A 104,660-nucleotide genomic window follows, 5' to 3' on the forward strand; every position below is an offset into this window, starting at 1 on the left:
ACAAAAAAAGCCAAAGAACTGTGGATTCTGGAAATCAAACACAAACTGAATTGCTGGAAAAACACAGCAGGTCTGGTAGCATCTGTGGAGAAAAATCATAGCTAATGTTTTGGGTCCAGTGATCCTTTCTCAGAACTAAGTAATTATGAGAAAGTTATTTTTTTATTACAAGGAAAGGATAGGGGCAGGGGGAAGGAGTAAATGATAGATGGAGATGGATCCCAGAGAGAGAGAACAGCTGGACAGAGAAAGGAATGGGTAAAGATCAGCCTGGGAGAATAAATAACTGCAAATGGGAACCATTAGTTCCTGACAATGGGCAGTTTGTGGTAGCAGCCCGTGTGATGACAAGGCCTGGTGTGTGGGGGCTGGGGTAAGGAGATAGTGCTCAGGCCCTAAAATTGTTGAATTCAGTATTGAGTCCAGAAGTTGCAGAGTTCCCAAGTGGTGTTGTTCTTCCAGTTTGTGCTGAGCTTCACTGGAGCACTGCAGCATGCCTGAGAGAGAGAGATGTCTGCCGAGGAACACATTGGAGTATTGAAATGGCAAGCACCTGGAAGCTCAGGGTCATTTTTGCAGATAGAACAAGGGTGTTTTGCAAAGCGGTCACCCAATCTTCATTTTGTCTCCCCAGTGTACAGTAGACCACATTCTGAGCAATGAATACAGTAGACTAGATTGAGTGAAATTCGGGTAAATTGCTGCTCTACCTGGAGAGTGTATCTGGGGCCTTGGATAGTGAGGAGGGAGAAAGTAAACGGGTTGATGTAACATCTTCTGAGATTGCAAGGGAAGGTGCCGGGAGGTGGTGAGGGAAGGTCGTTGGGAGCGAAGGAGGAGTGAATCAGTAGCCTCAAGCGAACGGTCCCTGTGGAAGGTTGACAAGCTGGGGGAGGGGAATATGTATCTGGTGGAGAGATCCCACTGGAGATGGCTGATGATTTTTCAGAAATGGATGCTAGTGGGATGGTAGGTGACAACAAGGGAGACTCTATCACTATTGTGGGAGGGAAGAGAGGGAAGACGGGGGTGAAGGCCAGAATGCAGCAGATGGATTAGACCTGGCTGAGGGCCCTGTCAAATACGATGGTGGGAAATCCTCATTAGTGGAAAAAGGTGGACATTTCAGAGGCCACCAGTCAAAATTGGCATCTTCAGAATAGATGCATAGTAGGGTCACAGACCAGGGGGAGATAGGAGGAGGTATCTGGGAGTTGGCGTTCAGCCTCCACAATGTCAAGGTCAGTACATTAGCCACCAACAACAGCACCACCCTCATCAGCAAGGTTCATTACAAGCCAGGGTTGGAGCTGAGAGCACAGAGAACAGTCAATTTAGAGGGTAGGGGGTTGAATGGATAAGGGGATGTTCAGAGAAATTGACACGGCCAAGGTCATGCTGACAGTTCTCAATGAACAGGTCAAGTGCAGGTAAAAGGCGAGAAAGGAGGGGTCCAGGTAGAGGTGGGTGTTTTTGGTTGAGGAGAGCAAATGGATTTTCGAGTGCAACTGGAACCAACTGGAGAAAGTACGCTCCCAGTCTCTCAAGAAGAAGTGCGATGTGACAGAACTGATTAAAACGAGCAACCCAAGGGAGAACTGACATAGTCACTGCTGCAGTTCACTCAAAACACTAGTTAAACAACAGTGGTCTCAGGTTAAAACATTCACATCTCAGGGACACCCTAGAGCTTTTCATCTTTTCGTTTTGTATTCAACACTATCCTTTCTTAAGTTTGTGTACACATGTTTGACATCTTATCTTTACCATGTTTCTCAACATTAACAGATAGGAAAATTGCTCTTTCTTTCACTCAGGAAAATGTAGGAACTGGTTCCTACCTGTTACAATAGACATTGGATTACCCCATTTTTATGACAGAGAGGTATAGTCCATATGAGAAGAGAATTGTAAACATTGGCTATGACCAACTGAAGAGATTGAAAAAAGAGGAGATAATTCACTCCATCTCACCTGGTCATAGAAGTATTTTGAAGTCATAGAGTCATAGAGATGTACAGCATGGAAACAGACCCTTCGGTCCAGCCCGTCCATGCCAACCAGATATCCCAACCCAATCTAGTCCCACCTGCCAGCACCCGGCTCATATCTCTCCAAACCCTTCCTATTCATATACACATCCAAATGCCTCTTAAATGTTGCAATTGTACCAGCCTCCACCACTTCCTCTGGCAGCTCATTCCATACATGTACCACCCTCTGTGTGAAAAGGTTGCCCCTTAGGTTTCTTTTATATCTTTCCCCTCACACCCTAAACCTATGCCCTCTAGTTCTGGACTTCCTGACCCCAGGGAAAATACTTTGTCTATTTACCCATGGCGCTCATAATTTTGTAAACCTCTATAAGGTCACCCCTCAGCCTCCGAAGCTCCAGGGAAAACAGCCCCAGCCTGTTCAGCCTCTTGCTCAAATCCTCCAACCCTGGCAACATCCTTGAAAATCTTTTTCGAACCCTTACAACACCCTTAAACAAAGATGTTTCACAACATCTTTCTGGTTGGAAGGAGACCAGAATTGTACGCAATATTCCAACAGTGGTCTAACCAATGTCCCATACAGCTGCAACATGACCTCCCAACTCCTGTACTCAATATTCTGACCAATAAAGGAAAGCATACCAAACGACTTCTTCACTATCCTATCTGCCTGTGACTCCACTTTCAAGGAGCTATGAATCTGCACTCCATGGTCTCCTTGTTCAGCAACACTCCCTAGGACCTTATCATTAAGTGTATAAGTCCTGCTAAGATTTGCTTTCCCAAAATGCAGCACCTCGCATTTATCTGAATTAAACTCCATCTGCGACTTCTCAACCCATTGACCCATCTGGTCAAGATCCTGTTGTAATCTGAGGTAACCCTCCTCACTGTCCACTACACCTCCAATTTTGGTGTCATCTACAAACTTACTAACTGTACCTCTTATGCTCGCATCCAAATCATTTATGCAAATGACAAAAAGTAGAGGACTCAGCACCGATCCTTGTGGCCCTCCACTGGTCACAGGCCTCTAGTCTGAAAAACAACCCTCCACCACCACCCTCTGTCTTCTACCTTTGAGCCAGTTCTGTATCCAAATGGCTAGTTCTCCCTGTATTCCGTGAGATCTAAGCTTGCTAATCAGTCTCCCATGGGGAACCTAGTCGAATGCCTTACTGAAGTCCATATAGATCACATCTACTGCTCTGCCCTCATCAATCTTCTTTGTTACTTCAAAAAACTCAATCACATTTGTGAGACATGATTTCCCATGCACAAAGCCATGTTTGTCTATTCCTAATCAGTCCTTGTCTTTCCAAATACATGTACATCCTGTCCCTCAGGATATTCTCCAACAACTTGCCCACCACTGAGGTCAGGCTCCCCGGTCTATAGTTCCCTGGCTTGTCCTTACCGCCCTTCTTAAACAGTGGCACCACGTTAGCCAACCTCCAGTCTTCCAGCACCTCACCTGCGACTATCGATGATACAAATATCCCAGCAATCACTTCTCTAGCTTCCCACAGAGTTCTAGGATACACCTGATCAGGTCCTGGGGATTTATTCATCTTTATGCGTTTCAAGACATCCAGCACTTCCTCTTCTGTAATATGGACGTTTTGCAAGATGTCACCATCTATTTCCCTACAGTCTATATCTTCCATATTCTTTTCCACAGTAAATACTGATGCGAAATACTCATTTAGTATCTCACCCATTTTCTGCGGCTCCACACAAAGGCCGCCTTGCTCATCTTTGACGAGCCCTATTCTCTCTCTAGTTACCCTTTTGTCCTTAATGTCTTTGTAAAAACTCTTTGGATTCTCCTTAATTCTATTTGCCAAAGCTATCTCATGTCCCCTTTTTGCCCTCCTGATTTCCCTCTTAAGTATACTCCTACTGCCTTTACACTCTTCTAAGGATTCACTCGATCTACCCTGTCTATACCTTACATATGCTTCCTTCTTTTTCTTAATCAAACTCTCAATTTCTTTAGTCGTCCAGCATTCCCTACACCTACCAGCCTTTCCTTTCACCCTGACAGGAATATACTTTCTCTGGATTCTTGTTATCTCATTTCTGAAGGCTTCCCATTTTCCAGCCATCCCTTTACCTGCGAACATCTGCCCCCAATCAGCTTTCAAAAGTTCTTGCCTAATACCGTCAAAATTGACCTTTCTCCAATTTATAACTTCAACTTTTAGATCTGGTCTATCCTTTTCCATCACTATTTTAAATCTAATGGAATTATGATCGCTGACCCCAAAGTACTCCCCCACTGTCACCTCAGTCACCTGCCCTGCCTGATTTCCCAAGAGTAGGTCAAGTTTTGCATCTTCTCTAGTAGGTACATCCACATACTGAATCAGAAGATTTTCTTGTACACACTTAACAAATTCCTCTCCATCTAAACCCTTAACACTATGGCAGTCCCAGTCGATGTTTGGAAAGTTAAAATCCCCTACCATAACCACCCTATTATTCTTACAGATAGCTGAGATTTCCTTACAAGTTTGCTTCTCAATTTCCCTCTGACTATTGGGGGGTCTATAATACAATCCCGCTAAAGTGATCATCCCTTTCTTATTTCTCAGTTCCACCCAAATAACTTCCCTGGCTGTATTTCCAGGAATATCCTCCCTCAGCACAGCTGTAATGCTATCCCTTGTCAAAAACATCATTCCCCCTCCTCTCTTGCCTCCCTTCCTATCCTTCCTGTAGCATTTGTATCCTGGAACATTAAGCTGCCAGTCCTGCCCATCCCTGAGCCATGTTTCTGCAATGGCTATGATATACCAGTCCCATGTTCCTAACCATGCCTTGAGTTCATCAGCCTTCCCTGTTAGGCCCCTTGCATTGAAATAAATGCAGTTTAATTTATTAGTCCTACCTTGCTCCTGCCTGCCCTGACTGACGTGTTTCTGTTCTCAACTGTACCATATCAGGATGACCTTGTTCCTCAGTATCCCCCTGGGTCGCACCGCCCCCCCCTCCGCCCCCCCTCCGCGCCCCCTCCGCGCCCCCACCTTACTAGTATAAATCCTCCTGAGCAGCTCTAGCAAATTTCCCTGCCAGTATATTAGGCCCCTTCCAATTTAGGTGCAATCCGTTCTTCTTGTACAGGTCACTTCTACCACAAAAGAGATTCCAATGATCCAAAATTGTAAATCCTTCTCCCATACACCAGCTCCTCAGCCATGCATTCATCTGCTCTATCCTCCTATTCCTGCCCTCACTAGCTCGTAGCACCGGGAGTAATTCAGATATTACTACTCTCGAGGGCCACCTTTTTAAATTCCTGCCTAACTCTCTGTAATCTCCTTTCAGAATCTCAATCTTTTCCCTTCCTATGTTGTTGGTTCCAATGTGGACAATGACCTCTTGTTGACCCCTCTCCCCCTCTGCCCCCTCTCTGAGACATCCTTGATCCTGGCATCAGGGAAACAACACACCATTCTGCTTTTTCGCTGCTGGCCACAGAAAGGTCTGTCTGTACCGCAGAGTAGAGAATCCCCTAACACAATTGATCTCTTGGAACCCGATGTACCCCTCGTTGCATTAGAGCCAGTCTCAATACCAGAAACTTGGCTGTTCGTGCTATGTTCCCCTGAGAGTCCATCACCCCCTACATTTTCCAAAACAACATACCTGTTTGAAATGGGTATATCCACAAAAGACTCCTGCACTAGCTGCCGACCTCTCTTACCCTTCCTGGAGTTAACCCATCTACGTGACTGTATCTGAGACTTTCCCCCCTTCCTATAACTGTCATCCATCACATACTGTTGCTGTTGCAAATTCCTCATTGCTTCTAACTATCTCTCCAACTGGTCCATTCGATCCAACAAGATTCGCAACCAACAGCATTTATTGCAGATAGAATCTGCAGTAACCCTTAAACCCTCTTTAAACTCCCACATCTAACAAGAAGCACTACTAAAGGCCATTTATGCTCCTTCACAATCTACAGACCCAGAAATTGACACTGTCCTATTCCTCTATAAACACTGCGCCAGGTTAAATGAATAGTTATGGCTTATATTTGAAGTTTAATCAAGAGACATAGCTCCAAAAACCTATAATCAAGAAAGAACCCACTCTACTCACTACTGCAGACTTTCTGTAGGCCACTCAAAACAACACACTTATCTGCTTCTGTGCTGTGAACTTCACCCAAACAGTTCCTCCAAGATCAGTTGTGAATGTCACTGTTTGCTAATTTTCCCAGACATACTCCAATATCCAGCGATACATGAATTCAAACAGCAAAGGCAGTGTCAGTTTCCTTCTCTCTTTCCCTCCTGCACTGACCTTACCATGTGCTTCCTTTGTTCTTTTCTTCTCCCTTTTGAAACTGCTTTTGTTTTGATTTTTTTTCCCAAAGTTCCAAAACAATGCCACAGGATATAAAACAGTAATTGCTGCTCCTGGAATTTGTGGAAATCACCTCCAGCACCTAAAATACCTCAACAAAGGAGCAGCTCTTACAGCCAGAAATTTTTCCTGTCCTCCATCTTGGATTACCCAAAAGAAACTTCTATGAACTTAGATTGGTGCACAATCCAAATCCAAATACTGTGTTGTCTCAAAATACATGAACATAGAAACATTACACTTAGGAGCAGGAGGAGGTCATTAAGATAAATACTTTTCTTTTGTGTTTTGGCTTTAAGTTTAATAGAAAGTTGATAATTATTGAGGATATTAATAAATTCTTTTAATTATGTTATTTTTGCAAGTCCAAAGACCCTTTATGTCAACGTGAACACAGAACCCAATAATTCTATGTGACTGCATTATCTAATAAATATGGTGGTGAGAATGGAAAAGGAGCCCCTGAAAATCAAAGAGTATAGTTGCTGTCACATGGTACCATGGGTAGTCTGGAGATGACTACTTTTAAACTCCTGCTGGCTAATTTGCTACTAGCCTCCTAAATCTGAATGTAGGTTCACGTCCCTCTCTCTGTATATGCCACTCATACCAATTGGACCACAATGGCTGTTTGTTCACTTTACCCCAACAGCCACTCAGTGACATGCTTCACCCTAGCACCTGGGAAGCAACACACCATCCCCTGCTCATGTCTGCACCACAGAAATGCTGACCTCTTCCCAGAACTATTCAACATAATGCTACTGCTCTTCCAACCTTCCTTGTACATCCTGTAGGACTGAGCCACCAGGGTGCTTTGGTTTGGTTCTGGTTCAATTCTCGTCATTATTCCGAATTGAAAATTGGTTGGAGAGTAGGCTGTATTTACAGTACTCCTGCACTAGCTGTCTGTTTCTCTTTGACTGTAGTTAGCCACCTATTCCCTCTCTCTACATACTTGAAGCTGTGGAGTGATCCGATCTATAAATGCCGATCAGCATGATCTCAGCTGCATGGATTTTGTTTTCAATAATGCCATGTGCCATTCATGTTCTGAAACCTGGAGTTCAAGCTGTTGTAACTGGCGACACTACCTGCAGAAATGATCATTCGGAACACAGGAAGGTTCCTGGCGACCCCAAGAGGCACAGGATTTCACTTTGAGAGTTGCAGCGGGCCTTGTGAGCTCATGATTTATTCAATAACCTTGTTAAGGTATAAAGAAGGCCATATCAATAATGTAATGCCTTTGTGATTAATAAACCCTCTGAGATCCTACTAATACCTAACATATTTTACCAGTAGGAATAAACTCTCATTAAAAATAAATAACAAGAACATGCACCAGCTACTCAGTTGTGACTTATTATTAGGACTTTGTGATTGCTTTTAATTTGCTCGTTCCATCAAAATGATGAGTTATCACTCACTACAGCTAGAAAAGCCCTAACTACAAGCAAATATTATTATTAGTGTATTTGAAAGATAAAGAAGTAAATACACCCAGCAATTGCCTATTTTCCTGTGATGTCTCTGGACATGGTAGATCAGATTGAATTGGATACTCACACGTTCTCGCTGCACACCCTGTTTCACACTGCATCCAGCCCTAAATTATCCCCATCCTCTCGCTCTCTCTCTGCTCTCTGCTCCCTGTCCTCTCTCTCTCTGCTCCCTGTCCTCTCTCTCTCTGCTCCCTGTCCTCCCTCTCTCTCCTCCCTGCTCCCTCTCCTCTCTCTCTGTCACTCTGCTCTCTGTCCTCCCTCTCTCTCTGTTCCCTGTCCACTCTCCCTCTGCTCCCTGTCCTCTTTCTCTCTCTCTCTGCACCCTGTCCTCTCTCTCTCTCTGCTCCCTGTCCTCTCTGTCTCTCTCTCTCTGCTCCCAGTACTATCTCTCTCTCTCTGCTCCCTGTCCTCTCTCTAACTCACTGCTCCCTGTCCTTTCCCTCTCTCTCTCTCTGCTCCCTGTCCACTCTCTCTCTCTCTCTCTCTGCTCCCTGTTATCTCTCTCTCTCTCTGCTCCCTGTCGTCTCTCTCTCTCTGCTCCCTGTCCTCTCTCACTCATTGCTCCCTGTCCTCTCTCTCTCACTCTCTGCTCTCTGTCCTCTCTCTCTCACTGCTCCCTGTCCACTCTCTCTCTCTCTCTGCTCCCTGTCATCTCTCTCTCTGCTCCCTGTCATCTCTCTCTCTCTCTCTCTCCCTCTGCTCCCTGTCCTCTCTCTCTGCCCCCTTTCCTCTCTCTCTCTATTCCTGTCCTCTCTCTCTCCCTCTACTCCCTGTCCACTTTGTCTCTGCTCCCTGTCCTCTCTCACTGTGTCTGCTCCCTGTCCTCTCTCTCTCTGCTCCTGTCCTCTCTCTCTCCCTCTACTCCCTGTCCTCTCTCTCTCTCCCTCTACTCCCTGTCCACTCTCTCTCTCTGCTCCCAGTCCTCTCTCTCTCTATTCCTGTCCTCTCTCTCTCCCCCTACTCCCTGTCCACTCAGTCTCTGCTCCCTGTCCTCTCTCTCTCTATTCCTGTCCTCTCTCTCTCCCCCTACGCCCTGTCCACTCTGTCTCTGCTCCCTGTCCTCTCTCACTCCATCTGCTCCCTGTCCTCTCTCTCTACTCCCTGTCCACTCTGTCTCTGTTCCCTGTCCTCTCTCACTCCATCTGCTCCCTGTCCTCTCTCTCTATTCCCTGTCCACTCTGTCTCTGCTCCCTGTCCTCTCTCACTCCATCTGCTCCCTGTCTTCTCTCTCTCTCCCTCAATGCTCCCTGTCCTCTCTCTCTGCTCCCTGTCCTCCCTCACTCTCTCTGTGCTCCCTCTCACCTCTCTCTTCCTGCTCCCTCTCCTCTCTCTCTCTCACTGCTCCCTGTCCTCTCTCTCTCTCTCTACTCCCTCTTCTCTCTCCCCCTGCTCCCTGTCCTCTCTCTCTGCTGCCTGTCCTCTCTCTCTCTCTGCTCTTGGTCCTCTCCCTCTGCTCCCTCTCTTCTCTCGCTCTCACTGCTCCCTGTCCTCTCTCTCTCTCACTGCTCCCAGCCCTCTCTCTCTCTATGCTCCCTATCCTCTCGCTCTCTCTGACTCACGGCTCTCTGTCCTCTCTCTCTCTCTCTGCTCCGTGTTCTCTCTCTCTCACTCTCTCTCTCTGCTCCCTCTCTCTCTCTCTATGCTCCCTGTCCTCCCGCTCTCTCTGACTCACAGCTCCCTGTCCTCTCTCTCTCTCTCTGCTCCCTGTTTTCTCTCTCTCTCTCTGCTCCCTGTCATCTCTCTCCCTCTGCTCTGTCATCTCTCTCCCTCTGCTCCCTGTCCTCTCTCACTCTCACTGCTCCCTGTCCTCTCTCTCTCCCTCTGCTCCCTGTCCTCTCTCTCTCTCTATGCTCCCTATCCTCTCGCTCTCTCTGACTCACGGCTCTCTGTCCTCTCTCTCTCTCTGCTCCGTATTCTCTCTCTCTCTGCTCCCTTTCTCTCTGTATGCTCCCTGTCCTCTCGCTCTCTCTGACTCACAGCTCCCTGTCCTCTCTCTCTCTCTCTCTCTGCTCCCTGTCCTGTTTCTCTCTCTCACTCTCTCTGCTCCCTGTCCTCTCTCTCTCTCTGCTCCCTGTCATCTCGCTCTCTCTGTCTCACTTCTCCCTGTCCTCTCTCTCTCTCTCTCTCTCTCTGCTCCCTGTCCTCTCTCTCTCTCTGCTCCCTGTCCTCTCTCTCTCTCTCTCTCTCTGCTCCCTGTCCTCTCTCTCTCTCTGCTCCCTGTCCTCTCTCTCTCTCTGCTCCCTGTCTCTCTGCTCCCTGTCCTCACTCTCTCTGTGCTCCCTGTCCTCACTCTCTCTGTGCTCCCTGTCCTCTCTCCCTCTGCTCCCTGTCCTCTCACTCTCTCTGTGCTCCCTGTCCTCACTCTCTCTGTGCTCCCCGTCCTCACTCTCTCTGTGCTCCCCGTCCTCACTCTCTCTGTGCTCCCTGTCCTCTCTCCCTCTGCTCCCTGTCCTCTCTCCCTCTGCTCCCTGTCCTCTCACTCTCTCTGTTCCCTGTCCTCTCACTCTCTCTGCTCCCTGTCCTGTCTCTCTCTCTCTGCTCCCTGTCCTCACTCTCTCTGTGCTCCCTGGCTTCGCTCTCTCTGTGCTCCCTATCCTCACTCTCTCTGCTCCCTGTCCTTTCTCCCTCTGTTCACTCTCCTCTCTCCCTCTGCTCCCTGTCTCCTCTCTCTCTCTCTCTGCTCCCTCTCTCTCTCTCTCTCTGCTCCCTCTCTCTCTCTCTTTTCCCTCTCTCTCTCTCTTTTCCCTCTCCTCTCTCTGACTCACAGCTCCCTGTCCTGTCTCTTTCTCTCTGCTCCCTGTTTTCTCTCTCTCTCTCTCTCTGCTCCCTGTCATCTCTCACCCTCTGCTCTGTCATCTCTCTCCCTCTGCTCCCTGTCCTCTCTCACTCTCACTGCTCCCTGTCCTCTCTCTCTCCCTCTGCTCCCTGTCCTCTCTCTCTCTCTATGCTCCCTATCCTCTCGCTCTCTCTGACTCACGGCTCTCTGTCCTCTCTCTCTCTCTCTGCTCCGTGTTCTCTCTCTCTCTCTCTGCTCCCTCTCTCTCTGTATGCTCCCTGTCCTCTCGCTCTCTCTGACTCACAGCTCCCTGTCCTCTCTCTCTCTCTCTCTCTCTCTGCTCCCTGTCCTGTTTCTCTCTCTCACTCTCTCTGCTCCCTGTCCTCTCTCTCTCTCTGCTCCCTGACATCTCGCTCTCTCTGTCTCACTTCTCCCTGTCCTCTCTCTCTCTCTGCTCCCTGTCCTCTCTCTCTCTCTCTCTGCTCCCTGTCCTCTCTCTCTCTCTCTCTCTGCTCCCTGTCCTCTCTCTCTCTCTGCTCCCTGTCTCTCTGCTCCCTGTCCTCACTCTCTCTGTGCTCCCTGTCCTCACTCTCTCTGTGCTCCCTGTCCTCTCTCCCTCTGCTCCCTGTCCTCTCACTCTCTCTGTGCTCCCTGTCCTCACTCTCTCTGTGCTCCCTGTCCTCTCTCCCTCTGCTCCCTGTCCTCTCACTCTCTCTGTGCTCCCCGTCCTCACTCTCTCTGTGCTCCCTGTCCTCTCTCCCTCTGCTCCCTGTCCTCTCTCCCTCTGCTCCCTATCCTCTCACTCTCTCTGTTCCCTGTCCTCTCACTCTCTCTGCTCCCTGTCCTGTCTCTCTCTCTGCTCCCTGTCCTCACTCTCTCTGTGCTCCCTGGCTTCGCTCTCTCTGTGCTCCCTATCCTCACTCTCTCTGCTCCCTGTCCTTTCTCCCTCTGTTCACTCTCCTCTCTCCCTCTGCTCCCTGTCTCCTCTCTCTCTCTCTTTTCCCTCTCTCTCTCTCTCTTTTCCCTCTCCTCTCTCTGACTCACAGCTCCCTGTCCTGTCTCTCTCTTTCTCTCTGCTCCCTGTTTTCTCTCTCTCTCTCTCTCTGCTCCCTGTCATCTCTCTCCCTCTGCTCTGTCATCTCTCTCCCTCTGCTCCCTGTCCTCTCTCACTCTCACTGCTCCCTGTCCTCTCTCTCTCCCTCTGCTCCCTGTCCTCTCTCTCTCTATGCTCCCTATCCTCTCGCTCTCTCTGACTCACGGCTCTCTGTCCTCTCTCTCTCTCTCTCTCTGCTCCGTGTTCTCTCTCTCTCTCTCTGCTCCCTCTCTCTCTGTATGCTCCTGTCCTCTCGCTCTCTCTGACTCACAGCTCCCTGTCCTCTCTCTCTCTCTCTCTCTCTCTGCTACCTGTTTTCTCTCTCTCTCTCCTCTCTCTCTCTCTGCTCCCTGTCATCTCTCTCCCTCTGCTCTGTCATCTCTCTCCCTCTGCTCCCTGTCCTTTCTCTCTCTCACTGCTCCCTGTCCTCTCTCTCTCCCTCAATGCTCCCTGTCCTCTCTCTCTGCTCCCTGTCCTCTCTCACTCTCTCTCTGCTCCCTGTCCTCCCTCACTCTCTCTCTGCTCCCTCTCACCTCTCTCTTCCTGCTCCCTCTTCTCTCTCTCTCTCACTGCTCCCTGTCCTCTCTCTCTCTCTCTCTCTACTCCCTCTTCTCTCTCCCCCTGCTCCCTGTCCTCACTCTCCCTGCTCCCTGTCCTCTCTCTCTCTCTCTGCTCCCTGTCCCCTCTCTCTCTCTCTGCTCCTGGTCCTCTCTCACTGCTCCCTCTCTTCTCTCGCTCTCACTGCTCCCTGTCCTCTCTCTCTCTCTATGCTCCCTGTCCTCTCACTCTCTCTGACTCACAGCTCCCTGTCCTCTCTCTCTCTCTGCTCCCTGTTTTCTCTCTCTCTCTCTCTCTCTGCTCCCTGTCATCTCTCTCCCTCTGCTCTGTCATCTCTCTCCCTCTGCTACCTGTCCTCTCTCTCTCCCTCTGCTCCCTGTCCTCTCTCTCTCTATGCTCCCTATCCTCTCGCTCTCTCTGACTCACGGCTCTCTGTCCTCTCTCTCTCTCTCTGCTCCGTGTTCTCTCTCTCTCTCTCTCTCTGCTCCCTCTCTGTCTGTATGCTCCCTGTCCTCTCGCTCTCTCTGACTCACAGCTCCCTGTCCTCTCTCTCTCTCTCTCTCTCTGCTCCCTGTTTTCTCTCTCTCTCTCTCTCTCACTGCTCCCTGTCATCTCTCTCCCTCTGCTCTGTCATCTCTCTCCCTCTGCTCCCTGTCCTCTCTCTCACTGCTCCCTGTCCTCTCTCTCCCCCTCTGCTCCCTGTCCTCTCTCTCTCTCTCACTGCTCCCTGTCCTCTCTCTCTCCCTCAATGCTCCCTGTCCTCTCCCTCTGCTCCCTGTCCTCTCTCTCTCTATGCTCCCTATCCTCTCGCTCTCTCTGACTCACGGCTCTCTGTCCTCTCTCTCTCTCTCTGCTCCGTGTTCTCTCTCTCTCTCTCTGCTCCCTCTCTGTCTGTATGCTCCCTGTCCTCTCGCTCTCTCTGACTCACAGCTCCCTGTCCTCTCTCTCTCTCTCTCTCTCTCTGCTCCCTGTTTTCTCTCTCTCTCTCTCTCTCACTGCTCCCTGTCATCACTCTCCCTCTGCTCTGTCATCTCTCTCCCTCTGCTCCCTGTCCTCTCTCTCACTGCTTCCTGTCCTCTCTCTCCCCCTCTGCTCCCTGTCCTCTCTCTCTCTCTCACTGCTCCCTGTCCTCTCTCTCTCCCTCAATGCTCCCTGTCCTCTCTCTCTGCTCCCTGTCCTCTCTCACTCCATCTGCTCCCTGTCTTCTCTCTCTCTCCCTCAATGCTCCCTGTCCTCTCTCTCTCTGCTCCCTGTCCTCCCTCACTCTCTCTGTGCTCCCTCTCACCTCTCTCTTCCTGCTCCCTCTCCTCTCTCTCTCTCACTGCTCCCTGTCCTCTCTCTCTCTCTCTCTCTACTCCCTCTTCTCTCTCCCCCTGCTCCCTGTCCTCTCTCTCTGCTGCCTGTCCTCTCTCTCTCTCTGCTCTTGGTCCTCTCCCTCTGCTCCCTCTCTTCTCTCGCTCTCACTGCTCCCTGTCCTCTCTCTCTCTCACTGCTCCCAGCCCTCTCTCTCTCTATGCTCCCTATCCTCTCGCTCTCTCTGACTCACGGCTCTCTGTCCTCTCTCTCTCTCTCTGCTCCGTGTTCTCTCTCTCTCACTCTCTCTCTCTGCTCCCTCTCTCTCTCTCTATGCTCCCTGTCCTCTCGCTCTCTCTGACTCACAGCTCCCTGTCCTCTCTCTCTCTCTCTGCTCCCTGTTTTCTCTCTCTCTCTCTCTCTCTGCTCCCTGTCATCTCTCTCCCTCTGCTCTGTCAACTCTCTCCCTCTGCTCCCTGTCCTCTCTCACTCTCACTGCTCCCTGTCCTCTCTCTCTCCCTCTGCTCCCTGTCCTCTCTCTCTCTCTATGCTCCCTATCCTCTCGCTCTCTCTGACTCACGGCTCTCTGTCCTCTCTCTCTCTCTGCTCCGTATTCTCTCTCTCTCTGCTCCCTCTCTCTCTGTATGCTCCCTGTCCTCTCGCTCTCTCTGACTCACAGCTCCCTGTCCTCTCTCTCTCTCTCTCTCTGCTCCCTGTCCTGTTTCTCTCTCTCACTCTCTCTGCTCCCTGTCCTCTCTCTCTCTCTGCTCCCTGTCATCTCGCTCTCTCTGTCTCACTTCTCCCTGTCCTCTCTCTCTCTCTCTCTCTCTGCTCCCTGTCCTCTCTCTCTCTCTGCTCCCTGTCCTCTCTCTCTCTCTCTCTCTCTGCTCCCTGTCCTCTCTCTCTCTCTGCTCCCTGTCCTCTCTCTCTCTGCTCCCTGTCTCTCTGCTCCCTGTCCTCACTCTCTCTGTGCTCCCTGTCCTCACTCTCTCTGTGCTCCCTGTCCTCTCTCCCTCTGCTCCCTGTCCTCTCACTCTCTCTGTGCTCCCTGTCCTCACTCTCTCTGTGCTCCCCGTCCTCACTCTCTCTGTGCTCCCCGTCCTCACTCTCTCTGTGCTCCCTGTCCTCTCTCCCTCTGCTCCCTGTCCTCTCTCCCTCTGCTCCCTGTCCTCTCACTCTCTCTGTTCCCTGTCCTCTCACTCTCTCTGCTCCCTGTCCTGTCTCTCTCTCTCTGCTCCCTGTCCTCACTCTCTCTGTGCTCCCTGGCTTCGCTCTCTCTGTGCTCCCTATCCTCACTCTCTCTGCTCCCTGTCCTTTCTCCCTCTGTTCACTCTCCTCTCTCCCTCTGCTCCCTGTCTCCTCTCTCTCTCTCTCTGCTCCCTCTCTCTCTCTCTCTCTGCTCCCTCTCTCTCTCTCTTTTCCCTCTCTCTCTCTCTTTTCCCTCTCCTCTCTCTGACTCACAGCTCCCTGTCCTCTCTCTCTCTCTCTCTCTCTCTCTCTGCTCCCTGTTTTCTCTCTCTCTCTCTCTCTCACTGCTCCCTGTCATCTCTCTCCCTCTGCTCTGTCATCTCTCTCCCTCTGCTCCCTGTCCTCTCTCTCACTGCTCCCTGTCCTCTCTCTCCCCCTCTGCTCCCTGTCCTCTCTCTCTCTCTCTCTCTCTGCTCCCTGTCCTCTCTCTCTCTCTCTCTCTGCTCCCTGTCCTCTCTCTCTCTCTGCTCCCTGTCTCTCTGCTCCCTGTCCTCACTCTCTCTGTGCTCCCTGTCCTCACTCTGTCTGTGCTCCCTGTCCTCTCTCCCTCTGCTCCCTGTCCTCTCACTCTCTCTGTGCTCCCTGTCCTCACTCTCTCTGTGCTCCCTGTCCTCTCTCCCTCTGCTCCCTGTCCTCTCACTCTCTCTGTGCTCCCCGTCCTCACTCTCTCTGTGCTCCCTGTCCTCTCTCCCTCTGCTCCCTGTCCTCTCTCCCTCTGCTCCCTATCCTCTCACTCTCTCTGTTCCCTGTCCTCTCACTCTCTCTGCTCCCTGTCCTGTCTCTCTCTCTGCTCCCTGTCCTCACTCTCTCTGTGCTCCCTGGCTTCGCTCTCTCTGTGCTCCCTATCCTCACTCTCTCTGCTCCCTGTCCTTTCTCCCTCTGTTCACTCTCCTCTCTCCCTCTGCTCCCTGTCTCCTCTCTCTCTCTCTCTTCCCTCTCTCTCTCTCTCTTTTCCCTCTCCTCTCTCTGACTCACAGCTCCCTGTCCTGTCTCTCTCTTTCTCTCTGCTCCCTGTTTTCTCTCTCTCTCTCTCTCTCTCTGCTCCCTGTCATCTCTCTCCCTCTGCTCTGTCATCTCTCTCCCTCTGCTCCCTGTCCTCTCTCACTCTCACTGCTCCCTGTCCTCTCTCTCTCCCTCTGCTCCCTGTCCTCTCTCTCTCTATGCTCCCTATCCTCTCGCTCTCTCTGACTCACGGCTCTCTGTCCTCTCTCTCTCTCTCTCTGCTCCGTGTTCTCTCTCTCTCTCTCTGCTCCCTCTCTCTCTGTATGCTCCTGTCCTCTCGCTCTCTCTGACTCACAGCTCCCTGTCCTCTCTCTCTCTCTCTCTCTCTCTCTGCTCCCTGTTTTCTCTCTCTCTCTCCTCTCTCTCTCTCTGCTCCCTGTCATCTCTCTCCCTCTGCTCCCTGTCCTCTCTCACTCTCACTGCTCCCTGTCCTCTCTCTCTCCCTCTGCTCCCTGTCCTCTCTCTCTCTCTATGCTCCCTATCCTCTCGCTCTCTCTGACTCACGGCTCTCTGTCCTCTCTCTCTCTCTCTGCTCCGTGTTCTCTCTCTCTCTCTCTGCTCCCTCTCTCTCTGTATGCTCCCTGTCCTCTCGCTCTCTCTGACTCACAGCTCCCTGTCCTCTCTCTCTCTCTCTCTCTCTCTGCTCCCTGTCCTGTTTCTCTCTCTCACTCTCTCTGCTCCCTGTCCTCTCTCTCTCTCTGCTCCCTGACATCTCGCTCTCTCTGTCTCACTTCTCCCTGTCCTCTCTCTCTCTCTCTCTGCTCCCTGTCCTCTCTCTCTCTCTCTCTGCTCCCTGTCCTCTCTCTCTCTCTCTCTGCTCCCTGTCCTCTCTCTCTCTCTGCTCCCTGTCTCTCTGCTCCCTGTCCTCACTCTCTCTGTGCTCCCTGTCCTCACTCTCTCTGTGCTCCCTGTCCTCTCTCCCTCTGCTCCCTGTCCTCTCACTCTCTCTGTGCTCCCTGTCCTCACTCTCTCTGTGCTCCCTGTCCTCTCTCCCTCTGCTCCCTGTCCTCTCACTCTCTCTGTGCTCCCCGTCCTCACTCTCTCTGTGCTCCCTGTCCTCTCTCCCTCTGCTCCCTGTCCTCTCTCCCTCTGCTCCCTATCCTCTCACTCTCTCTGTTCCCTGTCCTCTCACTCTCTCTGCTCCCTGTCCTGTCTCTCTCTCTGCTCCCTGTCCTCACTCTCTCTGTGCTCCCTGGCTTCGCTCTCTCTGTGCTCCCTATCCTCACTCTCTCTGCTCCCTGTCCTTTCTCCCTCTGTTCACTCTCCTCTCTCCCTCTGCTCCCTGTCTCCTCTCTCTCTCTCTTTTCCCTCTCTCTCTCTCTTTTCCCTCTCCTCTCTCTGACTCACAGCTCCCTGTCCTGTCTCTCTCTTTCTCTCTGCTCCCTGTTTTCTCTCTCTCTCTCTCTCTCTCTGCTCCCTGTCATCTCTCTCCCTCTGCTCTGTCATCTCTCTCCCTCTGCTCCCTGTCCTCTCTCACTCTCACTGCTCCCTGTCCTCTCTCTCTCCCTCTGCTCCCTGTCCTCTCTCTCTCTATGCTCCCTATCCTCTCGCTCTCTCTGACTCACGGCTCTCTGTCCTCTCTCTCTCTCTCTCTGCTCCGTGTTCTCTCTCTCTCTCTCTCTGCTCCCTCTCTCTCTGTATGCTCCTGTCCTCTCGCTCTCTCTGACTCACAGCTCCCTGTCCTCTCTCTCTCTCTCTCTCTCTCTGCTCCCTGTTTTCTCTCTCTCTCTCCTCTCTCTCTCTCTGCTCCCTGTCATCTCTCTCCCTCTGCTCTGTCATCTCTCTCCCTCTGCTCCCTGTCCTTTCTCTCTCTCACTGCTCCCTGTCCTCTCTCTCTCCCTCAATGCTCCCTGTCCTCTCTCTCTGCTCCCTGTCCTCTCTCACTCTCTCTCTGCTCCCTGTCCTCCCTCACTCTCTCTCTGCTCCCTCTCACCTCTCTCTTCCTGCTCCCTCTTCTCTCTCTCTCTCACTGCTCCCTGTCCTCTCTCTCTCTCTCTCTCTACTCCCTCTTCTCTCTCCCCCTGCTCCCTGTCCTCACTCTCCCTGCTCCCTGTCCTCTCTCTCTCTCTCTGCTCCCTGTCCCCTCTCTCTCTCTCTGCTCCTGGTCCTCTCTCACTGCTCCCTCTCTTCTCTCGCTCTCACTGCTCCCTGTCCTCTCTCTCTCTCTATGCTCCCTGTCCTCTCACTCTCTCTGACTCACAGCTCCCTGTCCTCTCTCTCTCTCTGCTCCCTGTTTTCTCTCTCTCTCTCTCTCTCTGCTCCCTGTCATCTCTCTCCCTCTGCTCTGTCATCTCTCTCCCTCTGCTACCTGTCCTCTCTCTCTCCCTCTGCTCCCTGTCCTCTCTCTCTCTATGCTCCCTATCCTCTCGCTCTCTCTGACTCACGGCTCTCTGTCCTCTCTCTCTCTCTCTGCTCCGTGTTCTCTCTCTCTCTCTCTCTGCTCCCTCTCTGTCTGTATGCTCCCTGTCCTCTCGCTCTCTCTGACTCACAGCTCCCTGTCCTCTCTCTCTCTCTCTCTCTCTCTGCTCCCTGTTTTCTCTCTCTCTCTCTCTCTCACTGCTCCCTGTCATCTCTCTCCCTCTGCTCTGTCATCTCTCTCCCTCTGCTCCCTGTCCTCTCTCTCACTGCTCCCTGTCCTCTCTCTCCCCCTCTGCTCCCTGTCCTCTCTCTCTCTCTCACTGCTCCCTGTCCTCTCTCTCTCCCTCAATGCTCCCTGTCCTCTCCCTCTGCTCCCTGTCCTCTCTCTCTCTATGCTCCCTATCCTCTCGCTCTCTCTGACTCACGGCTCTCTGTCCTCTCTCTCTCTCTCTGCTCCGTGTTCTCTCTCTCTCTCTCTCTGCTCCCTCTCTGTCTGTATGCTCCCTGTCCTCTCGCTCTCTCTGACTCACAGCTCCCTGTCCTCTCTCTCTCTCTCTCTCTCTCTCTCTGCTCCCTGTTTTCTCTCTCTCTCTCTCTCTCACTGCTCCCTGTCATCTCTCTCCCTCTGCTCTGTCATCTCTCTCCCTCTGCTCCCTGTCCTCTCTCTCACTGCTCCCTGTCCTCTCTCTCCCCCTCTGCTCCCTGTCCTCTCTCTCTCTCTCACTGCTCCCTGTCCTCTCTCTCTCCCTCAATGCTCCCTGTCCTCTCTCTCTGCTCCCTGTCCTCTCTCACTCTCTCTCTGCTCCCTGTCCTCCCTCACTCTCTCTCTGCTCCCTCTCACCTCTCTCTTCCTGCTCCCTCTTCTCTCTCTCTCTCACTGCTCCCTGTCCTCTCTCTCTCTCTCTCTCTACTCCCTCTTCTCTCTCCCCCTGCTCCCTGTCCTCACTCTCCCTGCTCCCTGTCCTCTCTCTCTCTCTCTCTGCTCCCTGTCCCCTCTCTCTCTCTCTGCTCCTGGTCCTCTCTCACTGCTCCCTCTCTTCTCTCGCTCTCACTGCTCCCTGTCCTCTCTCTCTCTCTATGCTCCCTGTCCTCTCGCTCTCTCTGACTCACAGCTCCCTGTCCTCTCTCCCTCTCTCTCTCTCTGCTCCCTGTTTTCTCTCTCTCTCTCTCTCTGCTCCCTGTCATCTCTCTCCCTCTGCTCTGTCATCTCTCTCCCTCTGCTCCCTGTCCTCTCTCTCTCTCACTGCTCTCTCTCCCTCTGCTCCCTGTCTTCTCTCTCTCTCTCACTGCTCCCTGTCCTCTCTCTCTCCCTCTGCTCCCTGTCCTCTCTCTCTCTCTCTCACTGCTCCCTGTCCTCTCTCATTGCTCCCTGTCCTCTCTCTCTCTGCTCCCTGTCCTCTCTCACTCTCTCTCTCACTGCTCCATGTCCTCTCTCTCTCTCTGCTCCCTGTCCTCTCTCTCTCTCTCTGCTCCCCGTCCTCTCTCTCTCTGCTCCTTTCCTCTCTCTCTCTGCTCCTGTCCACTCTCTCTCTGTGCTCCCTGTCCTCTCTCTCTCTCTCCCTCTGCTCCCTGTCTTCTCTCTCTCTCACTGCTCCCTATCCTCTCTCTCTCCCTCTGCTCCCTGTCCTCTCTCTCTCTCTCACTGCTCCCTGTTCTCTCTCACTGCTCCCTGTCCTCTCTCACTCTCTCTCTCACTGCTCCATGTCCTCTCTCTCTCTCTGCTCCCTGTCCTCTCTCTCTCTCTCTGCTCCCTGTCCTCTCTCTCTGCTCCCTGTCCTCTCTCTCTGCTCCCTGTCCTCTCTCTCTCTGCTCCTGTCCACTCTCTCTGCTCCTGTCCACTCTCTCTGCTCCTGTCCACTCTCTCTCTGTGCTCCCTGTCCTCTCTCTCTCTGTGCTCCCTGTCCTCTCTCTCTCTGCTCCCTGTTCTCTCTCTCCCTCGGTTCCATGTACTCTCTGACTGCTCCCTGTCCTCTCTCTCTCTCTCTCTGCTCCCTGTCCTCTCTCTCTCTCTCTCTGCTCCCTGTCCTCTCGGTCTCTCTGCTCCATGTCCTCTTTCTCTCTCTCTGCTCCCTGTCCACTCTCTCACTTACTGCTCCCTATCCTCTACCCCCCCCCCACTCCCTTTCCTCTCCCCTATGCTCCCTGTCCTCTCTCTCTGCTCCTGTCCTCTCTCTCTCCCTCTGCTCCCTGTCCGCGCTCTCTGCTCCTGACCTCTCTGTCTCTCTCTGCTCCCTGTCCTCTCACACTGCTCCCTGTCCTGTCTCTCTGCTCCCTGTCCTCTCTCTCTCACACCCCTCCCTGTCCTGTCTCTCTGTCTGCTCCGTGTCATCTCTCTCCCTCTGCTCCCTGTCCTCTTTCTCACTCTCTCTCTCTCTGCTCCCTGTCCTCTCCCACTCCATCTGCTCCCTGTCCTCTCTCTCTCACTGCTCCCTATCCTCTCTCTCCCTTACTGGTCCCTGTCCTCTCTCTCTCTCTCCATCTGTCCTCTCTCTCTCTCTCTCTCTCGCTCCCTCTGCGCCCTGTCCTCTCTCTCTCTCTCTCCCTCTGCTCCCTGTCCTCTCTCTCTCTGCCCCCTTTCCTCTCTCTCTCTATTCCTGTCCTCTCTCTCTCCCTCTACTCCCTGTCCACTTTATCTCTGCTCCCTGTCCTCTCTCACTCTGTCTGCTCCCTGTCCTCTCTCTCTGCTCCTGTCCTCTCTCTCTCCCTCTACTCCCTGTCCTCTCTCTCTCTCTCCCTCTACTCCCTGTCCACTCTCTCTCTCTGCTCCCTGTCCTCTCTCTCTCTCTATTCCTGTCCTCTCTCTCTCCCCCTACTCCCTGTCCACTGTCTCTGCTCCCTGTCCTCTCTCACTCCATCTGCTCCCTGTCCTCTCTCTCTACTCCCTGTCCACTCTGTCTCTGCTCCCTGTCCTCTCTCTCTCTATTCCTGTCCTCTCTCTCTCCCCCTACTCCCTGTCCACTCTGTCTCTGCTCCCTGTCCTCTCTCACTCCATCTGCTCCCTGTCCTCTCTCTCTCTCCCTCAATGCTCCCTGTCCTCTCTCTCTGCTCCCTGTCCTCTCTCACTCTCTCTCTGCTCCCTGTCCTCTCTCATTCTCTCTCTGCTCCCTGTCCTCCCTCACTCTCTCTCTGCTCCCTCTCACCTCTCTATTCCTGCTCCCTCTCCTCTCTCTCTCACTGCTCCCTGTCCTCTCTCTCTATCTCTACTCCCTCTTCTCTTTCCCCCTGCTCCCTGTCCTCTCTCTCCCTGCTCCCTGTCCTCTTTCTCTCTCTCTCTCTCTGCTCCCTGTCCTCTCTCTCTCTCTGCTCTTGGTCCTATCCCTCTGCTCCCTCTCTTCTCTCGCTCTCACTGCTCCCTGTCCTCTCTCTCTCTCTATGCTCCCTATCCTCTCGCTCTCTCTGACTCACGGCTCTCTGTCCTCTCTCTCTCTCTCTCTCTGCTCTGTGTTCTCTCTCTCTCTCTCTCTGCTCCCTCTCTCTCTCTATGCTCCCTGTCCTCTCGCTCTCTCTGACTCACAGCTCCCTGTCCTCTCTCTCTCTGCTCCCTGTTTTCTCTCTCTCTCTCTCTCTCTCTGCTCCCTGTCATCTCTCTCCCTCTGCTCTGTCATCTCTCTCCCTCTGCTCCCTGTCCTCTCTCTCTCTCACTGCTCCCTGTCCTCTCTCTCTCCCTCTGCTCCCTGTCCTCTCTCTCTCCCTCAATGCTCCCTGTCCTCTCTCTCTGCTCCCTGTCCTCTCTCTCTGCTCCCTGTCCTCTCTCACTCTCTCTCTGCTCCCTGTCCTCCCTCACTCTCTCTCTGCTCCCTCTCACCTCTCTCTCTTCCTGCTCCCTCTCCTCTCTCTCTCTCACTGCTCCCTGTCCTCTCTCTCTCTCTCTCTCTACTCCCTCTTCTCTCTCCCCCTGCTCCCTGTCCTCTCTCTCCCTGCTCCCTGTCCTCTCTCTCTCTCTCTCTCTGCTCCCTGTCCCCTCTCTCTATCTCTGCTCCTGGTCCTCTCTCTCTGCTCCCTCTCTTCTCTCGCTCTCACTGCTCCCTGTCCTCTCTCTCTCTCTATGCTCCCTGACCTCTCGCTCTCTCTGACTCACAGCTCCCTGTCCTCTCTCGCTTTCTCTGCTCCCTGTTTTCTCTCTCTCTCTCTCTCTGCTCCCTGTCATCTCTCTCCCTCTGCTCTGTCATCTCTCTCCCTCTGCTACCTGTCCTCTCTCTCTCTCACTGCTCCCTGTCCTCTCTCTCTCCCTCTGCTCCCTGTCCTCTCTCTCTCTCTCACTGCTCCCTGTTCTCTCTCACTGCTCCCTGTCCTCTCTCTCTCTGCTCCCTGTCCTCTCTCACTCTCTCTCTCACTGCTCCATGTCCTCTCTCTCTCTCTGCTCCCTGTCCTCTCTCTCTCTCTCACTGCTCCCTGTCCTCTCTCTCTCTGCTCCTGTCCACTCTCTCTCTCTGCTCCTGTCCACTCTCTCTCTGCTCCTGTCCACTCTCTCTCTGACTGCTCCCTCTCCTCTCTCTCTGCTCCCTGTCCTCTCTCTCTCTGCTCCTGTCCACTCTCTCTCTGCTCCTGTCCACTCTCTCTCTGCCGCTGTCCACTCTCTCTCTGCTCCTGTCCACTCTCTCTCTGTGCTCCCTATCCTCTCTCTCTCTCTCCCTCTGCTCTCTGTCTTCTCTCTCTCTCAATGCTCCCTGTCCTCTCTCTCTCCCTCTGCTCACTGTCCTCTCTCTCTCTCTCACTGCTCCCTGTTCTCTCTCACTGCTCCCTGTCCTCTCTCTCTCTGCTCCCTGTCCTCTCTCACTCTCTCTCTCACTGCTCCATGTCCTCTCTCTCTCTCTGCTCCCTGTCCTCTCTCTCTCCCTCTGCTCCCAGTCCTATCTCTCTCTCTCTGCTCCCTGTCCTCTCTCTCACTCACTGCTCCCTGTCCTTTCCCTCTCTCTCTGCTCCCTGTCCTCTCTCTCTCTCCCTGTCCACTCTCTCTCTCTCTCTGCTCCCTGTCCTCTCTCTCTCTCTCTCACTGCTCCCTCTCCTCTCTCTCTCTCTCTGCTCCCTGTCCTCTCTCTCTCTCTGCTCCCTGTCCTCTCTCTCTCTGCTCCCTGTCCTCTCTCTCTCTCACTGCTCCCTCTCCTCTCTCTCTCTCTCTGCTCCCTGTCCTCTCTCTCTCCCTCTGCTCACTGTCCTCTCTCTCTCTCTCACTGCTCCCTGTTCTCTCTCACTGCTCCCTGTCCTCTCTCTCTCTCTGCTCCCTGTCCTCTCTCACTCTCTCTCTCACTGCTCCATGTCCTCTCTCTCTCTCTGCTCCCTGTCCTCTCTCTCTCCCTCTGCTCCCAGTCCTATCTCTCTCTCTCTGCTCCCTGTCCTCTCTCTCTCTCACTGCTCCCTGCCCTCTCTGTCTCTCTGCTCCCTGTCCTGTTTCTCTCTCTCACTCTCTCTGCTCCCTGTCCTCTCTCTCTCTCTGCTCCCTGTCATCTCGCTCTCTCTGTCTCACTTCTCCCTGTCCTCTCTCTCTCTCTCTCTCTCTCTGCTCCCTGTCCTCTCTCTCTCTCTCTCTGCTCCCTGTCCTCTCTCTCTGCTCCCTGTCCTCTCTCACTCTGTCTGCTCCCTGTCCTCTCTCTCTGCTCCTGTCCTCTCTCTCTCCCTCTACTCCCTGTCCTCTCTCTCTCTCTCCCTCTACTCCCTGTCCTCTCTCTCTCTGCTCCCTGTCCTCTCTCTCTCTCTATTCCTGTCCTCTCTCTCTCCCCCTACTCCCTGTCCACTGTCTCTGCTCCCTGTCCTCTCTCACTCCATCTGCTCCCTGTCCTCTCTCTCTACTCCCTGTCCACTCTGTCTCTGCTCCCTGTCCTCTCTCTCTCTATTCCTGTCCTCTCTCTCTCCCCCTACTCCCTGTCCACTCTGTCTCTGCTCCCTGTCCTCTCTCACTCCATCTGCTCCCTGTCCTCTCTCTCTCTCCCTCAATGCTCCCTGTCCTCTCTCTCTGCTCCCTGTCCTCTCTCACTCTCTCTCTGCTCCCTGTCCTCTCTCATTCTCTCTCTGCTCCCTGTCCTCCCTCACTCTCTCTCTGCTCCCTCTCACCTCTCTATTCCTGCTCCCTCTCCTCTCTCTCTCACTGCTCCCTGTCCTCTCTCTCTATCTCTACTCCCTCTTCTCTTTCCCCCTGCTCCCTGTCCTCTCTCTCCCTGCTCCCTGTCCTCTTTCTCTCTCTCTCTCTCTGCTCCCTGTCCTCTCTCTCTCTCTGCTCTTGGTCCTATCCCTCTGCTCCCTCTCTTCTCTCGCTCTCACTGCTCCCTGTCCTCTCTCTCTCTCTATGCTCCCTATCCTCTCGCTCTCTCTGACTCACGGCTCTCTGTCCTCTCTCTCTCTCTCTCTCTGCTCTGTGTTCTCTCTCTCTCTCTCTCTGCTCCCTCTCTCTCTCTATGCTCCCTGTCCTCTCGCTCTCTCTGACTCACAGCTCCCTGTCCTCTCTCTCTCTGCTCCCTGTTTTCTCTCTCTCTCTCTCTCTCTCTGCTCCCTGTCATCTCTCTCCCTCTGCTCTGTCATCTCTCTCCCTCTGCTCCCTGTCCTCTCTCTCTCTCACTGCTCCCTGTCCTCTCTCTCCCTCTGCTCCCTGTCCTCTCTCTCTCCCTCAATGCTCCCTGTCCTCTCTCTCTGCTCCCTGTCCTCTCTCTCTGCTCCCTGTCCTCTCTCACTCTCTCTCTGCTCCCTGTCCTCCCTCACTCTCTCTCTGCTCCCTCTCACCTCTCTCTCTTCCTGCTCCCTCTCCTCTCTCTCTCTCACTGCTCCCTGTCCTCTCTCTCTCTCTCTCTCTACTCCCTCTTCTCTCTCCCCCTGCTCCCTGTCCTCTCTCTCCCTGCTCCCTGTCCTCTCTCTCTCTCTCTCTCTGCTCCCTGTCCCCTCTCTCTATCTCTGCTCCTGGTCCTCTCTCTCTGCTCCCTCTCTTCTCTCGCTCTCACTGCTCCCTGTCCTCTCTCTCTCTCTATGCTCCCTGACCTCTCGCTCTCTCTGACTCACAGCTCCCTGTCCTCTCTCTCTTTCTCTGCTCCCTGTTTTCTCTCTCTCTCTCTCTCTGCTCCCTGTCATCTCTCTCCCTCTGCTCTGTCATCTCTCTCCCTCTGCTACCTGTCCTCTCTCTCTCTCACTGCTCCCTGTCCTCTCTCTCTCCCTCTGCTCCCTGTCCTCTCTCTCTCTCTCACTGCTCCCTGTTCTCTCTCACTGCTCCCTGTCCTCTCTCTCTCTGCTCCCTGTCCTCTCTCACTCTCTCTCTCACTGCTCCATGTCCTCTCTCTCTCTCTGCTCCCTGTCCTCTCTCTCTCTCTCACTGCTCCCTGTCCTCTCTCTCTCTGCTCCTGTCCACTCTCTCTCTCTGCTCCTGTCCACTCTCTCTCTGCTCCTGTCCACTCTCTCTCTGACTGCTCCCTCTCCTCTCTCTCTGCTCCCTGTCCTCTCTCTCTCTGCTCCTGTCCACTCTCTCTCTGCTCCTGTCCACTCTCTCTCTGCCGCTGTCCACTCTCTCTCTGCTCCTGTCCACTCTCTCTCTGTGCTCCCTATCCTCTCTCTCTCTCTCCCTCTGCTCTCTGTCTTCTCTCTCTCTCAATGCTCCCTGTCCTCTCTCTCTCCCTCTGCTCACTGTCCTCTCTCTCTCTCTCACTGCTCCCTGTTCTCTCTCACTGCTCCCTGTCCTCTCTCTCTCTCTGCTCCCTGTCCTCTCTCACTCTCTCTCTCACTGCTCCATGTCCTCTCTCTCTCTCTGCTCCCTGTCCTCTCTCTCTCCCTCTGCTCCCAGTCCTATCTCTCTCTCTCTGCTCCCTGTCCTCTCTCTCTCTCACTGCTCCCTGCCCTCTCTGTCTCTCTGCTCCCTGTCCTGTTTCTCTCTCTCACTCTCTCTGCTCCCTGTCCTCTCTCTCTCTCTGCTCCCTGTCATCTCGCTCTCTCTGTCTCACTTCTCCCTGTCCTCTCTCTCTCTCTCTCTCTCTCTGCTCCCTGTCCTCTCTCTCTCTCTCTCTGCTCCCTGTCCTCTCTCTCTGCTCCCTGTCCTCTCTCACTCTGTCTGCTCCCTGTCCTCTCTCTCTGCTCCTGTCCTCTCTCTCTCCCTCTACTCCCTGTCCTCTCTCTCTCTCTCCCTCTACTCCCTGTCCACTCTCTCTCTCTGCTCCCTGTCCTCTCTCTCTCTCTATTCCTGTCCTCTCTCTCTCCCCCTACTCCCTGTCCACTGTCTCTGCTCCCTGTCCTCTCTCACTCCATCTGCTCCCTGTCCTCTCTCTCTACTCCCTGTCCACTCTGTCTCTGCTCCCTGTCCTCTCTCTCTCTATTCCTGTCCTCTCTCTCTCCCCCTACTCCCTGTCCACTCTGTCTCTGCTCCCTGTCCTCTCTCACTCCATCTGCTCCCTGTCCTCTCTCTCTCTCCCTCAATGCTCCCTGTCCTCTCTCTCTGCTCCCTGTCCTCTCTCACTCTCTCTCTGCTCCCTGTCCTCTCTCATTCTCTCTCTGCTCCCTGTCCTCCCTCACTCTCTCTCTGCTCCCTCTCACCTCTCTATTCCTGCTCCCTCTCCTCTCTCTCTCACTGCTCCCTGTCCTCTCTCTCTATCTCTACTCCCTCTTCTCTTTCCCCCTGCTCCCTGTCCTCTCTCTCCCTGCTCCCTGTCCTCTTTCTCTCTCTCTCTCTCTGCTCCCTGTCCTCTCTCTCTCTCTGCTCTTGGTCCTATCCCTCTGCTCCCTCTCTTCTCTCGCTCTCACTGCTCCCTGTCCTCTCTCTCTCTCTATGCTCCCTATCCTCTCGCTCTCTCTGACTCACGGCTCTCTGTCCTCTCTCTCTCTCTCTCTCTGCTCTGTGTTCTCTCTCTCTCTCTCTCTGCTCCCTCTCTCTCTCTATGCTCCCTGTCCTCTCGCTCTCTCTGACTCACAGCTCCCTGTCCTCTCTCTCTCTGCTCCCTGTTTTCTCTCTCTCTCTCTCTCTCTCTGCTCCCTGTCATCTCTCTCCCTCTGCTCTGTCATCTCTCTCCCTCTGCTCCCTGTCCTCTCTCTCTCTCACTGCTCCCTGTCCTCTCTCTCCCTCTGCTCCCTGTCCTCTCTCTCTCCCTCAATGCTCCCTGTCCTCTCTCTCTGCTCCCTGTCCTCTCTCTCTGCTCCCTGTCCTCTCTCACTCTCTCTCTGCTCCCTGTCCTCCCTCACTCTCTCTCTGCTCCCTCTCACCTCTCTCTCTTCCTGCTCCCTCTCCTCTCTCTCTCTCACTGCTCCCTGTCCTCTCTCTCTCTCTCTCTCTACTCCCTCTTCTCTCTCCCCCTGCTCCCTGTCCTCTCTCTCCCTGCTCCCTGTCCTCTCTCTCTCTCTCTCTCTGCTCCCTGTCCCCTCTCTCTATCTCTGCTCCTGGTCCTCTCTCTCTGCTCCCTCTCTTCTCTCGCTCTCACTGCTCCCTGTCCTCTCTCTCTCTCTATGCTCCCTGACCTCTCGCTCTCTCTGACTCACAGCTCCCTGTCCTCTCTCTCTTTCTCTGCTCCCTGTTTTCTCTCTCTCTCTCTCTCTGCTCCCTGTCATCTCTCTCCCTCTGCTCTGTCATCTCTCTCCCTCTGCTACCTGTCCTCTCTCTCTCTCACTGCTCCCTGTCCTCTCTCTCTCCCTCTGCTCCCTGTCCTCTCTCTCTCTCTCACTGCTCCCTGTTCTCTCTCACTGCTCCCTGTCCTCTCTCTCTCTGCTCCCTGTCCTCTCTCACTCTCTCTCTCACTGCTCCATGTCCTCTCTCTCTCTCTGCTCCCTGTCCTCTCTCTCTCTCTCACTGCTCCCTGTCCTCTCTCTCTCTGCTCCTGTCCACTCTCTCTCTCTGCTCCTGTCCACTCTCTCTCTGCTCCTGTCCACTCTCTCTCTGACTGCTCCCTCTCCTCTCTCTCTGCTCCCTGTCCTCTCTCTCTCTGCTCCTGTCCACTCTCTCTCTGCTCCTGTCCACTCTCTCTCTGCCGCTGTCCACTCTCTCTCTGCTCCTGTCCACTCTCTCTCTGTGCTCCCTATCCTCTCTCTCTCTCTCCCTCTGCTCTCTGTCTTCTCTCTCTCTCAATGCTCCCTGTCCTCTCTCTCTCCCTCTGCTCACTGTCCTCTCTCTCTCTCTCACTGCTCCCTGTTCTCTCTCACTGCTCCCTGTCCTCTCTCTCTCTCTGCTCCCTGTCCTCTCTCACTCTCTCTCTCACTGCTCCATGTCCTCTCTCTCTCTCTGCTCCCTGTCCTCTCTCTCTCCCTCTGCTCCCAGTCCTATCTCTCTCTCTCTGCTCCCTGTCCTCTCTCTCACTCACTGCTCCCTGTCCTTTCCCTCTCTCTCTGCTCCCTGTCCTCTCTCTCTCTCCCTGTCCACTCTCTCTCTCTCTCTGCTCCCTGTCCTCTCTCTCTCTCTCTCACTGCTCCCTCTCCTCTCTCTCTCTCTCTGCTCCCTGTCCTCTCTCTCTCTCTGCTCCCTGTCCTCTCTCTCTCTGCTCCCTGTCCTCTCTCTCTCTCACTGCTCCCTCTCCTCTCTCTCTCTCTCTGCTCCCTGTCCTCTCTCTCTCTCTGCTCCCTGTCCTCTCTCTCTCTGCTCCCTGTCCTCTCTCTCTCTCACTGCTCCCTCTCCTCTCTCTCTCTCACTGCTCCCTCTCCTCTCTCGCTCTCTCTCTCACTGCTCCATGTCTTCTCTCTCTCTCTGCTCGCTGTCATCTCTCTCTCTCACTGCTGCTTGTCCTCTCTCTCTCTGCTCCCTGTCCTCTCTCACTCTCTCTCTCACTGCTCCATGTCCTCTCTATCTCTCTGCTCCCTGTCCTCTCTCTCTCTTTCTCTCCCTCTGTGCCCTGTCCTCTCTCTCTCTCTCTCTCTCCCTCTGCTCCATGTCCTCTCTCTCTTTGCCCCCTGCCCTCTCTCTCTGCTCCTGTCCTCTCTCTCCCTCTACTCCCTGTCCTCTCTCTCTCTCTCTCTCTGCTCCCTTTCCACTCTGTCTCTGCTCCCTGTCCTCCCTCACTCCATCTGCTCCCTGTCCTCTCTCTCTCTCCTTCACTGCTCCGTGTCCTCTCTCTCTGCTCCCTGTCCTCTCTCTCTCCCTCTGCTCCCAGTCCTATCTCTCTCTCTCTGCTCCCTGTCCTCTCTCTCACTCACTGCTCCCTGTCCTTTCCCTCTCTCTCTGCTCCCTGTCCTCTCTCTCTCTCCCTGTCCACTCTCTCTCTCTGCTCCCTGTCATTTCTCTCTCTGCTCCCTGTCTTCTCTCTCTCTCTGCTCCCTGTCCTCTCTCTCACTCACTGCTCCCTGTCCTCTCTCTCTCTGCTCCCTGTCCTCTCTCTCTCCCTCTGCTCCCTGTCCTCTCTCTCTCTCTCTCTCTGCTCCTGTCCTCTCCCTCTCTCCCTCTACTCCCTGTCCTCTCTCTCTGCTCCCTGTCCTCTCTCTCTCCCTTTGCTCCCTGTCCTCTCTCTCTCTCTCTCTGCTCCCTATCCTCTTTCTCTCTCTGCTCCCTGTCCTCTCCCTCTCTCCCTCTACTCCCCGTCCTCTCTCTCTCTCTGCTCCCTGTCCTCTCTCTCACTCTCTCTGCTCCCTGTCCTCTTTCTCTCTCTGCTCCTGTCCTCTCCCTCTCTCCCTCTACTCCCTGTCCACTCTGTCTCTGCTCCCTGTCCTCTCTCACTCTCTCACTCTCTCACTGCTCTCTCTCACCTCTCTCTCTCTCTCACTGCTCTCAGTCACCTCTCTCTCTCTCTCACTGCTCCCTCTCCTCTCTCTGCTCCCTGTTCTCTCTCTCTCTCTCTGCTCCCTCTTCTCTCTCCCCCTGCTCCCTGTCCTCTCTCTCTCTCACTGCTCCATGTCCTCTCTCTCTCTCTCACTGCTCCCTGCCCTCTCTGTCTCTCTGCTCCCTGTCCTGTTTCTCTCTCTCACTCTCTCTGCTCCCTGTCCTCTCTCTCTCTCTGCTCCCTGTCATCTCGCTCTCTCTGTCTCACTTCTCCCTGTCCTCTCTCTCTCTCTCTCTCTCTCTGCTCCCTGTCCTCTCTCTCTCTCTCTCTGCTCCCTGTCCTCTCTCTCTGCTCCCTGTCCTCACTCTCTCTCTGCTCCCTGTCCTCTCTCTCTCTGCTCCCTGTCTCTCTGCTCCCTGTCCTCACTCTCTCTGTGCTCCCTGTCCTCACTCTCTCTGTGCTCCCTGTCCTCTCTCACTCTCTCACTGCTCTCTCTCACCTCTCTCTCTCTCTCACTGCTCTCAGTCACCTCTCTCTCTCTCTCACTGCTCCCTCTCCTCTCTCTGCTCCCTGTTCTCTCTCTCTCTCTCTGCTCCCTCTTCTCTCTCCCCCTGCTCCCTGTCCTCTCTCGCTCTCACTGCTCCATGTCCTCTCTCTCTCTCACTGCTCCCTGCCCTCTCTGTCTCTCTGCTCCCTGTCCTGTTTCTCTCTCTCACTCTCTCTGCTCCCTGTCCTCTCTCTCTCTCTCTGCTCCCTGTCATCTCGCTCTCTCTGTCTCACTTCTCCCTGTCCTCTCTCTCTCTCTCTCTCTGCTCCCTGTCCTCTCTCTCTCTCTCTCTGCTCCCTGTCCTCTCTCTCTCTCTCTCTGCTCCCTGTCCTCACTCTCTCTCTGCTCCCTGTCCTCTCTCTCTCTGCTCCCTGTCTCTCTGCTCCCTGTCCTCACTCTCTCTGTGCTCCCTGTCCTCACTCTCTCTGTGCTCCCTGTCCTCTCTCCCTCTGCTCCCTGTCCTCTCACTCTCTCTGTGCTCCCTGTCCTCACTCTCTCTGTGCTCCCCGTCCTCACTCTCTCTGTGCTCCCCGTCCTCACTCTCTCTGCTCCCTGTCCTCTCTCCCTCTGCTCCCTGTCCTCTCACTCTCTCTGCTCCCTGTCCTGTCTCTCTCTCTCTGCTCCCTGTCCTCACTCTCTCTGTGCTCCCTGGCTTCGCTCTCTCTGTGCTCCCTATCCTCACTCTCTCTGCTCCCTGTCCTTTCTCCCTCTGTTCACTCTCCTCTCTCCCTCTGCTCCCTGTCTCCTCTCTCTCTCTGCTCCCTCTCTCTCTCTCTTTTCCCTCTCTCTCTCTCTTTTCCCTCTCCTCTCACTCTCTCTGCTCCCTGTCCTGTCTCTCTCTTTCTCTCTGCTCCCTCTCCTCTCTCTCTCTCTCCCTCTGCTCCCTGTCCTCTCTCCCCCTTCTCCATGTTCTCTCTCCCTCTCTTCCCTGTCCTCCCTCTCTCTCTTCCCTGTCCTCCCTCTGTTCCCTGTCCTCTCTCCCCATGCTCCCTGTCCTCTCTCTGGTCTGACCTGTCTCCCTTCCCTCATCACAGAGTCAGGGTCCTGGGGTCTCACTGCTCTCTCTCCTCACACTGTCAGGGTTCTGAAAGAGGTGAAAGTTGCAGGCAGGCAATAATAGTATGCAGTCGTTACAGGCATGGGGTAGTGCTAAGAATATAAAAACAAGTGTTGCAGATAAAGGCAGACACTGTTACAGGTAAGAAAAAGGAATGGCTGACACTTAGAGGCCTGGAAATAGTGAAAGATGAGAAGTGACAATAGTGGACAGGAAAGAAATGGCAGCTACAGGCAGTTATGAAGAGCTTAGGACCTGTTCCAAACAAAAAAGAGTTGACAGATAAAAGCAGGAACAAAATACAAAACTAAGTGCTACTCTAACAGAATGAATCTTGTGCCACCTATGTCCATTTAAGTAAGGTAATGCTGTCAACGTGAGACCACTTCTGTGTGTCAGACAATTTACCCCGAACACTTGTATAAGCCTCAGGTGATTGGGAGATGGAACAGAACAACCTGAGCCAATCAGAGGTGACAGAATGAAAATCAACCAAACAAACAATTGGAGCCAGCAACCAACAGCCAATCAGGTTCAAACAGAGGAGAAGAACTCTATCCAACTGTCACCAACTGCCATTCTTCAACTGGACCAACTTGGGTGCAAATTCAAAAGTCTGGCATTAAAACCTCCACCACCTCGGAGGCAACAACTTGAAACCAAATGGTTTCAATGTACGTCCCAGGGCCATTAGGAAGGAAGAACTTCTAAGAACAACATTGCTAACATTTGTTAATAAACTGGAGCAGCAGAATATTCCCAAACTGGAAAGAAAAGCATACAAAGCTGTTTGATTATTCATCCAACAGCTTAATGAGGTAACAATCTTCTGTCTTAAAGCACGATTAACATTGTAGCTTGTATTTTATGTCTAGCCATTTTAAATGTTGAAAAACATCCTAAAGGTGCTTCAGAAAAGTATAAAAATTGATTCAGAACTGAGACTGATATAATGGGTTGAGTGGTTGAAAGCTTGGTCAGAGAGGTGGATTTACAGAGGACTCTAATGTGGAGAGGAAATTAGAGATGTTAATAGCAGCATTCCACAGCCAATTAGGTTAAATACACAGCCAGCAATGCCTGGGAGAAGGTGTAGATTTTTTAAAAATATGTATGCCTTCTAGTTGATGCAGACATCAATGGCATAGCCTGAATTTATTACCCCCCAACTTGTCACCAAACTCAGTGGTTTGCGATATGATAGTTCAGAAGACAACTTAGGGATCCGCTACAGATCTTCAGTCATGTGTAGGTCAGACCAGAAAAAGATGGCAGATTTCTTCCCTCAAAGAACATTCATGATTCCAATGGTGTCTTACAGCAATCAGTGACACTTTCACAGTTTCTGTGGGAGTAGGTTTATTAACTGAGTTTTACATCCCAACAGCTGTCATGGTGAGGTTTCAACCTATATCACCAGAGTTTTGCTTGAGCCTCTGGGTTCCTAGCCCAGTGCCTAGAGTATTGTAAGGTTGAAAGAGGTAGAAAAAAGCCATGAAATGATTTAAACAGGAGATTGAAAAATATAATTCTAAACATTGCACAACAATAGCTAATGTTCTCAGTTGGACCTTATGATGGAGGGAAGGTCATAGGAAAAGCAGCTGAGGGTTGTTGGCCTAGGACACTAGCCTTAGGGAATCCTGTGGTGACGCCTTTGAGATGAAATTATTGACCTCCACAAACCACAACTGTCTTCCTTAGTGTTAGGTATAACCCCAAACAACAGAGGAGTTTCCCTTTGATTCACATTGACTCCAGTTTTGCTAGGGTTCTTTGATGGCACACTTGATCAAATGCTGCCTTAATGTCACTTCACCTTCGGCGTTGAGCTTGTTTGTCTGTGTTTGACCAAGGTTGGAATGAAGTCAGAAGCCCAGTGGTCCTGAAGGAAACCAAACTGAATGTTAGTGAATAAGTTATTCCTTTGCAAATGCTACTTAATAGAACTGTTGATGACCATTTCCATGACAATCAAGAGTAGACTGATAGGTCAGTAATTGAGTTGAATTAGTTCTGCTTTTTGTACACAAGACATACCATGGTACGTGTCCACCTTGTGGGGTACATGTCAGTGTTGTGGCTCTATTGGGACAGCTGGGGAGGGTTATGGCTAGTTGTGGAGCACAAGTCTTCAGTACTTTTGCTGGAGTGTTGTCAGCCTATGCAATATCCATTGTCTTCAGCTGTTTCTTGATATCACGTGGAGTGAATCAAATTAGTTGAAGACTTTTTTATCTGGGTTCCTTAGGAAGAGGCTGACTTGGATCACCCACTCAGACCTTATGGCTGAAGGTGCAGGCAAGTACCTTACCTTTGTCTTTTGCACAAATATACTAGGCTCCAGTCATTGAGGATAAGGATATTTGTGGTGTCCCCGCCTCCTGTTAAGTGTTCAATTGTCTACCACAACTCATGACTGGATCAGGTATGCAGGGTTTGGATCTGATCCATTGGTTCTTGGGTCTACTGCATGCTGCCACCCCTGTCTGGAGTCTATTATAGCTTCATCGTGTTGACACCTCATCTTTAGGAATGCCTGAGGCATACCCTCCTGCATTCTTCATTGAACAAGGGCTGATTCTCTGATTTGATCAGACTGGTAGACTAGATGATATGCTGGACCATAAGATTATAGACTGTGATTTAATACAATTCTGCTGCTGCAGGTGACCTTCAGAGCTTACTGGTTGCCCAGTTTTGAGTTGCTAGGTACGTTAAACATTGGTCTTATTTCGCACAGTAGGTAGTGCAGATAAAATATTTTTTCCCTCTTTTGGTTGCCATTGTTATGATTGTATTGATCTTGGTAGAGACCGATAATATTTTTATCATTTGTTTTGTAAATCTAAAAATCTAGGTATTTTTTAAACGGATCAAGCTATAAGGTTGTAAAAGAAAACCACAGCAAAATCTAATACTATTGAAGCTGACAACTATATCTTAACAGTCCGTTACATTAAAGTTATTACAAGTACAATGATTACAGTTACTTCTACTCAAACCAAATGTCTTAGATCAAATTGCTTTCCATATCCATTTGAAACACAACCAACAAAAATTGAAGTCAGATACTTCATAGAATTTACAGGATTAACCACAACATATTCCAAAGGTTTGCACATTGAGATGGCTTGAGACTTCCACATACCTCTGGAAAAAAATAGTTCCTTCAAACCTCCTCCATAGAGTCATAGAGATGTACAGCAAGGAAACAGACCCTTCAGTCCAACTTGTCAATGCTGACCAGATACCTCAACCCAATCTAGTCCCCCCTGCCAGCACCCGGCCCATTTCCCTCCAAACCCTTCATATTCATATACCCATCCAGATGCATTTTAAATGTTGCAATTGTACCAGCGTCCACCACATCCTCTGGCAGCTCACTCCATACACATACCACCCTCTGCATGAAAAAGTTGCCCCTTAGGTCTCTTTTATATCTTTCTCCTCTCACCCTAAACCTATGCCCTCTAGTTCTGGACACCACCACCCCATGGAAGAGACTTTGTCTGTTTATCCTATCCATGCCCCTCATAATTTTATAAACCTCTATAAGGTCACCCCTCAGCCTCCGATGCTTCAGGGAAAACAGCCCCAGCCTATTCAATCTCTCCCTATAGCTCAAATCCTCCATCCCTGGCAACATCCTTATAAATCTTTTCTGAACCCTGTCAAGTTTCACAATATCCTTCCAATAGGAAGGAGACCAGAATTGCACGTAGTATTCCAAAAGTGGCCTAACCAATGTCCTGTACAGCTGTAATACGAACTCCCAATGCCTATACTCAATACTCTGACCAATAAAGGAAAGCATACCAAATACCTCCTTCACTATCCTATCTACCTGCAACTCCACTTTCAAAGAGCCATGAACCTGCACTCCAAGGTCTCTTTGTTCAGCAACACTCCCCAGGACCTTACCATTAAGTGTGTAAGACAATTGCCCCCCTGTTCTCGATTCCTCTTTTCAACAGAGGTTTAAACGCAGCCACTTAGATTCAGAATTCTCCTCATGCTATTGTTTTTACCGCCTGGTGTCTTGCAACTAGGAAATCTGACCCTCTCTTTTGGACTCAGCTGCTCCAAAAATCTAACTGTTAGTACAGCCCTTCAGTTAGCAAGAGTTTTAATTCCTTTTAACCAGCATAGAATTTCAACTGAATCCTGCACAAAACAAATATTCCTGCATCTTCTGTTTTTACTTAAACTGCTTGTTCTAATCTATGCATGAGAATCTATTCCTCTCACTCCCCCTTTAACTAACGTTTTGATTATCCCACTGACTTATTATTAATTAGTGCACTCAAGCAGCTCAATCAGAGTCTATTCAGATAATACATATTCTATTTACATAAGCTTAATTTATTCTTCTGTTTTATGTTCAAGTTCAGAAGTATGAAGACAACCACAGATAACCCTTACTTCAGGACAGACAACGCCCCTGCCAGTACATTGGAACCTCAAGAATGTGTCATCATGCATCAGAAACTGAATGTGATTGACATTGTTGTGCTGTCCCTCTACATTTTACTTATTATATTTGTAGGAGTCTGGGTAAGATCTTCATCTACTTACTAAACTGCTGGCTGAAAACACACTCTTGATTAAAACGTCTTCTATGTCCTTTGAAGAAGTAGACCCAGTATCGTGAGTTATTTTGAAAATCACCACTTGCAAGGGTTAAGTGTGCAGTTGGGCCCCAAAGTTTGAGGTGCAGTGCAGATGGGTCGGGAAAATATGCATAACTGCAGTTGGAATTTAGGGATGGAACCTATTATCTCAAGAATTTCATTTCATTTGTTTCCAGTCATTTTCTTGGTAAGGTAAATGCCACTTTTGAATTTTCTACCTATATTTCCGAAATCAAAAGGACATTAAAATGGCTGCTTGTGGGCACCTTTGAGAATTTATTTTAACCGCCATGAAACTAGCAAGCATGGATTTATGCTGAAGCCAGTAAAAAACCAATTCTGAGCGTTTATTTGGGAAATGTGATTGATCTGGGGAGGTGATGTGGTGCATTGGGTAGTCTTATCATCCCAGCTGAGGATAATATTGAACAAGTCTGATCCCAGAGTGAGGCACAGCTTGATAGATCATAGGTTTTGTTTCTGTTTTGTTTAGTGCAGAGGTCAGAAACCAAACACTTTCACAAGAGCTGCCAATATACTTACAACAAAAAACACTTCAATATTTATACAGAAAACAAAGATTCAACACTTTCACCCCAACAATAATTTTTTTTAGATTTCTTATAGTGTGGAAACAAGCCCTTCAGCCAAACACGTCCACACCGACCCTCCCACCCAAACCCATTCCCCTACAGCTAACACTACGGGCAATTTAGCATGGCCAATTCACCTAACCTGCACATTTTTGGACTGTGGGAGGAAACTCACACAGACCCAGGGAGATTGTGTAAACTCCACACAGACAGTTGTCTGAGGTGGGAATTGAACCCAGGTCTCTGATGCTGTGAGGTAGTAGTGCTAACCACTGTGTCGCCCTATCTTACAACTAAATCTTAGTGAAAGATTACCCCATCTCCATGATAAAGTTGCTGCTTCCAATAAAATGGCTGTAATCAGACCCTTACTCTGCAGTCACTTGATGCTATTCTCTTCAAATAATGTCTACCACTGTGATCTACTAACTCAGTTCACTATTACGAGCAAGTAGGCTTGCAAATAGGAGGCAACAAAGACATGTGCTTCCTTCCTCCCTGAATCAAGTCTGATATGAATGGAGTGGGATGAGGGAGTGAGGTCTGTGCAAAAATCCAGCTGCAAAGGTCCAGTTTCAGACTGAATAGCAAGATGTGATGCTAATCAATCTGTGTTGATTTTGAGCAAGTGTGCACAATAACTGAGTCCAAAATTGCAGCTACCTGATTTCCAGACTTGTTAGCCTTAATCTTTAATATTATTAGGGCAGAAACTAACATTACAAAGACCTGGACTGAAGGCACCATGACTTTTATGATTTAAAATTAAGTGAGTGATAGGGGTGGAGGGCTGGGGGTTTGGGATGGTGTTTGTGAGGGCAGCCTAAACTACACAATCCCTGACAACTATTCAGAGGCAGGGGGACAGTGGCAAGATGGAAATGTTAATAGATTGGTAATCCTGGGTACTTGAGCTCAAATCTCACTATAGCAACTGGTAGCATTATAAATGCTAATGAATAAATCTGGAATCTAAAGCTAGTTCCAATGATGGTAACGGCCATGGAAACCATCTCATTTGCTATTGCCCTTTAGCGAAAGAAAACTGCCATCCTTTTCTGGCCGACATGTGACTCCAGACCACAGTAATATTGTAGATTCTTAACAGTCCATGAATGGCCTAGCAAGTTGTTCAGTTTGAGGAAAAAATAGGCATGGGCAAAAAATCCTGGCTTTCCCAGTGATGCTCACATCTCATGAAAGAGTAAAAACAAGGATATCACTCTATAGCCCTTGGTTCACAAACCTGTTAAGATCCCCCCCTGAATTAATTGTGAACATGTTGAATTCTCCTTCCTTCTCATAGTCCTCTGTCTTCTCCTGAGCGTGATCCATTGTTCTCTCCCCACGTGTCCCTGCAGTGGTCATGATGATGCCTCTGCTATCCCCTTCATCGCCTTGCCCTCTCCTGATCACAGCCACATTTTCATGTCACTCATTTCAATTGTGATCCATTCTTTTGATCTCTTCAGTCCCTGTGACCCATTGCCCTTTCCAATGGCTCAGTGTTGCAATGGACATCTACCTATTTTATCCCCTGAGTCATTGGTAGGCCCAACATTAGAAAAAAAATCTGAAGAGATGAGGCAGATAAAATTGGATAGCCCCCAAAAATAGGCACTGGAGTTGTGATTTGCAATTAACCTGCACCAGATACTACTGATACATGGGGATAGACATCTCATGTGACATCGCCATTTACCTGGCAGATAGATGCATTAACTATACTGATGAATAGCCACAGGGGATTCTGCAACAGGGGACTCACGTTCATGCAAGTGTAATCATATTTTAGAGGCAGTCTCACCCCTAAAGGAATAGTACATTCTGTGGAGGAACAAGAACTTGTCAACATTGTAATGATTGCACGGACTGCAGTGGTTCAAGAAGACCACTCACCACCAACTTCTGAAGGGCAACTAGGGGTGGGCAATAAATGTCAGCCAAGTCAACAATGCCCACATCCTATGAGTGAATGAAAACATACTGAGGTCGTGACCAGCAGTGGGCTGAACCTGCCAAAGGTTGTGATATTTTAAAACCTAATCCTCCTTCTTGATTTCCCGTCATTTCACAATCCCTTCTGATTTAGGAGTTGCACATCAGTCAGCAGTCTGTGATCCCTCCATGACCACCACTCACCCGGAACTTACCCTTGTGCCTCACTCCTTTCAAATATCCAAAGAATCACAACCTGACCAAGAAGTGGTGCAAGGTCTGGGAGGAATTAAAGAAGAAATGACTGATGGTGAAGAAACACTCTGACTCACTTTCACCCTTGCAGCCACCAGCTTGGACACTGAGACTTTGTGCACTTCGAGATAAAATCTGCATTTGCTGAGCCACCAGACTGCAGCTGAGCGATGGAGTTGTGCAGATGTCTGCTTGTGGGTCTGCAATATCCCACAGAAGTTCTGCTGTAGATGAAGATTTCGATGGAGAGGCACATTGCAGAAGACATATGCACACAGCAATATTTGGCAAGGCTGCCAGAGAGCCTATGGACACTGTCAAGATGGACAGAGAAGTCTGACATGCAGTGATGCACAGGGCTTTGTGCAAAACTTGAGCTTAACCCTTCAGTGGAAATACTGGTCAACTTCAGGAGAACTCTGGCAGACTCAACCATCATACAGGAATTGATGGCCAATACCTCATCTGCCAGTACCAGCAGATGGATTGCAATATCTGCATGATGCATTGCAAGCTCAAACTGCTGCCGTCATGGCAACAGAGACCAGTGTTCAAAGAGGGTTGCAGGTACTTAGAACAAGTCTGCAATATGTGCTGTAGCTGATCTCTGGAATTGCTGAAGTGCTGACCTGGGGTGAGTGGCAGTGGCTTTGTGGGAGCACAGAGTTGCTCTCAGGGTGACTACTTGCCAGGGCCTGACTGCTGGCTCTCACGCTGAGCTGGTGCTGTCCAGCCTTCTTTTGCAAAGCCTCATCAGGTCATCCTGCCAGGCCATTTGCAGTATCTCCCACAGATAGTCAGCAGCCTCTCACCAATCATGCTACAGCTACTGGGTTAGTACTGGGCCGGTCAAAGGCAGGCAGGCTGGCGTATATGAAAAACATGGTTACTTCTGCACTGGTTTGTTTTTGGTGGTAGTTTTTATTCAAGTATTGAAGGCAAGATGACATTGTGATGGTTTTGTTTGGAGAAATGGGATGCGTTCGTTGGTACAGGTCAATTAAGTCTTTGGAAGATCAGTGTGGGGGTGATGGGCTGAATGGTCTGCTTCCATACAGTAGGGATTCTATGACATTGGAATAAACACTGCTAGTGTCAGATCAGTGTTGCATGCTGACTGAGATCACAAGCTGACTACTCCAAATACACTGAATGCCTTCTTCATGCATCTGTGCTAACAATGCCATTTGGAATCTAAATGACACCCATAGCAGCAAACATCTAGGCACTACACATTTTAATTTTGTAGCTGATGTGCACTTTCTTAACAAAAAAAATTCCTTTATAATATGACATGTGATTAGAATCAGTGATTGCTTCCAGACCATTTTCCGCCAATGTTTTCAATTCTCATTCCTTTTTAACTCAAGATATTCTATCTTTTGATTTAACTTAATGTAAGTAATATTCAGTTCTCTGTGATCTGTAATTAAATATTGTATTATCAAAGCTTGCTAACAGGATGGACAGGTATCCTAAAGACTTAGCTTTCCAAAGGTCCTCAGCTCTGCACTGCTGTTACTCAGACTCACTGCAGAACAAAGCAATGCGGACCTGTAACTTTACACTGTAACCAACAACATTCATACAGCACCTTCACCAGAATAAAATACTCCAAGCCACTTGACAAGAACACTTTGAAAAAAAGAGACTAAGCCACATGAGGAGGTATTAGATTAGATGATCTAAAGCTGAGTTAAAGAAGTTTGAAAGAGTGTCCTTAATTAGGAAATTGAGATAGGGAGGCAGAGATAGTTTTCCAGGGTTAAGGTCTAATTCTTTCGAATAACAGCATTGTATTAGATTAAGAATGATATATTGTTTCTGATTTTTTCGATTAGTCCATGTACAAGACAAAGAGGAACACTATTCGAGGCTACTTTTTGGCAGGAAGGAATATGTCTTGGTGGCCAGTAAGTATTTGGATTCCGAGCTTACATTGGACAACCAGCATTTGACACTGCCTCATCTCAGACTTCTATTTCTTTTGCCCAGATTGGAGCGACACTATTTGCCAACAATGTGGGAAGTGGCCATTTCATTGGGTTGGCTGGAAGTGGAGCAGCCACTGGAATTGCTGTTAGTGTGTTCGAGTGGAGTGTAAGTTATTTTACATGTTGAAATATTTACTTGTAAAAAATTTCCAACTAAAATAAAGCATTCAGTTATAGAAACAGGTTTTAGCCAATCAATGTCTTGAGTCTGTTCTACTATTCAATGAGATTGTTGTTAAATTGTGACTTCATGCTATATGGCAGAGAGTTAAGGTTTAGACAAGTGATGCAGACAGAATGTGAAGAAACACATTAAGCAGCAAATGGTAATAATCTGGAAATAATTGCCAGTGAGAGTGATGGAGTAGGAGATAATGAGTGATATCAAAAGGAATTTGTATGGGCTCCCCAGGGAAATAAACCAAGGGTTACAGGGAATAGGACTGAATATATATTAGAACCCGACCTGTGGGCTGTTGGCTACAAACAGCCTGCCAGAGTGTTTCATGCAGACTGACATATGTTCTACAGGTAGACAAATTTATAGGTCATTCATTAATAATTACATAACGTTACACAAGAAGGATCATAGACCAGGATGATATAAAGTGAAAGTTTATTGGTTTCAATTTTTTTATTTTCATTTTGTTTTATTTGGAACCAGAGTTTCAAATACAGGTGAGTATGAGTGGAAGATCTTCAAGAATTATTAGAATCTCCATGTGTGCTGCAGTAGGTTTATGGTGAGCCTATCAGCAGCAATTAGGGGAGAGTAACTGTTTCTGATTGGAGCCCAAAGCCAGCACCCTAAGGTCAGGAGCCAGGAGCAGTCTGACGCCCATAGCCAGGAGCAGTCTGACGCCCATAGCCAGGAGCAGTCTGACGCCCATAGCCAGGAGCACCCTGAGGCCCGGAGCCAGGAGCACCCTGAGGCCAGGAGCCAGTAGCACCCTGAGGCCCAGATCCAGGAGTTGCTCTGAGGCCTGGAGCTGCCTTGAGGCTCAGAGTCAGGAGCACCTTGGGGCCTGATGCCAGGAGCACCCTGAGGCCTGGAGTCAGGAGTATCCCAAGGCCCGGAGCCAGGAGCACTCTGAGGCCCAGATCCAGGAGTTGCCCTGAGGCCTAGAGCTGCAAAGCTTAGCTGAAGAATCTGTAACCACTTTCAGCCTGAAGTAATGAGTAGATAATCTATCTTTGCCTCTTCCTGAGATTCCCAGCATCCCAGATGCCAGTCCTCAGCCAATTTGATTCACTCTTCATGATAACAAAGAGACAGCTGAAGACACAGGGTACTGCTAAGACTATATACACAGTCAATATTCCAGCAGAAGTCTTGATGGCTTGTGCTCCTGAACTAGTCCCACTCTGAGCCAAACTCTTCCAGTGCCAGTCCACTACAGCTACATCACTGACATCAACCTAGCAATGTGAAGAATTGTCCAAATCTGACCTGCCCACAAAAAAAACAGGACAAATCCAACTGACATTGAATGGTATTGCCAACGATATTGTAAACTTTTCACTGTACTCCTATAATTCTGTCCTTGAGTACATGTGACAATAAACCTAATTTTATCACCATCCTGGGGGTTACCATTGACCAGAAACTGAACTGAATCAGCCTCATAACTGCTGACCAAGTTTGAGGCTTGGAATTCTTGTCTGGTAGAGAGAGGGAAAAGGGGAATAGTTGTGTCTGCTGGCTGTAGGATAGCTGCATCCAGTGTGGGAATGCATCTGATGGGAGGGAATAGCTGTGTCTGGAGAGAGGGGAGAGAAGACGAGAGCTTAGGGGAAGACTGTTGTCTCTGGTGGTGAAAGGAAATTCTTTTGTGTGAAAGAATAATGCTGTAATACCAGGTAATACAAGATCATACCATGATAATTTCCTTTACTTTTCCTTTTATAGGGAATGTATGCTTTGATGTTACTAGGTTGGCTTTTTCTACCCATATACATTGCAGCAGGGGTAAGATTGCATTTTAACTACTTCTAATGCAAAGCAATCATTTTCACAAAAATAAAATTTCCTGTTCCTACTTAACATTTTATCCTTTATTCAACACTTTGTATAACCCCAGAGAAGGGGGTTTCAGAGCAAGATTCTGCAAAATATAAGAACAGGCTACTAATGAAGAATTACAATTGGGATTGTTGGTATGGAAAGGTTATGGAAGGTAATTGAAAGGTAGCAGAATAGGAGAGGACAAATCGACAGCTTTGTAAAATCACCAATTTTGCAAAAAGACCAACTTCACTCCCACAAGTTGGGTCTTTAAAGACAAATGCAGTTCAAACTAATAGAACAGAGTTTGATTTACTCAGTTCTCATAAACCATAACTCGGGTTATGGTTTGTGAGAATATGGTTTTTTAAACTGATGGACACCACAAGTCATCTGCCTCCATATCCATATCTAGCAGTCATGATACTGACAGAGAGAAGCAGCAGTGTGTACCATCTGCAAGATGCACTCCAGCAACTCACCAAGGCTCCTTCAATTTCTTCCAAACATACAACCTCTACCGTCCAAAAAGGTAAGGGTAACAGATGCATGGGAACACCACCAACTGAACATTTCTTTGCAAGCCACACACCATTCTGACTTAACTATATCACTGTTGCCAAGTAAAGGGCCTGGGACTTCCTTCCTATCAACATTTTGTTTGTGCCTATTCCTGTGGACTGCACTAGTTCCAGAAGAGCTCACTACCGTCTTCTCAAGGGCAATTAGGGATGGGCAATAAATGCTGTCCTGGTTTGTTTATTTGTATCCAGTTAATAAAAAAACCCTATGATGGGACATTATTTCTTCCAATAGCAACTGTGGGAGAAGTGGTTTCTGCCTGATCAAAGACAATGTAATCTGATTTGGGTTCCTATACTTAGATGAGAGCAGTGAAATTCAGATCTAATTCTTCTGTTTGGCCTCTGGGTTTGCGATTCATGGTTCGATCTCAATTTCCATGTTTGCCCTCAGATGAACATATTCTCTCTCTGCAGGTCACCACCATGCCTGAATATCTACTGAAACGATTTGGAGGCCAAAGAATTCATTTTTTAATAGCTTTACTTTCTTTGATTATCTATATATTCACAAAGATAGCAGTAAGTCTGTTTTTTTTTATTGAAGATTCCACATGTATTATAAATATTGCATGTGTTTCTGAGAATACTTGATTTGATTATGAAGTAAACAATTGGGAAAACTGAGGTTTCCGCTGCATGCCACACAGTGTGACTACGATGGTCCAGCACACTGTCTCTCACCATCTGGTATCCTGAAAGTACAATGTACCTCAGTGCTAAACTCTCAATATACTATATTGCTCTGAATAATTTTAAGGAGGAGACAGATGGAGGTCTAACTAATAATGGGTTGAAGGGTTATGGAGAGCAGGCAGCAAAGTGGAATTGAGGCTGAAATGAGATCAGCCATGATCATGTTAAATAGCAGAGCAGGCTCCTGGTTCTGAAGTTCTTATGTTTCATATACAAAACCCTGTATCCTTGATCATTTCATTCTGTCAACATGGACAGTCCAAATACTGTTTGATTGTATCACAAGAAGTGCAATAACAAACCAATAGCTCATTTTATACATGATCTATTTCCTTTCCTTTTGACTTCAGTGGAACAGAAAATCATTTGCGATACAGAGTTATGGTATAAATTGGGTCATGTTACAGTAGGCCCTGAGCAGGATAATGGCACTGGCTGCACTTCCAGCCAATTCTGGAGGGCGGCCTGAGCTCACGTATGAGTGTGTTGTGCATGCACCAGAACAGAAGAGTGTTCCTGTCATGAAGTTGATCAATCATTCCAGCTGATTTCGTGTTGGTTTCAGAAACTCTGTTTATATTTGTGATTTTTCAGAAGCACTTCTCTCACTTCCATATGACTCAGGAGCATGTCTGGGTGGGGAGTCATGTTCAACAAGGAGATAATTGCTGAACTAGGCCACTCCTATAAGCTGACCTGGAGCCCTTAGACAGTCTTGCCAGTGGTTTTCATGACACTGTGGTTGGGTCCTGAAGAGGAGATTACATTGTCTTCTCTTTCCGCAGAGACAAACACAGTGATAGGGCCTGGCGCTTTGCTTGGATTCCTGATGGGGCAGCATGCATCAACTACACTTAGTTGACTCTGCTGACTCCTATAACAGTGAAGATAGACACAGCTACCACAGCGGCTGTTGATAAAGGTGCTGTCAGTATGCAAGCAAGTGAAAATATCATTTCGGTGAATGCCTACTTCCATGCCAGTAACACTGTCTATTCATGGAGCACAGTCAGCCATATCTACTGGTCTCAGCCCTCCTCTGAAAACAAAAGCGTGAGATGAAAGAGCAAATATAGATGACTGATATCCCCCTTTCTTGCCATCCAACCAGATAGAAACAGCAGGCACATAATGAGAGCCATAGAGATGTGCAGCACGGAAACAGACCCCTCAGTCCAACTTATCCATGCCAACCAGATACCCTAAGCTAATCTAGTCCCATTTGCCAACATTTGGCCTATATCCCTTTTAACCCTTCCTATTCATTTACCCATCCAGAATCTATCTCACGAATCAGGCATCAGTTCTACTGAGTTGACTGCATTGTGGAAGTAAGGGCATTCCCTACATCACAGGATGAAGCAGGTTAAGAAGTGTGAAGTGGTCAGCTGTGTCCTCCATAATGTTAACATCCTTCAAAATCTGGAATACACTGAATTACAGCATATGGCAGAAACTCCGCCATGGAATTTCAGGGCATTCTGTACTATTCCTCCTTTGGAGACATGGATCTAATGTCAATGTTCATCTGCTGCTCCCTTAGTGGTATAGCCTGTGAAGCGTACACAGAAATCTTTCCACATTTTACAATATTCTGTCACTGAGGGCAAATAGTAGGGTTCAATGCATATAACACCCCAAATTTCACCTTCAAAAGACAACCTGCAAATAAAACATACATGTTTATTTGAAAGGACTTGGCACAGGATGGCATGCAGTCTGTGGTAGGGTTTCTCAACCTCTTGCCTATCTCTGCTTCCAGGCCAAACACCTCACCGTGGGCGGCACGGTGGCTCAGTGGTTAGCACTGCTGCCTCACAGCACCAGGGACCTGGTTTCAATTCCCGCCTATCTGTGTGGGTTTCCTCTGGGTGCTCCCATTTCCTCCCACAATCCAAAAAAATGTGCAAGTCAGGTGAATTGGCCATACTAAATTGCCCACAGTGTTAGGTGCATTAGACAGGGGTAAATATAGGGTAGGGAATGGGTTTCTCTTCAGAGGGATGGTGTGGACTTGTTGGGCCGAAGGGCCTGTTTCCACACTGTAAAGAATCTAATCAATCTTTAGGCAAAACAGTGAATGACTAATACTGAAACAATGGAGAGAGCTGGGAAGATGTTTCTAATCCTTTTTGGCCAGGAATCCATCAAGAATGGTGATGGTGAACTTTGAGACATAAGGCCGCTCTCCAGCAACTATCCTTGAACCATTAGATTTCTCCTGAAGCTGAAGGGAACAAATGCAGTGAAACACAAAGATTGACACTTCACAATAAGCTATGCAAAGTATTCCAACTAGTGCAAGCCCAAACAGATGGCTGAATTGAGAGAAACAGGGAACTATGTTTCTCTCAAAAATCCTCAAAAATGTTCAGGACTGTAGGCAGCAGTTTAAAGGAATCGAGGGAAGTAATAAGCAAAGTGACATAACTTCTGCTTAACTGATATATGGGCATTGGTCTGCCTTAAGGCAGGAGTTAGTTGGGACAACCTGCAACAGCTGATGAAGTTTATTATTGTCAGTCTACAACAGGTAGCAGGGAGAATGTAGGACCCACTCCTCTCCTATATTCTATGTTTCAATGTACTATGTTTCCAGTTAGAATTAATCGCAAGCAGATAATGGTCATCTTGCTGGATCGGGATCAGTATCAAAGGGGGAGGTCTAATTAACATACCAGCCTTTTTGGGAACACTTCCTACCACACTAATCCTTAAGAGAAGCAAGACCAGACAGACATTGTAGAAGATGGTTGCAGATGTTTTAAGATGTTTCATAGTCCTGTAGCCAGAAATTAAAGGCCATAAAACCCAATAGCTTTCTGTTATCACAGGTGCAAATCCCACTTAGAAAGTTCTTGTAAGTGGTCTGTTTGCAAAGAATACTTCACAAAAGTAATTCTTGACCTCAGACCCTTTGAGCCTGGCTCTGCATGGAAGTATGAATTATGGTATACCATAGTTCCCTGTTTCTCTCAATTCAGCCATCTGTTTAATTTTTCTATAGCCCTCTGAATTCTAGTAATTCCCATTTGCTCATTACCTGCTGCATTGATTTGTGATTATGGCACTGTTAGTATCATGCTTCATTTCACATACTGCCAACAAAACGGACCTAGGACACAGCCCAGTGGAAAACCATGGATAAGTGTCCCATGTTATATTTCCTTTAAAAGAGTTTTCCTGAAGAACTCTGTATGTTATATGCAATACTATAACTCTGTCTACCAGTTAGATAGCCATTGCAAGCTTCACATGCTGAAATCACTCGGTTGTTGTAATGTCTGCTTCATAACTTATAGCGTGTTTTGCTGCTTCAAATGAAAAAAAAAACTCATGGAATTATTTAGTTCCTGATGAGCAACTGAATATTTGGCCATCAGTATTAACATGACACAGTGAACAACAATGACATACATTGTGCACATGAGGCCTATCATGCTTAAATTGACAACAAACAAGTCAATTTATAGTTGAAATGCATGGTAGATATTCTTCAATTGTACTAATGTGCCTGAGACAACCATCATTATCTTTGTTAATTTACAGTGTTGAAGAGTGTACATAATGGAAAATGTAAATACAGCTTGCAGGTAAACAGACAAACTATTGAGAGACCAATTCAACTCACTTGAGAAAAACAAATGGTTAGGCCATGTGGCAGATCAATAGCAAGCAAGGCAAGGTACATTGTCAGAAAGTCCAAAAAATGCCCTTGTTTAAATTGTGACACAGCAAACCTCTAAACAGAATTTAAAATGTTTCAATGGTGTTCAGAGCAAGAGTTTAAGATTTTGCTCTATTGAATGCAAGCTGTCAAGTTCTCCTTAGCAATGGGGAATTAGGTCTCCACAGACTTATTACACCAGCATGCCATGATCTCCCATTAGTTACAATCCATTGAATCAGTCATAGAGCATAGACAACAAAAACTAAAGCAAACTATTCAGAAAATTCTCACAGAAGAGTGAAAACCTTTACTTTCTATTGAATTATGGTGATAAAATCTCAGCTCAATGGAGAGAAAAATGTAAATTCAAGAGGAAGTGTCTGAACACTTAACTCAGGAAAGATCCAAAATTGAGAATACCATCTCTGAGATAATTAAGTCTTCTGGGGATATTTCTGTTCTGCTCATAAAAATTAATAAAGGGATGAAAAAGAAAAAGAAAGGAAACAGGATTCTCACAAGAAGCTATTAGGTAGATCTTGACTTTGATTGTGTAAAGTGGGTAGTAGGGAGTTAGCAGCTCATTTTACGAAGCTCCTTAATCACAATTCCCATTGATTTCATACATACTTGACAGCTCCCTACTCTTTCTTTAGTTATACGCCACACTGTAGACAAACCATACATTAAACTGTCCCACAATAGAAATCAAAAATGCAGTTAGTGAAATATTTTTCATGTTGGTTAATGTTACTGAGTAATATATTTTATGATGTATTTTGTCCAGGTTGATATCTATGCTGGAGCCATCATTATTCACATTGCTTTGCAATGGGATCTGTACATTTCTGTGTTTGGGTTACTCTTTCTTACTACAATATATGCCATTGGAGGTAGGTCTGTCACCCAGCCTAACATATAAAACAATCTATTACTATTACTTTATTAGTGTTTTCTCTACTAAAACGCTCAGCTGGCATTGTCAATTAAGTGATGCATTTTTAAACAACTTACCTTTTGTACATCAGGAATTATGTTTCTTGAGAGAGTTGTTTTATGAAATTCCTTGTGCAATGGTAAGAATTTGACCATGACCTCAAATTGGCCTGATCAGAAGTGATACTACTCAGAACTATGAAGACTGTAAAGAACTTGGAAAAGATTTTTGTAATATCATAAGACCATGTAATAGTTCGCCCATTCTCAGTGATTGTGTTTGCTTATGGAGGAAACAGGTCAGAGGTTGGACTGTATATCTACCTTGTCATAAAATTGAGAGTGTTTCAAGAAGACAAGAAGAAGTAAAACCATTTCCAAGCCTCTCAGAATCATGGCATGTTAAAACATAGAAACAGTCCACCCAGTCTGTGTCAGTGTGTTGCCATAAACTATTTTCCATTTCTTTAGTATTCCCATCTTTGTGGTCATTTAATTCCTTTGCAAATGATTGCCTACAGTGACTCATGACTAAGAATATACCAATCTGTCTATAGAACATCTTTTCTGGTGGAAGTTACTGTGACTGATTTTTCCAATACAATTAGTTATTCACTATAGAAAACTGTTGAGCCAGGGACTGACTAGCATTACATTAAAATGTTTTGCTTTTCTTCTAATAACATGGAAGTTTTAATATTCACCCGAACATGAAAATGGTGACTTTACTTCGAGTCTCAATTCAAAGATGACACAATGTAGCACACTCTCACTCGGGCATTATACTAGATTGTGTTTTCTAGTTTTGAACCACTTACAATCAGACAGATGGTGTGATTTTGGAAGTTGTGATTTGGAAGTGATTGAGGTGATTCATAAAGATGCATTTAAGGATTCCTGTCTTGTGGAATGCTCTGTATGCTAATGTAAGTTGTGATTTGGAGCTGCCGGGGTTGGACTGGGGTGCACAAAGTTAAAAATCACACAACACCAGGTTATAGTCCAACACTAGCTTTCGGAGCGTCGCTCCTTCATCAGGTGGTAGTGGAGGACATAACCACCTGATGAAGGAGCGATGCTCCGAAAGCTAGTGTACTTCCAATTAAGCCTGTTGGACTATAACCTGGTGTTGTGTGAGTTTTAACTAAGGTAAGTTGTTATCTGGAATGGGATGTCAATTAAAATTAAAAGTATCCTTCATCAATGCAATTTTAAATCTATTCAAGACTGTCCACCATCCCAGTATATGGTACCAAAAGTCTGAGTAGGTCTTGAGAATGATCTTAGTAGCAGAGACAAGAATTTTGTTTGAAGTTAGTACTAGAAAACTGAAATTTCTCCCCAAAATGCTGAGGATATTGGAGAACAATTGATATTTTGAAGACTAGGATTAGCAGGTTTTTATTAGGAAATGGTATCAATTGGATCAAACTGGTTAAATAGAATTTGGTGTTAGCCACAATCTAATATCGGCTACGATAAGATCTCCCAAGAGCTAAATCTATCTGTTCTAGTTCCTATTTTTTAATCACTCTGAGGGAGGATCAGCTTAACATTCTTGATCACACATAACTCATCTATTGAAACTTTATTAATTGCCCAATGTTTGTCAAATTATCACAAACATAACTTTGCTGGGAACTGTGGTCTTACCTGTTCTTTAGTTTTCCTGAGATAAGATCCTCAACCCCCCAGTAAGCTCAACACTAAGCCCATATAGCATATAACTAAAATTGTCACTTAGAGGTTTACTCTGCTTTTAATCCAAATAGCGATGAAACCATGACAATCCCAACAATTAATAGGTGGACAAAAGCAAACTGTGAGACACCTAATGAGTGAAGAATGTGATGCATTAGCAGCAGCTGTAAAAACAAAAAAGTTTGTTTTACTTATGAAACAGCTCAACTAAGACATTGTCCTCTGCTGTTACCAATGCATAGTTACTCCTGCCAGGAGGTATGCTTTTGTGGTATATCCTGCTCTTCTGTCTTGTGTCATTCTCACACATCATTATAGCTCCTCTGCAACCACCATATGATCTCTGTCATCCAACAGTGCCTTCTACTGCCTCCTCCATTTTGCCCACTAGGAGACATCTTTGTTATTTTTCAAATCTGATCAATGGCCAAAATACTGATATTTTCTTTTCTGAATGTCAATTTTTAGGATTTGTTTTGCTCTCGCTATTTGAAACACCCCTTCAATTGTCTTATGGTTTATATATAGAATTTTTAGTATACATTTTAACACCTACATTTCAAAAGTTCCATTTCCTTCCACAGGTCTCACTTGTATAGGTTGCTAAAGCATACAGGATGGTGGATAGAATGTCACAGTCTTGTGAGTTTTCCCTTGTTACAACCGTGAGTTTTCTTGTTGTTAACACATCATTCATCTTCGCAAAATAACTTCTGGTTGTTTCTAATCTTCTTCTAATTGCTGCATCACATTTGTCATCTTCTGTTATCATGTGTCCAATATACAATATGTTCCATTGTGACACCATCCACTTCAGTCTTAAATCTAGTTTCTTCTAACATGTTGCTTTGAACTATCATTTCTAAGTATCTAGAATGTACTTACTCTACAATATCTTGTAGGGCTTCTTCTGATTTTACATATTGCGTTACATGTTGCATTATCAGCATGCCAGTTTTGTCATGCTTTTGCTGCAAATTTTTATCATGAAATACATCTAATCCAGTAAATATTGTTCTGTGCATGAATTGAATAATTTTATTGATAGTATACATTCTTACTGCACTTCTGTCTTAAATGAAACAATACATGATTGCCCCTTTTCTCACCTGATGCTTGCTTTTTGTTCCAATATAGGTGATGGATAAATCTCACATCTTTACTGTCAAAGTCACAATTCAGTAAACTTCAAGAACTTTTCATGATAAATACAATCAAAATTTTTCTTAGCTCATGAAACACACATTCTTGTTTTCTTGTAGATTTTCGAAGATTGTTCTTAGTTTAAATACTCCGTCTCTCGTTCCTATTTCAGGTTTACATCCAGAATGCTTTTCATCAATTTCTACTTCAGATGTATTATTGATTCTTTCTAATATGATTTTCAAGATAACTTTACTGAGATGACTAATTAAGCTTATTGTTCAAAAATCATTGTATTTCATTGCATGAGGATTCTTAGTTTACTTAAACAGTGAATATCTTAAATCACTTGGTATATTTTGATCATAAATTTCTTTATCACTTCTAATCTGTCTTTCCAAGGTGTTCATTATTCTTTTGTTGTTCATCTGTGTCTCGAACTTTTCCTGTGGTCATCAATTTCAAATAATTCCCTGCCTTTGATATCAATTTGGTTCGTCTTTGTCTCTATATATTGAATAAGTATTGCAACCATTGTTTTGCTATTGTTTTACTTTCAAATGATATATCACAGTCTTTGACTTTTATGCATCCATTATTTTATGTTGTCCCTGTATTTCTATCTGTTAAAGATTTTACCTTCTGGTGGATAATCTCATTATCTGAATTCTTTCCAGCTTCAATACTTCATTACACATGTCATTATACCATTTCTCTTTAGCCTGCCTACATAGGGACTCAGAAAAATAGGAATGAGGAGTAGGAATGGGCATTTAGTTCTTAACAGCCTACTCCAGCATTCAATCAAGTCATGGTTGATCTGATTGCTGTCTCACCTCTATTCTTCTGTTTGCACCTCATTATCCTTGCCATCTGTTACAAATCTAAATTAGCCTTGAATATAATTGAAGAGTCAGCCTTCACTGCCTTTGGGAAAGAAAATTCTAATGACCCTCAGAGGAGAAAGAAATTTTCCTCATCTCTGTTTTAAAAGGGAGACCCCATATTCTTAATCCTTGCCTCCTAGTTCCATCTATCCTACAAGCGGAAATATCTTCCAGGTCTCCACCATTTCCAGTCTCATCAAGATCTTATATATTTCAATAAGATGACCTCTCATTGTCCTAAACTCCACTGAATATCGGCTCAACCTATACAAAACATTTCAAACATTCAATGCAGTCTTCATTTTCTTAACAATTTCATCATATTCATGTACATTTCTTTTCCTTCCCCTCTTTAGCATCATTTTAAATATTTTGTTTGTCATCTATTGCTTGTCTCTGTTTTGGTTGCACGTCCTTTACAGTCCATTTAATGTTTTTCCATTTGCCTTCTATTTCTCCTTCTGAGACCTTGGTTCCACAGATCGGTGCAATATCAAGGGCCGAAGTGGCTGTACTGCACTGTAACGTTCTCTGTTCTATGTACCATTGCTGGTTCTGCTTCCAGAGACATTCATAATTGTTCTGTACCTTTGAGTGAATGTCACAATGGTGTTTGCATACTTCATCATGTTAAGGTCAAAATGGTTTCACATTTTTCTCCTTTTTGGTATTTTCAGTTTCAACTTAGTTCTTGTGCAAGGAGACAAAAGGTTTTAAAATTATATTCACACTTGGGTGCTTATGAATTTTTTTTGCTGCTTTATAATGTTGCTTGAAGCATTGAAAGAAGAACAGAAAAGCTGTATACTATTTAAATGGGCAGCCATTGCAGAATTTGATGGTACAGAGGGATTTGAATGTCCTGGTACATGAATCAATCACTCCCCAAAGGATTGATTAAGTGCATGGCTTAGTTCATTTAAAATAGTAAAGCACATTATAAGTTATTAAACAAGCATTACATCAGAGCAATTGGTTACTGTGTGTTCTTCCTGCACACTCTCAATTAGACTAACTTAGACATAGAGTTGCAGCCATATATTCACAAAACACCTGGCATCTTGATGGTAAAGTGTCTTTAGGTCAAAGGTACATGTACAACCTTTCCCTGCTTTCTAAAAGAAAGTTCAACTTGTTACATTAACAAATGGGTTAACAGGTCTCTATAGCACATAAGTAATCTCCTGGTGTGTCCAGGTCTCAGGGTGATGATTTCATCTGCTGCAGTGAAACTTTGAGTCATTTAAAACAAATTTCAAGGTTTTTAAATGTTCTTCTTTTAATTTTTCTTTAACTTAAAACAAAATATCTGATTTGCAGCTTGTCCCATTTTCAAAACAGCAGCAGTGGACTTTGCAATTCTAAAAGAAATTGACTTTTGGTAAAAGCTGTTCAGACCTCAAAATTGTTTCCCTGGTCTGATTGGTTGCTTTAGCTTTTAGAACAGCTTTCTTGCAGCTCCAATTCAGTTCTGAAACTACCGTCTCCAGCCGTCAGCTTGAACAGTGTTTTTTTTCCAGTCTGCCTGCCTGCTGTATCCTAAAGGTTGATTTTGTAGGTTATACCCACTCCCCCACAGCAGCATTCCGGAGCAATTTCTTTTGATGTTTCCCTTTGGACTTTCTGATGAAGGGCTTATGCCTGAAACGTCGATTCTCTTGCACCTCAGATGCTGCCTTACTGTGCACACCCTTCAACTTTGGATTTTCATGTATTGTACACATTGTTATTTAAAGCCTTGAAACTGTCTCAAAAGCCTTTAAGGCCACGAAACCAACAGTGTTCAAGATCAGTTTCTTGACAAAATTATATCAGTCTCTCTCCTTTTTCATTTTTTGATCCAGACTGTTTTAATTTATGTGCATTCCTCATTGTCCTTTACTAATTTTGTGTTTATGTTGCGCATTATGATTACTACATCATAATTGAGTTACAACAATTCAGAACGCCACTATATATTTAAAAATGCCTCTGTTCCCCACTCAATGTGATCTTGTGTCAAGGCATAAACTTGGATGTCAATTATATCAAAAAGCTTTCCTTTGATCTTATACCTAACATGTTATTGCGGACATTTGGTTTATCTCCAGCATCATTTAATTTTTATTATTTGTAATTATTTCTCTGCCTCAATTAATCAGATCATAGGTCATCTCTTCACATGCTATTCAGCTGTTGGCAGTTTACTCAAACTTTTGATCACCTGCAGAGACTTGTTATTTGGCCTATCGACACCCTATTCACACCATTTGTATGATTTTTAAAATATTTCTGCCTATAAATTCTATGCCTGTATGCTTTTCTTCACTTTACCTGACAAAGGAGCAACATGCCGAAAGCTCGTGATTTCAAATAAACCTAAAAATCACACAACACCAGGTGATTGTCATCACCTGATGAAGGAGCGTCGCTCCGAAAGCTAGTGTGCTTCCAATTAAACCTGTTGGACTATAACCTGGTGTTGTGTGATTTTTAACTTTATATGCCCCTGTCCAACACCGGCATCTCCAAATCAAATAAACCTGTTGGACTATAACTTATTATTGTGAGACTTCTAACCTTTCTTCTATCTTAATTGTGGTTATTCTTTCTGAGAAAATAAAATCACCATGCTCTGATGATGGGCCTCTGGTCACAACCACAAAAGGTCTACAGAACATGCAATAGAAGTCAGGGGTAAAGATGGCAGAGATACATGCAGCTTTGTGTGGAACTTGGAGAAGCCTGCATTATCCTGAGTTCTGCCACTTCCCATGCAAGTTAAAAATGTCTTCTTCCATGGAAAGGATGCTCACCACAATGTAAAGCCAGGCTGAGCGTTCACCCCATAGACACTTGGGTGTGTACTCCATCACGCAAGGCATGTGCCTAACCCAATAGATGGTTGAATGAGAAGAGGACAAAGAAGCAGGATCTATCATCAGGAATCCTTCCTCCTCAGGGAGAGAGGGAGTTGCCACCATGGAATGAAATGAAAAAGCAGCACATACCAGCTGGCCCTAAGGTGTTCGCCTCTGGACTGTACTAAGTTTTGTGACATCTCCTCACTCCCTCTACCATTGACCCCAATAGCTCCAACAGCTGATCTAAGGGCTATATCCTTGCACTCATGCCAGAGCCCTCAAGGCTTCACATGTCCAGAGCTGCCTGACATGATCTTGAGGTAACAGGACAATCCAGTGAACAGAACGTTTCTACCTCAGCTGCTGCTGTTAGGCTAGCACATCGTTCCAGAAATGTAAACTTTAACATCAGGAGCAGGAAAGTGGCATGGTGATCATTCTGAATATACCTCATTGGTAAATACATTCAAAATATATTGCTTTTGCTATATCCATATGTATATAATAATAATTTGTCAGGATTTTGGAAATGTGACAGCTATGTTGAATGGCTTGCCTCATCGTTGGCACGCTGGAGGGCTTTTGCCCGAAATGTCGATTTTCCTGCTCCTCAGATGCTACTTGACCTGCTGTGCTTTTCCAGCATCACTCTAACCTAGACGCTTTGCTGGTTCCAGAGTAGATAAGGACATTGCATTAATTGTTGAAGTAGACTGTTTGTAATTACGTGAATCTTCACAGAACATTTGTGTGAGTTTGCAGTTTTGTACTTTCTAGTCAATGCAACAGCTGCACCTCACCATCCTCCACTTCATTCAATCTCTGTTTATAATCTAAAGGAGATTGCTGCAGATCACCTTATGTGGGTATAACTCAGGTGCATCTTGAAGATGGAGCTGGATGAGATAAATCACGATCTGTTGTCCAAGTGTAGTGAAGTTAAGAGTTTGGGGAACAAAGCTCCACTGCCTGTTTTATTCTGGATGGTAGAGAACCCTGGCTTTTGGTTATTCTGCAAGGAAGAATGGCAGGCATACAGCTGCATTGCAGGCAGATGATAAAGTTCTGCCAATGGAATACTGGCAAACTGTATATCTATAGTATTGTCACTAGAATCCTGTGGGATGTCTCTTTGCAGCCTGGCATCTATTAAAGGGTTATACATGTTCATGGCCTCCTCCTCAGGTTCAAATTCAATTCAACTTCAATTGAGGAGAACTGATTGCTCCTCACTCCAATCCTGCGGTAATGTTTGTGTTGGTTGCAAGATCAGGTACAGCTGCTGATGACAAACAATGCAGAGTCTATCTCAATCAGTTAAAGCAGCAGAAGTAGTTTTAGATAAGGCGGTGGTGTGTTCAGTAATTGCTGTGGTGAAAGTATGAATCTGATTGTACAGCCCTTTTGTTATACTTATGGGCTGCCTCACAGGTATCGATGGCCCTTATTGCCCAGGATCCAACCATTAGCCTGGGCTAGGGCTGAAAATTCTCTGGGAGTTTTGATGGTGCAAGATGTATGTTTGTGACAGCTCCCTGGGAAAGATGCACACACCACAATGATCCTTCAACTGTCATCTCCTGTCAGCTATACATTTAAGAGGTGCAATCCTTCACAAGTCACAAATGTGACTTGGGAATATATCACCATTCCATCACTGTCATTGGGTTAAAATCTTGGAACTCCCTCCCTAAGGACATTGTAGGTCAATCTATAGGACATGGATTGCAGCTGTTCAAGAAGGCAGCTCCCTACCACCTTCCTAAGGGCAACTAGGGATGGGCAATAAATGCTGACCCAGCCAACATTCTCCACATCCCATGGGCGAATAAGAACAATGTACATATCTGATCCCAGAGATTGCTAATGGTCAAACGTGTAGTCAATGATCATCTTGATTTGATTTGATTTATTAATTGTCATGTGTATTTTGTTAGAAAAGTGTTGTATAGTTTCACCACTCTTCTGTTAAAACAAAGAAAAAAGAAACTAAAACATAGAATATTAAAGGCAGAAAAATAAAGAAATAAAGGAAACATGTTCAACATTACAGTCCTCCTTGTTAAGTGCTCCACCTTGTACTAGGCACAAGTCCCCTTTGCCATGCCACCACCACTGAAACTAAAGTTGCCACTCTTCGGTGCCATCTCGCCTCCAGCGATGCCCTCGCTAGCATCTGGCTGCCATCATATGTGGAGAAATGGATCGAGATATTGGCACAATGGAATTGTGCATTGGTCACCTCCTCTGTTCATCTATATCTGTAATAGACCACATCTGTCACCCGTTTCACATGTGAAGCCACCACTGGTGAAGAAACTGAGCATCGCAGTTCCCACCAAATCCACACGGATTCGGGTCTTGCTGAAGATTCCACATTGTCAATGACAGTTTCATCATCATTTTACTTTTGTAATGCTCCTCCAACATCTGCATGTAGTTAGCTCTTGATGGAGAGTTGCATTCCTGATACATCCTGATCAGACAGCTCACATCAGCTCTCCCCTTGTTGCATCCTTTCCTGCTGCTTCCAATATTTCAGCAATATTTGATCCTCTTGGCTATTTAAGCAAGTGAACTCTTTTGAATGGGTAGCCATAAGAGCAGGGAATATGCTTATCCGTGATTCATATCCAAAGAACTAATAAGGAGTAAACACCTTCACTCCTCACATTGTCCACACATAAAAGTGGCTTCCTCCACCTTGAATCTGCAAACCTTACATGCCAAGAGGCGTGAGCCAGTCAGCTTTGAGCAGTTGTGTTTAAGGTCAGCAGTTTTCCTCGCATGACTCTGCAGTAGGAGGGAGAGGAACAAGTTTATTAGCAGTTTTAAATGGATGCTCAGGACTGATGGAGTTAATAGCTGGTGTTTGAGTGCATGATAATGTGAGAAGGGAAGGCCAGTTGTGCTGGGTGTCATTACAGAGGGAAGCTGTAAGGCTATGTTAAATGGTCAAGGGTGATGAGGGCATATGTGAAACAACAGGAAAAGTTTGGAAGGCACAGAATTGGGCTTTGAAGATAGCATGCACTATGATTTGCGGTATCGTAAGATTCACGTTCATCACTGACATAATCTTGAGAAATCTTGACATAATTTTTAAAAGGCCTCAACACAAGGAGTATTCACAGCATGTAAATGTATTACACTTAGGAACCTGCCAAGGGATAGTGTGAAACCTGACCTGCCACAAACAGGACACTGACTCCATCAATAAACACGAACACACACACACGCACAAACAAACACGCACATAAACACGCACACACCAACACACACGGACAAACTCCCATGTCCGAAATAAACATTCATGTACACACGTGTACAGTTGCACACATACATAAGTAAAGACATAAGCAAAAACATAAATGAAGATAAAAATCTCAAATAAATATTTGGAAGACATGAACTCAGATAAAAGATCTGAGTCTGCACTCCTGTATAATTATGTGCAAGCATACAGGTTTGGAAGTGGAAACAGTCGCGTGGTTGCAAACTCTGTATATATGCTCTCACGCATTCTCAATTATATGCACTTTTGAATCAAGTTTGTTTTGAGGATTTATTTCTGCTCTCCCTTTTCTGACAGGTGGGCTGGCTGCTGTTATATATACAGATACACTACAGACAGTGATCATTCTGGCTGGATCGCTGACTCTCACGATATTTGGTACACATATTTGAGTTTTTGTTACTGTTATGTGTCCTCGTTTCCTACATTAGAATTTAGGAAAATAACTTTCTCAACAGTTAATTGGCATACAGAGGGGAACCTATCAGCTATTCTTCAAATCTATGTCTTTCTATGAGCCTCCCTTAGTTTAATGTCTCTGAAAGACTTAATTTCGGGAGCTAGAATAACAATAATAGGATTCGCAACTGTTTGTCAAAGCATGTCTCTGAAAGATGGTAAAAGCTTTACTCAGGAGGGCCTGCAGGTAGTCTATTGGCAGGAGCAGGAAGTGGGATTAGCGAAATGGCATCATGTAATCCCATTTCAAATTTATCCATGAGATTTAACTCCATTTCAGATGGAAGTTCTGGTTGCTAGTGTTATCGTTCAATTGGGAAATCCGACCAGACTTAAAAACAGTCAGGGGTGGGGGGGAGCCGATATTTGCCTGTTACAGTCTGTCTTTAAATACACATTGGTGAGGAGATCAAAATAATCCAACCCCTCATATATTTTATTGATAACTCACACACTGCAGGGATTGCCTCTGCCTGTGATTTCACTCTCTTTTTGCTTTCCCTTTGCTTCAACTCCCAGTTCTGTTTTACTACATTATTCTTGTGTCATAAACTCTCTCACACTGTCCTTTGGTCATCAGATTTTAACAAAGTAATCAAATTGAAATAAAAATTCACAAGAGTTCGAATAAGGGCTTCCAATAATCACCCAATTTGAACATTATTGCACAGTCAAATTCTGCTCCATTCAGTGCTACGGAAAATTTCAAACTACATCTATTCTTAATCCTTGGCTGAATTTATTTTATTGTCCACAGTAACAGCAGGAAATGTTTCTTTTCTGTGTTTTTTCTAGCACTGGAATCCTGTTCTCACATACATTTGGTTTTGGCAAAGAGCATAAGTTCTTGCTGATCTCTTTCCTCCCCAGAAGCTTCTATGCTGCTTTATTATTGAACTTCTAGAATTTGGGTGTTTAGAGGTCAAAAACAAAGCAAATGTGCTCTTAGCACCATATCAGCCATTACTGTGACACTGCTGCATTTAACCCTACTCCTTTTGACAACCATTTTCTCAACAATTCCAGAGCTACCCTTCTTCAAGATGTGGAAAGAATTGTCCAATATTGGAAATCCATATGGAAAGGCAGTTACATGTTGGAGAGAGACTACTGCTACTAGATCTCTGCCCTCATCATTCTTTCCTAGCCTGTTAGGTACCCACTAGCTCTTGAAGCATATGTTCCACAAACCTCTTCATTAACCATATGTGGTAAAGTGTTTCTTACTGATAGAATCATAGAATCCCTACAGTGTGGAAGCAGGCCCATTTGGCCCATCCAGTCTATATTAACGCACTGGAGAGTGCCCCACCCAGACCGAACTCCCTACTCTATCCCTGCATTTCCCATGGCTCATTCACCTGACCTGCACATCTTTGGACTGTGGGAGGAAACCGGAGCACCCGGAGGAAACTCACGCAGACACGGGGAAAATGCGCATACTCCACACAGACAGTCACCCGAGGCTGGAATCAAATCCGGGTCGCTGGTGCTGTAAGGCAGGAATGCTAACCACTGAGCAACTGTGCTGCCTGTGTACTTAAGAACTAAATAAATACAGTTGAAGAAATTTTCTACAAGTCTTTTTCTGATTGATCTAACAATCCAGGAGTTCCAATTTCTGACTGATTAAGGAACGCCCAAATCTGGCAGGATTTAGGAGTTCACCAGGGTGTGTCAAGATTGACACAAATGGAACTGCTGTTCTACCTTTGTAGCCTGCTGAAACTTTATTTAACCCATGATAGATGAAGTATAAATATTTAAAACTACAATACAAGATAGAAATTTAAACAATGAGCTTATTTATAGTTACTTTTAGTACAGAAGTTTAGAATTGCTAAAAGGTATGCTGTCAAAGCTCTGATCCTGCACACCTCAGGACAGAATTGCAAGAATACCAAATTTCAGTACCAAAATTTTGTTTTTCTTGTAACTCTGAGAGCAAGATGAAAAGCTTCAACAGTGTATCTCTTTTTCCCAGAAATGCTAATACTATCCATAATACCAACTTAAGAGATCTTTTCTCGGAAGAAGCTGACTTCCAACAAAGCAAAATACATTTGTAAAATTTAGTCCCAACTCCATGTTTTGTTATGATAACAGCAGAGTCTAATTACTTCTTAAAATAGATGGATTTCTCACTGATTGATGAATCTAAATATGTTTTCAGGCTTTAAGACATTTAATATACCAAACCAACTAAAATCAACAGAAATCAAACATTATTCAGGAGACAACTAATACAATGAACTAAAGAAAACATACTTTTGTATTAACTAAGACAATTGAGGTACAACTTATAATCAGATGTGTAACCATAAGACAGGGCACATGAAGGCAGCCTATTGTAAGTTGAAAGCTGGTAGTTTTTGTGTGTATATCTAGTATTTCTGAGAGTTTAGCTTGTGGCAAAGTTATACAATCTAATATATTTATATTGGGTATAATCAGAACATAGAGGAATATAGGATATTTTTATATTTGAATGTTTGGTGTCAGATAGAGGCATAAAAAGCTGTTGACCTTTGAGAAATGAAGTTAGTTAAATCCCTGATTTGTCAAAAGATATGAATTTCTCTGTAGAGAAAGTTTACTTATTTAAAATATATTAAAAGAGGGATATTAATCAAAATTGTTTAAATTGTAGAGTGAATTGCTGTTTAGTCAATAGATCTGTTATTATTGGAGTGGTGTGGAAATTACCTATTAATGATGTTGATTTCATACTAGGAAATGACCTTGTGGGAGATAAACTGCTGCTGTTGCCAGAGATGGTAGGCAAGTCCATTGAAACTGACAATAAACCAAAGAAATGAGTGACTTTTTGTAATCCTGCTATAGAAAGTACTGTTTCAGCTAAAGATGTGTCCAAAGAATCAAAGCTCAGACTTCTGAGAGTAAATCAGCTTGACAGCAAAAAGGTAAAACCAGCTGGAAATGAATTAGATCTGTCTCAATTAAGCTGCCTCCAGATCCTAAGTCAACGGTGTCAAAACAGAATACAGCAATAGAATTCCAGACTAATAGATGAACAATTAAAGACAGTTGTTAAAACTAAAATTTCTTTGCTGTAACTGTTGCTGTTACTGTAGAACTACAATGACAGACTTAAGTCCTAAATTGGAAAATGAAATTTCGAAGTTAAGAAGCTATGGCTGTTGTTCTGAAAGAACTGAACAAAGTTTGTGCTAAAGTTGGCAGACAAAGACAGACAGAATGTAAAAGAAAACTGCAAATTTAAATAAAAAGGAATATCAGAATTTTTATCCAAACATCGATCTAATCTCAACGAGATGCTTAAAGCAGCAAGGGAACCATAGTTTTACACATGAGCAAGATAATTGGATAGTAGCCAGCTGAAAGAATTTTTATGTATGGACAATATAGAAGTTATATCTCTGAAAGAGAATGGAAATTTAAGGACTCAGCTACTGATGTCACTGCAAAGTGTTAAAGAAGAAGCAAAGAAAATGCTGGATCAACAGAGCAAATAGGGTTACAACAAAGAATTTGTTCTGAACCTACATTTTTCACCTGTTGGTACTCAAAAGCCAGAGGAAATGTCAGAAATCAGCAGTGCTGTTCTTGATCAATCCAAGGATACAAATGACTAACCAAGAGCATGGAAACAATATGAACCTTAATCATCATGTGGAAAGATTTTTACAAATGCTGCATCGCAGAAGGTGGAGTTACTAGCTGTAAAACAAATCCTCACAATGAGAGAACAACTTTAAAAAACAATATTGAGTGACTTTAAATCTTAATTGTAACATGTATTTGGGTTAATGCAGATAAAATGTTATGATCTACGAAGATGTGCTGTTTAAAAGAAAATGTGACAGTGTGGGGATTGGGAGTGAGGGGGGTCGGAAGAATATTACTTATGCTGTGTGAACTAAGTTAGTTATCAAAGTGTATAGAATGTTATAAGTTGTACTTTGAATGGTATCTATAAGAACCCTTCACAATGGTGCAATTCTTCATTATTCAAAGGGGGAGGTGTTACAATAATGAAATTTTTAAGATTTTTAATTTAAGGTAAATGTAAAAGGATCATGTGATCTTTTCTAAAGTCTAGGCAGTCCTGATTGTTTACTGAGAATTAGGTGTAAGGTGTTTACACTTGGAGACAGTAGCGGCAGCCTGAGTGCTAAAGTGGATAGGCTGTGAGTCTCCAAAGTACAGAAAAGTGATGAAAATTTGGATCATAAGTGAATCTTCTTTAACCTGCCCATTTACTTTGAAAAAGAAGGAAAGTTAGGCTCCCGGGGATAACTAATCAGTCTTTGTACCTGGATACAAGGTCTCAGTGATTCATAATGCTATAGAGATGAACTTTGAAGGGTTAGGATCTAAGATATCCCTGAAAACTCATAGGAAAGGTTAGTCTTTCAGGATTCGGGAGAGGGAGAGCAGCTTTAAGAAATAGGAAGCTGTGTTTTATTACACAGGAATGTGGGTGAGAGCACACTTGAATAACACAATGACCAAATTCATGGGGAATTAAAACAAAGCTGTAAGATTGGGACTAGTGTATGCTAGAAGAAGAATCTATGAGAGAGAAAACTCAGTGAAAGACAATACTGAGGTTAAAATTTTCTAGGCTGAGGAGGGAAGTTGGCAGAAGTAAACCCTTTAGGAAAGAAGATTCACCTGGGAATAATTCTGGGAGAATTGAATGGCCACTTAAAGAATATTAGAAAGCATTTGGTGGAGAGGGAAGTGGGCCAGGCGTAGGCAGGTGAGACTAGTTTAGTTTGGGATTATGGTTGGCAAAGACTAGTTGGATCCAATGGTCTGTTTCCATGTTGTATGGCTCTAAGTGTCTTATGCTAAAAAGAAAGGGAAATACTCTATTTTGTGCACAAGTTATTTCCAAAGATAGTGTTTAGTCCACAGAATTTTCTTTTTATTATTATGAATAAAAGTGTTAAAATACAAAGTTTTGTCATGTCATCCTTTCAGCCATTAACTGGAAGTTTGAATTTCTTTTTAAAAATTATCGGTTTCTATAGAAATCAAAACCACATAGAAGTCACTTTTAACTTACCTCCAACTGTCATTAACTCTTTCTTTTCAGCCTAATATTCCTATATCCTTTGGAAAATAGAATGCTGAGTTGGTGACTCTTTGGACACATCTTTAGTCGAAACATTAATTCTTGCAGCAGGGTTCCAAAAATTCATGGATTCTTTTAGGTTATTCAGTTCTTCTTGAACATCAGTTTCCACAGTCTTAATGGGCTTTTCTCAAGCTGCTGAAGATGGTAGCATCTTATCCCCAGTCAAACCATTTCCTAATAAAAAATCCATGCCATCAATTGGACACTTACAAACCATCCCCACAATTACAGAACTATTAAGTAAGCTATATTCTAAATTAACTCCATACAAATGTGTGGGTATGCAATTCCCATTAATACGCTGTAACAAAATGTTTTTGTTTAACAAATTATCTGGAGGGAAATTCCTGCTGCCTTCCAATATTAAAGATTGTGCTAACCCTGCAGCTTTTAGAATTATAATTGTTTATCCTCCCTCATGAGACAAGAAAAAGGACACCACTATAAACAAGAAAATTTCCACAATTTTCTGCACTTTGTTCCACTTTAGTAGTAAATGCAAGAGAACACATCAGTTTTGTCATCTATTTTACTCACTGGACAGATTTTTGGGGGGAATACTGAATGCCCTGACAAATGACACAGGTTTTTTTTTAATTTCTAACATTTAGCCCTCACATATCATTTTCTTCATTGTAATCAGATCTTACTCTTCAGCTTGTCTATGATATCAAAAAGGTTTGTTTCTAACATGATTATGAGTCATTCTTTAGTCTTCTGCCATTGCTGTAGCTTCTCTCAATTTAGAAACCTTCTGGTCTTCACGGTGAGATGTTATTCCCAAAGGGACACTGCATTTTTAAGTGCTTTCACTGGCATCACCTTCTGTATGGTATTCAAAATCTGATAGAACATTCCTCAAACTATACCACCTATGAAACACTGGTTTTGAGGCAATTGTTTCTTGGTGCATTCTCTCCAGCAATGCTTTGAACAATTAACGTCCATCGGCCAACCAGTCCAGTCATTGAACCCAAAAGGTAACTCTGCTTTCTCTCCACAACTGCTGCCAGACCTGCTGAGTTTCTCCAGCACTTTCTGTTTTGATTCAGTATTAGTTATTGCTCCCTTTGTAACTCAGTGTCAGTCCCAATGAGATCAAACTGCAAAGCTTCAACACCATGTCTCTCTTTTCTGCAATAAACGCCATTTCCTTTATCTTTGGTAAATTTCACTCATGATTCTTCATAAAATTTCCACATATTTGCCTGTAAGCCTCTGGCACTAACTCCAAGGCAATGTTCACTTTATCATAGTCTCCAAGCTGTTTATCTGAAAGAGAGAAGTTTACCACCAAACATTCCTCACCAACACCTTCCACAGTAAAACCATCAAATTTTATCTCAGCCACAGCAAAATTATGGCAATTTTCTCAACATTCCAAATACAGTTCAACATCTATCACACTAAACTTTGGTATGAAATGAATATTTCTGGCCAAATCCAAACAAGAACTAAATCCAGAGTCATCCTCAAAGTTATAGCAGCATTTCCCACTTGTGTAATCTCAGCTTTTCTCTATCCAATTCCGATGTTCTGCTATTTCTTTCTCTTTGAAATTTCAGTTTAAGTTTTCACATTTCTATTTATTTTCTGTTTCTTTCCAAGTCAAGTTTGTTTGCCTTTGTTTGGGGGTGAGGGAGTAATCGAGTGGCATGTGTATGATCTCAGGGCTAATGAGACGAAATGGGGAATGGGTAGGGAGTGACGGGATGTGAGATGACAGGAGCACGGTTTAGGTGTGGGATGGCATGGCGATCTGAAGGGGGGAGGGCAAGAATTGGCATTGTAGGAAGATGTTTGGGGGCATTAGAACATGGTGGCCTGCCTCCACACTCACACTCCTCACTTCCTCCAACCTGACTCAAAAAATACAATATGAATCTGACCCCTGTGTGAAAAGTCAAAAGGTGCAGGCAAAATTGTGCATGGGTTCTGTGTATATGTCAAAAGGTGTAAAAATAGGCAAGTTGAATCGAAAATACTACGTGTCCCAGCACAGACCCTTCTTCCACCATTGCCTGGTTTTATATATATATCAAGAATTCACACCAGTGGTTTCCCTCAGAGTGAGCTCTCAATTTAACTTCAATTTTAAGGGGACAATATGTTCCATTGACTTGAGGAACAGAGAAGGGAGAATGTAAAATGGATGGGGGGAGGCAAGGAAAAGTTAAAAAAAAGGGTAGAAGCAAACATTTTACTAAAGCACGATTTTCATACAAAACAAAACTTTCTGGTCAAAATTGTGTCTTGGAAATTATCTCAAAGGAATGATAATTTTGATAGTGCTTCTGGATATCGGGTGTGTACAGTACAATATGACTAGTGTGCCAAAGGTTTAGTATCTATTTGACTATATGGAAGTGTAACAAATGATTGGTTCAGTAAATTAAGTCTATGTTTTATAGCTTTTAAAAGTGTCGATGGCTATGCGGGTCTCAAGAAGAAATATTTTACAGCCATTCCCAATGTTCATCAATCTAACTCAACCTGTGGCCTACCAAGAGAGGATGCCTTTCACGTTTTTCAAGATCCTATTAGTTCGGACTTTCCCTGGCCAGGTGTAATATTTGGAATAACTGTTCTTTCTACTTGGTATTGGTGCACAGATCAGGTAACACATTTATATATCTGCACTCTGTATGTAAAGTTCAAAAACTCTTGATGTTATTGCTTTCTGATCATCTGAGGCATCTGACACACATAGAAACCTGTCACCATGACTAGAAGATTCCAAATCTACTCAGAATTTTAGACGTAACAATGCTACTTGTCCAAAATGGTTCATATTCCCTTTCTGTAGACACACCACTTGATTTAAATAATTCCACAGAATTTTAACATGAAGCCAAGTGCCAAGCATGCTACCAACACTGGGCACTGAGAAGCTCTCCAAAGCCTGCTTCACTTGGTCATTTTTAAAAATGAAATTCCAACTCAGTTTGGGTGCAGTTCATAGAGAAAGAAAGATTATTGACTTTACACAGCAACAGACCATTTACATCTTTATGTACTGATCAGGCAACAAAATTCCCTGAGCACTCCTTTTTGTCCATAGGCAGTTTAAAATGACATTATAAACGTTGCAACCTATTTTATGTCAGGAATGCCTCGAGGGGAATTGACAAGGTTGTGAGCAACAAGCCTATTTCGACATATAGTACATTCAGAATTTCTGTGCAGCTACACAGATTTACATCTTAGAGGGTATGTTGTTTCAAGCTCTTTGCTGATGGACACACTTAATATACTGTTGGACTTGACCAAGTACTAGATTATATCCCAGAGAACCCATGTGAAGCGATCTCTTAACTTTAAGGCACTTAGATTGGATAGCATGAAATGACATCGTGTGTAGAATAAGATTTCAGCATGAAACTGTTTATCAACAGTGTGAAACATATGAAAAGTAAAATAATACTTAAATGTATGTCCAAAATTAGGCAGTCATGAATACAAAGTAATCACTAATAAATCCAGTAAGGAATCCAGGAGAAGCCCCTTTATTTGAGGCTGGGTTTTACACAGCTACATGGTCCCCAACAGCCCAGATAAAATATTAGCAGTCTGCTCTCAATATGTACAGTTATCCCTCACAATTCACTGTTGGCAGTCATGTGAGGCAAGACTACCTGTTCCATCTCTGAAAGGATATTCTCACCTTAGGGAGCTGCCAGCTAGTAGGATGTCCTGCTGCTCTGCAGTCCCAGCAATGTCAGGTGGGAGCATGATTAGTGTTAGACAGTCCCAACAAAGAGGAGCCCATACTCAAAGTAAGTACGGGGTATTGCCAGGTCCAGGTTGGCAGATCCAGCAATGTGGGTGAGTGAGTTGGAGCCACAGTCTTCACATTGTTGGGGTATGTGCCTCCAGTGGGCACAGAGGACCCGGAAGGTTTAGTCAATGTGCCCAACACCAGTCTGTACAGTTAAAGCTGCATGGTTATCCAGTTGGTATGTGCTTTCCCTTGCAATTGGCTAAAATATCGGCAGGGATGGGATGAGACATTAATTAGCCTCAATAGGCATAAGGATTGGTGGGCAGCCTGCAGTTCCACCCTGGTAAAAACAATGACTGCAGATGCCGGATACCAGAGTTTAGATTAGAGTGATGCTGGAAAAGCACAGCAGTTCAGACAGCATCCGAGGAGCAGTAAAATCGACGTTTCAGGCAAAAGCACTTCATCAGGAATACAGGCAGAGTGCCTGAAGGGTGGAGTGATAAATGAGAGGAGGGTGGAGGTGGGGAGAAAGTAGCATAGAGGACAATAGGTGAGTGGGGTAGGGGACCCAGCTATGCCTGTCTCTTTGTTGGCTACGTAGAGCAGTTGATCTTCCGTAATTACACCGGCACCACTCCCCATCTCTTCCTCCGTTACATTGATGACTGCATTGGCGCCACCTCGTGCTCCCGCAAGGAGGTTGAGCAATTCATCAACTTCACCAACACATTCCACCCTGACCTTAAATTTACCTGGACCATCTCTGACACTTCCCTCCCCTTCCTGGACCTCTCCATCTCCATCAGTGACGACCGACTTGACACTGACATTTTCTACAAACCCACCGACTCCCACAGCTACCTGGATTACACCTCTTCCCACCCTACTTCCTGCAAAAATGCCATCCCGTATTCCCAATTCCTCCGCCTCCGCCGTATCTGCTCCCAGGAGGAGCAGTTCCACCATAGAACACACCAGATGGCCTCCTTCTTTAGAGACCGCAATTTCCCTTCCCACGTGGTTAAAGATGCCCTCCAACGCATCTCGTCCACATCCCGCACCTCCGCCCTCAGACCCAACCCCTCCAACCGCAACAAGGACAGAACGCCCCTGGTGCTCACCTTCCACCCTACCAACCTTCGCATAAACCAAATCATCCGCCGACATTTCCGCCACCTCCAAACAGACCCCACCACCAGGGATATATTTCCCTCCCCACCCCTCTCCGCCTTCCGCAAAGACCGTTCCCTCCGTGACTACCTGGTCAGGTCCACGCCCCCCTACGACCCACCCTCCCATCCTGGCACTTTCCCCTGCCACCGCAGGAACTGTAAAACCTGTGCCCACACCTCCTCCCTCACCTCCATCCAAGGCCCTAAAGGAGCCTTCCACATCCATCAAAGTTTTACCTGCACATCCACCAATATCATTTATTGTATCCGTTGCTCCCGATGCGGTCTCCTCTACATTGGGGAGACTGGGTGCCTCCTAGCAGAGCGCTTTAGGGAACATCTCCGAGACACCCGCACCAATCAACCAAACCGCCCCGTGGCTCAACATTTCAACTCCCCCTCCCACTCTGCCGAGGATATGGAGGTGCTGGGCCTCCTCCCCCGCCGCTCCCTCACCACTAGACGCATGGAAGAAGAACGCCTCATCTTCCACCTCGGAACACTTCAACCCCAGGGCATCAATGTGGATTTCAACAACTTCCTCATTTCCCCTTCCCCCACCTCATCCTAGTTTCTAACCTCCAGCAACACGATCCCCTTGACTTGTCCGGACTTGTCCGACCTGCCCAGCTCCTTTTCCACCTATCCACTCCACCCTCTCCTCCCTGACCTATCACCTTCATCTCCTCCCCCACTGACCTATTGTACTCTATGCTACTCTGTCCCCAAGGAGAAAGTGAGGTCTGCAGATGCTGGAGATCAAAGTTGAAACTTTATTGCTGGAACAGCACAGCAGGTCAGGCAGCATCCAGGGAACAGGAGATTCGACGTTTCGGGCACAGGCCCTTCTTCATTCCTGAAGAAGGGCCTGTGCCCGAAACGTCGAATCTCCTGTTCCCTGGATGCTGCCTGACCTGCTGTGCTGTTCCAGCAATAAAGTTTCAACTACTCTATCCCCACCCCCACCCTCCTCTAGCTTATCTCTCCACGCTTCAGGCTCCCTGCCTTTATTCCTGATGAAGGGCTTTTGCCCGAAATGTCGATTTCGAAGCTTTTCGGATGCTGCCTGAACTGCTGTGCTCTTCCATCACCACTGATCCAGAATCTGGTTTCCAGCATCTGCAGTCATTGTTTTTACCTAGGGGATGAAGGTGATAGGTCAGGGAGGAGGGTGGAGTGGATAGGTGGAAAGGAAGATAGGCAGGTAAGACAAGTCATGGGGACAGTGCTGAGCTGGAAGTTTGGAACTGGGATGAGGTGGGGGAAGGGGAAATGAGGAAACTGGTGAAGTCCACATTGATGCCCTGGGGTTGAAGTGTTCCTAGGCGGAAGATGAGGCGTTCTTCCTCCAGGCGTCGGGTGGTGAGGGAGCGGCAGTGAAGGAGGCCCAGGACCTCCATGTCCTCGGCAGAGTGGGAGGGGGAGTTGAAATGTTGGGTCACACACCCTGTCCTGGTTCACATTTCAGATTCAGGCTTGTCAGATGGGGTTGTGGGGGTGGCCATTTCACCTTTGGAGTTCAGAGCCTGTTGACAGGGGAATGTAAAATCCAATCCTAGAGTATGATTCAAATGTGGAGCATACTATCACATGGAGAAACTGTGGCAAACACCACAGATACATTTAAGGGAGAATTATTTAAATAGAAGATTGGAATAAAAGATATGTTAATGGATTGAGATGAAACAAACCGAGAGCAGACTCCAAAAAGTGTGTAAATAGATAAATTGGTTTGAATAGCGTTTTTCAATGGTATATTTTTACACAAAATTGGGAATTTATTGACATCCAAATGAATTATATACACCTTGTACTAATTTCAGGTTATTGTGCAAAGGGCACTTTCTGCCAAATCAATTCTTCATGCCAAGGGTGGCACCATATTTGCTGCCTACTTGAAAATCTTGCCTATTTTCATTATGGTGTTTCCAGGCATGATCAGCCGCATCCTTTTTCCCAGTAAGTACATGTTGCCTGTTGTTAAAGCTTAGGTCCTAATATTAATGAAGGCAATAAACTAAAAATGTGTTCTTCATAAATCTGCGTTGGAAAGTCAGTTTCATTACTTTGATTTTTGAATCAGTAAAAGTCTGTTTCACAGAAATTATCAATCAATTGTTAATCTTTGAAGTTTATATACCCTGCAGTGTATCTAGCTTCAAACAGCAATTTGCGAAATGAAAGACGATTGTATCCTTCATTGATGTTAGATCATTGGCATGAATCAACATTAACTCTGTTAAATGAGATGCCACCAATTCCTTGTCTGAATCATTGTCATCATTGGAGGTCTCCATTGCTAATACCTGAAAAACGTAAATTTAGAACCACATTCCTTCAGTGATCATCAGTGTTGTACGTAGCTCATACTGTTAGAGGACTGTACTGTCTGCAGTTCAAGGCATCAGAGCCTTAAAAAAATGGTTTTGGAAGCACCATTGCACAGATTGACCAGAATGTTATAAACGCTCCAATGGCTAGATTGTGAGGAAAGGTTATACATATGTTTGTGCTCTATCTCAATTCGTATGAAGTAAACTTTCAAGAGCCATGCCCATGATATCAAAGTATAACCTGAGGGTTTAATTTCTCAGACTCCATCTTACCCTGGATCACTGGAAGCACGACATTCTCCTCCACTGTAATCTTATGTTTACCTAAAACAGTTGATTGTAATTACTCTCTGTTGGATTTATCAGCACCACAATATCCTATGTCTAGTTTCTCATATTATGTGTGATAACATAAACATTGCATCATGTAAAGCACCCTACTGCAGGCAAATTTATATCCTAGTTAGCAGTACTTGCCAGCTGGAAAAAAAAAGACACCAAGGTCCTCATGGTCATTTTGAAAACTAATTGCAGACCAAATGAATAACAGCCCTGGACAATAGAGGATTCAGACAATTAGCAGCATCAGTTTTCACTGAGCACAGATAGCTGTCTGTGTATGGCAGTATATCTTTAATAAACGTGCTCATGATATTATCATTGCATGTGACTTGAGTGTCTCACCTTACTGCTTAAAACAGCATACTATTGGAAGAATGCTGTTCATTGCTGCTCAGTTGGAATCTAATATTGGTATGTTCTAGTTATGTCTGTTCAAAACCATGATAACCCCGCCTTATGCGACAAACATAAGCATTGCTCCATCAGTTAAAATGCCTTGCTGGAAGCAAAACCCACACAATAAACTAGGATGGGAACCTTTCATTGACAGTGAGAGATGCACAAGGAAGGCCTGTCAAATCTTCTACCAAGGAGGCAGTTCTGGGAACACTGGCAGGCTTTCCATTGGAATGAAGTGCCTAGGGGCAGACATTTGCAGCAGCCAGGATTGGCAGGCCACTGAGAGGCTGACAGTTTCTGCATTTGGTAGTGCAATAGAGGGGGCCATGGCTGCAGAGGAACAGACACACCAGAGTCACATCTATCTATAAAGTACCTCCCTATCTCAGTCTCAAATGCAAGGAAAGTGGAAGGGTAGACTTCTGCAGGGTATAGGGTCACAGGGAGAGGGGGCAATGGGGTTGCAAGCAAGGGCACTGTTGCCCAATGTGCAATGCCCTCATTTGACCAAGCCGCCACCATGTCACCTCACTTCACACAAGGTGACAACAGCCCATATTCCTTTTGTTTCTGGGAATACTGTATATCCATAGTCTAAGCCTGCAGTGGGCTAATCCCGGCAGTAGTGCGCTGACAATCTTATGTGGTCCCACTTGGCTACTTAGGGGCCTCAATTAGCAGTAACACAGAAAGGTTAACCATGGACCGTCCCACCCAGAGATTTTTCAGGTAGAGAGAATTTAATCGAGGTTAAGGGAACATAATTAGAGACTATAAAGAAAGGCTATTCAGGAAGCTAGGAATCACTTCTTCATCCAATTTGAGAGAGACATTTGAAACTCTTTTTCAAGAGACTAAGGATGGTAGTGAGGAGAATGGTTTTAAATCTGAGATTGATAGATTTTTACTAAAGAAAGAGTTCTGGAGCAAGGCAAGTGAATAGAATTAAGATACAAATCGTCCACGATATAATTAAAGGTAGAATAGACTTGAGGGGATGAATGGCCTAATACTGTCTGTATGTTCAGACTTATCAATTATAGTTATTTCTAAATTGCAGCATCTGAGATCTCTTCTTTAACTCTAATCTTACTAGACACTGCTCATGTTCAGCGAGCAAATATAAACTGAGGATGACCTACTTTGTAAAATTTACTTTATTTTCATAATGATTTTCTACAAATTATGCTCCAATCCAATGATTCCTTCCATCATTCCAGCTAATGTAAATCTCATTATAATTTTATATTTTCTCTAGATGTGACATTTTCAGAAATTAACTGATGAATCTCCATAGTTTTACTGAGAAAAAATTGAATAATCTCATGGGCCATTGATAACAACTTCAAGCAATGTTGCATAGGATAGTATACAGATCATAAATGTAATCTTCAGAAACTCACAGTCTATTCCTCTTGTTTTAGATCTTGTGGCTTGTGCAGATCCGAATACATGTCGCCAAGTTTGTGGAAATTCAATTGGTTGTACAGATATCGCCTATCCATTATTAGTATTGGAATTGCTACCTGGAGGTACTTTGTCAACTTAAAGTGAGAAACAAAAACTGGTCAACATGTTGGTCACTGCCATATTAATGCAGGAAGTGGACTGGCCTGTGACCATGATTCACTGTTTCTGCCCTGCCACTAGATTATTAGATCGCCAAGTGGTCTCCCAGTGCTACAGCATGTCTTCATTTTTCTTGAGAACCCATTGCTCTGGGGAAGGAAACCTGATGATCAATGCAGCTTGTATGCAGGCATCATCTTAAATGGTCACAGCAAAATTTAGACATTTACACTTTAATAGCTTCCAATTTCCTGACACTTAAAGTTTCCTGTTCACCACGGGTGTCCAAAGGACTGACTAAGGGCTCTCTGCTTCTTCCTTGAATTGAAGCAAGTTAGGTGGATTGACTGTGCTAAACTATCCAGAGATGTGCAGGCGAGATGGATTCATCATGGGAAATGCAAGGCCACAAGGATAAAGTAGTGAGTGGGTCTGGGTAGAATGCTCTTCAGCGAGATGTTGTGGATTTGATGGACCAAATGACCTACTTCCACACTGTAGGGTTTCTATGATTCCATGATCTCCCATAGAGATTTGTGAGATTTGTGAAACACTACTTGTTCCAGTCTTTCTCTAGGTACTTTCTTTACTCTTGTTCCAGTACAGGAGAAAGTGAGGGCTGCAGATGCTGGAGATCAGAGCTTAAAAATGTGTTGCTGGAAAAGCGCAGCAGGTCAGGCAGCATCAAAGGAACAGGAGAATCCTGAAGAAGAGCTTATGCCCGAAACATCGATTCTCCTGTTCCTTTGATGCTGCCTGACCTGCTGCGCTTTTCCAGCAACACATTTTTAAGCTCTTGTTCCAGTACATTCATGTCTGGTACTGGGGCCATTTTACACTTTTGTGCTGTACTAGGAAATTTCATGACGTTTGCTTCCAATTGCTATCTATCTATAATCATCACATGCCTCACCATATGCCCTTTGACGTATCACTTTCTTCAGTTTCTTTGTCTCCATTTCCTAGCCTTTCAAAAAATATTCACAAGGCCACTGACTGCCTCAGATTCCATGGCTACCACTCCTTAAATCTTGTTTCCAGTAGAATTCCATTCCATTCATCCTGTCATATCTGTTCGGATGAGAAACACACCAATGATTCAGATATTCCTTTCCTCTCATCAAATACTCCCCCATTCTAGTTGACAGGGCCCTCGGTTGGGTCTATCCAATGCCCAGCATTTCTGAATTTTCTTTTCACCCAGTACAACGATAGGGTTCTCACATTTCACCCATTAAAAACACCCATTGTTTTCAATGACTTATTAGCTACCATTTCCACCAGCTCCAATATGACACCACACAAAGCCTAACTTTCCTTCTTCACCCCTTCCAGCACTCCAATTTCCAATATCCTTCCTTAAGAAGGAGACAAAGGTTGTATGGTATTCCAGGTCTGCTCTCATTGCAGTGCAGTATATTGTGTAAAACCTCTTCATGACAGTCATTTAATAAAAGACATGACGTCACTTGCCTTCTGAATTGCTTTCTGTATTTCATAAAAATATATTCTTTTAATAGTACAATCAAATCTCTCTGAACTCTAATATTTATAATTTCACACCTGATAAAATATATTCTGCTTTTCCAGTCTTGGCCAGATGAAATGATTTCTTGTTGCCCACTAATGAAACGAAAAACAGTCTTCCAATACTTGTCCCTCATTATATCCCCCTCCTAAATACAGACTGCCCATCAAAACATTTGCCATCTGATGACCTTTTACTCAACCTTATCCCACATCATCCTCACAATGCCACCTATCCACTCCATTGTCTATCATACCCATTGTGCCAACTAATGCCCTCTCCCCATTCTCATTACTCCCATTTCCCCCAGACTACATAATCACGAGCATTCACTTCTCATAACCTACACACCATTCCATGTTATTGTCCCCCAGTGTTCACCTTATACCAGCTACGCCCCTGAACCCACCCTCATCTTCCCCATACAACATATCACAGCTTTGCAGATATCAGGTTCCACACTATCAGACTGTTGGAAACTACTCTGAATGGAGCCAGCTGCTCATTTAAATGAGGCTAGCTGCCTCCATGAACCACACATATGCAAACAGCCACCCACCCACTCACATGTCCACAGATGGACTTTCTCAGTGCCCTGCTGTTTTCTGGTTTCCATCAGATTGAAGACTCACCATATTGAATTTTGCTTCCAAAATGTCATTCTGTCTCCAGACTCCAACATTACACCTTAATCATAACCGTCCTGGTCCTCTGTGGAGGCCATGATGGTGGTCACTGCCAATAGTCCCTTCTCCAGTAGCCTATCATACTGTCCGATGCTGTTCTGCATACCCCACATGCACCTCGGATTATCCCCCACCATCACCGTCCTTGTTCCCTTCTACACAGTGACTCTGCTTCTGGCCCACCTCTCTGGCAGTGATGTCTGTGCCCAGATAGGCCCTCTTTGTGTTGCCTCAATGACTAATGGGTGGACTGCATTTATTCCTGACTAACCTTGATGAACAACGCTCTGACATAACTGACCAGACCCCTGACCACTGTGCTTGCAGCTCCCTGACAGATGATAAGCGATTCCCCTGGCTACTTGTGATGGTCCCACAATTCCCAGAACATTGTCAGGCAAACCTGCTGAGTGCAGACTATGCCAGTAACTGATGATACCTGGGCTTCCTGACAGACAGCGGCCTTCCTTGTGACTGAACTGAGGACAAGCCCTCACCCATCTTCTGACATGGCCATGAGGGTTGAATACACATGCAATGCGTTTGCTGCGCCCAAGCTGGGAGTGTTCGATTAACGTCTCAGTGTGCCACATAACTTCCTCAGTTAAAGCGGTATCATTTCCTGTTTTTAGTCCACAGTCCAAAAGAAACAAAAAAAAGTGGTCTTCACAGTCTTCAGACTCTGTGTTCTGTCATTATCAAAGAATCAAATGTTCATGGAGCCTTCTCCTCAAATTAATTGTGTAATTATCCACAACCATTCACAATTGGAGAAGGCATGACTGTGGAGCTAGGATCAGATCCTTTTGTGACATCGTTTAGCTCTATCTGATGCTGCTTCCTCTGTTTAGGATACATCCAGCTCAGTGTTTGTAGCTTCTCCAGGATGACATCTCAGTTTTGGTAGTCTTTGTGCTGCTTGTACACTCTCTTCTACATGCCTCAATGACTCATTGCTGGCTCCTGGCTCAATGATAATTGTGGAATGAATAATGTATTGTAACCATGAGGTTACAGATTGTGGTAGAAACAATCCCACTGCACACACAAATGTCTCACAGTGCCTCACAGATACTCAGTTTTTAGTTACCTGATCCCATTTAGCAAGTGGCAGTGACACCCTCCATTGTGTTGTACACGGGACTTCACTTCCACAAAGATCCGTACAGTAATTAATCCAATCAACACTGTCATGGAAAGACTCAACAGCCACAGCTAAATTGGTGAAGATGAGATTAAACAGGTTGTCTTTCATGTTGGTTCTCCCACTGCCTGTCACAGGCTAGTCTAGCAGCTATGGCCTTCAGGACTCGGCCAGCTCACTCAGTACTGATGCTTCTGAGCCACACTTTATGAGGCCTCCAACTAAGAGTACATTCTGTGTCCTTGCCCACCTTGCATCTATTAAATTAACAGGTTCCTGACAAATCCATCAGTCAGACTTCATAAGACCATAAGAAATAGGAACAGAATTAGGCCATTTGTCCCATCAAGCCTGCTCCGCCATTCGATTATAACTGATATATTTCTCACCACCATTCTCCTGCCTTCTCCCCATAACCTTTGTTCCTCAAGAACCTGTCTAATTCTGTTTAAATACACCCATTGTCTTGACTTCCACAGCCTTGTGTGTCAATAGGTTCCACAGATTCATCACCCATGACTGAAGAAATTCCTTCTAAACTCTGTTGGGTTCTAGCTTCTCCTAGTGGTGGAAACAGCTTCTCCACGTTCTCTCTATCTTGACCAATCATAATCAGCGTTAACAGTTCTGGTAAAATTCTCAAGTGAAAGTGATGGAGAAATAGTAAAAGATGCCCTCCACACTTGCAGAGGATTGCATTCTGAGTGATCACTGTTACGATCCAATATTGAGATCAACAAACCAAAAAATCAAATTTACCAAATTACCACAATGAAAGATCAATGGAAACATTTCACCTTTTTATAACATGTGATAATCAAATCAAAATCAAAATACATCAAACATTAATTCACAAGCAAATCCACAGTCAATCTAAATTAAAATTACACATTATACATCAGATAAAACAAGACAAAAATAGTATACTAATCCACAGCACCCTCCTTCATAGCGACATGGAAATATTTGACTCTCACATTTTCAGGAATCATCAGGAAATTGGGGAGGCATTGTTTTATATCCGTACTAAGAAGAGCAAATATGTGGTGCGAGGCTTGTATTAATATGGGCTAGAAGGCAGCAAAAACTTACTCCTGGGGTCACTCATCATAAAATACTTTTGTGACACAATAAATCACATCCTGTAATACAGTCAGTACCACGATACAGTTTTTAGCACAATGCCTCGTTTGACCATTTTCTGTACCACTGCAGGACTACGAGGCCTTATGATGTCAGTAATGATTGCAGCCTTGATGTCCTCCCTCACTTCAATTTTTAACAGTGCGAGTACATTATTTACAATGGACGTTTGGCATCACATCCGACCTCGCTGCACTGAATGGGAGCTCATGATCGTTGGCAGGTAGGGAAATACAAAGCTAATATGGGTCAGTTAAAAACAAACATAAATACAACTGCTGCATCCTAGTTACAAAAGAACACGAGAAACAGGAGCAGGAATATACCAATGGCTCCTTGTATCTGCTCTACCATTTATTTCTGTTCAGTTTTCTGTATGGTCCTTATAACCCTTGGTTCTGCAAGACCTAACATTAGTGATTCAGCCTTAGATATGCTCAATGATGGAGCATTTAGAACTGTCTGAGACAGAAAATACCAAAGGTTCACAAACCTCTGACTGACGAAATTTCTCCTCATCTCAATCCTAAATGATTGACCCCTTATTATGGCACCATTCTCCTGTGTTTAAGATATCCTAGTCAGAGGAACCTCCTCTCAATGTCAAATTATTTCATAAAAGAATGTAGGCCCAATTTACTCAACCATTTATTATAGGACAACCTTCTTATCCCAGGAACCAATCTAGTTAATTGTTGCTGTCTCGTAGTGTCAAAGAGGGAGATCTGGTGCTCAGAATAATCAAGCAATAGCCTGACATAGTCATACTCAAGGAATTATCACAATGTCCCAGACACCACCATCACTATCCCTGGATATGTCCTGTCCTACTGGCAGGACAGACCCAGAAGAGGTAGCAGCACAGTGGTATACAGTCAGGAGGGAATTGACCCTGGAGTCCTCAAAATTGACTTCAGACACAATGAAGTCTCATGGCTTCAGGTTAAACATGGGCAAGCAATCTACCCATTGATTACCACGTACCAGCCTCCCTCAGCTGATGAATCAATACTGCTCTATGTTGTCAACACTTGGAGGAAGTGGCACGGTGGCTCAGTGGTTAGCACTGCTGCCTCACAGTGCTAGGGACTCAGGTTCAATTCCCACCTCAGGCAACTATCTGTGTGGAGTTTGTACATTCTCCCGGTGACTGTGCGGGTTTCCTTCTGGGTGCTCTGCTATCCTCCCACAGGTCAGGCGGATTGGATGTGCTAAGTTACCCAGAGTGTTCAGGGATGTGTAGATTAGGTGTGTTCGCCATGGGAAATGCTGGGTTATGGAGTATGGGTCTGGATGGAATGCTCTTTAGATGGTTAACATTGGCCTGAATGGCCTGTTTCCACACTGTGGGGATTCTATATTGGTAAACAACTCAATGGAGGACCCTCCACAAATATCTTCATCTTTATTGATAGAAGAGCTAAACACATCAGTGAAAATTAAGCCTTAAGCATTCACAGCGATCTTTAACTAGAAGTACTGAGTGGATGATCCATCTCGGCCTCCTCCAGTGGTCCCAGCATCACAGATACCAGTCGTCAGCGAATTCAGTTCACTCCATGTGAAATCAAGAAATGGTTGGAGACACTAGATACTGCAAATGCAATGGGCCTTGACAATATTCCAGCAATCATACTGAAGATGTGTCTACCAGAACTTGCTGCTCCCCTAGCCCAGCTGTTCTAGTACAGTTACAACATGACAATGGAGATCTACATGACAATGGAGATAATTGCCCAGATATGTCCTGTACATAAAAAGCAGGATACCCAGCCAATTACCACTCATTAATCTATTCCCAATCATCAGTAAAGTGATGGAAACTGTCATCAACACAGAGCTATTAAGCAGCACCCGCTCAGCAATAACCTGCTCAGTGACACCCAGTTTGGGTTCCGCCAGGGCCACTCAGCTCCTGACATCATTACAGCCTTGGTCCAAACATGGACAAAAGAGCTGAATACCAGAGGGGAGGGGAGAAGAGAATAACAATCCTTGACAACAAAGCTGCATTCGACTGAGTGTGGCATCAAGGAACCCTAGCAAAACCAGAATCAATGAGCATCAAGGACAAACTCTCCACTGGTTGAATTCATATCTGACACATAGATAGATGGTCGTAGTTGTTGGAGGTCAGGTATCTCAGCTCCAGGACACCTCTGTAGGACTGCCTCAGGGCAGTGTCCTGGGCCCAACCATCTCCCGCTGCTTCATCAATGACCTACCCTCTTTCACAAGATCAGAAGTAGGGATGTTCGCCAATGATTGCATAATCTCCAGCACCACTCACAACTGCTCAGGTATTGAAGCAGATATGGTGGCACCATATCCACCAACATTCAGTCCCTGCACCACTGACGTTCAGTAGCAGCAGTGTGTACTATCCAGCAGATGCACGGCAGAAATTCACCAAAGAACCAAAGACAGCACCTTCCAAACCCATGATCACTTCTATCTTGAAGAACAAGGGTAACAGATATATAGGAACACAACCACTTGCAAGTTCCCGGGTCTGGATTAGACTGGTACTGGAAAAGCACAGCAGGTCAGGCAGCATCCGAGGAGCAGTAAAATCGATGTTTCGGGCCAAAGCCCTTCATCAGGAATAGAGACAGGTGCCTGCAGAGTGGAGAGATAAATGAGAGGGGGGTAGGGGTGGGGAGAAAGCAGCATAGAGTACAATAGGTGAATGGGGGTGGGGATGAAGGTGATAGGTCAGGGGGAGGGCGGAACGGATATGTGGAAAGGAAGATAGGCAAGTAGGACAGGTCATGAGGGAGGTGCTGAGCTGGAAGGTTGGAGCTGGGGTGAGGTGGGGGAAGGGGAAATGAGGAAACTGGTGAAATCCACATTGATGCCCTGGGGTTGAAGTGTTCCGAGGCAGAAGATGAGGCGCTTCTCCTCCAGGCGTCGGGTGGTGAGGGAGCGGCGGTGAAGGAGGCCCAGGACCTGCATGTCCTCGGCTGAGAGAGAGGGGGAGTTGAAATGTTGGGCCACGGGGAGGTGGGGTTGACTGGTGCAGGTGTCCTGGAGATGTTCCATAAAGCGCTCTGCTAGGAGGCGTCCAGTCTCCCCAATGTAGAGGAGACCGCATCGGGAGCAATGGATACAATAAATGATATTAGTGGATGTGCAGGTAAAACTTTGATGGATGTGGAAGGCTCCTTTAGGGCCTTGAATGAGGAGGGAGGTGTGGGTGCAGGTTTTGCAATTCTTGCGGTGGCAGGGGAGGGTGCCAGGATGGGAGGGTGGGTTGTTGGGGGGGCATGGACCTGACCAGGTAGTCGCAGAGGGAACGGTCTTTGCAGAACCCGGAAATGGGTGGGGAGGGAAATATATCCCTTGTGGTGGGGTCCATTTGGAGGTGGCAGAAATGTCGTCGGATGATGTAGTTTTAGTGAAGGTTGGTAGGGTGGAAGGTGAGGACAAGGGGGGTTCTGTCCTTGTTACAGTTGGAGGGGTGGGGTTTGAGGGCAGAGGGGCAGATGTGGACAAGATGTGTTGGAGGGCATCTTTAACCACGTTCCCCTCCAAGCCAACCATCCTGACCTGTAAATATATCTGGGTCTGGTTGAAAATCCTGGAATTCCTTCCCTGATGCAATTGTGGATCAGTCCACAGCAGATGGACTGCAGTAGGGTTGGTATGGACTGGTTGGGCCGAAGGGCTTAATTCCACACTGTAGGGAATCTAATCATCTGATCAAATCAAGAAGTCAGCTCACCACCACCACCTTCTCAAGGTAATCAATGCTGGCTGGCTAGCGATGCACATGTTCCATGAATGAATAAAAAAACAGAACTGAGGCAGAAATTTGATCGAGCCAGTCTTGGTATTACTCTATCCCCCACAACCCTCACCTGCAATTTCCAACTACCTAAGATTTATTTCTGAAGTCTAAAACCTCCCTGCCAGCACTTTGCTCCCTCTATTTCACTCACACAGATAGAACTGAGTTTGAAGGATTTGACACGCTGTACTCAATCTTCTGTAGCTGGACTGAATGGCTTGAATTTTCCAAAAAGAGGTATTTAACTGTAATCTTCTTCGTAGGCTGGACTTGACTGGCTGTTTCTTCGTAGTGAGTTACTGGCCTTTTCCTTATTACCAATTTAATAAATTCAAAGCTTCACTCTGCTGTAGAAAACACAATGATTTGATACAAACTAATAAGGCTTGTTCAGAATATGTTCCTTACACATCCAGCTCCCCAATTCAACTGCTAGGCAAGTCACCACATGCCCCTTGCACATTCCCCTCTCCCTCCCTGATTAGATTAGCAGGTCACATGACTTAAAGGGACCAAGTACTGTGCAAAAACTAATGGGCCCTTTAAACTAAAGCAGGTCTATTGAGCTAAGCTATTTGCCCTGAAAATCCAGTCTGAAGTGTCTCCAGTTACTGAAATGTTATCAAGAGCTCAGAAATTTAACTCATTAGGTAAAAGAATCTGAGGTAGAAAAAGGAAAGCATAGGGAAAGCCATTTTTAAGCAATGGGTAGTTAACATTGGAAATGATAGGGTGGTGGTTACGGATTCATTAACAGCCTTCATAAAGGAGTTGGATAAATACTGAAAGGTCATAAAATGGTGGGCATTTGACGAAAGACCAGGGGAGTGGAATCAATCGGATTATTTTTTGAAAGACTAATGCAGTCTCAATGATTGAATAGCATTTTTTCTGCCTGACCATTCCAGGAATGGGAAAACGCTAGACTTCCTCCATAAGGTGGGAGATTGTGTGCTGCAAAGGGCTTGATCTAAGGTTTGGGGAGTCCGCTCTCTATTGTCATCCGGTGTGTCCTGCTGGCAAATGTTGAGTAAGGTTTTTCCATGCAGCATCTCATACCCAATAACCTGTGGACAGTCAAAACTCACTTTCACAAAGAATGGTTACTTGAACAAGATACTGCAGGAACTGTAATCCAAGGAAAGTCAGAATGCTGGTGGAAATCAAATTCAACAGAGAAAGTTAACAAACAGTGAATTTCACAACTAACCTTGGAGGAACTGTTGGGCAAAGTTCACAGCACAGAATCAGATAAGTTAATTGTTGTTTAAGTCTGTCCAAGAGAAAGGCTGCAGTAGTGAGTATAGTGGATTCTTTCTTGATTGTATGTTTTTGGAGATAAGTCTCTTGATTAAACTTAAAATATAAGCCATAGCTATTAATTTAACTTGGGGCAGTGTTTGTAGAGGAATATACGGTGTTATTTTCTGGGTCTGTAGATTGTGAAGGAGCAAAAATGGCCTTTGCAGTGATATGTACTTCTTGTCAGATGTGGGAGTTTAAAGAGAGCTTAAGGGTTACTGCGGATTGTATCTGCCATAAATGCTGTTGGATGCAAATCTTATCAGATCGAGTGGATCGGTTGGAGAGACAGATAGAAGTGATGAGGAATTTGCAACAGCAACAGTATGTGATGGATGGCAGTTATAGGAAGGGGGGAAAGTCTCAGATACAGTCACATAGATGGGTTAACTCCAGGAAAGGTAAGAGAGGTAGGCAGCTAGTGCAGGAGTCTTTTGTCGCTTTACCCATTTCAAACAGGTATGCTGTTTTGGAAAATGTAGGGGGTGATGGATTCTCAGGGGAATGTAGCATGAACAACCAAGTTTCTGGAACTGAGACTGGCTTGAATGCAACCAGGGGTATGTGGCTTCCAAGAGATCAATTGTGTTAGGGGATTCTGTAGTCCGAGGTACAGACAGACGTTTCTGTGGCCAGCAGAGAAAAAACAGAATGGTGTGTTGTTTCCCTGGTGCCAGGATCAAGGATGTCTCAGAGAGGGTGCAAAATGTTCTCATGGGGGGACAGGGGCCAGCAGGAGGTCATTGTCCACATTGGAACCAACGATATAGGAAGGGAAAAGGTTGGGATTCTGAAAGGAGATTACAGAGAGTTAGGCAGAAATTTAAAAAGGAGGTCCTCAAGGGTAGTAATATCTGGATTACTCCCAGTGCTACGAGCTAGTGAGGGCAGGAATAGGAGGATAGAGCAGATGAATGCATGGCTGAGGAGCTGGTATATGGGACAAGGATTCACTTTTTTGGATCATTGGAATCTCTTTTGTGGTAGAACTGACCTGTACAAGAAGGATGGATTGCACCTAAATTGGAAGAGGGCTAATATACTGGCAGGGCAATTTGCTAGAACTGCTTGGGAGGATTTAAACTAGTAAGGTGGGGGTGGTGTGGGACCCAGGGAGATAGTGAGGAAAGAGATCGATCTGAGACTAGTACAGCTGATAACAGAAGTGTGTCAAGCAGGCAGGGACAAGGTAGGACTAATAAATTAAACTGCATTTATATCAATGCAAGGGGCCTAACAGGGAAGGCAGATGAACTCAGGGCATGGTTAGGAACATAGCAATTACGGATACATGGCTCAGGGATGGGCAGGACTGGCAGCTTAATGTTCCAGGATACAAATGCTATAGAAAGGATAGAAAGGGAGGCAAGAGAGGAGGGGGAGTGGCATTTTTGGTAAGGGATAGCATTACAGCTGTGCTGAGGGAGGATATTCCCAGAAATACATCCAGGGAAATTATTTGGGTGGAACTGAGAAATAAGAAAGGGATGATCACCTTAATGGGATTGTATTAGAGACCCCTTAATAGTCAGAGGGAAATTGAGAAACAAACTTGTAAAGAGTTCTCAGCTATCTGTAAGAATAATAGGATGGTTATGGTAGGGGATTTTAACTTTCCAAACATCGACTGGGACTGCCATAGTGTTAAAGGTTTAGATGGAGAGGATTCAGTATGTGGAGAAGGTGCCTACTGGAGAAGGTGCAAAACTTGACCTACTCTTAGGAAATAAGGCAGGGCAGGTGACTGAGGTGTCAGTGGGGGAGCACTTTGGGGCCAGTGACCATAATTCTATTTGTTTTCAAATAGTGATGGAAAAGGATAGACCAGATCTAAAAGTTGAAGTTCTAAATTGGAGAAAGGCCAATTTTGACGGTATTAGGCAAGAACTTCCGAAAGCTAATTGGGGACAGATGTTCGCAGGTAAAGGGATGACTGGAAAATGGGAAGCCTTCAGAAATGAGATAACAAGAGCCCAGAAAAAGTATATTCCTGTCAGGGTGAAAGGGAAGACTGGTAGGTATAGGGGATGCTGGATGACTAAAGAAATTGAGGGTTTGGTTAAGAAAAAGAAGATAGCATATGTCAGGTTTAGACAGGATAGATCGAGTGAATCCTTAGAAAAGTATAAAGGCAGTAGGAGTATACTTAAGAGGGAATTCAGGAGGGCAAAATAGGGACATGAGATAGTTTTGGCAAATAGAATTAAGGAGAATCCAAAGGGTTTTTACAAATATATTAAGGACAAAATGGTAACTAGGGAGAGAATAGGGCCCCTCAAAGATCAGCAAGGCGGCCTTTGTGTGGAGCCACAGAAAATGGGGAAGATACTAAATGAATATTTTTTAGATTACTTACAGTGTGGAAACAGGGCCTTCAGTCCAACAAGTCCACACCAACCCGCAACCCACCCCCCTACATTCAACCCCTTCACCTAACACTACGGGCAATTTAGCATGGCCAATTCATCTAACCTGCACATTTTTGGACCGTGGGAGGAAACCGGAGCAAACCCGCACAGACACGGGGAGAATGTGCAAACTCCACACAGAGAGTCGCCCGAGGTGGGAACTGAACCCGGGTCTCTAGCGCTGTGAGGCAGCAGTGCTAACTACTATGTCACTGTGCTGTCCAGGTACTGCCTAGATTTGCATCAGTATTTACTGTGGAAAAGGATATGGAAGATGTAGACTGTAGGGAAATAGATGGTGACATCTTGAAAAATGTCCAGATTACCGAGGAGGAAGTGCTGGATGTCTTGAAACGGGTAAAGGTGGATAAATCCCCAGGACCTGATCAGGTGTACCCGAGAACTCTGTGGGAAGCTAGAGAAGTGATTGCTGGGTCTCTTGCTGAGATATTTGTATCATCGATAGTCACAGGTGAGGTGCCGGAAGACTGGAGGTTGGCAAACGTGGTGCCACTTTTTAAGAAGGGCGGTAAAGACAAGCCAGGAAACTATAGACCAGTGAGCCTGACCTCGGTGGTGGGCAAGTTGTTGGAGGGAATCCTGAGGGACAAGTTGTACATATATTTGAAAAGGTAAGGACTGATTCAGGATAGTCAACATGGCTTTGTGCGTGGGAAATCATGTCTCACAAACTTGATTGAGTTTTTGAAGAAGTAACAAAGAAGATTGATGAGAGCAGAGCAGTAGATGTGATCTATATGGACTTCAGTAAGGCGTTCGACAAGGTTCCCCATGGGAGACTGGTTAGCAAGGTTAGATCTCATGGAATACAGGGAGAACTAGCCATTTGGATACAGAACTGGATCAAAGGTAGAAGACAGAGGGTGGTGGTGGAGGGTTGTTTTTCAGACTGGAGGCCTGTGACCAGTGGAGTGCCACAAGGATCGGTGCTGGGCCCTCTACTTTTTGTCATTTACATAAATGATTTGGATGTGAGCATTAGAGGTACAAGTTAGTAAGTTTGCAGATGACACCAAAATTGGATGTGTAGTGGACAGGGAAGAGGGTTACCTCAGATTACAACAGGATCTAGACCAGATTGGCTAATGGGCTGAGAAGTGGCAGATGGAGTTTAATTCAGATAAATGCGAGGTGCTGCATTTTGGGAAAGCAAATCTTAGCAGGACTTATACACTTAATGGTAAGATCCTAGGGAGTGTTGCTGAACAAAGAGACCTTGGAGTGTAGGTTCATAGCTCCTTGAAAGTGGGGTCACAGGTAGATAGGATAATGAAGAAGGCATTTGGTATGCTTTCCTTTATTGGTCAGAGTATTGAGTACAGGAGTTGGGAGGTCATGTTGCGGCTGTACAGGACATTAGTTAGGCCACTGTTGGAATATTGCTTGCAATTCTGGTCTCCTTCCTATCGGAAAGATGTTGTGAAACTTGAAAGGGTTCAGAAAAGATTTACAAGGATGTTGCCAGGGTTGGAGGATCTGAGCTACAGGGAGAGGCTGAACAGGTTGGGGCTGTTTTCCCTGGAGCGTCGGAGGTAGAGGGGTGACCTTATAGAGGTTTACAAAATTATGAGGGGCATGGATAGGATAAATAGACAAAGTCTTTTCCCTGAGGTTGGGGAGTCCAGAACTAGAGGTTTAGGGTGAGAGGAGAAAGATATAAAAGAGACCTAAGGGGCAACCTTTTCACACAGAGGGTGGTACATGTATGGAGTGAGCTGCCAGAGGATGTGTTGGAGGCTAGTACAATTGCAACATTTAAGAGGCATTTGGATGGGTATATGAATAGGAAGGGTTTGGAGGGATATGGGCCGGGTGCTGGCAGGTGGGACTAGATTGGGTTGGGATATCTGGTCGGCATGGACGGGTTGGACCGAAGGGTCTGTTTCCATGCTGTACATCTCTATGACTCTATGACTAAATGAAGTTCCCGTGTCATTCCTAAATGTGATTTTCCATTTGTTTCAGACTGTTTGTGCTGGTACTGGTGGTGGTGTCTGTTTTGTGGATTCCTCTGGTGCAATCAAGCCAAGGAGGTCAGCTCTTCATGTACATCCAGTCAATCACCTCCAACCTGACACCACCAATTGCAGTGATCTTTGTAGCTGGCTGCTTTTGGAAACGAACTAATGAAAAGGTGAATAGTTTCTTCTGGCGGTGACTTCACAGTCTTCCAAATACCCAAATTGGTAAAATTGCTTTCAGACTAGTCTGTCCCAGGATTAATTTTTGATCTGGTCTAAATTAGCTAATACTGCAAGATCAATGGGAATAATTGCCTCAGTCTATTCCTTCGAGAGGATACAGAACTGAAACAGAGGTAATGAACCTCAGTTACTTGGAAAAATTAGATTATCTGGGATTGTTTTCTTTATGGCACAGAGAGTTAAGGGGAAATAAAATAGAGATGGTAAAAATAGTGAAGTGATTTGATTGAGTAGATAGGCAAAAACTGTTTTCCACAGGCAGGACAGTCAATAACTTGGTTTAAGGAGGAGCTAGGTTTAAGATAAGATAATTAGTAAAAAGAACCAGGTTGGAAAAGCGAAGAACTTTATTCTCAATAGCGAGTTGCTGTAATCTCGGATATAATGCTTAAATTGATGGCGGAAGCAGATTCAGTAGTGATTTTGAAAGCAGAATTCCATACATACCTAAAAAGGAAGAATTTGCAGGCCATGGTGAATGAGCAGGAGACTTGGATTATTTTGGTAGCTCTGTTAAAGCTTCCACACGATGTGCAGAATTTCCTTCCCTGTAAGGTTCAGGTCCATATTTTGTTGAAATTTGCGTCACATGTAGACAGGGTCGTTACAAAGGGGTTGAGCATGCTTGCTTTCATTGCTCAGACCATAGGGTATTGAAGTTGGGGCGTCATGTTGAGATTGTACAGGATGTTGGTGAGGCTCTTCTGGAGTACTGTACAGTTCTGGTCAACTTGTCATAGGAAGGATGTCATTAGGGTTCAGAAAGAGAGGATTCAGAAAGAATTTACCAGGATGTTGCTGGGAATGGAGAGTTTAAGTTATAAAGGGAGGCTGGAATAGGCTGTGACTTTTTTCACGAGAGAGTAGGAAGCTGAGGGGTGACCTTGTAGAGGTTTATAAAATAGATAAGATGAATGGTAAAGGTCTTTTTGCTAGGGTGTTGGAATTCAAAACTTGGGGCTGTATTTTTAAGGTGAGAGGAGGAAGATTTTAAAGGGAGCTGAGGGGACAACCTTTTTACACAGAGGGTAGTTGGTATGTGGAATAAACTGCCAGAGAAAGTGATGGATGCAGGTACAGTTACAAAATTTAAAAGACATTCGGACATGTACATGAATAAGAAAGGTTTCGAGGGATATGGACCAAAGTGGGACTAGTTCAGGTTGGGAAACTTGGTCAGCATGGATGAGTTGGACCAAAGGATGGATGAGTTGTTTCTGTGCTGTCTGACTCTATGGCTCTTTTGCACCTTAGACAAGGTTGACATCTGAGCTGCAAAGTCTGATTCAAAATTGCCAGTTTCAATGTAGTGGGATGTCTCAAACTAATAGTATTTCACCTGGATGTAGACACCATGGTCCAGGTATTTACTGGGAGGGACTGGGCTAGTTGTTGGGGAGGCCGTGCAGAAATCAATATCACGCTCTCAACTGAATTTTTAACTTCATTTCCTGGATACAAAGCAGTCAGATTGTGGGGTATTATTTACAATAAGGGACTGGAGCAGAGAAGGAAAAATAATAAGCAAGGAGAGAGTGTCTAGCAAGGGGTGTGAGATGGTCAGAGAGGAATCAGGTGGCCCTTTGGGAGAGGGAAGCCGTCAGAATGCAGAAGGGAGGCTGATTCCAGCAGATCAAAGTTATAGAGTTATACAGCACGGAAACAGACTCTTCAGTCCAACACGTCCATGCCAAATAGATATCCCAAATTAATCTAGTCCCAATTTGCCAGCATTTGGCCCATATCCCTCTAAACCCTTCCTATTCATATACAGAGGAATCTCGATTATCCAAACAAGATTGGCGGGCACTATTTTGTTCAGATAATTGATTATTTGGGTAAGTGATTTCCTCTGGGGCTCAGAGTTTTCTGGGAATTCTGCTCCCTGTTCAGGAGACTAGGCGAAAGACCCCACCCCTCTGTCTGCTCCCACCCCATCCCCCCCGCCCCCAACCGCGTCCAACACAGCCCCGCCCGCCTGTCTGCTCCCACCCCAACCGCCCGCCCCCAACCGCATCCAACACCGCCCCACCCCCGTCTGCTCCCACCCCAACCCCGCTCCCAACCGCATCCAACACCGCCCCACCCCCGTCTGCTCCCACCCCATCTGCCCACCCCCAACCGCATCCAACACCGCCCCACCCCCGTCTGCTCCCACCCCAACCCCGCCCCCAACCGCATCCAACACCGCCCCACCCCTCCGTCTGCTCCCACCCCAATGCCCCCGCCCCCAACCATGTCCAACACCACCTCGCACCCCCGTCTACTCCCACCCCATACCCCTGCCCCCAACCCCGTCCATCACCGCCCCGCCCCGTCTCTCCCACACCATCGCCCCGCCCCCAACCCCATCCAACACCGCCCCACCCCCCCATCTGCTTCCACCCCATTGCCTCCGCCCACCAACCCTGTCCAACACCGCCCCACACCCGTCTGCTCCCACCCCATCCGCCCGCCCCCAACCGCATCCAACACCGCCCCGCCCCCATCTGCTCTCTCCCCATTCCCCCGCCCCCAACCGCATCCAACACCGCCCTGCCCCTCCGTCTGCTCCCACCCCAATGCCCTGCCCCCAACCATGTCCAACACCACCTTGCACCCCCGTCTACTCCCACCCCATACCCCTGCCCCCAACCCCATCCATCACTGCCCCGCCCCGTCTCTCCTACACCATCGCCCTGCCCCCAACCCCGTCCAATACCGCCCCAACCCCCCGTCTGCTCCCACCCCATTGCCTCCGCCCACCAACCCTGTCCAACACCGCCCCACCCCCTCGTCTGCTCCCACCCCATTGCCTCCGCCCACCAACCCCGTCCAACACTGCCACACCCCCCCGTCTGCTCCTACACCAAACTCCCCGCCCTCAACCCTGTCCAACACCGCCTCGCCCCCCGTCTGCTCCCACCCCATCCCCCCGCCCCCAGTCGCGTCCAACATTGCCCCGCCCCCCCATCCAGCCGACTGCTCTCAACAGCATCCATCACTGCCACCCCCAGCTCAACCCCAACCCCATCCACTCCCACCCCACCCCCAGCCGACCCCCAATCCCGTCCACTCCCACACTGCCCCCCCAGCCCAGCCCATTCCTGTCCAAACCTGTCCCTCCCGCCCGCCCCCCAACACCGCTGCCCCAATCCCACATCCCCGTCCATCCCCACCCACTGTCTGATCCCTGTCCACGCCCCCTCCCTCCCCTCTCCGGGGCAGTCAGACTGTACACCAACAGTACGACTGCTGCTGCCTTTGTGGGGTAATTCTCCAAATAGCGCACACACACACGCACACACAAAATTTGACACGTTCTACCTCTGCCCTGTACAGAATAATGTTTGAGAGATTGTTTGGGGAAGAGGAGTTTAGGGTACGCCCCTGTGTAGAACTCCAGGGAAATTGCGGGGGGGGAGAGAGAGAGGGGGGGAGGTCAGTCATTTAGAGACGGTGCCTGGACAATCCAGGACTGTTCTCAACAGCATTTCAATGAGCCGAGTTCATTTTAAATCATTGTACCTGTCAGGATCAGGATTGAAACAGATCGTTGACATAATGTTTCTATCGGGACCTTGAGATCCCCTTCAGATAATCCAAAATTCGGATAATTGATATTTGGAGAATTGAGGTTCCTCTGTACTCATCGAGATGCTTTTTAAATGTCGCAGTTATACCAGCCTCCACCACTTCCTCTGGCAGCTCATTTCATACACGTACAACCCTCTGCATGAAAAGGTTGTCCTTTAGGTCTCTTTCATGTCTTTCCCCTCTCACCCTAAACCTATGCCCTCTAGTTCTGGACTCCCCCACCCCAGGGAAAAGACCTTGTCTACTTACCCTAGCCATGCCCCTCATGATTTTATTTTTGACGATAAATTGGAGAAATTGAGACTGTATTCTTGGAAAAAGGAAGGCTGAGAGGGGATCTGGTTAAAGTATTTGCAATCACGAGACAACTGGACAACATAAAGAGGGAAATATTTTGTGAATAGGTCAAGAATGAGAAGGGAAGCATTTAATATATTTAGCAAAAGTGATATGACAATAATTGATAATGAGAGTAAAGTCATGCAACAAATGGTTATCGTCTGGAATATGCTGTCTGAGTGTGTTAGATTCTGGATTAGTGGTGCTGGAAGAGCACAGCAGTTCAGGCAGCATCCAAGGAGCTTCAAAATCGACGTTTCGGGCAAAAGCCCTTTACCTGAGTGTGTTAGAGGCAGTTCCAAATGAAGCACTCAGAGATAACAGGATTGCTATTTGAAAAAGAAGCACATGCAGAGGGTGAGATGCTCATGTGGAGGCCCACTGAGCTGAATGGCTTCCTGCTGTGTTTGAATGATTATGTGTTTCTGTGATTATACTGGTTTCTGGCTGCAACATTATAGTGACAAACTCAGATGGTCAGAAAGGGCAGCAATAGAGCTGCTTTTAGGTGTCTGCACCATACTTAAGGAAATGAACCACTAAAAGGCTGTGCCCCTGTAATATATCCTGGTTTTAAACGTATGCCTGATAAAGAATGGGATTAGCTGGGATGCCTTCTGTAGTCAAACCAATATTTCCCCTTTCAGCTCCAACATGAAAACCCGGCGTGGTATAAAACGCTGAATGATGTTCAATATGTTTGATCAAATTGTTCAGGAACAGGAAAAAAAGTAATTTTCAAAGTCAATTTAACACTTCTTCCAGTAAAGTGGCCGTGCACTGATACAACAACAATACATCTTCACCTTGAGAATTAATGTCCCTATCTTGCTGGTGCCTGAGAACAAATCCCGTGTTAGCTTTGAAGAAAGGCAACGCCCACCGTTGGATGCTCCAGCATTTTTTTGTGGCTGTTATATGAGGAAGAGGGGCTCAGAATACTGTCTGCTAGTATTTCCAATGAGGAAATCGTTCTAACATAGGGAATGAAAATTAATCATAAACCGCGGAGGAACAGCTCTCTATCTCAATCAGAAACAAATTACACTGGATTCCTGTTCTCGTTAAAAGTCACCTAGCTCAAACATTCACTCCACTCCTTTCTCCATAGAAGCTGCCACATCTGCTGAGTGTTTCTAGCAATTACTGCAATAGAAACTCCATCTCTGATCGAAGCCTTAGTGATAGGGTAAATTTCCCAAACTCCTGATGTTTTAAAAGCTCCTGTGATCGTTTACATGTGAATACCTCATTCAATATTTACTGAACTAAGGCGCTAATATCTGACTTTTCTGTACAGGCTGCATTCTGGGGCCTTGCTGCTGGCATGTGTGCTGGCATAATCCGGATGATTTTGGATCTCATTTTCACTCCGCCAGCATGCGGCAGTCCTGATACACGGCCGGTGGTTGTCAGAGATGTTCACTTCCTGTACTTTTCCCTCATCCTCTGTCTCCTTACGCTTATTGTAGTGGTGATCGTCAGTCTCCTTTCTAAACCTCCACCGCCAGAGCAAGTAAGTGCTTGTAAAATACTTTGTTGAACTGTTCCTTAACTCTAGTGATTCCATTTCACTTATCGTGGAATAGCTAAGGCACAGAGGATTGTGACCGTGCTGGCTCTCTGCAAGAGTAAATTGGAGCCCCCTCACCCTCACCAGTCTCCCAATACCTTGCAAATGCTTGCTTTACAGACAATGACCCAATTCCCTTTGGTATAGCCCATGATTGAATCTGACTCTGCCCACTCCACTCTCAAAGGGGTTCAAAATACCTCTTGGTGCAGTGTGTGCTAATGCATTTTGAATATCAATATAAAAAAAAGATCAGATTCACTAGTTGCTTCTGCTCTGTCAACAGGCCATGCCTACTAGCCAAATATATAAGCACTTCCTAAAAAGAGCTGCTGTGAAAAAACAAAGAAAACCCAAGGCCACAGTGCCCAGCATCGAATTAACTTCATTTCAACAGAGCAGGGTTATGTTCAACGTAACTTGCTGAGTGCAGAAGATCCCCATTTTTATCTCAAGAGTGTTTCATTGGCTCAGATCATCAAGAGCAGTCCATATTTAAATGAGCAGCTAATCTAACTTCCAGCAGATTTGTTATAAACTGGGCAGTTGGTTGTGGTGGCAATCGGGAAGAATTTTATTGATAGTGGTCACAACACAGTACGATTTAAGTTTAAAATGGAAAAGAAAAGATAGCCTGAAGAAAAGATGTTGGATTGGGGGAAGGCAGATTTTATTCAAATAAGGCCAGTTCTGGCCAAAGTAGACTGGGAGCTGCTACTTGTGGGAAGATATTCCTGAAGAAGGGCTTATGCCCGAAACGTCGATTCTCCTGTTCCCTGGATGCTGCCTGACCTGCTGCGCTTTTCCAGCAACACATTTTCAGCAGGGAAGATATGCAGCATTCAAACAGGAAATAAGGAGAATCCCTTTCAGGTGAAATGTTGGAACGACAAGCCCAGAGAACTAGGAGAAGAAGGAAAAGTGAGGCTCTTAGCAATGTCAAGGGAGTGACCCAATCAAGGCCCTGGTGGAATGTTGAAAGTGAAGGGGGGGTATCTGTAGAAAGCAACGAGGAGAGCAATGAGGGGGCATGAAGGAACAGTAGTGGATAAAATTACTGAGAATCCCAAGATATTCTGTAAATAGATTGAATGGAAAAGGAAAACTAGGGCACTCTGTGCGTGGAGCCAGAGGATATTGGTAGAATGTTGAACACGTACTTCACATCTGCCTTCATTCAGAAGGAGGATGTCGTACAAAATCTGGGGAGAGGGATTATGAGGGTCTTGAGTAGATTGAAATAGGGAGTGAGGAGGCATTGGTGTCTCTAGCAATTTTAGAAGTGGACAAATCCTCAGGTCCAGAGGAGTTGCATCCCAGGCTGCTGTGGGCAGCAGGGCAAGAAATTGCAGGAACTCAGACCCAAATTTTAAATTCCTGCCTGGCCACAGGGGAGACACCAGGGGACTGGAGGACAGCTAATGCAGTTTCACTTTTCAAGGAGGATGGTAGAAATAAATCAGGGATATAAAGATCATTGAGTCTCACATCAGCTGTCGGGACACTAGTGGAGGAAACATTGAAGGAGAGAATTCATCTCCACTTGGAGGCAGGGTTTGTTCAGGAACAGTCAGTATGGTTCTGTCAGAGGGAGATTACTGGGGAGCTGATGGCATGGTCATATTAGTACTTGTCTGTTAATGCAGAGAAAGTGAGGACTACAGCTGTTGGAGATCAGAGTCAAGAGTGTGGTACTGGAAAAGCAGGTCAGGCAGCATCCGAGGAGCAGGAGAATCAATGTTTCGGGCATCCCAAGATGTCGATACCCCTGCTCTTCGGATGCTGCCTGACCTGCTGTGCTTTTCCAGTACCACAATCTCGACTGTTAACCTAGAGATCCAGGTAATGTTCTGGGGACCCGGGTTTGAATCCTGCTATGACAGATAATAGAATTTGAATTCATTGAAAATCTGGAGTGAAGAGACTAATGATGACCATGAATCCATTATCAATTGTTGGAAAAACCCATCTGGTTCATTAATGCCCTTTGGTGAAGAAAGCTACCATCCTTACCTGGTCTGGCCTCCATGTGACTCCAGACTCGAAGCAATGTGGTTTACTCTTAATTGGCTTAGGGATGGGCAATAAATGCTAGTTTGACGAGCAATGCCCTCATCTTGTGAATGAATAAAACCAGATCACACCTAACATTTTCTCAGGTCACCAGGTGTGTGGACGAGGGTAGTACAGTTGATGTAGTTTGTATGGATGTCAGCAAAGTCTTTGAGAAAGTCTTGCATGGAGACTGACAAATAAAGTAAAAGCAAATGAGATCCAGGGTAGCATGGCATGATGGATCTGAAATTAGATGTGAATATGAGGGGGATAATGATGCAACGATGGCTCAGTGGTTAGCACTGCTGCCTCACAGCGCCAGGGACCCAGGTTCAATTCCAACCTTGGGCGACTGTCTGTCTGGAGTTTGCACATTCTCCCCGTGTCTGCATGGGTTTCCTCCGGGTGCTCCAGTTTTCTCTCACAGTGCAAAGGTTAGGTGGATTGGGTCATTCTAAATGTCCAGGGATGTGCAGGTTAGATGGGTTAGCACATGGGAAATGTGGGGTTACAGGGATGGTGCGGGGATCTGGGTGGCATGCTCTTCGGAGGGTCAGTGCGGCCTTAATAGGCTGAATGACCTCTATGTGCACTGTAGGTATTCTATGATAATAAGAAAGTTCATGGATGGTACAAAGATTGGCCAGGATGGTTAACAGTAAGGAGAAAGGTCTTAGTTTACAGCACAATAGGTTGGTCAGATAGGCAGATCAGATGGAATTGAACCCTGAAACGTGTGAGGTGGTGCACTCTGGAAGAAGTAACAAGAGAAGGCATACTCGGTGAATGGAAGGGCACTAGGAACCTCAAAGAAACCAGAGGGACCCTGAGGTGGCAGAACACAGTAATAGGGTGGCTAAGAAGCATGTGAGACACTTACAACTGAGATGATAAGAGCGGGGAGATCATGTTGGAGCTGTCTAGACTTTGGTTAGGCCATAGTTAAAGTACTGTATGCAGTTCTGGTCACTGCACTATCAGAAGGCTGTCATTACACTGGAGGCAGTGCAGAGGGCACGTTGCTGCTGTTTAGCTATGAAGAGAGGCTGGATAAGTTCAAGTTGTTTTCTTTGGAGCAAAGACATTGGAGGAGAGACCAGACTGTGGTGTATGAGATCCTGAGGGGCATGGACAGGATGGATAGAAACCAGCTGTTCATCTTAGTCAAAGGATGAATAATGAGGGTGTACAATTTTAAAGAGAAGGGCAGGACATTTGGAAGGGATTTGAGAAAAGGTACTCCACCCAGACATTGATAGGAGTCTGAAATGTACTGTCTGGGAGGGAAGTAGAGGATGGAAACATCACAACCTCTATAAAGTACATGTACTATCATAACATTCAAGGCTATGGGCCAAGTGCTAGGATGTGGGATTGGTGTAGATAGGTCATCACAGACTTGATGGGCTGAAGGGCCTCTTCTGTGCTGTATGACTCAATGATTGTATAAGGACTGTGCAGTGGTCACTCCTACAGATATTATCCTTTTTACCCTCAATCAGTTTTGTCTTCAATGGATGTGTGATGCTCTGTTTCAATCTGCATTCCCAGATCGCTCAGTTGACCTGGTATACACGCCATGCCAATCAATTGGAACCTCATGACCAGGGTGATCTTGTCATGGTTCAAGGGTCAGATACGACACTAACGGAAAATATCACAAATGAAGACTTGGATTTCTCCTTGGAAGGTAGGCTAGCCTTTGCATTCACCTCACTGCATAGCACCTGGATTATAGCATCATCCACACAACAGAAGGATACTGTTACTGTTAATTACAATGAGAATCTGGGCCCCTCCCAAACTGACTTAATCAAAGAACTCTTCTCTCTATTGCTTACTAGACAACTGAGCCACAAAAAGGTAAATGGAAGGCCAGTGCTAAGGCCCCTTCTTACTCCTTAAATAAAGAAGCAAACGTATCACATATGTACCATCAAGCTCCTTCACTTCAAAAGTGTACACTAAAGAACTCTTAGACAATTTTGCAAAGTTTTTGCGGGAATGCAAAGGACAAGATTATTTATAATGTTTGCTGAATTGGTTACTACTAAGCATAGATTCAGGATTGCCAATGAAAGGCTGAAATGGAAAGATAGAAAAAATAGATCACAGAAATTGTTCTGGTGAATGGTCACAGACCTGAAAGCCAAAACTGTCTTTCTCTCCACAGTTGCTGCCTGACCTACAAAGTACCTCCAGCATTTTCTGATATTTCACATTTTCACAAAATGTAGTATTTTGTTTAGTTTTTCATCATTGTTCGAACAAATTGTTATTTTCACAAGTAGCTAACCGAGTAATTTTAACTTAACATACCTGACAGGATACTGATTGAAACAGATTGTCCTGTTTTAAAACTCATCTAATTTTACTTACACTTGAAGTTTCCCCTCCAAGCTGTTGTGGGTAAATCACCATAAGTTATGTTTACTTATACAGAAATCCTGTAAACAATCAAATATTCAAATGGTGATTTAAACTTTATTGCATGTAGCAACCAAACTAAGACCATGTTAAGCATCACAACCCAACTTGGTTATTCCTCGATTAATGGTGTAACTTGGCCAGATTCCACTAACCGTATCTGTCTCTACAAGTGTCCAGGATTCGACCCTTGTAAAGTCAATATGTTCTTTGAAGGTCTCTGAAGGGGGAGCTCTGCTGTTCCATTCTTATACAGACTTTTCTCCTTCAGATCTGTGATGTGATATATTGATGATTCTTTTAAAGTCCTTTCATCCAAATCACTGCAATTTTGCAACTTACCTTCTTGTTGGAAGTAATTTCCTTGTTCCTTATTACATTTGGCTTTAACTGTCTGTTCGAGTCCACAACTTTCCTGTGATGCACTCCTTAAATTTTTCGGCAATTCAATCCTTGTCCTTTATGGTATTAAAGTATCCACTTTATCAAGCAGGCATCCAAACAGTTTGTCTATATATTCTCAACCCTCTCTTTTCCCAGATATGGCTATTTGCTTTCAATTCCTATATAAATGTGTCCTTGTCCTTTAGTAGCTGAGTCCAGACAGAGTTATTGCTACTTCTTTCTGTGTAATGGTTTATCTTTGTTTCTTTCGATCTATGAAAAGTTATTAAAGTTCTGAAGTTTATAATATTATAAAACCCCACACCATCCTGGCTGGGAATTACATCACTGCTGCTTCAGTATTGCTGGGTCACAATGCTGGAACTCCCGCCTGGACAGCGGTTCGAGAAGCCAGCTCACCACCAACTTCTCCAGGGCATTTAAGGATGGCATTAAACACTGACCCATCCACCAATGACCACATTCTGTGCAATTGAAAACCAGTTGTAGTTGTATCAGGAGGTGAAGTTGTAAAGAGCAAACACAAGTAGGCCGTATGATGTAAGGCAGTAAATAATCCACAGGATGAATGCAGACTTGCTACTCCATTTAAAGAAAGGTCACTGGTGAACACAGTTCCAGTGTCAATGTGAAAAGGGGAATGTAGCAGGTCTCTTAGTTTGGTTTCATCACTAAACTGTCACTGTTTTTGGAGGCATGGAGCATTTCAAGCCACTGCCCCTTCCTTCTGCATCTGGCCGTTGTTTCAATGGGTAGGTGGGGAAGGATTGGAATGAGATAAAAGAGGCAGGATAATCACCACAGGTAGGAATGGGGGGGAATGAATAGAGATGACTCATTTAAAATACTAATTTAAGGATCAGAATATTGACTATAAAAATTTCAAAATTAATGGTAGTTATGCTTATGTTTTGCAGGTAAAAGGACAATGAAAGCAAAAGCATTGTGCGTGTTGTTGTGGTGCCTTGGGATGGAAGAAAGACAGATGCATATTTCTTTTGTCGACACTCAAACCCGTTATATTGGCTCACTTTATGAAGAGCCCCGCCTGCGCTATGTCGTCAATGCTAACTTACTCCTTTGTGTGGGTGCTGTTATCTTTCTTTACAGTTATTTTGCATAAGACAATAAACCAATCATATGTCTACAAAATGACACTGTCAATTATTTATTTGAAACACACCACACACCTCAGTGTGAACTTTGCCTTTTGAGTTTTCCCAGCAATTCTTGCTTTGTGTTCCTCATCCAGTGTGTTAGATACTGGAGGCAGACTGCTCAGAGTGAAGTGTGACACCCACGGCCATCAGAGTTTACTCCCAGCACCTGACTGAAGGAAGATTTTTAATACTGTTTTGATTAAGTTTAACACAGCCTTTTTTTTCAGTTATATATAATATCTCTAAAATGCCTTTCTTTATTAGCCAGAGACTAAATAAAACTTTAATAGTTTTCATAAAAAATATTTAAAGTGTATAAAGAATGTTCTCACTAGATTGTCAAAGAGGGAATAGGTTCAGTTCGAAATGAGTGCCTGAGACCATATGTTTACAATTCCTGCACCATGTGGACAAAGTTCAAACTCACACAACACCAGGTTATAGTCCAACAGGTTTAATTGAAAGCACTAGCTTTCGGAGCGACGCTCCTTCATCAAGTGGAGGTGCAGCGCTCCAAAAGCTAGTGCTTCCAATTAAACCTGTTGGACTATAACCTGGTGTTGTGTGACTTTTTAACTTTGTACACCCCAGTCCAACACCGGCATCTCCAAATCATGCACCATTTGGGAAGACACAGGGACTACGCTGTCATTGAAAGGGAGAGAGTTAGAGAGTCATACAACACAGAAAAGGCCCTTCAGCCCATCAGATCCTCACCCACCTAACAACACTAACCCTAACTTCCAGCACTTGGCCCAGAGCCTTGACTGTTATGACATTTCAATGTACTTTTGAAAGGTTGTGAGATATGCAACCCACTCTTCAGCAGCATCTCCAGCTGCTTTAGCTTATGCTCAGTATTTCAAAGTGTGGGGAGCAGCTGGAGTCACTGCACATCTTCAGGGTTGCTAAGAGTTTCCTGGACCCCTTATTCCAAGAAAAGGCCAGTCCTTGGGCAACAAACAGTCAGGACAGTATCTGGGCAGCTTTCAGGAAGACAGCAAGAGGCAGGAAGTACAGGAATCATCAGAGTATATGCCAACTCTTAAACAGCTGCTTGGCATTTGAACTGCTGGGATTGATGACACTACAAAAAACTGCAGTCCAGAACATAGCATCAATGGGCAAGGGTCTCCACAATGGGGAACAACGATGTGCAGAAATGCAGTCACTAAAGGAGGTTCCATGGTTAACATGCCAGATATTTTTATTGCCATTGTCATAAGGTACGCATGATATGTTGCCTTCCCGTGCCAAGGTTAGGGCATCAGGGAGAGAATGCAGAATATTCTGCAGGAGAAAGGGAGTCAGTTATAAGCTGTGCTACACATTTAAATGATGACATAGAAAGGGCATGTATTAACACATTTTCAGGAAGTAGGGAGGAAATCAACAATTGAAAGGTGCAATCTCTGGATACTCCCAGTGCCACACTTTAGTGAAACTAGAAACAGAATGATGGAGCAGATGAAGGTGCAGCCTAGGGCCTAGAGTGTGTGGGAAGGCTTCAGACTGGTGAGATTGGTGGGCATTGAGAACAGTCTGGGGAGGAAGGTATCTTTCAAAAGGGATGTCAGCATTTCAACAGGATTGGAAACAATTTCTTCACTTGGATGTTCACTAATTCAGTTGAGTGGATTGGTTTAGATTAAATTAGCAAGGGGATGGATGACAGCAGTGGAATAAAGGGCTTAACGTAAGAGTATTGATTAGTACTAGAAGAAGTAGTTCTATACCAGAAAGGTGTAGACTAAGTAGAACAATGAGGAATATAAAGATAGAATTACAATGCATGTACATAAATGCTCAAAATGAAATGAATAAGATTAGTTAGCTACAAGCACAAATAGCCATGTGAGAACATCTTGTCGTGGTCATGGCTAATGGAAGATGAAAACTTAATATGCAAGGATTTAATTCGTTCAGAAAAGGTAGGGAAGCATAAGAGGCAAGTAGGGTGACAACACGGAAAATATTGTCGTCATAAAAAGTCGGAATATCCATGAGGGTTCAAGGACAGAATGCATTTAGTTAGAGATGGGAAAAAAAATGGTTTCATCACATTACTGGAGATGTTCTATAGGCAGCTAAATTGTGAGGGGGAGATAAAGGGGCAAAACTGCAAGCAAACGACTGTGATGTATAAAAACCTTGAGTCGTAATACTGGAATACTTTAATTAGAAAAATTGGGATTGCGTTAGACTAGTGGGTAATGAGGAGGAGGAATTTTGCAAATATGTTTGGAAGAACTTCCTTGACCAGTGTGCCCTGACTCACCTAAGTAGGCACTTCTGCAAGTGGTAAATGAGGTAAGTCAAGTGTCTGTGAGGGAGCACTTGGGCAGGAATGATCATCATTCCACAGGATCTTGACTGAAAGGCAGGAGAGCAAGGACAACACCAAAGTAGGATGTTTAAATGGGAAAAGGTCTAATTTTGACGGCCTGAGAATGGATCCAGTCGGGGTAAAATTGAACTAAAGACGCCTGGAGGAGGAATGTCTCAAATTCCACCTTAGGACCCTTCAAATACACACGATAAATGTGGATTTCAACAGCTTCCTCATTTCCCCTCCCCCCACATTATCCCAGTCCCAAGTCTCCAGCTTGGCACCGCCCTCCAGACCTGTCCATCACTCCCCCTTCTGACCTATCACATTCTCCCTCACCATCATCCACCTATCGTTTTCTCAGCAACCTACCCCCCCCAACTCCACCCCCTCCCATTTATCTCTCAGCCTTGGCCCACAAGCCTCATTCCTGTTGAAGGGCTTATGCCCTTATTCTCCTGCTCCTTGGATACTGCCTGACCTGTTGTGCTTTCCCAGCAACACACTCTCGACATGGGGTTGAGTTTGTGCCAAGTTCCGTGGACAGGGTAGGACATGACCTCAATATCATCACCAAGAATGATTGTGTGATTTTTAATTTTGTCTACTCCAGTCCAACACTGGCACCTCCAAGTCATAGTGACTAAGAATGGCTCAGTAACACCATTGCAAACTGTTCTGGCTAAGTCCCAGAGGAAATAAAGCCTGGGCTGAATCTGTAGCAAGTGGTGAGAGAGCCACAAGAGGGAAAATGGTACTTGACGTCATTGTCACTGATCTGGTTGATCCTGATGCATCTGCCCATGACAGTTTGATAGGAGAGACTCCTTGTGGAATCTAAGATCCGTCTTCCCAATAATGATATCTTCCATCGTGTTGTATGTTGTATGGCAATAACTTTATGCTAAATGGAATCTACTCTGTCGATTTTGAAAAACTTTAACAGTTCAAAACAGGGCATTCATGGGATCCTGTGACTGCAGCAGAATTGCATTCAACCAATGTATCAACAAAAATGCTTACTGTAAAGACAATCGGCCCTGATTATATTCCCAACAATTGTGCTGAAGATCTGTTCTCCAGAATAAGCCACAAGTCTAGCCAAGCTATTTCAGTAGAGCTGCAACATTGGCATCTATCCAGCAATACAGAAAATCGTCTCAGTAAGTCTTGTATATTGAAAACAGAAAAATATTCTACCTTGCCAATTATCATCCTATCAGTAATGTAATAAAAGGTGTCATCAACACTTTTTTTCTCCAATATCGTATATCCCTTGATGGGTTTAAGAGAATAGAAATCTATTAATTTCAGTCGTGAACCTATATTATTGTCAGTCTTCGAGGGTGGACCATTCCGAAGATTCACTAACATCTGGGTGAAGAATTTCCTCCTCTTCTCAGTCTGAAATGGCCAGTCCCTTACTCTGAGAATGTCCTTCCTGCTTCCAGAGCCCTCATCCGCTAACATTTCTTCTGCATTTACTCTGTCGATCCCTGCATGTTTGTATAAGATTACTTCTCATTCTTCTAAACTCCAGAGAATATTGAACTTTTCCACACAGGACAATTGCTCCATGCCAGGAATTAGTTTGGTGAACTTTTGCTCCACATCCTCTATTGCAACTTCATGCCTTCATTGGTATGTAGGGCAAAACTGCACACACAACCCCAAGGGTGGTCTCACCAAGGCTGTATATAATTCCATAAAGATACCTTACACTCAAATCCCTATCTAACAAAGGCCAACATAGCATTTACCTTCTTAATTGTGACTGTGATTGGATCTCAATTTTCAGTGGCTCATGAATAAGCACACCCAAGTTCATCTTAAGTTCCACATTTCTTAGCCTCTTACCATCTAAGAAATACTCTTAAGGGCTACATGTTATAGTTTTTTGGTTAAGTGCGGGTTGTGTCGAATTTTATGGAAGGTTTTGATGTTGCGAGTTCTTGAGTTTTTTCACCATATCTTACCAAACATATCTCATTAATTACCCACCCGCGTGGCATCTCACTCCTCCAGTACTTTCCCTAATTTATCACAGGGCATCCCAAATCAACCCATCACTCACCAGATATCCTGAAATTGACTGACATTCCTGGCACCAGTGCTATCTTTAAAAGCCCATTGCACATCTGGACAAATACTGTCAGTCAAAAGCTGCCCCGCACGGTCCCCTTCATTGTCCTGGACATGGCAGGCAGGGGAAATTAGTGCCACACTGTGTGGGCAGAGTCCTCAAAGTAGGACATCCTCTTCCTCTTGGCATGACAGCAGGTGATGCCAGCCTTGTCCAATGCTGCCATCTGGATTAAAGCAGTTCCCAGCCACTTGGGAGAAATGTCCAACACCGTGAGAACTAGGTCAAGAACCTTCTCGACTCCACCAGCATAAGTGTCACTGACTTCTATCTGATGTCTCACACCCATTTCCATCTCTGTTACTGTGCCAACCTCCCACCAAGGTTCATGCTCTACCAGTCTCACTATTGGTTTCCTTATTCGGCATCATCAACCCCAACACCCAGCACCACTAACCTGTATGCCCCCTGTATTACCAACCCACTTCATCAGGAGATTGCCCCACATGCATCAATGGTAACAGCTGTGCCACCCACTTTCATCCCCCGTAATTGTCTCTGTTTTTGTCATTTCAGGAGGAAAGTGGGCAAAAAGTGTCAAGTTGGCTGCCCTACATTCATCTTCACATCTATTAAATGATGAGAAACCTGGCTGTGACTGGCCCAAATGGCTGACTGATATTGTCCAAGTCCCTGGTATCAGATGCTGTGTTTGATTTACCATGTCAGGAAATGGCTGAGAA

At 45.7% G+C, this 104,660-nt stretch overlaps 1 protein-coding gene across 1 annotated transcript; it reads left to right on the forward strand.

The window, feature by feature from the left end:
* Positions 1-35,845: 35,845 nt before the first annotated feature.
* Positions 35,846-99,477, forward strand: LOC122560397 (sodium/myo-inositol cotransporter 2-like). Its single transcript, XM_043711029.2, has 15 exons — positions 35,846-36,004; positions 40,709-40,780; positions 40,863-40,967; positions 42,771-42,830; positions 43,865-43,969; positions 48,601-48,706; positions 58,916-58,996; positions 66,617-66,822; positions 70,925-71,060; positions 73,600-73,707; positions 78,318-78,468; positions 87,732-87,900; positions 93,186-93,401; positions 97,065-97,203; positions 99,263-99,477. The coding sequence occupies exons 1-15, from the start codon at positions 35,846-35,848 to the stop codon at positions 99,466-99,468; spliced, it is 2,019 nt and encodes a 672-aa protein (XP_043566964.1). The 3' UTR covers positions 99,469-99,477.
* The last annotated feature ends 5,183 nt before the right edge of the window (positions 99,478-104,660 follow it).

This window comes from Chiloscyllium plagiosum, unplaced genomic scaffold (assembly GCF_037043375.1).
Source record: "Chiloscyllium plagiosum isolate Xiang-an unplaced genomic scaffold, Cpla_swu_hap1 HiC_scaffold_20, whole genome shotgun sequence".
In the NCBI taxonomy this organism is placed as follows: Eukaryota; Metazoa; Chordata; class Chondrichthyes; order Orectolobiformes; family Hemiscylliidae; genus Chiloscyllium; species Chiloscyllium plagiosum.

Excerpts from the sequence above, each read along its gene's own strand:
- LOC122560397 (XM_043711029.2), top strand. The coding sequence starts at position 35,846 with ATGAAGACAACCACAGATAACCCTTACTTCAGGACAGACAACGCCCCT. Across the intron at positions 36,005-40,708 it reads TTATATTTGTAGGAGTCTGG|TCCATGTACAAGACAAAGAG; the intron begins GTAAGATCTTCA and ends TTTTTCGATTAG. Across the intron at positions 58,997-66,616 it reads GCTGACTCTCACGATATTTG|CTTTTAAAAGTGTCGATGGC; the intron begins GTACACATATTT and ends TATGTTTTATAG.